Source organism: Microchirus variegatus (genome assembly GCF_963457635.1).
Source record: "Microchirus variegatus genome assembly, chromosome: 5".
Lineage (NCBI taxonomy): Eukaryota > Metazoa > Chordata > Actinopteri > Pleuronectiformes > Soleidae > Microchirus > Microchirus variegatus.
In genome coordinates this window covers 34,562,578-34,693,698 of record NC_139806.1, presented here as the reverse complement: position 1 = coordinate 34,693,698, position 131,121 = coordinate 34,562,578, and the positions used below count along the sequence as shown (strand labels likewise).

The 131,121-nt window shown below is 40.3% G+C and overlaps 4 protein-coding genes across 5 annotated transcripts; 2 read left to right on the top strand and 2 right to left on the bottom strand.

Moving 5' to 3' along the window:
* Nucleotides 1-41,930: 41,930 nt before the first annotated feature.
* On the top strand, nucleotides 41,931-66,785 carry dcbld2 (discoidin, CUB and LCCL domain containing 2; the record flags this gene model as incomplete). Of its 2 annotated transcripts, XM_083890507.1 has the most annotated exons (15): nucleotides 41,931-42,039; nucleotides 46,581-46,805; nucleotides 48,817-48,948; nucleotides 51,828-51,879; nucleotides 51,980-52,052; nucleotides 57,724-57,857; nucleotides 58,920-58,960; nucleotides 59,119-59,328; nucleotides 59,892-60,016; nucleotides 60,446-60,593; nucleotides 60,684-60,839; nucleotides 62,168-62,261; nucleotides 62,350-62,399; nucleotides 62,499-62,633; nucleotides 64,346-66,785. In XM_083890507.1, the coding sequence occupies 15 exons, from the start codon at nucleotides 41,931-41,933 to the stop codon at nucleotides 64,762-64,764; spliced, it is 2,103 nt and encodes a 700-aa protein (XP_083746633.1). In that variant the 3' UTR covers nucleotides 64,765-66,785. The 2 variants fall into 2 exon arrangements, with proteins under 2 accessions (XP_083746633.1, XP_083746632.1); XM_083890506.1 differs by having other exon boundaries at nucleotides 62,350-62,633.
* A 4,016-nt stretch (nucleotides 66,786-70,801) lies between these two features.
* On the bottom strand, nucleotides 70,802-75,373 carry tmem30c (transmembrane protein 30C; the record flags this gene model as incomplete). The annotated part of the gene is made up of 7 exons (XM_083890477.1): nucleotides 70,802-70,989; nucleotides 71,660-71,872; nucleotides 71,958-72,107; nucleotides 72,198-72,288; nucleotides 74,159-74,266; nucleotides 74,813-74,926; nucleotides 75,173-75,373. 7 exons carry the CDS (start codon nucleotides 75,371-75,373, stop codon nucleotides 70,802-70,804), a joined length of 1,065 nt encoding a protein of 354 aa, XP_083746603.1.
* A 414-nt stretch (nucleotides 75,374-75,787) lies between these two features.
* Nucleotides 75,788-103,422, bottom strand: cmss1 (cms1 ribosomal small subunit homolog). Its single transcript, XM_083890217.1, has 11 exons — nucleotides 103,381-103,422; nucleotides 103,062-103,275; nucleotides 81,411-81,544; nucleotides 80,844-80,915; nucleotides 79,697-79,835; nucleotides 79,537-79,596; nucleotides 79,344-79,446; nucleotides 78,716-78,776; nucleotides 78,520-78,607; nucleotides 77,451-77,539; nucleotides 75,788-76,052 (listed from the first exon to the last, which is right to left on the bottom strand). Exons 2-11 carry the CDS (start codon nucleotides 103,099-103,101, stop codon nucleotides 75,969-75,971), a joined length of 870 nt encoding a protein of 289 aa, XP_083746343.1. The 5' UTR covers nucleotides 103,102-103,275; nucleotides 103,381-103,422; the 3' UTR covers nucleotides 75,788-75,968.
* On the top strand, nucleotides 98,928-101,180 carry LOC310927813 (filamin A-interacting protein 1-like; the record flags this gene model as incomplete). The annotated part of the gene is made up of 1 exon (XM_083890215.1): nucleotides 98,928-101,180. One exon carries the CDS (start codon nucleotides 98,928-98,930, stop codon nucleotides 101,178-101,180), a length of 2,253 nt encoding a protein of 750 aa, XP_083746341.1.
* Nucleotides 103,423-131,121: the final 27,699 nt, after the last annotated feature.

The following is a 131,121-nucleotide window of genomic DNA, read 5'->3' as shown; positions in this document are numbered from 1 at the left end:
AAGACTTTTTATTGTTTATTTTTTGTAATTGTGTATTGTATGTATTGGGTAACATCTACTGCACGTCTGTCCGTCCAGGCAGTGGCTCCCTCACCTTTGGTTCTCCCTAAGGTTTCGACCTTTTTCCCTGTTATAAGGTTTTTTTTTTCCCTGGTCGAAGGTCTAAGGACAGAGGATGTTACCGACCCTGTGAAGTCCCGTGAGACAAACTGTGTTTTGTAAACTGTGGGCTGTACAAGTAACATTTGATTGACTGATTGATTGATTGTCTTCACACATGTAGTGAAAGCATGTAGGGTTATTTTCACCTGTATTTTGTCATTTTATAATTATTCTTCGCGATCCAATGAAGAGCTTGGTGAATCTTCAACATCAGAATTGGATTGTGTGTAATTATCTCTTTTCAAAAATGTATTAGTTATAAAACTAAACATTAGCTTCACCTTTAAAATGCGTATCTTTTCACGATCTGATACGTGATATGATAAAAGATGATGGAAAGTATATTTACAAGACAATGTCCCCATTACCCACCATAAATCATTCATTAAAAAAGGCTGCTGTTAATGTTATAAAGTCCAACTTCATTGATACTTAAATCCTGCTCTGACTTCAGATGAGATTATATTCCTCAGACTGATAATACACCACCAAGAGAATCAGATTTTGAAAAAGGGTTTCTGCTTGGGGAAAACCTTTGAGATATGTTTCAAATAGCCCTTGGTGTAAACCTCATACCAATCAAATTAAGGATGAATTCATCAAAAATCTTAAATTAAATTACATATAAATAACACAAATTGGTGTAATTTTTTTTTTTTTTTTTTGCGAAACCTCTTGTTTCATGTACATTGACATTCTATTTTACCATATTACCATTTTCAACCTTGGCTGAGTCTCACATCTGAGTCCAGATGTGCATGACAAGTTATGGTATCATTTAATTTACTCTGGTAGACAGGCACTAAATCAGCCACACTGCACTCAATTCACATACTACAGTTGTCCACAAGAGGGCAGCATAGGGACCGTTACACAGATTCTTTCCACTTTTGACTCTCAGTTCATAATAGTAATAATAAGAATAATACATTTTATTTATGTATGCACCACTTCCATTAGTATTAAGTACATTCTTGACATTGCTAAATGAATGTCTGCTGAGGTCATCCTGGAAGTAAGAATATATTGAAGACCCACCTCTTGCAAACAGAACATCACTTTGAATGGGAACTTACTTGATCGCTTGATTTATAAAGTCAGGAGCTAATGGTCTCAATTACTAGTTTCTGGCCGAATATGTCACAGATGCTCAGGAATAATGTTCATAAAACATACTGAGCTCATCAACAACAACAGTACAGCCAAAATATTTGGATTAAAATTATATTTTGCGGACCGAAAAGTTATGTTTATGTTTTGAAATTAAATGTTTTGGCATGAGGCGCCGCCTACCGCCGTCTAGCAATCATTGCAGTCTCAGCTGCTGAGCAACCACGGGTTGCCAGGTACGTCAGAACTACAATGGACGAGAAAAATGAAACCCAAAAGACCTCGGTATGAATGTCAAAAATGCCACGATAAAGTTTGGATGCAGAACTGGCTAGTCCTCTCCTAGACGCGTAAGTTCAGCTTGGCTAACTAAGTTAGCATCATAGCTCGACGGGGATGGACATTTCTTATATTTTGAACTGTCCAGTTCTGTTTTGAACTGTTCCCTCGGTTTTGGAGGTCCGTGCTCTTGGATTTGGGACTGTTTGGCTGGCAGGGACCACCACCACCTCAGCAGCAGCGACCCCGTGGCGGTTGTACGGGACGCCGCTACGCCACTCGGGGCAGCTTGGCGGCGGTTCAGATGACACAGACTGGCGAGTGGTTTGTGTTGGTCGAGCAGTTCGCAAACCCGAGAGCACGGATGCGGCAGTGGGGTGTAGTGAATGTAGCGTGATCAGACGGCTGGGAACTGAGGGAGACTTAGCCAAATTTGAGTCCTCTTTAGGTCTTTGCATGTATATCGCCATAAACTATGGACGGTACCATAAATTGTAATACATCTCGATCTTTACTGAGAGAACAGTGCGTGTCTTAGAGCCACTCACTTTACGATAAAACGCTCGTCCTAGTCGCTCCTCGCATCGTTGCCGACGTAGGACACGCCAACGCTCTGGCAACCTCGAGTCTGGAGGGGGCGGCGGATAAGACTCGCAGCAGTAGTATTTTGAATTTGAACGTCATAACCGTTTTTTTGGCAAAATTGTTACAGATGGCGCCTTTAGTGTTGCGATGACTACATGGAAAGGTTTCAAAAGGTTATTTGAGTTGACAGCAGTGGAATTATTATTATCAACCAGTAGGTGCCAGGTCGCAGGTGACATCTGTGAAACTCAACATTGGGCTGGCCATATCCCAATTCTCAAAGTGCCAGAAAAGGAGTTTGGATTCTTTTGGGCGATGCCACTTGGGGCAAAACTATTTCTAATTGGCTCTACAGCTGTATTAGTAAGAGCATTGGTTCTCAAAGTGCGGCCCGGGGGCCAATGGCGGCCCGCAGAAACATTTCTGGCGGCCCCGCAGTGAATTACAGTTGATAGTTTTAATCCAGGAGCTACTAAGCTTGTTAAATGTTTATTGGACATTACTGGATACAGACCAATAAGTGTAAACAAAAATACTGGGTATTTACCTGGTTTCTATATGGTGAATTTTAGTGTATTATTGGGTTATAAGCTGGTAATAAGCAGGTAGCTACAGCCCTCAATTACTAGCTATTTACCCAGTAAATATATGGTAACAGAAATGTGTTACTTGGTATTAACCTGTAATTAGAAGGTAAGAACAATGGCCAAAATACTGGGTAATTACCCAGTAAATTATAAAGCGTTATTATATTAATGCTTAAATTACATTATATTAACGCTTATATTACTTAACGCTAAACTGTAGAACTGCAATCTGGTCATTAAAATTATTACAAATGGGATTTATTTCTGGTTTTTTTTCCTTTTTTTTTCCTTTGGCGGCCCTCAGTCCAATGTTGGGTTCCTAAATTGGCCCTCAGGTATCAACACTTTGAGAACCCCTGAGTAAGAGTGTCAGCTACTCTTCTCAGTATGTGCTTTTTTTTTTATTCTGTGATGTTTTATCATTACCATCTTAGTCTTTATCAACACACCTGATTTCTCAGGTTGAATTGTGATCCCAGACTCAGTTTTTCTGTGGCTTCTCTAATTCACATCCTCGTCCACATCCTCACCGTCTTCTCCATCATTTGCTCTTTGGATCTTTTTCTGCCCTTTCACCTTTTCTCAGTCGACTGACGATTTCGACACGGCTGTGCCACAGTCTCCGCCATGAGAGCTAGTCTTTGAAGGAAGCTCGCCTAGTTTCCACGGCGACAGAGGCCAGACATGCCGAAGAATCCAGAGGAATGCCGCTGATTTTTCCCCAACAAGAAGTGGAGCCTATAGTTTTTGACCACTTGGCAAAAGTTGTAGTCTTTATCCCAGTGTCTTAATCAGTTCTATGAATCTACTGTAGAGGGTTTTGCAGACAGCAGTCAATGAAGTTGATCTTTGAGTGTGACAGGATACAATTACCATGGTCTGTACACATGGATATTTGAGGACAAAGTCTGATAATATTACCCATTCGTACAGCAGTTCCTTTGAAAACTGTTGATAGTTCTACACCAGGGGTTCTCAAAGTTCTGATACCTGAGGGCCAATTTAGGAACCCAACATTGGACTGAGGGCCGCCAAAGAAAAAAAACTGAAAAAAACAGAAGTAAATCCCATTTGTAATCATTTTAATGACCAGATTTCAGTTCTACAGTTTAGCGTTAAGTAATATTAGCGTTAATATAATGTAATTTAAGCATTAATATAATAACGCTTTATAATTTACCGTGTAATTACCCAGTATTTTGGCCATTGTTCTTACCTTCTAATTACAGGTTAATACCAAGTAACACATTTCTGTTACCATATATTTACTGGGTAAATAGCTAGTAATTGGGGGCTGTAGCTACCTGCTTATTACCAGCTTATAACACAATAATACACTAAAATTCACCATATAGAAACCAGGTAAATACCCAGTATTTTTGTTTACACTTATTGGTCTGTATCCAGTAATGTCCAATAAACATTTAACAAGCTTAGTAGCTCCTGGATTAAAACTATCAACTGTAATTCACTGCGGGGCCGCCAGAAATGTTTCTGCGGGCCGCCATTGGCCCCCGGGCCGCACTTTGAGAACCAATGGTTTAGTTCATATATAGTTTATGAATGTTTGTTTTGAATAGTTTGTGCACACAATCATTTTGAACAGTTCAGGTGTTTTTTAAAGCCACGGAAAACTAACAAAACGGGGCAACTACAGATCAGAGTGGACCTTACAACGAGGGTCTGTTCAGTGTCACTTAGCAACGCCATAACATTGTCATGGCAACTGCGTGGTCGATGGAAATAGCTTCTGTTTTTACCTTGGTGCTCATTTCTCCAATACATTATTCACCATAGGTGTCGCCTCCCGAGTTGAGTTGTTCATACAGTGGAGCCGCACTCTCTCAGACATCAACATAAACCAGCAATTTCCACGTTTTTAACATGTTATTGCGGAAAACAGAGCGAGAGGGAGGCGCAGCTATGACAAAGCGACTATACAGAAGTCTGTTACTGCCATTAAATCTACTTTTAAACGTCGGTGTCATCCCTCCATCTATATTCATGCCCATTGCAGACATGAAGTCACGTATAAATGCGTGACAGCGGTGAGATTTTTTCGTGACGGCGTGTGTAACGTGACGGCAGCAGTCTTAATTTTTCACACGCTGGCGTCAAAACAATTTGGCCTCCTCGGCGATGACTCCCCTGACAAGCGGCCATTCGTAACTAACTGGGGCTAAACAGGAACAGCAACCATGTTCTACATTTTCACCAGCGTGTTATTCACCTCACGCCCTTTCCATACAGACTTATTTACGAGTCAGGAAGAGACTCACACGTGCACATGTTGCGCACACAAGGAGAGAACTGTAGACATTATGCGGACACACATGGGTTGTGTGTGCGTTGTAAAACCAAAGTTGAGGAAGTTTCCGAGGAGTAATGTGTTTGTATTTTCTGCTAAAACACCTCTCTATCATTGTATGTTACATGCTAAGATTCAGCCGCCCGAGGGCCCAATGGCGGCCCGCAGAAACATTTCTGGTGGCCACGCAATGAATTACAGTTGATAGTTTTAATCCAGGAGCTACTAAGCTTGTTAAATGTTTATTGGACATTACTGGATACAGACCAATAAGTGTAAACTGTACAACTGTATTTACTGTCATCAAATTTTGGATGACATAGTGACACAGTATGACGTTTATGTCAAATTTTGGCATTTACATTTTTTCCCAAAAAATTGTCACATTTTGGACGACATAGTATAGTATGACGTTTTTGTAAAATTTTGGACCAACATTTTTTTTGAAAAAAATGTTCAAATTTGGAACGGCATATGTCAGTTTTGTCAAAATTTGGATCAAATTTTTTTTGAAAAAAACTGTCAAATTTGGGACCAACTTTTTTTTTCCCCAAAAATTGTCACATTTTGGACGACATAGTATAGTATGACGTTTTTGTAAAATTTTGGACCAACATTTTTTTTGAAAAAAATGTTCAAATTTGGAACGGCATATGTCATTTTTGTCAAAATTTGGACCAAATTTTTTTTGAAAAAAACTGTCAAATTTGGGACCAACTTTTTTTTTCCCCAAAAATTGTACAATTTTGAACAACATAGTATAGTATGACGTTTTTGTCAAATTTTGGACCAAAACTTTTTTTGAAAAAAATTGTCAAATTTGGAACGGCAAATGTCATTTTTGTCAAAATTTGGACCAAATTTTTTTGGGGAAAAATTGTCAAATTTGGGACCAACATTTTTTGTCCCCAAAAATTGTACAATTTTGAACAACATAGTATAGTATGACGTTTTTGTCAAATTTTGGACCAACATTTTTTTTTAAAAAAACTGTCAAATTTGGGACCAACATTTTTTTTCCCCAAAAATTGTACAATTTTGAACAACATAGTATAGTATGACGTTTTTGTAAAATTTTGGACCGAAATTTTTTTAGAAAAAAATTGTCAAATTTGGAACGGCATAAGTCATTTTTGTCAAAATGTGGACCAAATTTTTTTTGAAAAAAAATGTCAAATTTGGGACGCCATAGTATTGTACAACGTTTTTGTCAAATTTTGGACCAACATTTTTTTTCCCCCCAAAAATCACATTTTGGACAACGTAGTATAGTATGACGTTTTTGTCAAATTTTGGACCAAAAACTTTTTTCCCCAAATATTGTAAAATTTTGGAACAACATAGTATAGTATGTCGGTTTTGTCAAATTTTGGACACCATAGTTAAATGGGATTTTTTTCTGTTTTTTTTCCTTTGGCGGCCCTCAGTCCAATGTTGGGTTCCTAAATTGGCCCTCAGGTATCAAAACTTTGAGAACCCCTGGTGTATCATGTATATTTATTGTATGTTGACTAAAGTAAAGGTCCACAGCTAATACAAGTGACTTTGTGAGGTAGCAGGAAAGTATGTTTAACACCTCAACGTGTCAGCATGTTAATGTTTGCTTTAAGGAGCTCCGGTAGCTGATGTCACATAATTCCGTCATGCAGTATTTGGAAATTTGGCTGGAAAACTGAGCTGCATGCATCTATGGACGTACAGTGCCAGGCATTATGGCTGCGGTCTCATTTATTCAATGGCTGAATTAATGAAAAGTGGTGGATTGTTGTTGCGCCTAGGGCAGGGGTTCTCAAAGTGTTGATACCTGAGGGCCAATTTAGGAACCCAACATTGGACTGAGGGCCGCCAAAGAAAAAAAAACTGAAAAAAATCCCATTTGTAATCATTTTAATGACCAGATTGCAGTTCTACAGTTTAGCGTTAAGTAATATAAGCGTTAATATAATGTAATTTAAGCATTAATATAATAACGCTTTATAATTTACTGGGTAATTACCCAGTATTTTGGCCATTGTTCTTACCTTCTAATTACAGGTTAATACCAAGTAACACATTTCTGTTACCATATATTTACTGGGTAAATAGCTAGTAATTGGGGGCTGTAGCTACCTGCTTATTACCAGCTTATAACCCAATAATACACTAAAATTCACCATATAGAAACCAGGTAAATACCCAGTATTTTTGTTTACACTTATTGGTCTGTATCCAGTAATGTCCAATAAACATTTAACAAGCTTAGTCGCTCCTGGATTAAAACTATCAACTGTAATTCACTGCGGGGCCGCCAGAAATGTTTCTGCGGGCCGCCATTGGCCCCCGGGCCGCACTTTGAGAACCAATGATCTATAACATGAAAAAGACCAGGATTCATCCTTAGGACCTGATAACCCATTCTACTGACACGGCCAAAAAAAAAAAGGCCATATTATATTTGCTCAGGCATAACTCTATGTGCAGACTAATACAACAAATACAAACGTTGCATTTGTGTGCAACTATTGCAATGAAACCAGTTACATCCTATAATTCTCTTCATCCTGTCATTTTAATTAAGACATGAAGACAAAAGCCTGGAGGGACAAAAAAGGTTTGGACCCTAATTTCTCAACATCTGTTGCCAGAATCACACGTGTCTGGTCATACACCACTGATTTCGCACCATGTCTTGCGCTGGCCCAGACGGCCTGAAAAATAAGCAAAAACCTTGCTATTAGTCCACCTCAAACGTCCACATGCCCATGTGCGAACGAACATGTTTGTGTGTGTGCCCCTGCTTCCTCGACTGCTTCCAGATGTCCATCTTTTTGACATTTCACATCAATGAAACATAAAATATAAATATAATTTTCCATCATGTGTGCGACATGATGATGAATCATTTTATTTTATTTTTTGCAGAGTCAGCCTTTGACCAACAGAAGCTGAGGTGCGACAAACCCAGTGATCCAGATGGATCCTGGCATTTAAAGACTTTTTACTTCCTATTCTTTGTCATTGTGCATTGTATGTTTTTGGGTAACATCTACTGCACGTCCGTCCGTCCAGGGAGTGGATCCCTCACCTGTGGTTCTCCTTAAGGCAGGGATTCTCAAAGTTTTGATACCTGAGGGCCAATTTAGGAACCCAACATTGGACTGAGGGCCGCCAAAGGGAAAAAAAACTGAAAGAAATCCCATTTAACTATGGCGTCCAAAATTTGACAAAACCGACATACTATACTATGTTGTTCCAAAATTTTACAATATTTGGGGAAAAAAGTTTTTGGTCCGAAATTTGACAAAAACGTCATACTATACTATGTTGTCCAAAATGTGACAATTTTTTTTTTTTTTTTTGTTCCAAAATTTGACAAAAACGTCATACTATACTATGTTGTTCAAAATTTTAAATTTTTTTGGGAAAAAAAATGATGGTCCAAAATTTGACAAAAACGTTGTACAATACTATGGCGTCCCAAATTTGACAAATTTTTAATAAAAAAAATTTGGTCAAAATTTTGACAAAAATGACATATGCCGTTCCAAATTTGAATTTTTTTTTCAAAAAAGACTGTCGAAGAGCCTCTGCGTCGTCTCCGACTGCACAAAATATTTTTTAAGTGTCCGTCACTCCGTCAAGGGACAACGGAGACGGCAAGAGCTGCGATTGGTCCTCAGGACAGGCCGAGCTAAGCTGCTCTGTGCCGGCTCACAGTGAGCACCGAGCGTCCACAGAGGCGGAGCTGATCCCCGCCGATAACGCCGCTGCCAAACTATAAATACGTCATATCTTAACACACACAGCACATGTTTAGACTCTAAATGGCCGATTTCTCGCCTCAAATTATCTTAAAACTGCGTTCCGTCACACAGAAAAGTGAGAAACGGCAACTGTTTCAACAACAACAGTCTTTCTCTCTCTTTCTTTCTCGGACACCATGGCTCACTGTAGCCTGAAGCACAACAACCTTGCGCAGCGACCCCTACTGATCGGGCGGGAAATTGCAGCGCGTGTCCGTCACCATGACGCAGAAGTATAAAGGCTTGAGGCGTCTCCGTGGTGATGCAGACGGATAACGCATACGCAGTCGGAGAAGTATAATGTGGCCTTAACTGAACACTGCTGAGCTTATGGGACGGGACTGCAAATACACAAACACGCACCAGATTCCTTCTTAAAACCACTTCTTAATCTCTCCTCCTCACACTCGGGGGGAAATACGATTAAAAGTGTCTCCTAACCTTGTGTCTGCAGACACATCTGTCTCTTCTCCCTCCGCTGTCACATGCAGACAACTCTCTTCTCACTGTCTCTCTTTCTTCCTTGCGTCCCTGTGTGAACAGAGCTGTGTCTGTTCTTCACCGTCTTCACCCTCATCTCTCTCCTCTCTGTCTCCAGCCGTCTGCCTGGTAGGTAAAAGATCTACAGAAACGTCCAGCGGCGGAGAGGTCTGGGAATCGAACAATGGATCTGTTGGTGTTTAAAGGTCCCCTATAGTGCAAAATCAACTTTTTAATCTTTTAGTACTTATATTTGGGACTCAGTGGGCCATACCAGTCCCCAAAATGTGAAAAAACAAGACTCAGTCATGTTTTAGTGGTTCCACTTTGTGTAAGTATAGGCGATAAAACACGCAATGTTTACACCTCCCGACCAAATGACTACAGTGCGGACATTTCACCGTGAATGTTGGCACCCCGCCAGGCAGAGTACTTCACAGCTCCACCGTAGCTCCCCCTTTTCCCTGTGAAATACTAGAGTGCAGGCGAGGGAGGAAGAGTGGCTGCACAGCGGAGCACAGTGTTTTACACAAACTTCCAGCCTCAGAGGATGTTTGTGTCCAGTGGATATATTTTATTTATGAAAAAAATGTTCACAAGCTTCACAAGCCCTTTGTTGTTGATCGTATGTGTAAATTCCTATGCTGGAGGGACACCTTGAACGCACCAGTTACGTGCCTGCGGTTAGCGAGTGGCGTGTGTGGATCGGTGATATGAGGAGCACGCGTTTGAAAGCACTGCAGAAAGATGTAGATGTTGTCCTACATTTCTTCTCAACCAAAGGCTGCCTTTCTGTCATGTTTCCACGTTTCTCTCCTCGTGTTGTTGATCCACACACGTCACTTTCAGCCGATGTAACACTGGTGCGTTCAGGGTCTTTTTCTAGCATGGGCATTTACATACTCGCCGCGCGGCGCATTAATCGTTTTTTTTTTCCGATTTTAATGTTTTTATGATCGCGAGAAGCCAAAATCGTGGTCACTCTATGCATTACGGTGAAACTCAGTAACAACGGGTAAACGGACATTACTATGGGGTATATGGAGCGGGGGTTGTGACGACGGTGCATGACAATAGGTGATAAGTGGCGACAGTATGGCTGTGGATAGTAAGTTAGATGGACACTCCCCTGGAAGCAGTGGATGTGTGTTTACCTGGGTCTCATTCACATGTAAATGATCAGGCACAAAACCGAGCGTTTTGGCAGAGTTATTGAACTGCTATTGTGCTTCATCCTTATGATATTTTGACTAAAGCATGACACAGACATGTTCATTAGGGCACCAGGACCTAGTTTAACTTGGGTTAATAGGGTATAATATGGGACCTTTAAGTCTTCTTATGTGTGTGTGTGGACAATACAGCATCACACGAGCACATACAACCTAAAACAGTCACTTATACGACCACATTAGGTTCTACTTCAATTTTCCCCAGTGCAACAGGCAGCCTGTCCAAAACCTAGTGTTTAAATCCCACTGAACATGTTGGGTAAAACCACTCTGGCCTTCCTGCCTGCCACCGCAGACCATTTTTACAAATTTATACGTAAGCCAGCAGTTGCCCTTACACTCAGTCTTGGTAAGAGCCCCAACATTGTGGTTTCTCAGTGAAAAGGGGAAAACATTTGCAGCTCCTCGGGCTCCTTAAACGCAGCTTTTATCGCAAAGCACACCTCGTAAAATTAACACCTCTACAAGTCACGCTACAACCGTCCTCGTTCAAACAAACCTTGCACACACACACACACCCGCACCCACACACACACAGTGACACAGCTGTGCAGCTAAATGACCCAAAGTGTTTACCTCTCTCCCGGTCCTTTACCCCACCATCATTCTTGGTTTCCATTGGCTCCTTTTGTCCCTTTATCCCTCAAATTCCTTAAGTTTGCTGAATAATGTGTGCAGGGAGGCACGACACACATGCGTCCACATGCACACACCTGCACTCCTGCACTCTAAGAGTGCAGGATGCAGGACCCATGTGTTCATTTTATAGTTTAAGCCAGATAGAAAAGGGGGAGATAGGAAGGTGCAGAACACCCAAACCTTTTAATTAGCATGTTAGATTTTATTTTCACTTAAAACAGGGGTTCTCAAAGTTTTGATACCTGAGGGCCAATTTAGGAACCCAACATTGGACTGAGGGCCGCCAAAGGAAAAAAAAACAGAAATAAATCCCATTTGTAATAATTTTAATGACCAGATTGCAGTTCTACAGTTAGCGTTAAGTAATATAAGCGTTAATATAATGTAATTTAAGCATTAATATAATAACGCTTTATAATTTACTGGGTAATTACCCAGTATTTTGGCCATTGTTCTTACCTTCTAATTACAGGTTAATACCAAGTAACACATTTCTGTTACCATATATTTACTGGGTAAATAGCTAGTAATTGGGGGCTGTAGCTACCTGCTTATTACCAGCTTATTACCCAATAATACACTAAAATTCACCATATAGAAACCAGGTTAATACCCAGTATTTTTGTTTGTCAAAAAAAAATTTTGGTCCAAAATTTGACAAAAACGTACAATAATATGTTGTCCCAAATTTGACATTTTTTTTTCAAAAAAAAAAATTAGGTCCAAAATTTGACATAAATGACCGATGCCGTCCCAAATTTGACAATTTTTTTCCCAAAAAAATTTGGTCCAAAATTTGACAAAAATGTCATAATATACTATGTCGTTCAAAATTTTACAATTTTTGGGGAAAAAAGTTTTTGTGTCCAATAAACATTTAACAAGCTTAGTAGCTCCTGGATTAAAACTATCAACTGTAATTCATTGCGGGGCCGCCAGAAATGTTTCTGTGGGCCGCCATTGGCCCCCGGGCCGCACTTTGAGAACCAATGATGTAGAACTTAAAAAATGGGACAATTTTTTAAATTGTAAATGTAGGAAACTATATACGAAAAGTTGGCAGCAGTTCCGAAAGGTGTTGGAATTGCGTTTTACTCATCAGCGCAATGGTCAGATCGACATGAACGTGTAATAAGACGAATATCAAGTCACAGAGATTTTTTTTATCTTGTTGCATTTTGCGAATGATTTAAAAGTTGCTGCGACTGACTTGAGCAAATCGGTCCGGAGAGACTGAGCCGCTGCTGTGTTTGCTCTGCAGTCTCTTCTCACCAAACTGCTGCACTTGCCCCCATCACATGCATCTGACAATTTGGCCCGAGCGCTCAGTCTCTGCACGCACACTCACTTGTCCGCACAAAACATTAGAGTGTCGAGAACATTTTGCCTTTGCAGCTCTCTGAAGCCCTGGGACAAATCCGCCCTCGCTGCCGTACAGAGGCACGAAGCAAACCCTGTGCCTGTGAACATGTTTTCAGCAGGATGGAGGCGATTGTGCAGAAAATGTTAACTTCTGCTCAAGGCCAAATGTGTGAGGCTTAACACTTTCATTTTGTTTGTACAACAAATATAGATTTGGACAATGTGTTCAGAAATGAGGATCTTTTTTACATTTATACATATTATGTTGTCCTTATTGTTCACATTTGAATCAGCAATTCTGTTTAAATCATTAAAATCTTACCGTATATTTTAAATTGGTCAGGTTGTTTTGAAAGGGAATGGAATTTATTAGATCAATTTATTGATCGTCGGTCAAAACCCATTCACTCAGAATAAAAGCTTCATTACACCGAGAAACTGCACATATACGATTCACTAAAGAGGGAAAAAACAACTTTCACACAAATTTCATAAACTAAACACAAATTAACAACTAAAACTCAAAAGTCTTAAAATCTAAATAAAAGAATCTTAAAGACAGTAGGAAGAGTGCAGTGCTTACCTTTGCAAGTGGCCGTTTATAGGGAATTAATCACTGCCGCTACTCGCAGACAGAAAAAGCCGGCAGACTGACAATCGCACAGAGGGAACCCTGGGATATGTGCTCATAACAGAAGGCACAACCTATGGACACAGCTTATATCTGCTGGAGGGTGGAGCCACGTGGGTGAGAGAGAGAGAGAGAGAGAGAGAGAGAGAAGGGAGGGATGGATGGATGGAGGGAATTGGCAGGGAATAAATGTAGCCTACCCAAAAAAAAAAAAAAAATCATATGCCACAATTTATAGTGTCAAAACATGGTCACATCCATGTGCCGAATGAGCGCAGTTACTGACAACGATGAAGAGGAATGTCTGCCTCGTTTATTTTGTCACCCACTGGTCACTGAGTGCAAAAATAAAGTGAGATAAATCTTTATACATCTGTTTGAGCCAAACACAGTGGAGGTTCTGACCCACACCTGTGAAATACTGTGTAAAAATGTATTATATCAAATTCTATCTATCTATCTATCTATCTATCTATCTATCTATCTATCTATCTATCTATCTATCTATCTATCTATCTATCTATCTATCTATCTATCTATCTATCTATCTATCTATCTATCTATCTATCTATCTATCTATCTATCTATCTATCTATCTAGGCCAGGTGAACATGTAGACCAGGGGTTCTCAAAGTTTTGATACCTGAGGGCCAATTTAGGAACCCAACATTGGACTGAGGGCCGCCAAAGGAAAAAAAACTGAAAGAAATCCCATTTAACTATGGCGTCCAAAATTTTACAATATTTGGGGAAAAAAGTTTTTGGTCCAAAATTTGACAAAAACGTCATACTATACTACGTTGTCCAAGATGTGACAATTTTTTCTTTTTGTTTTTTAATTTTGTTCCAAAGTTTGACAAAAACGTCATACTATACTATGTCGTTCAAAATGTGACAATTTTTTGGGGAAAAAAATGTTGGTCCAAAATTTGACAAAAACGTTGTACAATACTATGGCGTCCCAAATTTGACAAATTTTTTCCAAAAAAAATTTGGTCCAAATTTTGACAAAAATGACATATGCCGTTCCAAATTTGACAATTTTTTCAAAAAAATTTTTTGGTCCAAAATTTTACAAAAACGTTGTACTAAACTAAAGCGTCCCAAATTTGACAAATTAAAAAAAAAAAATTTGGTCCAAATTTTGACAAAAATGACATATGCCGTTCCAAATTTGACAATTTTTTTCCAAAAAAAATTTCGGTCCAAAATTTTACAAAAACGTCATACTATATACTATACTGTGTCACTATGTCATCCAAAATTTGATGACATAGTAAATACAGTTACATTTAACAAGCTTAGTAGCTCCTGGATTAAAACTATCAACTGTAATTCATTGCGGGGCCGCCAGAAATGTTTCTGCGGGCCGCCATTATCCCTCGGGCTGCACTTTGAGAACCAATGATGTAGAAGGAGCATTCAGTCACAGCCACAGACTAAAAAACATTGCCTCTCTCAGAGGGTCCTTGTTGGCCTATGACGACAGTCTCTTTCCAGGGCCGTTTTTGACACCTGTGCACGACAACCTGGTAACTCTGACGTGTCCATGGCCACCTCACCTCACTATACACAGTGGGAAATGAATGGAGCTGCACCTCTGCAGTGGCTGCTCCTCTTCTCTTTTATTCCCCTTGGGTGAATCACTGCACTCTTTTGCTCGCGCCACAGAACAGAGGCCAGCAGTGTTTTTTCGCGGCTGAGAGGCCTGCTTCAGGGTTTGCCTTCACGTGTGTGACTATGTGGGGAAAAGTGCATGCACGCAGGTCCAAAGTGACATGGTGGCGTAAAAAAGGGTGGATGTCCTGCTGCATCTCCAACAGCCGGGTGTCACCTTAGTCTCAGCTGAGTCAGCTTTCTGGTCACTGGTGTGATTTAGGAACTGAGGACTATTGGCGTGTTTCCAGCAGCTCTACTCAGCTCACCTCAGCGCGGTTAAAGGGACACTGTGTAGTATTTATGGGTTTATATAACCCAAAATCCACTTTTTTATACATATTATGTGCTCCTGCATTGTCTAGTCGCTGTTTAATAGTTTTTGTTTCATTTTCGTAGTGTTTCAAAAAGTCATGTAAAATAACGTGGTCGCGGGCCGCGGTTGCATAGCCACTGTTAGCAGCGAGACGCCATGTTTCTACCGGAGCCTGTAAGGACAAACGCGAGAGAACAAATCAAGCGTCTCTTTACTTGTAGCAGGAAGTCCCGCCTCCACTCTCTCCGCTTCGTCTGCTACGGCCGCGGTAGCTCCGCCCTCTCCCTCGCCTCACGAACCTCATCTGCTGACACGGAGAAAGACGACGAGGACGACATTTGACCTGCTGAGGACACCGTAGCGCTCAGGGAAGGGAGGGGGTGAGCAGAGGAGCAGTTCTTTGTTGTAAATTTCAGCCTCTCCTCTAGATGGCACTATAAACTACTTACTTCACCTTTAAGTCATTATAAAGTCATTTATTAAGGCTGGCTTTACACGACAACGCTCCCGGGTGAAACCGACAAAATATTTTATCAGATGTGCCTTTCGTTTAGACGGCAAGGGCGTTTTTTTGGGGCTTAAAAACACCCTCCAGAGTGGAAAATCTTAAAAACGCTCCGATGTCGCGTTCCCGTCTAAAGGGTTGAAAACGCAAAAGTGTGCTCTGAGCTGCTCACGCCGGCTATCCTCCTGTATGACATTGCTTCACAGCGCCACCTAGCCACCTGGCATGCATACTACATCAAATTTCACACACTTTTGCATCACCGTGTGCATGCAGATTTCCACCCAAAGACGCTCGTCTAAACGCAAAAATAAAAAATGGGAACGCAACGACCACTTTTGCGGTTTGTGTTCAGATCGTTGTTGTGTAAAGCTAGCCTAAGTCATAATAAGTCATTTATTGTGAAATTTACTCTTACAAGTTGTGAAATCCAGACAAACAAAAATAGCTTGTAACTGTTCTCCACCCGCCCATTCAAACAACGAACTAAATGCAATAAATGCACCACACACGCACAGACACACACACACAAACACGTTGACCTAGCAGATAGGGGACTGTCATTCTTCAATCACAAACAGGGAACTTGGGTTTCTGGTCATTTTTAAATAAAAAATTTTAGAAATAAAATAGCAAAGTGGGGCCTAAGATCCTTGATCCGCGTCTACCCATCAAATAGGGGACCTCCCACTGTATACGTGAAAGTGTCGGCAGCCATTGTTTTACCTAATGAGTGTCTATTTACTGCCAAGTCTTTCTTTGAGTCTCCAAATAAATGATCATTTAAATTCAATGTTATCGACATTTAAACCGTTCTCTGTGATACAAATATTAAATAAACACACACCACACACACACACACACACACGCACAGAGGGACACACTTTGAGTTGTGGTGTGAAAGGTACACGATAGCCAAGGGGTAATGAGTTGTGTGTGTTTGCCCTTGTGCTTCAAATCTCTTCCTGCTCCATTAATGAAGCCTCAATGGGCCTCACAACTGCCTTTCACTATCCGGCCTGCACCTGTTGAAGCTACTGTACTGAATGTACACTGATGCTGCTGCTGCTGCTGCTGCTGCTGCTGCTGCTGCTGCTGCATGTGAAAGTACAGGCCCTGAACACTGACTCACTGCTGTTGTATCAACTCTTTAAACCAAGGGTTCTCAAAGTGTTGATACCTGAGGGCCAATTTAGGAACCCAACATTGGACTGAGGGCCGCCAAAGGAAAAAAAAGAAAGAAAAAAACCTGAAAGAAATCACATTTGTAATAACTATGGCGTCCAAAATTTGACAAAACCGACATACTGTACTACATCGTCCAAAATGTGAAAAAAAATTTGAAAAAAAGTTTTTGGTCCAAAATTTGACAAAAACGTTGTACAATACTATGTTGTCCCAAATTTGACATTTTTTTTCAAAAAAAAAATTTGGTCCAAAATTTGACATAAATGACATATGCTGTCCCAAATTTGACAATTTTTTTCAAAAAAAAAATTTGTCATACTATAACGTCATACTATACTATGTCGTTCAAAATTTTACAATTTTTGGGGAAAAAAGTTTTTTGTCCAAAATTTGACAAAAACGTTGTACAATACTATGTCGTCACAAATTTGACATTTAAAAAAAAAAAAAAATTGGGTCAAACATTTGACATAAATGACATATGCCGGCCCAAGTTTGACAATTTTTTTCAAAAAAAAAATTTGGTCCAAAATTTGACACAAACGTCATACTATACTATGTCTTTCAAAATGTTACAATTTCTGGGGAAAAAAATTTGGTCCAAAATTGGACAAAAATGACAATGCCGTCCCAAATTTATCATTTTTTTCAAAAGAAATTTAGGTCCAAAATTTGACAAAAACGTCATACTATACTATGTCATCCAAAATTTGATGACATAGTAAATACAGTTGTACAGTTTACACTTATTGGTCTGTATCCAGTAATGTCCAATAAACATTTAACAAGCTTAGTAGCTCCTGGATTAAAACTATCAACTGTAATTCATTGCGGGGCCGCCAGAAATGTTTCTGCGGGCCGCCATTGGCCCCCGGGCCGCACTTTGAGAACCAATGATTTAGGGGAAAGCTCTCGTCAGATTTACCTATTCAAAATAAACAAATAATAAATAGAATCTTGAAATTATTGTGTTTTTTTTTTTTAAATATATATTTTTACAATATGCACTACAATTTAATTATGTAAATACAATTATACAAACATCTATAAGATACAATGTCAATATAGAGTAGTATATTTTGCAGATAATACCATTTAAAACACAGGTTACTCTTAGTTTCTAACTGGGTTCTATTATAACCGTAAGCATAAATAATGCAGCATACGCACATACAGTATTTTCTGCACACGTAACCAAATAACAAATGGGATGCAGTATATGTGGATAGAGCGTCTTTGTGTTCCCAACAGCTGGCACAGCCTCCTCTGTGCCGTGACAACATTTATGACGCATATTATATACGTGACATTGTCCAGACTCACAGTAGGTATTTATGTTTTAGCCTGAATGTCCCTATGGAACGCCACTCAGAGCCTGAGCACAAACACTAGTTTTAAATGCTTGCACCATAAATTATTAGAACAAACAGGATGGCAGACAGAGTGGCGTACAGACAGAACATGTAATGTTTGTCACTGTGGGGAAAAAGTGTTCTTATTATAGTGACATAGAGTGGTCCTGTCGCACATAAATGTTAGTTATGGAGGTCTACTTACATATATTAACTTGTTTTTACGCTCAAAAACCTCCTAGTTGCTGTAAACGAGCCGATAGAAATCTGTCTTTTCTGACGCTGTTTTTCTGCTGCGAGATTTCAGAGTGAACTTTCACCCCCAGAAGACAGAGTCTTGTGATTGGCCAGTACTATCCAGCACATCCGTTCTAAGAAGCGCAGCGCCCCCCTCTGGAACGGTGGATGCACTGCTCCTCATTATCAAAACATTGTTTTAACAGTGTTTAAAAATAGCTTCGTCACGACTCCCCGCCGCAAGTCAGAAGACACTGTCGCTCTGACTCGGACGTTATTCTTCTTCTGCGGTTCAATGTACGCAACCGGATGTGCCCGGACTAGTGCCCGGAGCAGGACGATCGGTTGTTCAGGAGAACCGCTGCCTTACGTAACTATTACGGGATTTTCAGTGATCTCGTTGAGACCCGAGATTACAATAAAACACAACGTTCTCAACTGTTTGTTTCGAACCGTCAGGGCTTCTTAAACAAGGTAATGACGCAGATACACACTAAAAAAAAACAGCGTTAATAGGAACTTCCTGGTCTAGTTCCGCTTTAAAATGTACAAAGCAATCCGTGCCCCAGTCAGTAATTTATCACTGTCTAATGCTCATGGTCTACAACTTTCACAGATCCATTTTTCTACAACCTCCGCTCCTCAAACTGTACATGTTTGTGCTCTGTGAATGAATGCACATGTTCCCCGCAACATGATGTCCATGCTCCAGTGCAGCATGGCAGCTACAGATGCATTTATAAACATTAGCACTGCTCTCGAGTTTGCATTTTGCACTCATAAACGGAGACAATCAGGCCATATCGCCGCAGTAACTCCCTGGCGAGAATCTGTTTTCTAACAGTTTTAAGAGTTGCTGTCCCACAGTCCTGTCACATTTTCAGATGACTTTATGGCATCTGAGTTTGTAAGGTGTCCACATTCTTTTAACTCCCTTCCCTCTTCACCGTGAGGCAATCCTTGGAATGTGCAGCGCAAACACCAGACAGTGTCCATGTCACCTCACCCGTAGGGACATGGAGCTGTGGAATTTAGCTCCACTGAAAAGTACCAATGATCTATTGATCAGGTCAGCAGCATCCATGAGTATAGTAGTCTGTTTTTTAACTTACTGTATCTTATCAACGATGGAACTGCTGCTTTCTTTTTTAAATCAGAGCATTCCCAATCTGCACAAATCCCCCGAATTTAGTCCAAAAATATTTATGTCCTTCTTGCCAGGTTCTGATCTCACACTGAGTTAATATTTACCCCCATCGTGATGTCATGCTGGGGCGTCCAGCTGCTGGGGGGGGGGGGGGGGGGATTCTTACAGTCCATCGTGATTGCCCACAATGCTTTTCAACAACTGTTTAATCAGCCTCTTTCTTTTTAGACTTTTACTATTTTGAACTTTTGCCCCAGTGCCCAGAACAGTGAACCTTGACCTTCCATCTCTGACCCTTTTAGGTCACAACGAAACTGGCCCTAAACGTTAACAATGGCGACGGTAAACCAAGAAACTCCCGAGCTATGTCTGGAGCGGTCACGATATATGACACAAATCAAAGTGCAAACGCAGACACAAACAAAAGCTACTACTACTACAAATCTACTTCTTGTGAATTTTAGCTAAGATTGACATCTGTGAGTTGCCATAAAGTTTGGTTCAGACATTCGTGGTTTCTGTCACCAATGAATTTGATTTGTGATAAACGTTCATTCATTCATTTTTTTTTTTTCCTGTTTTATCCTCCACATGAGGGTCAAAGTGGAGCTGGAGCCAATCCCAAATGACATAGTGCGAAAGGCAGGGTAACACACAGACAAGCAACCATTGACTCTCACACTCACACTTAAAGGGACACTGTGTAGTATTTATGGGTTTATATAACCCAAAATCCACTTTTTTTATACATATTATGTGCTCCTGCATTGTCTAGTCGCTGTATAATAGTTTTTGTTTCATTTTCGTAGTGTTTCAAAAAGTCATGTAAAATAACATGGTCGCGGGCCGCGGTTGCATAGCCACTGTTAGCAGAGAGACGCCATGTTTCTACCGGAGCCTGTAAGGACAAACGCGAGAGAACAAATCAAGCGTCTCTTTACTTGTAGCAGGAAGTCCCGCCTCCACTCTCTCTCTCTTGTCTGCTACGGCCGCGGTAGCTCCGCCCTCTCCCTCGCCTCACGAACCTCATCTGCTGACACGGAGAAAGACGACTAGGACGACGTTTGACCGGCTGAGGACACCGTAGCGCTCAGGGAAGGGAGGGGGTGAGCAGAGGAGCAGTTCTTTGTTGTAAATTTCAGCCTCTCCTCTAGATGGCGTATAAACTACTTACTTCACCTTTAAAACATTTAAATGTCATAATTTTGCAGCTGACAAAGCAGTTGGTTCATTGTGGCACCGCTACTTTGCAAAATCTGGCTCCGAATGACATCACAAACGATGGCAGTAACTGTTATTCGGTATACATTGGGCTTCGTTTTTGAAGTCGGGACACGACGGTGAAGTGGGCAGCATTGTTGCCTCACAGCACGAGGGTCACCGGTTTAGAAACATGGCGTCTCTCTGCTAACAGTGGCTATGCAACCGCCGCCCGCGACCATGTTATTTTTACATGACTTTTTGAAACACTACGAAAATGAAACAAAAACTATTATACAGCGACTAGACAATGCAGGAGCACATAATATGTATAAAAAAAGTGGATTTTGGGTTATATAAACCCATAAATACTACACATTGTCCCTTTAAAAACATTTGTTATAATAATACTTGCGTGTTGTCGTCATGGTCTCTACATTCATGCTGTAGAATAATGTAAATACTCACACATTCCTGCTAAGCCTGGTAACAGATTTACTATGGGTTACATTTACCATGAGATTAGTTCAGTCCTGCCCTCAGTCTTCACCTCACACCTGCTCTATACTCAGGGTGTGTGCACCTTTTCGCTGCCCGACCCCTCCCTCAGGTCTACCCATAAATCATTGGCTTTAAAAGTCCCTTGTGTCACCACAGAAATGCCCCCCCCCCCCCCCCCCCCCCTCACAAGGCCAGAGGTTTGTTATTCAGTTTTTTTTTTTTTAAAGAAAAACAACCTTGTTGCTCACACAGTGGAGTTCCACGGGTTTGTACCACCTCCTCCCTCTTTCATGGACCTCCACCCCGTGGAAACAGATGCACACTGTGGGGGTTTAAAAAGTGAGGGGTTCCACCGAGGTCAAAATCGCTATAGCTGTCGTTAGTATTTAGATCATTGGTTCTCAAAGTGCGGCCCGGGGGCCAATGTCGGCCCGCAGAAACATTTCTGGCGGCCCCCGCAGTGAATTACAGTTGATAGTTTTAATCCAGGAGCTACTAAGCTTGTTAAATGTTTATTGGACATTACTGGATACAGACCAATAAGTGTAAACAAAAATACTGGGTATTTACCTGGTTTCTATATGGTGAATTTTAGTGTATTATTGGGTTATAAGCTGGTAATAAGCAGGTAGCTACAGCCCCCAATTACTAGCTATTTACCCAGTAAATATATGGTAACAGAAATGTGTTACTTGGTATTAACCTGTAATGAGAAGGTAAGAACAATGGCCAAAATACTGGGTAATTACACAGTAAATTATAAAGCGTTATTATATTAATGCTTAAATTACATTATATATATTAACGCTTATATTATTTAATGCTAAACTGTAGAACTGCAATCTGGTCATTAAAATTATTACAAATGGGATTTATTTCTGGGTTTTTTTCTGTTTTTTTTCCTTTGGCGGCCCTCAGTCCAATGTTGGGTTCCTAAATTGGCCCTCAGGTATCAACACTTTGAGAACCCCTGGTTTGAATGTAACAGACAAATACTTATATGTTATGTGCTACAAACAACACAGTCTCCACTCTGTCTGCCCATCAAAACCACGAACAAACCTTTTGGCCACAGTTGCTACTGTACATCCTGCTGTTCATATTGTTTATGCCTCTCAGTGAGTACTGGGCTTTTTTAAAGTTTTTTAAAGCTCTGCTGTAAATGTACAAGTGGACCCTCTCACTCCCCCGCTCAGAGCTGGGCTGTAACCTGATGAGTATTCACACAGCAGTGTTGCAGCAAAGCCCCACGCACATGCACATACTAAAGACGTACACATGTACAAACACATGCAGAGTACTATATGATGTACAAGGTATGAACATATCAAAATCCAATTCTGGAGCAAGAATAATATGACATTTTGTTCTATAAATTACGTGTAAAAAACAAGTCACTATATTCAAGAGTTAAAACTGAATATATGTATTAACAACAATACATTGTGTTTTTTTCCCATATAATGGAAGTTCCAATTAACACTGTTTTCTTGGTGTGTATCTGCGTCATTACCTCGTTTATGAAGCCCTGAAGGTTCGAAACAAACAGTTCAGCCACTGCTGAGAACACTGTGCACTCGGGCTCAGCGAGATCTCTGAAAAAACCTGTTCTGGTTACTTTTAAAGGTGCCATATGTAAGAATGTGGCCAAAAAAACGGTTACTACATTCAAATTCAAATATACGTCTTTGAGGTTTTCGTTTTCTGACGTAACTGGCAACCCGTGGTCGCGCGGCAGCTGACACTCTACTGAATGCAATGATTGGTAGACGGCGGTAGGTGGCGCCACCTGCCAAAACATGATTTCAAAACATAAACATGTCACGCACCAGTCAGGCAAATGTTACAATGTAGCAAACAGAAGTGGGTACGGTTTGCTTTCACATATGCATAGTTCTAAACCAGGGGTTCTCAAAGTGTTGATACCTGAGGGCCAATTTAGGAACCCAACATTGGACTGAGGGCCGCCAAAGGAAAAAAAAAACAGAAAAAAAACAGAAAGAAATCCCATTTGTTATCATTTTAATGACCAGATTGCAGTTCTACAGTTTAGCGTTAAGTAATATAAGCGTTAATATAATGTAATTTAAGCATTAATATAATAACGCTTTATAATTTACTGGGTAATTACCCAGTATTTTGGCCATTGTTCTTACCTTCTAATTACAGGTTAATACCAAGTAACACATTTCTGTTACCATATATTTACTGGGTAAATAGCTAGTAATTGGGGGCTGTAGCTACCTGCTTATTACCAGCTTATAACACAATAATACACTAAAATTCACCATATAGAAACCAGGTAAATACCCAGTATTTTTGTTTACACTTATTGGTCAGTATCCAGTAATGTCCAATAAACATTTAACAAGCTTAGTAGCTCTTTGGATTAAAACTATCAACTGTAATTCATTGCGGGGCCGCCAGAAATGTTTCTGCGGGCCGCCATTGGCCCCCGGGCCGCACTTTGAGAACCAATGATTTAAACAGTGATAGGCTTTCACGTGTTTTTGCTGTTGTGAGCCCTGGCCTTGTGTACGTTAGTGGGGGGGGGGAGTCAGTCGCATGTACCTGTTAATCCAAAACAGCCTTATACAGTCACACATATGTACAGAGCACCAACACACAACACACCCTCATCACACTACAGTACGACTGCCCTGTCTCTACACAACCACGACCACAGCTTGGCAAACAGACAGGATGATATGTTATAGATCGAGACATGACAGATGGAGACGGGCGGTCTGTGGGTTACCGATCGGACCGTAGGTGAGTGGGGAGAAACAGGTTAGTGACGAATAAACAGGTTAGTGACCGGCGCCTACTCGCTTTATACACAGCGAGTAGGCGCCGGTATTTGTTTGGATTTAGGCCTGATCTGTTTTCTTGTCTTCTCTCCTTCTGCCATGTGGTGTTTGTTTGGACTTAACCAGTTTGCAGCATTGTCTAACCAATTGTCCCATTTCTGAAGACCGGCAAACAACACATGGCAATAATGCCTGTGTGCAAATCACACGTGCTCTGCGTGCTATGGGATTAACAGATCCTTTCTAAACCCAACCGTGCTACTTCATTCAGTGGCCACCCTGCAAAATGGGACCAACACATGTATTAATCCATCTAAGCTACATAACCTTCACTACTGTGTTTTCAGTGTAAATGCATTGCTGAGGTGTTTTCTCCACGGGTTCTCCGGCTTCCTCCCACAGTCCAAAAACATGCAATATGGGGATTAGGTAAATTAGTCACTCTAAAATAAATCATTGGTTCTCAAAGTGCGGCCCGGGGGCCAATGGCGGCCCGCAGAAACATTTCTGGCGGCCCCGCAATGAATTACAGTTGATAGTTTTAAGCTTGTTAAATGTTTATTGGACATTACTGGATACAGACCAATAAGTGTAAACAAAAATACTGGGTATTTACCTGGTTTCTATATGGTGAATTTTAGTGTATTATTGTGTTATAAGCTGGTAATAAGCAGGTAGCTACAGCCCCCAATTACTAGCTATTTACCCAGTAAATATATGGTAACAGAAATGTGTTACTTGGTATTAACCTGTAATTAGAAGGTAAGAACAATGGCCAAAATACTGGGTAATTACCCAGTAAATTATAAAGCGTTATTATATTAATGCTTAAAGGGACACTGTGTAGTATTTATGGGTTTATATAACCCAAAATCCACTTTTTTATAGCATAGCCACTGTTAGCAGCGAGACGCCATGTTTCTACCGGAGCCTGTAAGGACAAACGCGAGAGAGAACAAATCAAGCGTCTCTTTACTTGTAGCAGGAAGTCCCGCCTCCACTCTCTCCGCTTCGTCTGCTACGGCCGCGGTAGCTCGCCTAATAATAAAACAAATATGTTCCTCACTAGGTAAAAGGGTATGGGGGTTAGCTCTGAACACAGGTGTTTGCTGAAAGGCATTGTGGGTAGAGTATTCTGCAGTGAGGTGTTAGTATGTGTGGAATGCTGATAGGACTCATTGTTGACCTGGGACAAACAGACGGCATGCTGGGATGCAGCATGTGTGGAAATGACAAGCTCTGGCCTCTGCAGTGTCAGGCTCTCATGGGTGGTGATCAATGGTAGAAAAAGCCAGAGAACACAGCAGTTGTTAGAGAATACAACACAGAATACACACTTCCTTTACGAGGCAACGTAAAATTAAATGAAATAATATCATAATATCACATCAGATCATTGTCATTGTGGTGGTTTGCTGTATGTACAATGGCCACATCCTGGGAATTTATAAAAAAAAAAGAAACTTGGCATAAACAGATTTTAATTAGGGTCAAATGTGTTGGTAATACAGTTTTATATTATTATATATTAGTTGTGTGTCACGGCTAGGCTACATTATCTAGCCTACTTGCGCACGTTATCAAGGTTGATATTTTCCATTATATAGCTAGGCTTTACTAACCACAATAACGAACTTAAGTTGCACATGATTTCCAATCGGGTTGGTTCGTTAAAAACATCTTACATAATGATTTCTACATGAAATTGCTGACTTTGACCAGGGAAGATGCCAGACTTTTGTGCAAGCTACGAGCTATATTTGAATTCAAAATGTATGTAAGAGGTGTGTTTTGTGTCTGTGCAAAGAAAAAGAGAATAATAGAGGTAAAAAAAAATTGTATGTGAGAGGTAAAAAAAAATGTATGTGAGACGTAAAATTGTGTATGTGAGAGTCAAAAATAGTGAATGTGAGAGGCAAAATTGTATGTGAGAGGTAAAAAAAAAAATGTATGTGAGACGTAAAATTGTGTATGTGAGAGTCAAAAATAGTGAATGTGAGAGTCAAAATTGTATATGTGAGAGGTAAAACTGTGTATGTGTGAGGTAAAAAAAAGGCCTACTTGGCCTACACGGCTCTCCATAATTTACTGTACAGTGCTGTGCAGAAAGTCTTAAGCCTCCATTAGATTTGTTATTTTAGCAATGCTATAACGACAATAGACAATAATTATTTCTATTTCACTTTACTGGAACACATCTAGAAAATACGCCAGGTTTATTCAAGACATGCTTGAGCATCACATGCACATGTTGCATGGGTTAAACTCATTGACAGCTCACTAATATATAAGACCAGCTTTAAGTTGCTTCACTTCATTCCAAATTCCAATGATCACAGAATTTGACAGACAGAAAAAACAACAAAGATGGTGGTGTCCTGAAACATATAAGTATATATATATATATATATATATGTATATGTATTGCAGCAAGAAGACCCGGGTTCAAGCCCCGGTTGGAAAAAGGGATGTTCTCCCCTTGGTTTTTCCAAGGGGTCACTGTTTTTTGTTCTTCCTATTTTCTTTAACCTTGTTCTTAAAACTATTGAGTTCCTGGTTTCCAGTTTTATTTTGTGCTTTGTTCAATGTGTGTACGTTGTACGTTTTACTTCCTGTCTTGTCATCCCTCCTAAATGTCTGCCCTGCCCTAATGTGATCCACATGTGTCTTATTAGCTTCAGTGTCTTATTAGACACTCGGGAGCAAAAAGACTAAATACACGATGGGAGAGGGGGATAATCAAACTCAGGAAACACTAATAATAAGACAGAGGTGAATGAGGGCAGGACAGACAATGGGGGGGGGACAGAACAGGAAGTAAAACTTAACAAGGTTACCCACACTAGGAAAAAGCACAAAATAAAACAGGAATCCAGAAAAGATCCTAAAACCTAAGGTTAACGAAACATCCAAACAAAGTCATTTCCAACAAAAGCACCTGGAGAAACCTAGCAGTCATTTGGACATGCCTAACCCAGGCATGTCCAAATTCCGGCCCGGGGGCCAATCACGGCCCTCGGTCAGATTTTGTACGGCCCGCAGCTTTAGTTCTATGCTGTATTATTCATGACCCTGGGAGGGACTGGGGCAGAAAATCGGGCCTCAATCGCATGTTATCTTATGATGTTATTATGATGATATCTGACTCCAGATGTGAAAGAAATGCAGAATTGTTTCATTTGTTCACTCCTGCATGGCTTAGAATTGGTTACTTCTCCAAATCTAAGATGATAATTGGGGACCAAGGACAATAAAATGATTATAAAACAGTGCTTTTGTGTGTACATTTTACTGTTAAAAAAGTGTTAAAGGGACCATTGGCCCCCCAGGAAATCTTTACATTATCAAATTTGGCCCTCGTTAGAACACGTTTGGACACCCCTGCAGTAAGCAAAGTGGTATCCCTAATCTGAAGCATAACTACTTAATGCCTAACCCTAACTTTAACCTAGTCACAATTGAAAAACTTAACCAGTTCCTCAGAAATGCCTCATTAGGACCAGGTTTCAGTCAAACTATTGGTCCTGACAAGGTCAATGTAATGCCAGAAAATACACACAGACACACACGTGCACACACAAACACGCACACACACACACGCACGCACATACACGTTCCATATGTTGTTATGTTCCATATACTGTAGAGAAGTGTGGGCAGATGGACCTCCTACAAATGAACTTTGAGCATTACAGATACTGTGGTTTGTTTATTCTGTCATGGAAGATGAAACACCCATACATAACCTGTCTATTCCCCCCATTAAAACCTAATAATACTAAAAAAAAACTACTTCTCTTTTGACTAAAAAAAAATAAATAAATATGATTGGAGAAATTATTTTTCATTGGTCTGGCTACCAGTGAGATGATGTTTGAATAATAAATGAATTTGGCCTGGGAAAGCTTACGCTCGCGTAGAACGACAAAGAAAATACACGGCACCTGGACAAGGAATTTGACCAGAATGGATCTTTGTTGGTGCAGCTCAGGTGCAAATATATGATATATGTGGGGTTTAACCGAGACTTGTTATTGCTCATGAATCTTTGGGATAAAAAACATGAATAAACTCTCCTGGTTTTTAGAATCAATCAAACTGAAAATGTGTTGCAGATCCAAAACAGAATCACAGTTTTTAAACCTCTAATATGTAACTTCTGCAATGAAATATTATTATGACAACTGACAGACCATAATAACACACATTACAGTGCATACTGTAATATCATTATGTCATAACACCTATCAGAGCATGGCAGGTTTGCCCTTCACTGGAAATAAGGCCTGAAAAACCACTTAAATTCAATTATGATAATTAATAGGTTTGGCCAAATACTTATGTCCATATAGTGTAAAAAACAGAAATAAATCCCATTTGTAATCATTTTAATGACCAGATTGCAGTTCTACAGTTTAGCGTTAATAATATAAGCGTTAATATAAAGTAATATAAGCATTAATATAATAACACTTTATAATTTACTGGGTAATTACCCAGTATTTTGGCCATTGTTCTTACCTTCTAATTACAGGTTAATACCAAGTAACACATTTCTGTTACCATATATTTACTGGGTAAATAGCTAGTAATTGGGGGCTGTAGCTACCTGCTTATTACCAGCTTATAACCCAATAATACACTAAAATTCACCATATAGAAACCAGGAAGAGTCCCACTGGTGGGGCCAAGCACACTGGGGCCACAACCATCACCTGCAGCAGGTCAACACAAACACACAGTTTCAGCAAAAAAAAAGAAGGGGATTTAACAAGATAATCTATATTTGAGCTGTTTTTAGACATTAAGTAATACAAATATGTTTAAAGAGTAGCACCACAACAAGAATGTCCTGCTATTATAAGAAATTAGTTTGTGACCCGTTGTTAATAAAAAGTATACAGTGAAAAAGAATGATTATACATTTAATTTGTTAGCATTAAAACGAGGGGATGCCAGTTCTGTTTTGACGCCTGCTGACCACAAGATTAGTCAATGTCATTGATGATATTGATTGACTCATTGATTCGTGTTGAAGCAATATTTTTTTAGTCGTCTTACTATATTTATCTTTTGTATAGAGCAGGGGTTCTCAAAGTTTTGATACCTGAGGGCCAATTGAGGAACCCAACATTGGACTGAGGGCCGTCAAAGGGAAAAAAACTGAAATTAATCCCATTTAACTATGGCGTCCAAAATTTGAAAAAACCGACATACTATACTATGTTGTTCCAAAATTTTACAATATTTGGGGAAAAAAGTTTTTGGTCCAAAATTTGACAAAAACGTCATACTATACTGCGTTGTTCAAAATTGTACAATTTTTGTGGCAAAAAAATGTTGGTCCAAAATTTGACAAAAACGTTGTACAATACTATGGCGTACAAAATTTTACAATTTAAGAAAAAAAAAAAAAATTGGTCAAAATTTTGACAAAAATGACATATGCCGTTCCAAATTTGTCAATTTTTTTCCAAAAAATATTCGGTACAAAATTTTACAAAAACGTCATACTATACTATGTCGTCCAAAATGTGACAATTTTTGAGGAAAAAATGTAAATGCCAAAATTTGACAAAAACGTCATACTGTGTCACTATGTCATCCAAAATTTGATGACATAGTAAATACAGTTGTACAGTTTACACTTATTGGTCTGTATCCAGTAATGTCCAATAAACATTTAACAAGCTTAGTAGCTCCTGGATTAAAACTATCAACTGTAATTCACTGCGGGGCCGCCAGAAATGTTTCTGCGGGCCGCCATTGGACCCCGGGCCGCACTTTGAGAACCAATGATATAGTGTATTTGAAAAAAAAACAAAAAAAAACCATTCATTTATTTTATGTAAAGGGTGGTTCTACTTTCCTTTACGCTCAGTTAAAAACAGCCTGCTTGTTCACACACACACACACACACACACACACACACACACACACACACACACACACACACACACACACACACACACACACACACACACACACACACACACACACACACACACACACACACGCACACGCACACTGTGTCAAAATAAAGTTTGTCTTACATAATAGCACACAAATATCTCATAAATGGATACAGTAAGCATTTGTAGTTTGTCTAATAAAAGACTCAGCAAAGGAACTGAAGCTTAAAGTCTTCCAGAATGTAAACATCCAGTATATGACCTAATAACCAACCTGTCATGCTTAGATAATTCAAGACTTTCACATCAAATCTGATTTATGTGCAAATTACATTTAAAAAAGAAAAAAAAAACAGCTTTGCTTGATAGAAATTCATTTGTTTTGGCATAGGTTTTGCAGGATAAATCACTGGTTCTGGATTTGTTCCAATGGCGAAGTGTTTTTTTACTTGAACGAAGCAGTTTATATTTTTTTTGTACCTGCATGTTGGTCTGGAAAGACAGTGACATCACGGAGATGGGGATAATTTAACGCACTACAATAATGTGTTTCATACATCTGCAGGATAGGTCTTTTTACTGTTTTGTGCATGTATTTATGTATGTGCACAAAGTGTTGTGTGTTTCCCAGTGAGGATGGGAATCCTTGTTGAGGCAAAAAAAAAAGGACACCCATCATTTACTTTCAGCCCCGGTTTGGATTGAACTGTGGTTTTTCGGATTATTTAGAAACCTACAGCAAAAGGTGCAAGTGAGACTGATCATCGTGGAGGTCTGTACTGTGAGTGTGTGAATGAATGTGTGTCTTCCATACACTGTTTTGTGTATTTGTGTGAGGAGGAAGAGGGTAAAGGCTGCATGTGTGATGTACGTCCATATTGCGTGTCAACAGTCCCACTGAAGTGTGCTCCAGCGTGAACTCTCTCTCTCCCGTTAATGGTTATACAGACGTGGACCACCGGCCGTGGTCTCCCATACGTCCACTGGGAGGAGACACTGAAACTGACTTATCAAGTCACAGGTGTTTATTTGATGGAACGAAAATACACGAAACAAACCGGCAGCTGGAAAAACCACATTTCCTTCCACGTTAGGAAAAAACCACAGACCCTTAGACAAGAGTTAGCTCTGCAAAAACATTCATGGTGATGGATGGAGGACGACACATTAGTCACACGTACACACTCGGACACGTACACACAAACAAAAGGGTGTGCGTGCATGAAAAAAACGAAACTGCTGACTGAAAGACACTGAGCTCCTGTTGTCTGAGAAATGAAAACTAACCTTTGGATCTCATTATATTAGTGCAAAATGATGGTCAGTACACACACACACACACACACACACACACACACACACTCACACACACACACACACACACACACACACACACACACACACACACACACACACACACACACACACACACACACACACACACACACACACACACACACACACACACACACACACACACACACACACACACACAGCTATCCTTTCAAACTCTGCATTGATTTCCATTCATTTGAACAACCTAACCAAACCTTAACTTAAAGGGACACTGTGTAGTATTTATGGGTTTATATGACTCAAAATCCACTTTTTTTATACATATTATGTGCTCCTGCATTGTCTAGTCGCTGTATAATAGTTTTTGTTTCATTTTCGTAGTAAAAATACTGGGTATTTACCTGGTTTCTATATGGTGAATTTTAGTGTATTATTGTGTTATAAGCTGGTAATAAGCAGGTAGCTACAGCCCCCAATTACTAGCTATTTACCCAGTAAATATATGGTAACAGAAATGTGTTACTTGGTATTAACCTGTAATTAGAAGGTAAGAACAATGGACAAAATACTGGGTAATTACCCAGTAAATTATAAAGTGTTATTATATTAATGCTTAAATTACATTATATTAACGCTTATATTACTTAACGCTTAACTGTAGAACTGCAATCTGGTCATTAAAATGATAACAAATGGGATTTATTTCAGTTTTTTTTCCTTTGGCGGCCCTCAGTCCAATGTTGGGTTCCTAAATTGGCCCTCAGGTATCAAAACTTTGAGAACCCCTGTGTTAATCCCTCACGCTACAGTATAATTTGGCCAGATAATCTGTTCAAATCAGCCTAAAATCGTAAAAAGGGACCCATGAGTGAAGGAAGGGCCAGAAATGAAATCTGAAATCTTGTGCACTTGGTCAAAGCGAGGTCGCTTCAGTCATGTGAACTTATGAAGAGGTGAAAATACTTGATACTGTAAAAAGATTAACCAGTTGCTTTTAATAAGATCAGTGAAAAAGCCTGGGTGACTGACTGAATGTAAATAAATGCTTAGAGCTTATTTGGGAAAAAAAATAAAAAAATAAAAAAATATACTGTTCTATACTGTAAACTGAGGTTGGTGCCTTTGACTTTCTTAAAAAAAAAGAAAAAAAAAGAGGTATCCTAAACCTTAAACTTAAAAAAAAGTATATATTTTTTTAGTTATTGGTTTTTATCTCAGATTGATTAAAACTCTGCAACAGAAAATCTACTTCATGTTTCCTGTGTTCAGTCCAGTGACCAATCACAGGAGAGAAAAACTGGGACCGTTTTCCTACTGCGACCCTATAGTGACACCTGGTGGAGACAGTGGTGGTAGTGTGCAGGTTTTACTCCTTCAGAGCACAACTATTTGTAACATTTAATTGTTTTGTTTTTACAATATCTGTTTGTTCCTTTTTTCAGAAACGGGTCACACATTCAGACAAAGTTATCAAAATAAGTGAATTAAATAGTAAAAATAGTAAAACCAAACAGACGACAATAATCCAGGACAAACTAAAACAAAGTGTGTGTTCCTGTAAGGTAAATAAAGATAAAATGTTTGACATCAAATTAATGCTAATTGACAAATATAGTATAACAATAATAATAGTAGTAGTAGTAATAATGACAATAATAAATCCGTCCAAACAGCTCTTGGAACATGTAAAACAGGGGTTCTCAAAGTTTTGATACCTGAGGGTCAATTTAGGAACCCAACATTGGACTGAGGGCCGCCAAAGGAAAAAAAAAACAGAAATAAATCCCATTTGTAATCATTTTAATGACCAGATTGCAGTTCTACAGTTTGGCGTTAACTAATAAAAGCGTTAAAATAATGTAATGTAAAGGTGCCATATGTAAGAATGTGGCCAAAAACAGTTACTACATTCAAATTCAAAATACAGAGGTCTTTAAGGTTTAGTTTTCTGACGTAACTGGCAACCCGTGGTTGCTCGGCAGCTGAGACTCTACTGACTGTAATGATTGGTAGACGGCGGTAGGTGGCGCCACATGACGCCAAAACATGATTTCAAAACATAAACATGATTTGCAGTCTGCAAAATATATATTTTTAATGCAAATATTTTGGTTGTACTGTTGTTGTTGGTGAATTCAGTTTGTTAAATGAACATTATTCCTGAGTCTCTGTGACATATTAGGAGGATTTTATGGCCAGTTGCTTTAGATTTATTACATAATGCACCTTTAAGTAATTTAAGCGTTAATACAATAACGCTTTATAATTTACTGGGTTATTCCCCAGTATTTTGGCCATTGTTCTTACCTTCTAATTACAGGTTAATACCAAGTAACACATTTCTGTTACCATATATTTACTGGGTAAATAGCTAGTAATTGGGGGCTGTAGCTACCTGCTTATTACCAGCTTATAACACAATAATACACTAAAATTCACCATATAGAAACCAGGTAAATACCCAGTATTTTGCGGTGAATTACAGTTGATAGTTTTAATCCAGGAGCTACTAAGCTTGTTAAATGTTTATTGGACATTACTGGATACAGACCAATAAGTGTAAACAAAAATACTGGGTATTTACCTGGTTTCTATATGGTGAATTTTAGTGTATTATTGGGTTATAAGCTGGTAATAAGCAGGTAGCTACAGCCCCCAATTACTAGCTATTTACCCAGTAAATATATGGTAACAGAAATGTGTTACTTGGTATTAACCTGTAATTAGAAGGTAAGAACAATGGCCAAAATACTGGGTAATTACCCAGTAAATTATAAAGCGTTATTATATTAATGCTTAAATTACATTATATTAACGCTTATATTACTTAACGCTAAACTGTAGAACTGCAATCTGGTCATTAAAATTATTACTGTTTTTTTTCCTTTGGCGGCCCTCAGTCCAATGTCCGGTTCCTAAATTGGCCCTCAGGTATCAAAACTTTGAGAACCCCTGCTTTAAAAGGTCTGATCCCTTTGTTGGAAACCATGAGTTAAAATGTGAGAACTGCACATAAAAGATTAAACCATAGCTCCACCTCAGCAACAACAGTAGCGACTGCTTCATCAACTGCAAAAAATATGTTTGACTCACTCGCGGGAGCCATTTTACTGCAGAACACGTACTATTATTACTATTCACTGTGCTTAGCTGATAAGAATCATGTTCTCAAGGTGAGTGTCGGAGGGTAAGTGTTGTTGAAACTCTGGTCGTGGTGCAGGTTTGGGTTGTCTTTACTTATTTAATGAGTTCGTTCCTGAGCTGATCTCTGTCCACACCTGGAGCTGCAGGTACAGACACGACTTGATGACTCATCATCTCTCACTAACTGTCGGGGTAATAATCTGACACTGGGAGAGAAAGGAAAGTTCCACTGCTCAGCAAACAGTCATTATCAAAACCACACACACACACACACACACACACACGTGTATATATTTATATTTATATATGTATATATATATATATATATATATACACACACATATATTCTTTGGTTTGCATTAAAACAAACTGATAAGAACTGAGTTGTACTCAGATACACACTGTGTGTACTGCTGTAATCCTGGTCAGTCTGTGTCATATCATGATGATGCACTATGATCTGTCCAGCAGGGGTCCTCGCTGTAATAGTTTGCCTTTTCTGTCTTCGATAATAAAACATGGTCGAAAAAAAAAAAATACAAAAAAGAAGGACGACATTTGACCAGCTGAGGATACCGTAGTGCTCAGGGAAGGGAGGGGGTGAGCAGAGGAGCAGTTCTTTGTTGTAAATTTCAGCCTCTCCTCTAGATGGCACTATAAACTACTTACTTCACCTTTAAGTGTCAAGTATTTAGTGTGACCTCAATCTAACACTTGAACAATACCACGACCCTGGCTCTTTTAATCTAAATGGAGTGGAACCCCAATCGTAAACATCTGTGTTTGTCCCAGCATTTCATGTTGAAAATGGCTGCAGTAAAATTCCAGGCTTCACCATCACATACACACGGTGTATGAGGTTGGACGCTTGTTTAGATATAAGACCAACTTTCAATTGCGTCATTCCAATCTGAAATGAATACAGAATATTTGCAGTAAGTAGTTTATAGTGCCATCTAGAGGAGAGGCTGAAATTTACAACAAAGAACTGCTCCTCTGCTCACCCCCTCCCTTCCCTGAGCGCTACGGTGTCCTCAGCCGATCAAATGTCGTCCTCGTCGTCTTTCTCCGTGTCAGCAGATGAGGTTCGTGAGGCGAGGGAGAGGGCGGAGCTACCGCGGCCGTAGCAGACGAAGCGGAGAGAGTGGAGGCGGGACTTCCTGCTACAAGTAAAGAGACGCTTGATTTGTTCTCTCGCGTTTGTCCTTACAGGCTCCGGTAGAAACATGGCGTCTCGCTGCTAACAGTGGCTATGCAACCGCGGCCCGCGACCATGTTATTTTACATGACTTTTTGAAACGCTACGAAAATGAAACAAAAACTATTATACAGCGAATAGACCAGGGGTTCTCAAAGTTTTGATACCTGAGGGCCAATTAAGGAACCCAACATTGGACAGAATTTGTAATAATTTAGATTGTATAAATTAGATTATTAGACTAGATTGCAGTTCTACAGTTTAGCGTTAAGTAATATAAGCGTTAATATAATGTAATAACGCTTTATAATTTACTGGGTAATTACCCAGTATTTTGGCCATTGTTCTTACCTTCTAATTACAGGTTAATACCAAGTAACACATTTCTGTTACCATATATTTACTGGGTAAATAGCTAGTAATTGGGGGCTGTAGCTACCTGCTTATTACCAGCTTATAACACAATAATACACTAAAATTCACCATATAGAAACCAGGTAAATACCCAGTATTTTTGTTAACACTTATTGGTCTGTATCCAGTAATGTCCAATAAACATTTAACAAGCTTAGTAGCTCCTGGATTAAAACTATCAACTGTAATTCATTGCGGGGCCGCCAGAAATGTTTCAGCGGGCCGTCATTGGCCCCCGGGCCGCACTTTGAGAACCAATGGACTAGCCAATGCAGGAGCACATAATATGTATAAAAAAGTGGATTTTGGGTTATATAAACCCATAAATACTACACATTGTCCCTTTAAGTCTTTTACATAGAGAGACACATATCTATAATTCCCCTCGTGCAAAAAACGTGTCATAGAAACACAGTTAGAAAACATAGAGAACAACACACAGAAAAACAATGGGTGTGTATGGGAGAGAACGTCGAAGTGGACACTTTCAGCATGAGCGACTCTCTGGCTGCTTCTCTAAACATTACACCGTCTTACACCCTCGCGGACGTCTGCACACAGATATGCAGAAACACAGTCTCAGAACTCTGAATCACTGGACACATTACTCACAGGCTACAGGCTAAAAAAATCTGTGTTTGTTGCCGCGCGTTGCTATTGGTTACTCTTGGCAGATGCATTACATATCAACTCTCACTGCCAAGCGAGGGTGTATCATTGCAGAACAATAACGAGCGGATATTTCTTTAAGTCTCCTCACATTGCTCGGCTGCTCTGTAACATTAGCCTGGACTGTGTGATGCGAGCCACCAAAAAGCTTTTTTATATCAGCCAGGAGCAATTTATGTCTGTACAGCTTCACCTAAATAGCTATGCAAGATATTTTATAGTCTCTTGTGCCAGGTTTGATTGCAAAGACAGACAGAGGCTTGTAACTGGGAGGACAAAACATTGATGGACTAATAAAAACAGGGCGATTCATTGGCTCACTCCCATTAAGTGACCAGCTACACAGTCGGCTGTATTTTTTTATACCTTTACTCATCTACATTATATTATATGGGGGAAAAAAATACTTCTTTCAATTATGTTTTACAACTTGAATTTCCTTACATTTATCTAACAGCTTTTTGATGGATTTACTCTGATGACTTGCTCCTTTCACAGGGACAGGGATTTTTTTAAGCGTGCTTAAAAGTAATTTGACCTTGAAGTAAATGTTAAAGGTGACATAGAGTGGTCCTGTTGCACATAAATGTTAGCTATGGAGGTCTACTTACATATATTAACTTGTTTTTTATGGTCAAAAACCTCCTAGTTGCTGTAAACGAGCCGATAGAAATCCTCTTTTCTGACGCTGTTTTTCTGCTGCAAGATTTCAGAGTGAACTTTCACCCCTAGAAGACTTGTAAGAGTCTTGTGATTGGCCAGTACTATCCAGCACATCCTTTCTCAGAAGCGCAGCGCCCCCCTCTGGCACGGTGGATGCACTGCTCCTCATTATCAAAACATTGTTTTAACAGTGTTTAAAAATAGCTTCTTCACGACTCCCCGCCGCAGTCCCTTTTATGACTTTAAACCGGAGTCAGACCCAGAGTCAGAAGACACTGTTGCTCGTGAAACACCTCCACAACGGACGTTATTCTTCTTCTGCGGTTCAATGTACGCAACTGGATGTGCCCGGACTAGTGCCCGGAGCAGGACGATCGGTTGTTCAGGAGAACCGCTGTTTACGTAACTATTACGGGATTTTCAGTGATCTCGTTGAGCCCCGAGATTACAATAAAACACAACGTTCTCAGCAGTGGCTGAACTGTTTGTTTCGAACCGTCAGGGCTTCATAAACAAGGTAATGACGCAGATACACACCAAAAAAACAGCGTTAATAGGAACTTCCGGTCTAGTTCCGCTTTAATTAAACATATCCCCACTGCTGAAAAACTTGTTTAAACACAGTATTAAACAGGTTTTCGGGGCCAGAGAGAACGTGTGGTCATGAAACACACAGATTTCCTCAGTGGACTTTGGTTTCCAGTCATAAAAAGCTGACTCACAGTAACATAAAGCGGCACATATATCGTTATATTTAAGTTATTATAGACCCATGACCCATCAGTGAGGGCAAGTGTTCTGGGTTGGTTCGTGGAAAATGGGGTGGTAATGTGCCATTACAAGAAGTTTCCCTTTAAAACTCGAAGGAAATAACATGAAAGCATATTTATTTAAGCATTTTTTTCTCCCCTTATCATGAAATCACTGGTACAATTATCTTTTTGTGGAGCAGGATGGTTTTCCCCTTATCTTTTGCAAATATAAATATAGTAAAACTGTAAAAATGTGTGTTATGTAAGTGTTTTATTACAAGTTTATAAGCTATATATTTGGCTATATTTGATTTTACTGTGTAATGTTTGGACTATTTCTAATAATATTTATAATGTTTTATTCTTTCCCTTGGAATAATGAGTATGTACTTGAGGACAATTACTACGATTGTGGAATTCTATTATATGAACAAATAAATAACTGAATATGAAATACTATTAATCTTGTTTTTTATCTCAATAACAGTAACTCCTGAGTGATTTCAGCAGTTCTTATTTTAAAATGTTCTTTTTTTTTTACAAAGTCTCTTTCATTGTCACTGCATTATTTGCCCTTGTTTATTTCCTCTCAACACTAGCGTGAGAGGCAGAGTTTGTCATGTGAGAGACATGTCGGGACAAAGCTCGACAAATGTCACCGAGAAGCAGGAACAGGAGCATTCTTTCATAATTAACGTTGAGGGATTTGTCTCATACATGGATATGAGAATAATAATAATAATAATATTATATATATAATGTAGACCTGTGGAGTATTCCTATTATTGTGACATTATGCCATTATGTCTTAATCCATTGGTTCTCAAAGTGCGGCCCGAGGGCCAATGGCGGCCCGCAGAAACATTTTTGGTGGCCCCGCAATGAATTACAGTTGATAGTTTTAATCCAGGCGCTACTAAGCTTGTTAAATGTTTATTGGACATTACTGGATACAGACCAATAAGTGGAAACTGTACAACTGTATTTACTATGTCATCAAATTTTGGATGACATAGTGACACAGTATAGACGTTTTTGTCCAATTTTGGCATTTACATTTTTTCCCCAAAAATTGTCACATTTTGGACAACATATTATAGTATGACGTTTTTGTCAAGTTTTGGACCAAATTTTTTTTTGATAAAAATTGTCAAATTTGGGACGCCATAGTATTGTACAACGTTTTTGTCAAATTTTGGACCAACATTTTTTTTCCCCAAAAATTGTACAATTTTGAACAACATAGTATAGTATGTCATTTTTGTCAAAATTTGGACCAAATTTTTATTGGAAAAAATTTGTCAAATTTGGGACGCCATAGTATTGTACAACGTTTTTGTCAAATTTTGGACCAACATTTTTTTTCCTCAAAAATTTTACAATTTTGGACGACATAGTATAGTATGACGTTTTTGTAAAATTTTGGACAGACATTTTTTTTGAAACAAATTGTCAAATTTGGAACGGCATATGTCATTTTTGTCAAAATATGGACCAAATTTTTTTTTTGAAAACATTTGTCAAATTTGGGACGCCATAGTATTGTACAACGTTTTTGTCAAATTTTGGACCAACATTTTTTTTCCCCAAAAATTTCACAATTTTGAACAACATAGTATAGTATGACGTTTTTGTCAAATTTTGGAACAAAATTAAAAAAAAAAAAAAATTGTCACATTTTGGACGACATAGTATAGTATGACGTTTTTTGTAAAATTTTGGACAGACATTTTTTTTTGAAAAAAATTGTGAAATTTGGAACGGCATATGTCATTTTGGAACGGCATACAGCATATGTGGGATTTGGGACGCCATAGTATTGTACACCGTTTTTGTCAAATTTTGGACCAACATTTTTTTTCCCCAAAAATTTCACAATTTTGAACGACATAGTATAGTATGACGTTTTTGTCAAATTTTGGAACAAAATTAAAAAAAAAAAAAAATTGTCACATTTTGGACGACATAGTATAGTATGACGTTTTTTGTAAAATTTTGGACAGACATTTTTTTTTGAAAAAAATTGTCAAATTTGGAACGGCATATGTCATTTTGGAACGGCATACAGCATATGTGGGATTTGGGACGCCATAGTATTGTACAACGTTTTTGTCAAATTTTGGACCAACATTTTTTTTCCCCAAAAATTTCACAATTTTGAACAACATAGTATAGTATGACGTTTTTGTCAAATTTTGGAACAAAATTAAAAAAAAAAAAAAATTGTCACATTTTGGACGACATAGTATAGTATGACGTTTTTTGTAAAATTTTGGACAGACATTTTTTTTTGAAAAAAATTGTGAAATTTGGAACGGCATATGTCATTTTGGAACGGCATACGGCATATGTGGGATTTGGGACGCCATAGTATTATACACCGTTTTTGTCAAATTTTGGACCAACATTTTTTTTCCCCAAAAATTTCACAATTTTGAACGACATAGTATAGTATGACGTTTTTGTCAAATTTTGGAACAAAATTAAAAAAAAAAAAAATTGTCACATTTTGGACGACATAGTATAGTATGACGTTTTTTGTAAAATTTTGGACAGACATTTTTTTTTGAAAAAAATTGTCAAATTTGGAACGGCATATGTCATTTTGGAACGGCATACAGCATATGTGGGATTTGGGACGCCATAGTATTGTACAACGTTTTTGTCAAATTTTGGACCAACATTTTTTTCCCCAAAAATTTCACAATTTTGAACAACATAGTATAGTATGACGTTTTTGTCAAATTTTGGAACAAAATTAAAAAAAAAAAAAATTGTCACATTTTGGACGACATAGTATAGTATGACGTTTTTTGTAAAATTTTGGACAGACATTTTTTTTTGAAAAAAATTGTCAAATTTGGAACGGCATATGTCATTTTGGAACGACATACGGCATATGACACATTTTTTTTTTGAAAAAATGTGTCAAATTTGGGACGCCATAGTATTGTACAACGTTTTTGTCAAATTTTGGACCAACATTTTTTTTTTTCAATACTACACAGTGTCCCTTTAACATGTGGCTAATTTTTATGCACTCGACCCAGATATAACCAGATACCAGACAGCAATACTACAAATTTGACCAGATCAAGACAATAGTTTGAATAATCCATTAAAACAGATCACTTATCTGCATAATAATAATAACAATAATATAATAATAATAATAATAATAATAATAAATAAGTAATAACCCGATTTGAATTATTCAGATGCAAATGTATTCCAATGTGTGTCATGGATTGTTCAGATTATGATATTTTACAAGAGTTGCCTAAAAGTAATCAAGTTAAATTGCTGTTTAATAATGTCATAGATTTCTTGTGTGTTTATCTGAGTCTTTAGTTATTGGGGTTCATGAGGGTAAATGTAGTGTCAGACCACTTGGTGGAGGACTCGGGTCTACTACCCAGGATCCAGATGGGGAGGAGGAGGAGGAGGAGGAGCCTGAGTGGAGGAAGTAGCTCCACACAGATTGGATGTGTGTGTGTGTGTGTGTGTTTAAGTGTGTGTAATGTGTATGTTTGTGTGGAGTAGAAGTAGGTGCCTCCATAGAGAGAGAGTGTGTGTGTGTGTGTGTGTGTGTCGCTAACCACTGGACTGTAAAACAAGGGACTTTAAAGGACATTATCCTGAAGAGGAACTCTCTCTTTTCCCTCTCGTCGTTTTCGGGAAGATAGGTGGATTTTTTTTTTTTTGGGTCCGCTGTTATTTTTTTCCACGGTACAGGTTGAAGCCCGGGGTTGGGGTTGGGGGGCGGGGGGGGGGTCCAGAAGCGAGCAGTATGCATTCAGACTGCAGGCTGCTATGGGCAGAGCGGTAATGGTGGACAGGGGACCGACAGGGGCCGAGGTTCTGGTTCTCGTCCTGTCGATTCTCGCCATTCTCACCGCGGAAAACTGTCGAGCGCAGAAAGGTTGGTTTCCCCCCGCACGGTGGGAGTCGGGCACAATCACGGGGACACACACACACACACACACACAGACACACACATGCGCGGCCATGCTGCTTTAGTTAAAGCGTGAAACAACACGGACGGTGTTTAGGTGGAGGTCGGAGACAAAAGTTCACGGTGTGATGTTATCGTCTTGTTGCCAAACCCTAACCCTTAAAAAAAAACCCGTGCCTTTACGCGGCCGCGTGTGTGTATACGTGGAGTTCCGCTTGGGTTTTTTTTTTGCATGGCTCGTCGCCGCCGCCCGTCACGGTGCTTCTTTGTGGGTAAACCAGGCGAACCGGTTCCCCCGAAAGAAAGAAAGATATGTGATTGTGAAGGTTCAGCTGCTGCTCATGTGTGTGTGGATCAGTTGCTTACATGAGGCCTTTAAGTGACGTGATAAAACATATTGTATTCAAATTATGTTTCTTATTTGATTTTTTTAATATATATATATAAGGAAGTTACTGTTAAAGGTGAAGTAAGTAGCTTATAGTGCCATCTAGAGGGGAGGCTGAAATTTACAACAAAGAACTGCTCCTCTGCTCACCCCCTCCCCTTCCCTGAGCGCTACTACGGTGTCCTCAGCCGGTCAAATGTCGTCCTCGTCGTCTTTCTCCGTGTCAGCAGATGAGGTTCGTGAGGCGAGGGAGAGGGCGGAGCTACCGCGGCCGTAGCAGATGAAGCGGAGAGAGTGGAGGCGGGACTTCCTGCTACAAGTAAAGGCCACACTATACTTCTCCGACTGCGTAATGCGTTTTCCGACTGCGTCACCACGGAGACGCCTCAAGTCTTTATACTTCTGCGTCGTGGTGACGGACACGCACTGCAAGTTCCCGCCCGATCAGTAGGGGTCGCTGCGCAAGGTTGTTGTGCTTCTGGCTACAGTGAGCAATGGTGTCGAGAGAGAAAGACTGTTGTTGTTGAAACAGTGGCCGTTTCTCACTTTTCTGTGTGACGGAACGCAGTTTTAAGATAATTTGAGGCGAGAAATCGGCCATTTAGAGTCTAAACATGTGCTGTGTGTGTTAAGATATGACGTATTTATAGTTTGGCAGCGGCGTTATCGGCGGGGATCAGCTCCGGCTCTGTGGACGCTCGGTGCTCACTGTGAGCCGGCACAGAGCAGCTTAGCTCAGCCTGTCCTGAGGACCAATCACAGCTCTTGCCGTCTCCGTTGTCCCTTGACGGAGTGACGGACACTTAAAAAATATTTTGTGCAGAGTCTCTGCGTAACGTACACAGAGAACTTTACACAGAAGTATAAATTGAGCTTAAAGCGACGCTTGATTTGTTCTCTCGCGTTTGTCCTTACAGGCTCCGGTAGAAACATGGCGTCTCTCTGCTAACAGTGGCTATGCAACCGCGGCGCGCGACCATGTTATTTTACATGACTTTTTGAAACACTACAAAAATGAAACAAAAACTATTATACAGCGACTAGACAATGCAGGAGCACATAATATGTATAAAAAAGTGGATTTTGGGGTAATATAAACCCATAAATACTACACAGTGTCCCTTTAAATTGCTAGATTTGTCAATGGAGTCCGAAGAAAGTGCGAGACAACAGCACAATTTAGGAGCTTGTGGCCTTGTTGTCCTTCCAGGTATCTCACTTTTGTGGTGTACGGTGAATCCAATGATACATAACTGACAGACTTACGTATTTTTTGATGAACTTTCACGATATTAGACTGCTAAAATTAACACTTATATGTTTTTAAAGGAGCGACAGGCAGCCCCAGGTGGTGAGGGGTTTGGGGTAGAGCATTGGTTCGGCCCGGGGGCCAATGGCGGCCCGCAGAAACATTTCTGGCGGCCCCGCAGTGAATTACAGTTGATAGTTTGAATCCAGGAGCTACTAAGCTTGTTAAATGTTTATTGGACATCACTGGATACAGACCAATAAGTGTAAACAAAAATACTGGGTATTTACCTGGTTTCTATATGGTGAATTTTAGTGTATTATTGGGTTATAAGCTGGTAATAAGCAGGTAGCTACAGCCCCCAATTACTAGCTATTTACCCAGTAAATATATGGTAACAGAAATGTGTTACTTGGTATTAACCTGTAATTAGAAGGTAAGAACAATGGCCAAAATACTGGGTAATTACCCAGTAAGTTATAAAGCGTTAAAATTAAATTACATTATATTAACGCTTATATTACTTAACGCTAAACTGTAGAACTGTAGCTGGGTTCCTAAATTGGCCCTCAGGTATCAAAACTTTGAGAACCCCTGGGGTAGAGGGACGCAGTCAGTGGGGGTTTGACTGTAAACGCGTCATAAATTAAAATTTCTCCAACAGCTGCTGTTTCCTCACGTGATAGATGTGAGTTTCTCCTTTAAACTGAGTCAGTGCAGGAACTTCAGCTGAACACCCTGCAGTTGTTCAGGAACATAAAGTGAGTCAGAGTGAGGGAGGCACTTTTGTTTTTGTCCTGTTCATCTGGATAGTGTCCACTGAGGGGCTCTTACATAACTGCAGGCCAACAGAACATCCACTTATCACCATGAAGCATGACTGTTGAGTGTTATCTCAGGGTATCTCAACTCAGCTCAGACAGCAGGACACTAGAAATTAAACTTCTTTAATTGTAAAAAAGGTGTATTTAACAGCAAGTTGACTTAACATTTGAACTGGAGAAAACACTCCGAGAGCGCAAACCTCTGCCAAAACCACTCGCTTTTTATTCTCAGTACTTCCTCATCATATCTTGCGATGTTAATAATTTATATGAAATGCATAAATTAAAACAATCTGGATATTTGTCCATCTAACTATCAAAATATAACCAAAATACCCAGAAAATGTCATCAAAAATCTATAAAAAGCACATTGGCAGAGGTGATTGTTTTGTTTTAAGCTGCTGCAAACAAGTACAATCAAAAAGCTGCTTTAATTTTATGATTTGTACACGATAAGTCAATGATTCTGTGCAGAACAGCCAAAGCAAACCCAACGATGAACCTGATTATCACTGTAGATTGAATGTATGCATATTATATAGCATTCACATCAACATTGGCCTATGGATACCAATAACCCCACTATTGACCTTATTCTGATTAAGATGTTCCATGTGTGACATTTACAAATTGGTAAAATAATATCCCAGTTGTATTCCTGTTTACATGCTACATAGTCTGATTATGACCATATATATACACATGCCTAGACAACGCGACTCGGATTGGAAAACTCCACATTGTGTCTATTCTGACAACGACCTTATTCGGTTTGTCGACTCGTAAGCGTGATACACATGGCAGTGTCTTTTTCAGAATAAAGTCTTAATCAGGTTAGTTTTGAAACATTGCTGCCCACATGTAAGTGAGTCTGTGTCTTGCTCAAGGACACCTCAGCGCGTAGACAGGATTTCGACCCCACGATTCAAGCTACAGCTACGTCACGTATCTCTGACACGCTACACTTCAAAGCCTATTCCGCAGTTGTTCCACGTGATGTTTTAACATTTTAACCTAAGCAATTCATCTTTTCTCTCTTTGTCTATATCAGGGGTTCTCAAAGTTTTGATACCTGAGGGCCAATTTAGGAACCCAGCATTGGACTTAGGGCCGCCAAAGGAAAAAAAACAGAAATAAATCACATTTGTAATCATTTAAATGACCAGATTGCAGTTCTACAGTTTAGAGTTCAGTAATATAAGTGTTAATATAATGTAATTTAAGCATTAATATAATAACGCTTTATAATTTATGGGTAATTACCCAGTATTTTGGCCATTGTTCTTACCTTCTAATTACAGGTTAATACCAAGTAACACATTTCTGTTACCATATATTTACTGGGTAAATAGCTAGTAATTGATGGCTGTAGCTACCTGCTTATTACCAGCTTATAACACAATAATACACTAAAATTCACCATATAGAAACCAGGTAAATACCCAGTATTTTTGTTTACACTTATTGGTCTGTATCCAGTAATGTCCAATAAACATTTAACAAGCTTAGTAGCTCCTGGATTAAAACTATCAACTGTAATTCATTGCGGGGCCGCCAGAAATGTTTCTGCGGGCCGCCATTGGCCCCCGGGCCGCACTTTGAGAACCAATGCTTTATATAAAATCATTTAACAAGTAATGTTGAACCTAAATTTCCCAGTCCCAGTTGATGTCAGCAGGTATCTGGGTTTATCTGAGCAACAATTCAAAACACAGAGATATTCTCTATACAAAAGATAAATATAGTAAGACGACTAAAAAAATATTGCTTCAACATGAATCAATGAGTCAATCAATATCATCGATGACATTGACTAATCTTGTGTTCAGTAGGCGTCAAAACAGAACTGGCATCCCCTCGTTTTAATGCTAACAAATTTAAATGTATACCTTTTATTAACGGGTCACAAACTAATTTCTTATAATAGCAGGACATTCTTGTTGTGGTGCTGCTCTTTATACATATATGTATTATTTAATGTCTAAAAACGGCTCAAATATAGTTTATCTTTTTTCGCTAAAACTGTGTGATTGTGTTGTCCTGCAGGTGATGGTTGTGGCCCCAGTGTGCTCGGCCCCACCAGTGGGACTCTGTCCTCTCTGGGTTACCCGAGGACGTACCCCAACAACACGGTGTGCGAGTGGGAGATCAGCGTGCCGCGCGGCAACAGGATCCACTTTCGCTTCGCGGAGCTGGACATAGAGAACGGGGACTGCCAGGTCAACTACCTCAGCCTCTTCAACGGTATCGGACCCGAGAGGAGAGAGATTGGTGAGACACTGTACTGTGGATTTGAACTGGTCTTTTATTGTCTTTATTAGCTTTCACCAGAACTTCTGTGCCTGTACCTCTGCTGCAATAACTTGGTTAAAGAGTCCAGTAAAAGGTTGAACTGTAACTGCGTTGTCACTTTGAGAAGATGTTGGAATTTCCACATTTAAGTGAGCGTTAAACGATTGCATGAACACTGTATTTACTATGTCATCAAATTTTGGATGACATAGTGACACAGTATGACATTTTTGTCAAATTTTGGCATTTACATTTTTTCCCCAAAAATTTCACAATTTTGAACAACATAGTATAGTATGACGTTTTTGTAAAATTTTGGACCTAATTTTTTTTTGAAAAAAATGGCAAATTTGGAACAGCATATGTCATTTTTGTCAAAATTTTGACCAATTATTTTTTTGGAAAAATTTGTCAAATTTGGGACGCCATAGTATTGTACAACGTTTTTGTCAAATTTTGGACCAACATTTTTTTTCCCCAAAAATTTCACAATTTTGAACAACATAGTATAGTATGACGTTTTTGTCAAATTTTGGACCGAATTTTTTTTTGAAAAAATTGTCAAATTTGGAACGGCATGTCATTTTTGTCAAAATTTGGACCAATTTTTTTTGGGAAATTTTTTTTCAAATTTGGGACGCCATAGTATTGTACAACGTTTTTGTCAAATTTTGGACCAACATTTTTTTTCCCCAAAAATTTCACAATTTTGAACAACATAGTATAGTATGACGTTTTTGTAAAATTTTTGACCGAATTTTTTTTTGAAAAAAATTGTCAAATTTGGAACGGCATATGTAATTTTTGTCAAAATTTGGACCAATTTTTTTTTTTGAAAAAATTTGTCAAATTTGGGACGCCATAGTATTGTACAACGTTTTTGTCAAATTTTGGACCAACATTTTTTTCCCCAAAATTTTTTACAATTTTGAACAACATAGTATAGTATGAGGTTTTTGTCAAATTTTGGAACAAAATAAAAAAAAAAAAAAAATTGTCACATTTTGAGAATATGTAGGGATTTCCACATTTAAGTGAGCTTTAAAAGATTGCATGAAATTGGACTTTAAACCAAACTCGTTAGCTTTCTGGAGAAACACCTTAAAACGCACCCAGTTTATTTTCCCAGAGGAACTGTTAAATTAAACTTTAGAAAAGAAGGTGATCAATATTTATTTTACCTCCCGTAGACAGTGCTGTTGTATGTATATTTGTGGCATTTCAATCAACAATATTAGACCTATATCAAACACTGATCATGGTCATGAACTCACGACATTGTAACCTTTAGTCAATTTAAAATATTCATAAAAATGCATTTTTTTAATGCATAATTACTAGGGATGCACCGATTGCCATTTTTGGGGCCGATTCCGATTTTTCAAGAAGTGTGACCTGCCGATACCGATTTTAGCTGATTCCGATTTCAATTTTTTTAAACCACTTTTCAGCATACTGAAAGATATATATTTTTGCATCTTTTCTCTTTAATAGAACATTTTAACATAGAAATACAATCAGTTCACATCCAATATCCAACTAAAAATACAAAAACGAATCACTACCTGTATGTGTAGTTTATTTAAGCTTAAACATATTTCACAACATACAACAAGTTAATGTGATGTGATGTGATCATTAATAATCCCATAATCTTCCACTGTGTTTTTTTTAAAAATGTGGAAATGGGTGTTAAATTACATTCTATGTGAGTGTGGAACTGAAGTTAAAAGTTTAACTTTGTCCAAATTGACGCCTTGAATCATTTATCAGCTGTGTTGTTATTCTATGAGAGACACTGTTTTTGGCTCTCGTGATGCACAACCCACTTAATTACACCAACCACTACACAAGGATTATTTCTGTATTTGTATCCTCTGCTAAATGCTTTGCTGTATGGTATATTTGTACTAAGTTGTAACTGTAACACATGTTAAATAGACTTATGTAACTTAACAAGAGCCTCCATCTCCTTTGCTGTTTTTACCAGTGAAATACTGCGGTTTGGGTCTGAAGGTTGAAGAACTGTCCACTGGTAATCAGGTCACTGTCCGGTTCATGAGTGGGACCCATCACACTGGACATGGCTTCTACCTGTCCTACGCCACCACTGAACACACAGGTAACAAACTCCCTAGTCACTCACTTGTGCGTCTGTCAACTGTCATTCAGCTATTGATCACGGCCCGTAAGAACCCACAGTGATGTTCTGTCATCTCAGAAACTACCGTAATGTTATAAAAAAGATTTTTTATATCAAATTTGTACATATACAAATGTTGGGACATTTCAAGCACGTCGTGTTTGTTTCTTTTCAAATCCATTGTAGTGGTGTATGGAGCCAAAAAGAAGAGAATTGTGGCGATGTTTTTGGATCTGACTGTATATGTTGCACTTGTGCATAAGCCACAGGTTGTAACATGAGATATTTACACAGAAATATTTTTTGAAATTTCTCCTCTTCATTCTCTGTGTTCGCCCAGTCTTAAAGGGACAATGTGTAGTATTTATGGGTTTATATAACCCAAAATCCACTATTTTATACATATTATGTGCTCCTGCATTGTCTAGTCGCTGTATAATAGTTTTTGTTTCATTTTCGTAGTGTTTCAAAAAGTCATGTAAAATAACATGGTCGCGGGCCGCGGTTGCATAGCCACTGTTAGCAGCGAGACGCCGTGTTTCTACCGGAGCCTGTAAAGGCCACATTATACTTCTCCGACTGCGTATGCGTTATCCTTCTGCGTCACCACTGAGACGCCTCGAGCCTTTATACTTCTGCGTCGTGGTGACGGACACGCACTGCAATTTCCCGCCCAATCAGTAGGGGTCGCTGCGCAAGGTTGTTGTGCTTCAGGCTACAGTGAGCAATGACGTCCGAGAAAGAAAGAGAGAGAAAGACTGTTGTTGTTAAAACAGTGGCCGTTTCTCACTTTTCTGTGTGACGGAACGCAGTTTTAAGATCATTTGAGGCGAGAAATTGGCCATTTAGAGTCTAAACATGTGCTGTGTGTGTTAAGATATGACGTATTTATAGTTTGGCAGCGGCGTTATCGGTGGGGATCAGCTCCGCATCTGTGGACGCTCGGTGCTCACTGTGAGCCGGCACAGAGCAGCTTAGCTCGGCCTGTCCTGAGGACCAATCGCAGCTCTTGCCGTCTCCGTTGTCCCTTGACGGACTGACGGACACTTAAAAAATATTTTGTGCAGTCGGAGACTCTTCGACAGGCTCTGTGTCGACGCAGAGCACTTTACGCAGAAGTATGAATTGGGCTTCAGGACAAATGCGAGAGCGTCTCTTTACTTGTAGCAGGAAGTCCCGCCTCTTCTCTCTCTGCTTCGTCTGCTACGGCCGCGGTAGCTCCGCCCTCTCCCTCGCCTCACGAACCTCATCTGCTGACACGGAGAAAGACGACTAGGACAACATTTGACCGGCTGAGGATACCGTAGCGCTCAGGGAAGGGAGGGGGTGAGCAGAGGAGCAAGTTCTTTGTTGTAAATTTCAGCCTCTCCTCTACACATCATTTTAAACTACTTACTTCACCTTTAAAGGATGTTTTCAAGTTTGAGCCATCTGCTTTTATTACATCTGAAAGCTTTGGTCGCCTATTTGCATCGTCTATTTGCCCGTCTCCAACGTCTCACCATCGATTCATCGATGCCAAGTTAACGCGCAGCAGCTCTATTTCCTTCGTTGATAGTCAGATCGATTGCCCTTTAGCTTTAAAGCTGCATCATAGGCATTTCTTTGTGTGTTTTCCATGACGAGGGTGTGTGCGTGAAGTTAAATAGGTTCATGGTGCTGGCGTCATGTCGTCTCAGAAGTGACTACTGTGTCTGTTCCTCAAGGTGCCCAGTTATTCTGGTTATTATACAGTGGTATATGCAAAAGTTTGGGCACCCCTGTAGATGTTCAGGATTTTCCTTTATAAATCATCGGTCGTTTAGATAAGACATTTTAGTTTTGGAGTAAAAACACAGTGACATTTGAGAAGTGAAATAAAGTTTATATGATTTACAGAAAGTCTGCGATAATTATTTAAACAAAATTACAAGTTACGGCACCGCAAAAGAAAAATTTTGTGCATCCTCCTTTTGCAGAAATAACAGCCTCTAAACACTTCCTATAGAGTCTGGATTCTGGCAGAAGGTATTTTGGACCATTCTTCTTTACAAAACATCTCCAGTTCAGTCAGGTTTGATGGACATTGTTCTCTAGAACCTGCTGATATTGAGTGGAATCCATGCGACCCCAACTTTAAAGCTCACATAGAGTGGTCCTGTTGCACGTATATGTTAGTTTCTGAGGTCTACTTACATACATTAACTTGTTTTTATGGTCCAAAACCCGCTATTTTCTGCAAACGAGCCGATAGAAATCTCCCCTCACTGATGCTGTTTACGTAACCGGAAGATAGATCTCGCTGAGCCCGAGATTGCAATAAAACACAGCGTTCTCAGCAGTGGCTGAACTGTTTGTTTAGAACCGTCAGGGCTTCATAAACAAGGTAATGACGCAGATATACACTAAAAAAAACAGCGTTAATAGGAACTTCCGGTCTAGTTCCGCTTAAAAAGCTTTTCCTCTCAGGTGAAAAAGGTGCAGTGTTGCTTACATTGACAGTGTTGATATTCATTTTACATCCGCACCGTCTCTAGTAAACGGTTCAAGCTGAACTCTTTTTCCTGTTTAGTCAATAAGAGGATTTTTATTATTAGTGAATTATTTCCCAAACAAAACCCAACCCAGTTTCTAGCCTCTCAGATCGAGGTTTCAATATCAACTCTTTCCTTTATTTGGATTTTTTTCGTAATGTTGTGAATATTTTTGAAGACCAGCACTGTGCAGTTTTCCACTGTTTTTTCACAAGTTATAATCAGAACCAAGAGAGGGAAACGGGGAAAAAAGAAAGCACGAGTGACGCGTGATGACGGGTTAAACCATGTTCTGACAGGTTGACCTGTCGAGGTCTGACCTTGTTGTTTGTTTGCCTTTTTCAGATCTAATCACCTGTCTGGACAAAGGAACTGATTTCCCACAGCCAGAGTTCAGGTAAAGGGCGTTAGTTAGTGTGGCTATTTGTGCAGCGCTCATGTTGTCAGATACTCATTGTGTGTGTGTGTGTGTGTGTGTGTGTGATCTGTCTTCATAGTAAATACTGCCCAGCAGGCTGCCTGACATCCACTGAGGAGATTTCTGGGACTATACCAAATGGATACAGAGAGGTGAGTACAGATATACTGTATGAGCACTGCAGGTGTTCTCTCTTTTGTGCGGGTTCTCCCCCGTCTTCTGCATCACATTTCCTGTGGTGGTGCAACTGATTTCTGGGTGAATGGTTTTGAGTTGGTAGCATATTAGCGAATCAAAAAAGGTATATCAGATATAAATCATAATATATATGTATATATATATATATATATATATACAAACAAAGTACTTGAGTGCATCTGGAATTCAAAATTATTCACAACTGCACTATAAACTCAGTCGTAGTAAACTTGTCGTCGATTTACTTGCATGTTTACTTAAACCTTCCAGACATAAACTTTGGTCAATGTTGGGAGGCAAGGACGTTTGTCAACAGTTGCATCTGCTGCAGTGCCACAAACCGAGCAGGAAAACAAAGAGCTGCTGGGTGTCCTCCGTTGTGTGGTTCTCTGCTATGCCATCATGCTTGATGTGGTTGTTTGTTTATCGTCGCACCGGTATGACGTCACGCTATGTATCTCGCTGGCACGGCCATCAAACACGGCCCACACCAAGTTAAAGATCACACAGAGTGGTCCTGTTGCACATAAATGTTAGTTATAGAGGTCTACTTACATATATTAACTTGTTTTTATGGTCAAAAACCGCCTAGTTGCTGTAAACGAGCCGATAGAAATCCTCTTTTCTGACGCTGTGCCCCAGCCGCGATATTTCAGACTCAACTCTCACACCCAGAAGACCGACTGTCTTGTGACAGAAGCGCAGCGCCCCCCTCTGGAACGGTGGATGCACTGCTCCTCATTATCAAAACATTCTTTTAACAGTGTTTAAAAATAGCTTCTTCACGACTCCCCGCCGCAGTCCCTTTGATGACTTTAAACCGGAGTCAGACCCAGAGTCAGAAGACACTGTCGCTCGTGAAACACCTCCACAACGGACGTTATTCTTCTTCTGCGGTTCAATGTACGCAACCGGATGTGCCCGGACTAGTGCCCGGAGCAGGACGATCTGCTGTTCAGGAGAACCACTGTTTACGTAACTATTACGGGTTTTTTCAGAGATCTCGTTGAGCCCCGAGATTACAATAAAACACAACGTTCTCAGCAGTGGCTGAACTGTTTGTTTAGAACCGTCAGGGCTTCATAAACAAGGTAATGACGCAGATACACACCAAAAAACAGCGTTATTAGGAACTTCCGGTCTAGGTCCGGTTTAAAGGAACTGTTCTCAGTTGAAATGCAAGCCTGACTTTTCTGTTCCAATCCATACTATACCGTACCAAACCAGACTGTACCATAATGGAAACACAGCATTGTTCCCTGCTGCGTGGTCACCCCCACCCCCTCCACACACAGAAAACTCATGTCCACTGATTGTTTACCCATTACTCAGCTTCATTATTTGGGCCTTTTGTGTCTAAACATTTTTTCAGTTTGATTCAATTAGGCCTCCTTTCATTCCTTGTGTAAACGGGCCGCCCCCCCACCCCCCCCACCCCCCGCTCTGTGGAATGCGAGTCCTGAGCTGATGACCTCACAGCACCCTCGCTGCGCGTGAGGTCATGGGTGCAGAGTCTCTGGCTGATGACCTCATGTTCGGAGCTTGAGGTTTTTTTTTTTCTTTGTCGGAGGGAGGGAGGGGGGGAGGGAGGGAGGGAGGGAGGGAGGATCGTTGCTGGCTGATGGGAGGACAGTGAGGAGTGTCGGGGGGGGGGGGGGGTGTGCTTCAGGGAGCGAGGCGCCCCCACAGGAACAGAGGAGGGGCAGGGTCAGCGGGTGAAAGGGAGGTGAGATAATAGTTTGGATGAAAATAATAAACCCTCTAATTCAGCACAGCTGTAAGAGGGTGCAGAGCAGTGTGTGTTTGTGTGTGCGAGGGAGTGAGAGGGATCGAGAAGTTAAGACAAAACCTTTGTGAGCGCACGCCTGATTATTTTCTCCATGTTTGCATTCACACTTGTGTGTGTGTGTGACAGTATAGGCTGCGATTTAACTGCTTCTGCGAAAGCATTGCAGAGCATATTTATACTTGCGTAACTTTAAAAGACAATCGAACATCTGTTACGTTCGAACCGCTGTCAAACGAGTTCGCACAGTGTTGATCGGCTTCACGTGATTCTCTCTCTCTCTCTCAGTAAAGCAGTGTTTGGATCTCATGTTGCTCTGCCACATTCCCACGCCGCACACGGGAAAGGGATAAAAGACAAACGGAGGCGATGGCAACATTGCGCTAGTAAAAGGAGACGACTACAAACGGGAGTATGACTGAAAACAAAAATAATTGCAAAATCCTACTGCTTAAAACAACCTGTGTTGGTGTATACACACAAACGCTCCCTCAGTCAGGTCAGACAGAGCTTGTTTTTAGATCAAAGCTCACATAGAGTGGTCCTGTTGCACATAAATGTTAGTTATGGAGGTCTACTTACATATATTAACTTGTTTTATGGTCAAAAACCTCCTAGTTGCTGTAAACGAGCCGATAGAAATCCTCTTTTCTGACGCTGTTTTTCTGCTGCGAGATTTCAGAGTGAACTTTCACCCCCAGAAGACAGAGTCTTGTGATTGGCCAGTACTATCCAGCACATCCGTTCTCAGAAGCGCAGCGCCCCCTTCTGGAACGGTGGATGCACTGCTCCTCATTATCAAAACATTGTTTTAACAGTGTTTAAAAATAGCTTCTTCACGACTCCCCGCCGCAGTCCCTTTGATGACTTTAAACCGGAGTCAGACCCAGAGTCAGAAGACACTGTCGCTCGTGAAACACCTCCACAACGGACGTTATTCTTCTTCTGCGGTTCAATGTACGCAACCGGATGTGCTCGGACTAGTGCCCGGAGCAGGACGATCGGTTGTTCAGGAGAAACGCTGCTTACGTAACTATTACGGGATTTTCAGTGATCTCGTTGAGCCCCGAGATTACAATAAAACACAACGTTCTCAGCAGTGGCTGAACTGTTTGTTTAGAACCGTCAGGGCTTCATAAACAAGGTAATGACGCAGATACACACCAAAAAAACAGCGTTAATAGGAACTTCCGGTCTAGTTCCACTTTAAGGACGCAGAATATATATAGTGTTGCATCATTTCTGTTCACGAAAAACAAACAGGCAGAATAATAAAATAAAAGGTTATGCACTGCAGCTTTAAGTTGAGTGTGTATCAAACAGGGACCAGACTGTGCCACTTACTTCCTCTTTCTTAATTCTCCCTCAGTATCTTTTACAGTGATCCATATGCTGACCCCCCCCCCCCCCACACACACACACTTATCATCTGTAGGAATAGAAAAGTGTGTGTTAGTGTGTGTTTCCTCAGTGAGGGGCAGGGTGCGGTGGTTTTCGGAGCAGGGCTCTGACTTTGTGTTAGTGGTTTTTGTATGACTAGCTTTAGGATGTGGTGTGTGTTTTTGGGGGAAGTTTAGGAGTCACACAGCAAGTGTTGATTGCTTGTGGCAGCTTTCTGACTGCTGTGCACGTGTGTGTGTGTGTGTGTGTGCGTGCACTGTATGTGTACATGTGCACGTCAGTCTCTGGGTCACTGGAGTTTTCCCACAATCTCTCTGGATTCCAGTGTGGGCCTTTTCCAGTAATAAAATTCCACCTCGCTGCTGCAGCAGCAGCTGTTCGTGGGAAGGAGCTCGTGGCCAGAGAGGACTCAGGTTTTGTCCTCTTCGCAAGTGATGTGGCAGCGGGTTTGGACAGGAATGCAGCAGCGGTGAATCATTACCGATGCCACTCGAGTGATCTCGCTACAGAGAAGTGACTTCATGCTGACTCATCTGCATTTATCTTTCCCTCTGTCTGAAGGTTAAGAGCTGACTGTGTTATCTGTTCCCACTCATTTACTTAAAGGTCCCATATTATACCCTATTATTAACCCAAGTTAAACTAGGTCCTGGTGCCCTAATGAACATGTCTGTGTCATGCTTTAGTCAAAATATCATAAGGATGAAGCACAATAGCAGTTCAATAACTCTGCCAAAACAGCCTTTTTCAGAACGCTCGGTTTTGTGCCTGATCATTTACATGTGAATGAGACCCAGGTAAACACACATCCACTGCTTCCAGGGGAGTGTCGCCACTTATCACCTATTGTCATATTATTATAATATTATCATACATATATATTGGCACCGTCGTCCCAACACCCGCTCCATATACCCCATAGTAATGTCAGTTTACCCGTTGTTACTGAGTTTCACCGTAATGCATAGAGTGACCACGATTTTGGCTTCTCGCGATCATAAAAACATTAAAATCGAAAAAAAAAAAACGATTAATGCGCCGCGCGGCGTGTATGTAAATTCCCATGCTAGAAAAAGACCCTGAACGCACCAGCGTTAATGCGGCTGCAAGTGACGTGTGTGGATCAACAACAACGAGGAGAGAACGTGGAAACACGACAGAGAGGCAGCCTTTGGTTGAGAAGAAATGTAGGACAACATCTACGTCTTTCTGCAGTGCTTTCAAACGCGTGCTCCTCATATCACCGATCCACACACGCCACTCGCTAACCGCAGGCACATAACTGGTGCGTTCAAGGTGTCCCTCCAGCATAGGAATTTACACACACGATCAACAACAAAGGGCTCGATGTACGTACACGAGGCCTACGCAGAACAAACGTCCATTCCAACAATGATGCATATTCCAAGAAATTGACCAAGAATGGCTTGCCCAAGATCCCAAGGGATTGCAGATGCAGATCCAGATGCAAAGCATGGTGCAAATCAATACCTGTGGCAGAGCTGAAACAATTAATAGTAGTTTTGATAATCACTTTGAAGCTTTTTTTCATTATTAAAACAACATTTCTTGTTGTTTTAGCTTCTTAAATGTGAGTGTTTTCTTCGTTTCTTTGCTCCGCATAAACACATAAATCATTAAAACTGAATCATTTTGGTTTGTGGACAAAACAAGACGTTCGAGAACGTCGTCATTTCCAGGTTTGACAAACACCGATCAACGTTTTCTGACATTTCATGGACCAAATGATTACTCGAGAGGGATCGACAGATTCATCGTTTACAAAAATAATAATCGTTAGTTGCGGCTCTGACCTGTGGACGCCTTGATCCTTGGATTTGAGGGAATTGGTCCAAGGTGTCAACCAAGATGTGGGAACCCTGGTTAGAGCAACAAAAACAAACATGCAACACTTTTGTTATTGCTCCCATTTCCCCGTTATTTGATGTAAAGATATACATTTCTTATATGTAAGCAAACGGCGTAAGTAAACAGGACTCGTCGCGATAAAATCCTTTTGTTTGCATCAAGGAAATCTTACATCCGTTACTTCAATTCATGGAAAATGGGAGCAAAAACGTGGTGTTTATATTAGTGTTAGCTGGAAATCCCTCAGACTTTCTATCATTCTGTGATACATTCCACAATCACACGAAGACGATGGCAATGAGCAACACCGTGATTGTGACAAAGCCTTGCTGATATAATCTGGCCTCATCTTCACACATTTCCACCATGTGCAGCAGATGATAAAAAGTTAATCCGGGACTGCAGATGTAAATTAGCCTAAGGCTAACTCTGGTGCAATGCATCAAATGGCGACATTTATGTTTTTAATTGCACATGGTCCCTTTCGAATAAAGTTCAATCAATCAATCAATCAATCAATCCGAAATGTCTGTGATATTTCTCTGCCTTTGTGTGTTTTTGTTCCGCAGTCCTCTCCACTGTGTGTGGCGGCCATTCATGCAGGTGTGGTGTCCAACGCTGTGGGAGGGAGGATCAGCGTGGTCAGCAGCAAAGGCATCCCTCGATATGACCGCACACTGGCAAACAATGTCACTTCCACTGAGTAAGAACCTCCCACAACCTGCCGCTCTCTGCTCTTCATTTACTCATGGTTTACTCATCATACAGAGTATATAGAGTGCATGTGTATACATATAATGCATTGGTTCTCAAAGTGCGGCCCGAGGGCCAATGGCGGCCCGCAGAAACATTTCTGGCGGCCCCGCAATGAATTACAGTTGATAGTTTTAATCCAGGAGCTACTAAGCTTGTTAAATGTTTATTGGACATTACTGGATACAGACCAATAAGTGTAAACTGTACAACTGTATTTACTATGTCATCAAATTTTGGATGACATAGTGACAAAGTATAGTATGACGTTTTTGTCAAATTTTGGCATTTACATTTTTTCCCCAAATAATTGTCACATTTTGGACGACATAGTATAGTATGACGTTTTTGTCAAATTTTGGACCGAAATTTCTTTTGAAAAAAATTGTCAAATTTGGAACGGCATATGTAATTTTTGTCAAAATTTTGACGAAATTATTTTTTTTTAAAAATTTTGACGAAATTATTTTTTTTAAAAAATTTTGACCAAATTATTTTTTCGAAAAAATTTTGACCAAATTATTTTTTTGAAAAAATTTTGACCAAATTATTTTTTTGAAAAAAATTGTCAAATTTGGGACGCCATAGAATAGTAAAAAAATTGTCAAATTTTGGACCAACATTTTTTTTCCCCAAAAATTGTACAATTTTGAACAACATAGTATAGTATGACGTTTTTGTCAATTTTTGGTACAAAATAAAAAAAATAAAAAATAAAATCACATTTTGGACAACGTAGTATAGTATGACGTTTTTGTCAAATTTTGGACCGAAATTTTTTTGGAAAAAAATTGTCAAATTTGGAACGGCATATGTCATTTTTGTCAAAATTTGGACCAAATTTTTTTTTTGAAAAAATGTGTCAAATTTGGGACCAACATTTTTTTTCCCAAAAAATTGTAACATTTTGAACAACGTAGTATAGTATGACGTTTTTGTCAAATTTTGGACCAAAATAAAAAAAAAAAAGAAAAATGTCACATTGCCTATAATTCTACTCTTCTTTCCTCAGAGGAACTTTGTCAAACAGCCTCTTCACCTTCAGGACCAATGGTGAGTTTTTTTCTGTAAAGCATCATTATTAGGTTAATCGCTTTATATCTGGGCCATGAGAAGGAATCTCAATGTTTCCCAAACATTTTACATTATTAATAACACAGTTTTTTTTTTTTTTGTCTCTCTTTGTTTCTTGTTTCTGTTTGTGTTCACAGGCTGCTATGGGACACTGGGATTAGAGTCTGGTAGCGTTGCAGACATTCAACTCTCCGCTTCATCCGTGTGGGAGTGGGACTTTGGTCAGCAGCGCGAGTGGCTGCCGTCGGGGGCACGCCTAAAAAAGGCGGGGCTTCCGTGGGCGCCTTCTCAGAGCGACCAGCAGCAGTGGTTGCAGGTCGATCTCAAGAGGGAGAAGAGGATCACAGGTAGACGAATGGATGCATTCAATCAGATATATATAACAGCACATTAAAGGGGAGCTGGAGAGTCGAGTTAGTAGAGCAGGCACCTGTACGGGGGCAGCTTTCTACAGCAAATGGGGTTAAAATGCCTCAAAAAACGCCAACTTTTCGGTTCAATTCATCAGTAAGTCAAGAATAATGCTTTCAATTACGTGTCATCGAGAAGTTGAATGAGCAGGTTTTGTAGATTTTGGTCCAGACCTGTAAAATCTATGGATTAGGGCTGCAACAACGAATCGATAAAATCGATAAAAATCGATTACTAAAAGCATTTTTTTCTGGGGAAAAAAAAATAAATGTACTCGTGGCACTGAAATGCTTGAGTGCTTTTACTTAGAAATGGATACAGGATTTTGTTTTTTTGCGACAGATGCTACTGATATCAAACAAATATGACATGCGTGCCCTCAGTTAATCAGTTAACGTGTGCGTCAAAATGAAAAGCGAGACACTGCACGTGCATCTTAATGTGAACCTGACCTGTTGTTAGGGTACATCATGTCTTTGTCTCTGCTCTGTCCAACCAGGCATCACCACCACAGGCTCCACCCTGAGAGAGTACCAGTACTTTGTGTCAGCATACCGGGTCCTGTACAGCGACGATGCCCAGCAGTGGTTTATCTACAGGGAAGCAAATTCTACTCAAGACAAGGTAACTCAATCAGAAGATCAATAAACCATGCTCGCTCAACAATAACGTAATTGCTTTCATGCTCCCCCTCCCCCTTCTTTTAAATTAGCACAAATGGACGAAAATGTCACTTTAGACGGCAGCAGCAGACACTTTCTTGGACCGTTTCCGTAGCGACTGGTATTGACTGAGACATGTTTGTGGCAGGAAATGAGAACAGTCAGTGGTTTGAGTTAAGTGCCGTTGTAGACAAGTCAAGGCACTTGGGCATTAATAATGAATGGATATGGATTTAGTGGCCGTGGTTGTTAGAGTGGAACTGCTGTCGACAAGCTGCAGTTTTCACAGGCAGCAAAGTAGGTGAACAATAATCAGCTTAGGGCTTAAATTGCGTTTCAAAGTCTGAAACGATAGCTGCTTCAATTCAAGTTTGGTCTCATTTCATGGCAGATTTTCCAAGGCAACGTCAACTACCTGGACGAAGTGAGGAATAACTTCATTCCTCCCGTCGAGGCTCGGTTTGTGAGGATAAATCCCGCCTCGTGGCACCAGAGGATCGCGCTGAAGGTGGAGCTGCTCGGCTGCCAAATCCCTGCAGGTAAACGACGCGGATAAACAAAAACAATAACACGACCGCCGTCTTCCAAAGATGCTGAGACGTCGTTCCTTTTTCTCGTCTTTTGCGCAGTGAGGCGAACGACCGGGCCGAGGCAGGGACCGAGGATGTTCCCCCCGTCCCGTCACACTCCGCCTCCTGCTGGTACAAAGCGTCCACCGAACCACGGCCAAACCACGCACACCCCAGACATAAGGAACACCACGATGCCCCCCCACACCAGCAAAGGTGCGTCACACAGGCAGTTAAAGCAGAACTAGACCGGAAGTTCCTATTAACGCTGTTTTTTTTTGGTGTGTATCTGCGTCATTACCTTGTTTATGAAGCCCTGACGGTTCTAAACAAACAGTTCAGCCACTGCTGAGAACGTTGTGTTTTATTGTAATCTCGGGGCTCAACGAGATCACTGAAAATCCGGTAATAGTTACGTAAGCAGCGGTTCTCCTGAACAACCGATCGTCCTGCTCCGGGCACTAGTCCGGGCACATCCGGTTGCGTACATTGAACCGCAGAAGAAGAATAATGTCCGTTGTGGAGGTGTTTCACGAGCAACAGTGTCTTCTGACTCTGGGTCTGACTCCGGGTCAAAGGTCGTCAAAGGGTTTTAAAGTCATAAAGGGACTGCGGCGGGGAGTCGTGAAGAAGCTATTTTTAAACACTGTTAAAACAATGTTTTGATAATGAGGAGCAGTGCATCCACCGTTCCAGAGGGGGGCGCTGCGCTTCTGAGAACGGATGTGCTGGATAGTACTGGCCAATCACAAGACTCTGTCTTCTGGGGGTGAAAGTTCACTCTGAAATCTCGCAGCAGAAAAACACCGTCAGAAAAGAGGATTTCTATCGGCTCGTTTACAGCAACTAGGAGGTTTTTGACCATAAAAACAAGTTAAAGCTCACATAGAGTGGTCCTGTTGCACATAAATGTTAGTTATGGAGGTCTACTTACATATATTAACTTGTTTTTAAGGTCAAAAACCTCCTAGTTGCTGTAAACGAGCCTCATTATCAAAACATTGTCTTAACAGTGTTTAAAAATAGCTTCTTCACGACTCCCCGCCTCAGTCCCTTTTATGACTTTAAACCGGAGTCAGACCCAGAGTCAGAAGACACTGTTGCTCGTGAAACACCTCCACAACGGACGTTATTCTTCTTCTGCGGTTCAATGTACGCAACCGGATGTGCCCGGACTAGTGCCCGGAGCAGGACGATCGGTTGTTCAGGAGAACCGCTGCTTACGTAACTATTACGGGATTTTCAGTGATCTCGTTGAGCCCCGAGATTACAATAAAACACAACGTTCTCAGCAGTGGCTGAACTGTTTGTTTAGAACCGTCAGGGCTTCATAAACAAGGTAATGACGCAGATACACACCAACAAAACGGCGTTAATAGGAACTTCCGGTCTAGTTCCGCTTTAATATATGTAAGTAGACCTCCATAACTAACATTTATGTGCAACAGGACCACTCTATGTCACCTTTAAAACACGCTCGTTTGATCCCCAGTGAAGAAAATAGTGTCACCTGTTGTGTTGATTTGTAATTTCTTCACTCTTAGACGTGGCTCTGGCAGCAGTTCTGGTTCCTGTGTTGGTCATGGCGCTCACGGCTCTCATCCTGACTGTGGTTTGTGCGTGGCACTGGAGAAACAGGTATTTATTATTATCAGGTTTGTTTTTTAGCCGCTTCTATAAACTTCAGATTTTGCCTCCCATTTTTTTTTTTTTCCTTGCTTTACAGGAAAAAGAGCTCAGAAGGAGCGTATGATCTTCCTCACTGGGATCGCACAGGTATGCAAACCTTTTACTGTGTGTCATCACCTAGAATTGTGGTTCTCTTTACTTCTGTGTGTTTCACGAGTGCAACACTGTGTGACACTGTGTCGCCAGACTGGTGGAAGAGCATGAAGCAGTTGCTGCCGTCCAAGATGGTGGAGACGGACGACTCGGTCCGGTACAGCAGCAGCGACGTGGGCCGGCTCTCGGGGAGAGGGGCCGTACCAAGACTTCACGCTGAACCTGCAGGTAAACGCCACCGATGCATAATATGGTGTCATTTATACTGTACATTTTCTTCTGTACATTTCCTTCCATCCGTCCCAAACTTCATCTCTGTCACTACTATGCGTCGATATGGATGTTGCGTAATACTTCCTCTAGAGGGCGGTGCCAAGTTGCAAGGCATAAACAAACATGGCGACGATTGAAGAGGTTATTTTATTGTGGTTGATTTTCCTGGCTCTGGAATTTAAGACCACGGAATGTAAGTCGTCCCATCAATGTAGAATAAGATAAGATGGTCTTTTTAGTGCTGCAGTGGAGTATATTGGATAAATAGGATATTAAAAATATGACTTTAAAAAGTTGAAATAGAATATATTATTATTATTATACAGTTACCAGAATATATACAGTATAAACAGGGGTTGAACATGATATATTGTGTATGTTTATTGCACTTATGTAAAGTATATTACATTTATTGCATGTGGGATGAGGAACCTGTTACGTGGTCTTACTGAGAGCAGTACAATATTAAAGGTCCCATATTAAACCCTATTAACCCAAGTTAAACTAGGTCCTGGTGCCCTAATGAACATGTCTGTGTCATGCTTTAGTCAAAATATCATAAGGATGAAGCACAATAGCAGTTCAATAACTCTGCCAAAACAGCCTTTTTCAAAACGCTCGGTTTTGTGCCTGATCATTTACATGTGAAACACACATCCACTGCTTCCAGGGGAGTGTCTAACTTACTATCCACAGCCATACTGTCGCCACTTATCACCTATTGTCATGCACCGTCGTCACAACCCCTGCTCCATATACCCCATAGTAATGTCCGTTTACCAGTTGTTACCGAGTTTCACCGTAATGCATAGAGTGACCACGATTTTGGCTTCTCGCGATCATAAAAACATAAAAAAAAGAAGAAAAACGATTAATCTGCCGCGGCGTATATGTAAATTCCCATGCTAGAAAAAGACCCTGAGCGCACCAGTGTTACTGCGGCAGAAAGTGACGTGTGTGGATCAACAACACGAGGAGAGAACGTGGAAACACGACAGAAAGGCAGCCTTTGGTTGAGAAGAAATGTAGGACAACATCTACATCTTTCTGCAGTGCTTTCAAACGCGTGCTCCTCATATCACCGATCCACACACGCCACTCGCTAACCGCGGGCACGTAACTGGTGCGTTCAAGGTGTCCCTCCAGCATAGGAATTTACACACACGATCAACAACAATGGGCTTGTGAAGCTGCCTGGCGGGGTGCCAACATTCATGTCGTCATTGCGAGAGAGGTTAAAACATCGCGTTTTATCGCCTATACTTACACAAAGTGGAACCACTAAAACATGACTGAGTCTTGTTTTTTTCACATTTTGGGGACTGGTATGGCCCACTGAGTCCAAAATATCAGTACTAAATGATTAAAAAGTTGATTCTTTGCACAATAGGGGACCTTTAATGGTGCTGCTGATGAGGGAGATTAATGACGAGTGTCATTTTCAATACTTCCATTTGAAACATTCCGCCATTTTTAAATCCTCTTCATTGTTTTCCTGTCTGATTGACTCTATAATGAAAGGACGAAGGGCTCCGTCTGTTTCACAGAGCATAAATGGGCCTTAAAGCAACACTATGCAACTTGTTAACATGCTATTTCTTATTTGTATATTGTTGACGTGTGGTTGAGGAAACACATTAATCTAATACATCGTGCCGTCTTCTCAGAATACGCCCAACCGCTGGTGAGCGGCGTCGCAACATTGGGCGCTCGTTCAACGTTCAAACCGGACGAGGGTCCCGACCCTGGATACTCGGATCCGGATCTGTACGACGCCCCCATTTCACCGGACGTCTACCACGCGTACGCGGAGCCCCTGCCCGCCTCGGGATCGGAATACGCCACGCCCATCGTGGTCGACATGGGCTGTCATCCTTCGGGGGGCTCCACTCTGAGCCAGCCCTCGGCTGCGTGCGGTTTCATGGGCGCCGGGCCCGCCTCCCTGCTCGCACAGACGGACAGCGGCCAGTCGGGGAGGTCGGCGTACGACACGCCGAAGAACGCCGCCGGTCAGGCCACGCCCCCCGAGGATCTGACCTACCAGGTTCCTCAGAGTTGCACTCAGAAGCCATCAGGACAAGGCTGAAGAGCCCCGGGGGGGACACACATGGCTCTTGATCTGCCCTTCACTGCTCAACACAACCCTGAAGGACACAGGAGGAGGAGGAGGGTTGTTAAAGGGATGAGGAGGCGTGAACCTGTGGCTCGAGTCTTGAATGAACGCTACCTTACGTTTAGATTTCGTCTGGAGATGTCTGTATTTGCCCGTTGTCTCTGCATGGCCACGATCTCTGCTTGTGTAGTGCCATTACAGTCCTATCACTGAAACCTCAAAGATGAATGTGTTTTGTGCCCAGGCGCGTGAGTCGGGGAGGCGAAGAGGAGAAAGCTGACTACTGTTCGATTAAGACTCCGTCTCGTCCCTGTTCTGTGATTCTTAGTAGTTCTTTCTATGAAACTGTGATGTCCAAAATTCACTTTTTTTTTATTCTGTTACATAAAAAATCCAACGCTTTCGGATTAACTGCATGTTGCATTTGAGTAGCCCACGTTTAAAGTTTCATGGTACGTTTTTGTCTTAACTTTTGTTTAAAAGCACAACTTGAAATGATGTGTTACGTTAAATCCATTAATGCAAACCTGTTAAAACTCTAAAGTGATTTACTAATATTTATTTTTTTTTTACTTCACATCCTGCTGATGAGGAGAGCCTCTTATTAATTAAAACCCCACCGACTTCAAATTGAAACCTCACTGTCGGCTTCTTTGCAAACCTCGTCGATAACTTGCAGAGGCCGATTGGGAGAATTGATCAAAGCCCAATTTATACTTCTGCGTAAAGTGCTCTGCGTAGGTAACGCAGAGACTCTGCGTCGTCTCCGACGGCACGAAATATTTTTTAAGTGTCCGTCACTCCGTCAAGGGACAACGGAGACGGCAAGAGCTGCGATTGGTCCTCAGGACAGGCCGAGCGAAGCTGCTCTGTGCCGGCTCACAGTGAGCACCGAGCGTCCACAGAGGCGGAGCTGATCCCCGCCGATAACGTCGCTGCCAAACTATAAATACGTCATATCTTAACACACACAGCACATGTTTAGACTCTAAATGGCCAATTTCTCGCCTCAAATTATCTTAAAACTGCATTCGTGGACACAGAAAAGTGAGAAACGGCCACCGTCTTTCTCTCTCGGACGCTATTGCTCACTGTAGCCAGAAGCACAACAACCTTGCGCAGCGACCCCTACTGAGCGGGCGGGAAATTGCAGCGTGTGTCCGTCACCGCGACGCAGAAGTACAAAGGCTCGTGGCGTCTCCGTGGTGACGCAGTCGGATAACGCATTACGCAGTCGGAAAAGTATAATGTGGCTTTAAGTGAACGCCCCAAAGAGGAAATACTCAATGCGATATTGGAGACTAAATGTTGCCTTTTCTGCGTTTATGCAATATTGATTCACAATGCAAACCTGCCAAACATCACGTTTAGCCAAATAAAGCAGGTCTTAACAGGATTTTTTTTTTTTTTTTTTTTTTAAAGACCTATGTAGTGGACGTTGGAACAAAAACGGTACACAGAGAGAAGTCTAGTATTAGACCAGTGAATCCATTACAGCTGATAATTCATAGTTTCCTGTGTGTGTGTGCATCGTGGTGATCGTTTAATGTCGAAATTGGGTGTGACTTTGTTTTTTTCCTTCCTCGTAATTATGTGCATCGACGTCTGTGCGTGTGGTTTAGCTGTTGTTACATATTACAGCCCCGTGTGTTTTGGTATTACCGTCTGGTGTGATTGTTGTGATGATGATGATGATGATGATGATGATGATGATAATGGCTCGTAGTTGTAGCAGGATGTATTCAACTGTTGTCTATAGCGCCTCTCCTTGTCCACCTGTGGTACTGACCTGACCAAACACAACGTGGCATCGGGGCGTAGATTTAGAAAACGGAACAAAAAAAAAAAAAAGGAACAAGCTGCTTTTATAACTTTACTGAACGGCCAAAACTCTCCCACTGAGGGAAGAAGGCACCGTTCACACAGCTGTGACACCACCGGTCGATGCAGAGTTTTGGTGCTCCCTGGTGGTCACGGCGGGGTTGTGTTTGATGTGGCTCTCACTGATTGTATATAAATAAATAAAGAGTTATTAAGATAAACAGTTTTCATTTGTCGTCAACAAAACGGTAAGTAATACGCTTCACGTCTCTCTGTGTGTGTGTGTTGTCGTTACATGTTCACTTCAAGCTTTACAAATGTTTTTTACGACTCAAATTGCAATATAAATCATGTTCGTCTGCAACACCCGGGCCCGGTTTTTCAAAAGTAATCGACTCGGATTTCGGGGTAACGGGTTGGATCAAATCTAGAAAATGGGTTTTTTCAAAAGTAATCGGCTAAGATTTTGGGGTAACGGGTTGGATCAAATCTTGAAAAAGGGGTTTGTCAAAAGTAATCGGCTTGGATTATGGAGTAAAGGGTTGGATCAAATCTTGAAAAAGGGGTTTTTCAAAAGTAATCGGCTCGGATTTCTGGGTAACGGGTTGGATCAAATCTTGAAAATGGGTTTTTCAAAAGTAATCGGCTCGGATTTTGGGTCTAACGGGTTAGATCAAATCTTGAAAATGGGTTTTTCAAAAGTAATCGGCTCGGATTTTGGGGTAACGGGTTGGATCAAATCTTGAAAATGGGTTTTTCAAAAGTAATCGGCTAAGATTTTGGGGGAATGGGTTGGATCAAATCTTGAAAATGGGTTTTTCAAAAGTAATCGGCTAAGATTTTGGGGTAACGGGTTGGATCAAATCTTGAAAAAGGGGTTTTTCAAAAGTAATCGGCTAAGATTTTGGGGTAATGGGTTGGATCAAATCTTGAAAAAGGGGTTTTTCAAAAGTAATCGGCTCGGATTTTGGGTCTAACGGGTTAGATCAAATCTTGAAAATGGGTTTTTCAAAAGTAATCGGCTCGGATTTTGGGGTAACGGGTTGGATCAAATCTTGAAAATGGGTTTTTCAAAAGTAATCGGCTAAGATTTTGGGGTAATGGGTTGGATCAAATCTTGAAAAAGGGGTTTTTCAAAAGTAATCGGCTCGGATTTCTGGGTAACGGGTTGGATCAAATCTTGAAAATGGGTTTTTCAAAAGTAATCGGCTCGGATTTTGGGGTAACGGGTTGGATCAAATCTTGAAAAAGGGGTTTTTCAAAAGTAATCGGCTCGGATTTTGGGGTAACGGGTTAGATCAAATCTTGAAAATGGGTTTTTCAAAAGTAATCGGCTCAGATTTTGGGGTAACGGGTTGGATCAAATCTTGAAAATGGGTTTTTCAAAAGTAATCGGCTCGGATTTTGGGGTAACGGGTTGGATCAAATCTTGAAAAAGGTTTTTCAAAAGAAAAAACGGATTATGTAATCGGATTAGATCAGGTAATCCAATCTTGGTTTTGATCCGGATCAAACCCTTAGTTTGGGTTTTTCAGAACTTTGTAGTAGGATTGGGATCACTTTGATCCAAAAAATCTGGATTGAACTGATCCCATCAGAAGGGTGGATTGAGCGTGGATTTTAGGCCCAAAATGTAATGAAACTTTATATAAAAATTATATAAAACAATACAATATTTGGATCACGTAGTTACAGCCTACAAGATATCCTATTTATTCATAAGGGTTTAATTTGATTTGGTCATCCATCAGGCTACAGTGATTAGAGTTTGGCCTCATAAAATAATCCCCCAAACTGCTGTCAACATTGACCACAAATCTAATATTTAATTATGTCACTAATTAAAGTGTATTCAATATTTTTGTTTTTAGAATATTTTTTAGTGATGCATGCAATGATAAAACAGAATAACAAAGCAATGACATCACTGGTTTTTGAAATCCAAAACAAATCCAAATCAGAACTAGTGTCTAACTATTGCGTCCCTTGTTGCACATCCTGTTTGCACTTGGTAGCGATGTTGTGCAGAACAATACAGGGAAGGGTTATGTTTCATGCTTTCTGTGGTTCTGCTCTCAGGTAGCATGCAACTCCATTTAAACATTGCTAACATTGCATTGCTATTCTATATTCTACTTGTTGCTCTTTACATATCTATAGTCCTAAATTATTGATTTTCCTATCCTATTTGAGCTTATCCAGATTTGGTGATCCTGAAAAGTTTCTATCCGGATCAGATTGATCAGATCCGATGTTGCTTTGAAAAACCGGCTCAAAGGTTAGATGGATTACATGATCATGGATTGCAAAAAACCAAAACCGGATTACCAAATCCAGATCAATTTTATCCAGATTAAACCTTGAGATTAAACCCAGGAGATTTTAAGCACTTTTAAAAAAAATAAGTAAAAGGCAAGAAAAATACAGTCTTAAAAGATTTGTTGGCATCTACAGGTAAAGTTACATATCATTTGCAATCAAACATGGCAGACTTGGAAAACGGTATGACATAAGGGACTTATTCCAATTTAATTCTTAATTTTTAGGTGATTAAACAAATAAATATTGTATTCATTTCTATTGATAGACCTCCATTAGGTTCTATACACTAGCCCTTTCATAACATCGCTGAAAATACAATTACAGCATAAATGACCACATTTAAACCTTAACATTAAAACCGAAACATTTCATTTACATGATGTTATTAGGTCTGCAAATCAAAATATTTGACAATTACCAATTCCTTCAAGCTCCATTTGCTAATCGGGTAATAAGCAAATGCTAACATGCTAAGATTGTACATTAAGACTGCATTGGCCACATTTAGCTGAAAACCACTAATGTGTTTGCTAACATCGATGTGAGTGCTATAATGTAGCATCACAAGCACCTATAATCACACATAACATTTATTTAGAAACAACAGTCTGCATAAATTAACCTTAATGCTGCCAGTAGTATCTGCATCATTACCTCGTTTATGAAACCCTGAAGGTTCGAAACTGATGAGAACGCTGTGTTGTATTGTAATCTCGGGCTCAGCGAGATCTCTGAAAAAAACCTGTTCTGGTTACGTAAACAGCGGTTCTCCAACCGATCGTCCTGTTCCGGGCACTTGTCCGGACACATCCGGTTGCGTTCATTGAACCGCAGAAGAAGAATAACGTCCCTTGTGGAGGTGTTTCACGAGCAACAGTGTCTTCTGACTCTGGGTCTGACTCCGGGTCAAAGTCATAAAAAGGGACTGCGGCGGGGAGTCGTGAAGAAGCTATTTTTAAACATTGTTAAAGGTGACAGAGTGGTCCTGTTTCACATAAATGTTAGTTATGGAGGTCTACTTACATATATTAACTTGTTTTATGGCCAAAAACCTCCTAGTTTCTGTAAACGAGCCGATAGAAATCCTCTTTTCTGACGGTGTTTTTCTGCTGCGAGATTTCAGAGTGAACTTTCACCCCCAGAAGACAGAGTCTTGTGATTGGCCAGTACTATCCAGCACATCCGCTCTCAGAAGCGCAGCGCCCCCCTCTGGAACGGTGGATGCACTGCTCCTCATTATCAAAACATTGTTTTAACAGTGTTTAAAAAAAGCTTCGTCACGACTCCCCGCCGCAGTCCCTTTGACGACCTTTGACCCAGAGTCTAGCTCCGCTTTAAAACAATGTTTTGATAATGAGTAGCAGTTCATCCACCGTTCCAGCTGGTGTGCTAATTACGTCACTTCAGGGTATTGGCCAATCACAAGACAGTTGGGAAAGCTCTCGCTGGCTGGCCAATCACAACACAGTCTGTCTTCTGGGGATCAGATTTCAGTCCGAAACATCGCAACTGACGAGAGCTTCAGCGAGGAGAGATTTCTATCGGCTCGTTTACCGCAAACTCTGAGGTTTTTGACCATAAAAACAAGTTAATGTATGTAAGTAGACCTCCATAACTCACATATATGTGTGACAGGACCACTCTATGGGAGCTTTAAGAAATGCATTCACAAAATCAAAAAGTACGAAAAGCTTCAACACAATCGGTCAAATATGTGGATCATTAAGTTGAAAGGGAACAATGTCAAACATAACTCTTCATTGGTTTTTACTGCATATGCCGTCACGGTCGTTTGACCAACTTTTTTTTTTGTCGTATAAAGCAAGTTCTAAATCAGCTGCTACAACGTTTTTTTACTGTCCGGCGTTCATTCTTCCATGTTCTTCCCGTTCTTCCCAAACTTAAACCACACCACTGTGAGGGTGATCGCGATCAACAGGACGAGACCGCTGGTCACCAAGTAAGCGATGGGCAGGAAATGGTTCTGACCTCCAAACCAGGTCAGCGTGGTCAGCACTATTTCCTTCCTGCCTTGGAAAGGCTGCACGGGGAAGTCTGGAAAGAGGTTGAGGTCAAGGAAGGAAATAGGTGATTTGCAAAGAGAAGCTGTTTGGAATATATAGCTGGCTTGTAGCCACACAAATAGTCCCCAAGACAAAAGACACAAACAGGACACCTAATTTAAAGGTGAAGTAAGTAGTTTATAGTGCCATCTAGAGGAGAGGCTGAAATTTACAACAAAGAACTGCTCCTCTGCTCACCCCCTCCCTTCCCTGAGCGCTACGGTATTCTCAGCTGGTCAAATGTCGTCCTCGTCGTCTTTCTCCGTGTCAGCAGATGAGGTTCGTGAGGCGAGGGAGAGGGCGGAGCTACCGCGGCCGTAGCAGACGAAGCGGAGAGAGTGGAGGCGGGACTTCCTGCTACAAGTAAAGAGACGCTTGATTTGTTCTCTCGCGTTTGTCCTTACAGGCTCCGGTAGAAACATGGCGTCTCTCTGCTAACAGTGGCTATGCAACCGCGGCCCGCGACCATGTTATTTTACATGACTTTTGACTTTTTGAAACACTACGAAAATGAAACAAAAACTATTATACAGCGACTAGACAATGCAGGAGCACATAATATGTATACAAAAGTGGATTTTGGGTTATATAAACCCATAAATACTACACAGTGTCCCTTTAACCTCCGTAAAAGTTCCCTCATGACAGCAGTGGAAGGATACTGTAGGATATCTCGATGCTGTAATTCCCTGCTGGAAGCCCCGCAGTGAAGGGCTTGTTAGTGCGATGTAAAACCCCATAGAGCTTCTTGAAGTTGGGGAAGGCCGCCTCCCTCATCCACACGATTAGATCATCGTTTATGAAGCCGTTGTTGTTTTGGTCGAAGGAATCGAGCTCATACACCGACCTCTGCCAGTACAGTGGTTTTGCAGTGCCTGGGTAACGAAATGCAAAGAAATACTGATGAGAAACTACAACAACGTTCCCTCTGTTGAACTCGAAGATTAAAGACACGTTTACCTTCAAACACCTGAGCCAGATTCATTGAGCTGTTCATCTTGGGGTTGCGGAACTTGACATTTTTGTCCGTGTACCAGGTGATGCCTCTCCGCAACAGCGGAACCTTAAATGAAGTACTGTCGGATTTGTGATACGTCAGAGCGAAGGAGTCTGGGAGAACAGATGATGACAACGGTCCAGCGAGAGGAGGATGAGAGTTGTGACCACGGATGATGTGTTTAAGTAACAGAGCTTACGTACCATTGAAGATACTGTTGGCCACAGCACCACAGGGAGCAATGGGGAGTCCACTCTGGTCATGTACAAATGGCTTGCAGTATGAAGTGGGGTTCTAACAGAAAGTACCGAGGCAGATTAATTAACAGAGACAAATGAGCAACAAATCAGCAGGAAATATATTTAATTAGCAACTGTATATAACTGTGTAAGGCAGAATTCAATTCTTTCTATTCTGATGGTATGAATTTGGTATGGTTCAGGCGACGTTTCTGCCCCATGACCTCGGAAATTTCGACTTCCAACTACAAATGGAACACACCATATGGCCTGTTTTACATTGGATGAGTGTGCAGTGCATTATTAGGGCTGCACCAACACTCTTTTCATTAAGGCGCACCTATTAACCTATGAGACTGCAGGGTTTCCCCCAGAAAACCTGCTGAGCCCGGGGGTAGGTGGGCGGCCCACGGTGTTTTTGTAAAAAAAAAATTTAAAGTTCACAGGAAATGTTAAATTATGACTATTAAGTGTTATTGTAAGACATTTATTAATAATACTTAAACACCAACTATAGTCTTACAAAAAGATCTTAAAACAAGCCATGCAATGGTCACATTTAAAAGTAAATAATATCGCCGTTTGTCGCTTCTGCGTCTCCAAGCGGTCTCTTCTGAATCATTTCTCCACGTGTTTTATCCCCACATAAAAATAATGATCTTTACGACGAGGATGGAGTACTGTCGCGATGAAGTGCAGGTGATCCGAGTAGATCGGAGTAAAACGTGGTGACAGACTCTGAAGAGAGTCTTGCGCACTTTTCATCAGTTTTACTCCGTGGTCTCAGTATTTATGGAGAAGACGCTTTAGCGCTGTAATTAAGGGAATAACGGATGCATCAGATGAGCTGATCTCTTTAGTTAACTGCTCAAAAAGAGAGAATGTTCTCCAGTCCATAATCTGTGCCGCACGCAGTCAAGTTTCGCTTTTGCACAGAGACTTTCCAGCATTTAATAGTCGCTGTTCCACAGCGTTCTAGCTCTGTTTCGACCGCCGGATTATCGGTGCATCCCTAAATATAACATCTTTATTAACAAGAACAATGTAACCGTAATAATGACGCATTAGTTAGTGTGATTTGGGTTTCAATCGGCACCTGGACAAAGCGTGCGCTGAGCCGATTACATGGGTTTCCCCCGTATAGAAAAATGCGTGGCGGCCCGCCAGGCTTATAATACACTGGGGCAGGGGTCTGCAACCTGCGGCTCTAGAGCCTCATGTGGCTCTTTAGCCACTCTGCAGTGGCTCCTTGTAGCTTTGTAGAAAAGTTTTATATATAAAAGTGTTTTGATATTTTTTGTATGTCACATCCAATTGGAAAAACCTCCCCTGAAAGCCATTAAAGTAATGTGTACATGAAGAAGTTCTGTCCTATCTTTAGATCCACATACGCCAGGCAGGTTTTTCTCAGACATAAACTACACTAAATTGTTTTATTTCATGTAAGAGTCGTTTTTCTACTCTTTAGAGGTCGGGTATCAATTTTACATGTGATATTATCTTCATTTTAAGGAAATAATCGTCTTTTTTGCGGCACCAGATTCATTTCATTTGGGTGCAGAGGGGACAAAAATGCCTCTTTTCATTCTAAAGGTTGCAGACCCCTGCACTGGGGGAAACCCTGGACTGTTCAGACTGCCTGCGTGAGACACGCAGCTCTTTTTTGAATAAACCTCTGCCCTAGTTTTCATGCCGGCCGCATGTGTCACAGCAAAAATACACAGTGAAAATGTTGTTCCGGCACAGCGTCAGCGTCTGTTACATATGTCACAAACACAACACGTCCTGTTCCTGTTTCAAAGAAAAAAACACTCGCAGCGTTCCAGTTCAGTGAATCACCTTTTTGCTGCAGTAACTCGACACGAAGTGCTGGTAACAATGGCAGTCTGAAGTGATGAAGTAATGCACAATAACGGAGGAGTTACCTTTAAGTTGGTCTTCCAGCCGACCATCTGCTTATCATCCCTGGAGTCCATGTATCTGCGAAGGTTCTGATGAAAGTTTTTGAGGCCGTAATAAAAAAAGACGTCTCCCTGAAAACAGCAGAGGGTCAAAGACCGTCAGCACAGATAGTCAAGAAAGACTGGATGGTGAAATATACACTACACAACCTACAACGAAGGATTAATTAAAGGTCCATTTAAAAGCTGTTTCAGAACATTCAACCAAACTTAAGTAAGATTATTATGAAAGAGGGGGGACTTTTAAATATAAACAGTTCCTGCGCTGCACACAGGAAGTGATTGTTTTAAATCAAGACCGATGGAGGAAACAGTATCATTGCTCTAGAAAAGCAAAGACAGCTGCAAACAGGTGGTGGAGTGTGTCCACAGAAAGTTTCAGACGTGAATTTGTCTGCTTAAAAACCTGGATAAACACCTATGTTGTTGTTGCCCGCCCCTTTGCTGCAGCTGTATACACACACACGCTCCCTCAGTCAGGCTTGATACTATTGCTTAACAGAGTCCGTTTTCAGACGAACGATGTGGCATTCAAACATTATGTCGTTTCTGTTCACGAAGGCCAAGCAAAATCAGCAAAAGTTACTTCCACACTACAGCTTTAAACAAATTATTTACCTTGAACCGTTTCTCAATGGAAAACTCCACCGTGCATTTGCAGTCCTCTGCTGCTCTGGAGACATTTTTGCGCGTTTCATAACACTTTTCACACGTCCCAACAGTGTAGTCCAGCTGCAAAAAACAAGAGAGCGTTCATTGTACATTGTGGGCAAAGTGTTCCTCTTTATCTAAAGCAAACCCAAACCAAAGACCTTTCATCTTTGTCACTTTTTTATTACTGTGCGCGCAACCAAGTCTCTTCCGTCTTCCTGCTTCTCTTACACATTCAGTACAAACCGTGGCGATTTTATTACAGTATTTTTCACCCTGAAAAAAAAAAGAACTACTAAAATATTAAGTGCAATATTCTCCACTCACCTTTTTCTCCTGTGTGCTCTGAACTGTGAGCAGCAGCCACACTCCCAGCAGCAAACATATCAAAGCCATAATGTAGAAGAAAGGCAACACGGTGTTGGCGGTCAACATGGGAGACCAGGCCGGTAGCCTCTGCTGTTTGAAGGCAGAATTGTCCGGCCTCCGAGCCAAGGGCCCGAGTTTGCCCTTCACCACTTTACCCATGAGAGGGATGTTCAAGCGGGGAGAAACGAGAGGAACTTGCTACACAGCGACAGCAAGGCACCACTATCTCCTCTTCCTGTTCTTTATTTCAGCAATATCTCCCTGCACACGCACACTACTACTGCCAAGAGATTTTCCCAGCAGGCCTTGCAGGGCGGGGAGATTGCTGTGGTCTGTTACTTATTAACCGCAATCCTTTACCAACTGCCCCTTTCTTTTTCGGGACATCCATATTTTTTTAGCGACTCCTCCTTTCTACAAGGCAACACGCAGGTTTGTATTTTATATCGGATGTTGTGATAAAAGAGACTTTCTAGTGGGCAAGTATATGACCTCAGACATCGGTAGGAGGGACTTCACCCAGGTCAGAGTAAACAAACAGAAGGATGTCGCCTTCATTCTCAATCTGTTTATTCAATCCGTCACACTTTTGCATTGTGTCATGCGACAAGAAAGAGAACAGCGCCAACACGTTTGACTCAGTCTCTGAAAACAGTAAAAGGTAAAAGCAGTTTCACAGGCACACAAACAGGATGAGGCCCCTCGTCATGTTGAGACATCGGTGCTTCAAACACCTACAAACTTTATCAACAAGTTAAAAAAGTCCAATTTTGATTTTGCCTTCTCTGCATCCTTTGAGGACACCACCCTCCAGCATCTTCATGACGTCAAGTTTGACCTGGAAAAGACACAGAAACGGGAGAAACGAACCCTAAATGTAACGCTTTCACAACAATCTCAGACACTAAAGATAAAAAAAGGTGCGTCTAAGTGTCTAATTAGACTTCTTGCTCAGGTAAATTAAAAGAACCTTTTAATTACAAATGTCTTCTCAATCTTTGAAACATTAAGAAATTAGAATTTTACATTATTTTATATAAAAAAAAAGCTCAACTGTTAGATATGTGGTCTCTCCTTTACTGTAGTGGTCGTAGTAGTAGTAGTAGTAATAATACGAATGTCAGTGAGAGTTACTCACACAAAGTAACTGGTCACAATGTCACTAATCCTCTGTGTCAGGGGTTCTCAAAGTTTTGATACCTTAGGGCCAATTTAGGGACCCAACATTGGACTGAGGGCCGCCAAAGGAAGAAAAACGGAAAAAAAACAGAAATAAATCCCATTTGTAATAATTTTAATGACCAAATTGCAGTTCTACAGTTTAGCGTTAAGTAATATAAGCGTTAATATAATGTAATTTAAGCATTAATATAATAACGCTTTATAATTTTCTGGGTAATTACCCAGTATTTTGGCCATTGTTCTTACCTTCTAATTACAGGTTAATACCAAGTAACACATTTCTGTTACCATATATTTACTGGGTAAATAGCTAGTAATTGGGGGCTGTAGCTACCTGCTTATTACCAGCTTATAACCCAATAATACACTAAAATTCACCATATAGAAACCAGGTAAATACCCAGTATTTTTGTTTACACTTATTGGTCTGTATCCAGTAATGTCCAATAAACATTTAACAAGCTTAGTAGCTCCTGGATTAAAACTATCAACTGTAATTCATTGCGGGGCCGCCAGAAATGTTTCTGCGGGCCGCCATTGGCCCCCGGGCCGCACTTTGAGAACCAATGCTCTATGTCAATCGGTGGGCTATTTCTACAATTGATTGATTATTTCACCATCAACAAACTTTTGATTTTTTGTTTTGTGTAACCTGCAATTCACAACACACATATCTATCTATCATTTTATTATTATATAAATAAGTCCCTGGGATTAGGAAAGGTTTGGCTTGAAAAAAGGCCACAAATTACCCGGTTTTATTGCTGCTTAGTTTTCTATAATAATTTAACAGTCCAGCTCAGATTTAAAGTGAGCAGAATGAAATAGTCGTCTTCAGCAGGTGATGTAAAAAAAAAAAAGCGTCTCACATCTTTTGCTTAGTAAAGGACAAGAAGAAACCAAGACCCACAACATCATTAAAAGCATGTGTGTGTGTGTGCAGGAGGACTACTTTAACTGTCTTCAGACAACCATCTAATAATCAACTCAACATGTTACGTTTGGTCAAAACAAGCCAATGATCTATTCAGTCCAGCAGGGGGCAGTATGTCACCTCAGGAATGTCCACCATCCTCCTCAGCTTCTGGTCCCTCCAGTTCCAGTCCAGGACCATGTATTTCAGTGACTGCAAATTCACACCCTCTGTAATAATAACCAGAGTTTACACACACACACACACACACACACATTAGGAGGACTTTTAAGATATTGATATTGAGATATATTTTATTGTATTTATTTTATTGTAAAATACTTTTTTTCCTCTATGAAAAGGTGCTACATAAATACTTACTTACTCACTTGCCTCTAGTGGTGGACCGACTAATGGGTGTTAGGCTAATTGACTGGACAGATTTTTGAAGATTTTTCTTAAAAATCAGCATCAACTTATTATCATTTAAAAATCAAAGTACTGATAATTACTTATTGCTGTGAGTTTATGTGTGTGTGTGTGTACATTTGTGCTCATGTTTATATAACCTGACAGAACTTGTGATTTCTTGGCCATTTGTCAGAGAATTTGAATGAAAACAACAACTTATCTTTCACTCATGGTTTACTCTTATCGTTTACTCTTTTTTAAAGTCATAATGACAACACAACTACAACAAAAGACTACAAGCCGTCATTGATGTTAAAGGGGGAAATACATGCTATTAAGAACTGGGGTATGTAAACCTGTGATCAGGGTCATTTGGATAGTTTGTGTTGCAATTGTGATTTAAAAAGAGTAAACACAATAAATGGCTTCAGCCAACCACTACCCATGAGTGAAAGAAAAGTTTTTGTGTCATCATTCATATTCTCTGAAAAAATGGTTAAGAAATCCTCAATTCTGCAAGGGTATGTAAACTTATAAGCACAGCTGTATATACGGTCATATGTATGTATATAAAATGGCACTGTAGTGCACAACATGCAGATCATGAGTGTAATTCAATAAATGTTTATTTAATTTAAGCGATTAGATGTTTAATCTATTATTTAACCGTTATAGTTCATCAGATGGAGGGGGAAAAGGACACTCGGACAAATGAGATTAAACAAACATGTCATGTTATTTGATCTATAAAGATTTGCATAGACCATAGGAAGAAGCAGATTGGTTGACCTCTACCTACCGTTCTCAATTAGAGCACTGATTCTGCCGGGAGTCCCCACTCCAATGTGAGTGACGTTGTTTTGTAAAAGCTTGACCTGCTCATCAATCTAAACAAATCAAAACACACACACACACACAGAGACAGACAAAGAAAATCTGTTTGTCCCTGCACACGACCCACATGCTTCATGACTGCTTGACGCCATCTTTTGTACCTTGATGTGTTTTGCAAAGAGCTTCAATGCTTTGGCTTCCCCTTTGAACGTCGTCAGCTGTCTGTGAATGACAATGACGAAATATTTTTTAAGTGTCCGTCACTCCGTCAAGGGACAACGGAGACGGCAAGAGCTGCGATTGGTCCTCAGGACAGGCCGAGCGAAGCTGCTCTGTGCCGGCTCACAGTGAGCACCGAGCGTCCACAGAGGCGGAGCTGATCCCCGTCGATAACGCCGCTGCCAAACTATAAATACGTCATATCTTAACACACACGGCACATGTTTAGACTCTAAATGGCCAATTTCTCGCCTCAAATTATCTTAAAACTGCGTTCCGTCACACAGAAAAGTGAGAAACGGCCACTGTTTCAACAACAACAGTCTTTCTCTCTCTTTCTCTCTCGGACGCCATTGCTCACTGTAGCCAGAAGCACAACAACCTTGCGCAGCGACCCCTACTGATCGGGCGGGAAATTGCAGCGTGTGTCTGTCAGTAAGTATAAAGGCTCGAGGCGTCTCCGTGGTGACGCAGACGGATAACGCATTACGCAGTCGGAGAAGTATAATGTGGCCTTAAGAGTCTATATGCGACGCTGTGGTATGGGAAATGTAGTGGTGCGCTACTTACTTGATGAGCTCAATGGTTCGGAGAGCAGAGCTGCAGACGATGAGCAGAATCACAGAGCTCTTTTCCGCATGCTGCTTTTGAATCTTTGCCCACTTAGGACAAACTAAATGGTGAAAATGGGAAATGGTCAATGTGTGTTTTGAAGAAACAATCAAAAGGACTTCTCTGAAATAAGGTTAAAATTATTACTCACTCTGTTTCAGATAAGAGGAGAGACTGTGAGTCAAGTCGTTGCACGACACGAAACAGGAATCTGGAGGATAGAGGTGGACAGATGTCAACCTCGGTGAATCAGCGCATTAGCAGATATTGACTTCACTCCTAAGTTGAGGGGAGACTTGCCCCCGACTCACCCTCCATTTTGAGCTCCTCCTGCTCAATCACAGAGCGCTTGTCTGAGAAGTACTGTGTGACCAGGTTCTGCAGATCAGCTGCACAGCCTGGTTTTGGCTCAGAGGTGGCCAAGACATCAGTAATCGTCTTCTTCTTCTTCTATAAAACAAAATATAACTTCAGCACCTTTTCACACTAAAATAAGTGGATATACCTAGGATTTTTGGGACCCAGGTAAATCCACCGAAAAAAAAAAAGAGTACCGGTAACGGACAATCCAAAACAAGGCCATTTTGGCAGGAAGATGAGTTTTGTTTAGGGTAATAAAATATAATATTATGTAATAATTCTTAGCCTTTTCAATTTTTTTTTGTCCTTCATTTAGGGAATTATGGGTAATTAGCCACTGTTATGTTCACAGTTGAGTCTGTTTAGCCATTTAAACTTGTTAATAAATAAATTAAAAAAACTGTAAAACTAAGTACACACCATTACCATTAGTTAAGCATGAATAAATATTGAATTCATCACTTAATAACACATAAAATACTCATTAGTATAATATATTTATACTAACACAGTTATAAATGTTTTACTAATGTGCTGAAGTGAAGTAAAACATTTATAACTGTGTTTATAAACTACATACTAGTGAGTATTCATGCGTTATAAATGAATTAAATAGTTATTAATGTTTAACCTAATGCTAAATAGTGTGTATTTATTATAAAGTGTTACCAAAAAACAATTTCATGTTTTTCCCAAAAAAATTTCTGTACCTAAAACGTATGTAACAATGATGTCAAAACAGAGGCACGTACAGAACCGTGACCTTTTGTGTACCGTTACACCCCAAAGTACATATATATGTTCAATAATCTGAGACAACATGTCAGAAGATTTGTGTTTTTGCCGAATGTATTCATAGAAAAGTGAAGATGGTGGATAACTGCTGTGCCAATACCAAAACAATTGCATATAGTAGAACATTTTAGTGGATCACTGAAGACAGAGCACTTAGAAACCACAGGCGACAGATTCCACTTGATTTGTGATACCTCTTCATACCAGGTACAGAATCAGAATCAAAATTTCATTGATTTTATGTTCAAGTCAGATGCGACTATGTTTGCCTCACTTGTGAACAGCAGATGTCGCCACACTCACCTTCCGCTTTCTTTTGGGTTTAGATGACTTTTCATCCTCCGTCTCTTTCTTTTGAGGGATCGTACTCTCGGACTGTGAAAAGAATACACACACACACACACACAGCACACAGCACACAGTTCAGGCAAAGTACGTATGTATTATACAAACGTGTGTTAAACAAGATTCATTTTTTATTTCATTCTACCATATTTAACAATACATAACATACATAGTCCATCAAGATGCCACAACACATGGGTCTAATTCATAGAATTGGTTGATTCAACACAGGTTGAAGGTGGGATACTGAATGCTAGGTAAGGGCCATTGATACTGAAAACAAAAAGCACCCCTCACTTCAGAAGCTTCTCCCTCATTGTTCTTCTTTTTCAGATTGCCTTCATTCATGGATAGTAGAAAGCTATTGAACATTTGAAAAGTTATCTATTATAAAATGTAGCAGGTAATGTGCCAACGGTTTTATTGATATAGCACTCCAAGAAAGAGGATCTAAACTACTACTGCCAGGTCCTTCAATGATGTGTGGTTGTTTGAGTTGACTGAGTTGAATGAAAAAACTAATACCTGTCCACTCTTCTTCTTCTTGGCTCCATCTGTTTTCTCTACTATCTTTTTCCGTTTTTCTGGTTTTGTCTTTGTGTTCGATTTTTCTGCGCTCGATTTTTCCGTTGGATTTTTTTCCTCTGCATCAGATGCATCTGGAAAAAAAAAGAAGAGAAATGCGGATTTATTAAAGTAACACACAACTGGTAAGTGAGGAGATTTGATGCTGAAAATCTTTGCTTTAACAGAAATGTCAAATCGTTTTGTCTTCTGGGAAACAAACAAATAAGCTTTCAGAGACTAAAACCAAGTCAAGGCAATGTTTAGGGTGAATATGCACTAAAAAAACAACAAAAAAAACAAACACAAAAAGATACTCAGTCAACTTTATTTATAGAGCGCTTTAAGCAACCATCGCTGAGACAAAGTGCTGAACATGGCTATAAATAAAACATGGCACATAAAAACATACGAGACAAAATAAAAACAATAAGACAAAAAAAACAATACTATAAAACAATAAAAATGTTTCAACAATAAAAATGCCGGCCCCGGTCCCTTGCACCTGCCCAACCCCTGCGGTCCCACCAGTGAGCCTCCAGGCCCTGGGCGGACCCCTGCGGCAATAGGAAAAGGTTTCCACGGTTGGTGTAGTGGTTAGCGCTCTTGCCTTTGCAGCAAGAAGACCTGGGTTCCCCGTTTGGAACAACTTCGGAACAAGAGCCTTTCTGCAAGGAGTTTGCATGTTCTCCCCGTGTGTGTGTGTGGGTTTTCTCCGGGTTCTCTGGCTTCCTCCCACAGTCCAAAATCATGCTGATTGATTCTAATCGTCACTCTAAATTGACCGTAGGTGTGAAGTTCCAAAGTTTGGGAACCGGCAATGGAGGAGGCTCTATCCTCTCTGAGGAGGTCTCAGCGGAGCAGCTGGTCAGCTGACCTGAGGCACCGAGCAGGAGCGTAGGGATGGAAAAGCTCATAGAGGTAACGCGGGGGGCGAGACCATTTAAAGATTTAAAAAACGGCCAGGGAGGCCAGAATGGGAGTAATGTGCTCCCTCTTACGTGCTCCAGTTAAGAAGCGAGCAGCAGCGTTCTGGAACAACTGGAGATGATGGAGAGGGAGGACTGGCTGAATCCAAGATAAAGTGCATTACAGTAATCCAGCCGAGATGTAATGAAGCAATGGATTACTGTTTCAAAGTGTTTTTGTGAGAGAAAGGGCCTCACCTTTGCCAGCTACCTGAGACTTATACATATATATATATATATGTATATATATATATGTATATATGTATATATATATATGTATATATGTATATATGTATATATATATATGTATATATATGTATATATATATATATATATATATATATATATATATATATATATATATATATATATATATATATATATATATATATGTATATATATATATATATATATATGTATATATATATATATATATATATATATATATATGTATATATATATATATATATATGTATATATATATATATATATATATATATGTATAAGTCTCAGGTAGCTGGCAAAGGTGAGGCCCTTTCTCTCACAAAAACACTGTGACATATATATATATATATATACATATATATACATATATATATATGTATATATATATATATGTATATATATATATATATATATATGTATATATATATATATGTATATATATATATATATATATATGTATATATATATATATATATATATATATATGTATATATATATATATATATGTATATATATATATATATATATATATATATATATATATATATATATATATATATATATATATATATATATATATATATATATATATATATATATGTATATATATATAAAACCAGGGAGCAGTCCAACTATTCTGCATCAGGTCAGTGTTTTCTACCTGCTGGTATTGCTCTTCATGTGAGTGTCACTGTGGTTTAGCTGTGTCTAATGTTTTAATTGTGATTTTGATTCTAATTGTATTTATTCAAACCTGTTTTAATAACTTTTAATTGCTTTTGCGTTCCTTTTCTCATCCCGAAGTACAAGAGGGATTTTTACAGTAAGTGCCTTATAGTTTCATAAAGTATTATAGCTCAACAATTATTTTCTTATTAGGTGGTTAAAAATTTAATGGGTTTTTCCCCAAATCCCAAAGTGATGACGCCCAATGAGACATTTAAATGTGTGTTACGACGAGCAAACCAGACCCCAAAAAAATGAAGCTGAACTCAGAGAAATTACTCCATCTTACTCACAAAAAAATTATTAATTGACTGTGAACATAGCTGCTGAATTATTAAATAGCTGATAAATCCATTAATTGTTGGAGCCCTAATGGCTTTTGAAACATTGATCAGGAAGGAGAAATGTGAGTAAAAAAAAAAAGAATGAATTCACCTTTCTAAAGGGACTGGCATCATCTACATGCACAATTTGTGTGCTTGCACTGACAATACATAATACAATCATCCGCTACTGCTGCTGTTTGTTAAATGAACTATGAAATGCACAGAAATTAAGCAAACTCTCAGAATACTTTGGCTTTTATGTGGGGAATGAATGGGACTGTCTGTATCATTTGTCAACACTGGGGCTAAACCATTTGGGTAAAATATCCGATAGCCATTTTGCTGACATATATTGCAACTGCAACTTGATTTGCGATACAGATTTTTTAAAAGTCAAACTTATTTAAAGGTGAAGTAAGTAGTTTATAGTGCCATCTAGAGGAGAGGCTGAAATTTACAGCAAAGAACTGCTCCTCTGCTCACCCCCTCCCTTCCCTGAGCGATACGGTGTCCGCAGCCGGTCAAATGTCTTCCGCTACAAGTAAAGAGACGCTTGATTTGTTCTCTCGCGTTTGTCCTTACAGGCTCCGGTAGAAACATGGCGTCTCGCTGCTAACAGTGGCTATGCAACCGCGGCCCGCGACCATGTTATTTTACATGACTTTTTGAAACGCTACGAAAATGAAACAAAAACTATTATACAGCGACTAGACAATGCAGGAGCACATAATATGTATAAAAAAGTGGATTTTGGGTTATATAAACCCATAAATACTACACAGTGTCCCTTTAAGAAGTTAAAGATTTAAAAAAAGATGGAATATTACCACATGACACCGTCCAATATTAACTAATATTTTACCCTACTCCAATATGAGGATTTATCTGAACTAGGGCCACATTTATCGATTGTTTTCATCATATCATCATCTCATCGTTAACCTAAGAGAAAGTCAATATCTTCAGTGTCCCCAAACCCTTATTCCCAATATCCACCATAGCCAAAGCTGATCCTGATGCTGCAGGCTGAAGGAAGAAAAAAAGCGCATATTTATAGCTCGGATAAACAGAGATCAATGAATGTCAAAGGGTGTTGTGAGAAATCACAGGCGGGAAAATGGAGCAACCAGGTCATCTTTAATGGGGGATCAATAGAGGTGACTGCTTTTAATGGACGATCAATGGCAGTGAAAGGATATAATGAGGATCTATTGAATGGAGCTAAGAAATGGTTCATTGTTTCAGTTCTTGGTTTACAGTGATGATGATGAACTAAATCACGTAAACCGATATCTTGACCACGCCAACTCTTAAAAAAACCATTGTCCTTGACCTCAGCTATTCCTCACTACTGTAAACTATACATTTGACATCACTTTGTCCAGGCATCAGACACACACACACACACACACACACACACACACACACACACACATACACTGATTTGTATGTGGCTTAGTATCGCTAGAATATCAGTATTATTATTATTTTTTGTTTTTTAATTGTGCTTGATTGCGGAAAAAATTTTTTTCTGAATTCTCAGCAAAGAAGGCACTTTCTTCAAATATTATTTCACATTTATACTACACAGATGACCTAGTTTTAATAGACATAGTCATCTTTTAAACTGTGAAATATCCCTTTAATTATCCTAATAATCCTGCTTAGACTTAGACTTATTTGACAAGCAGGAACGGTGTATTGCCAGTAGGTGGAGTACTGGATGCACAGTAAGGCACCAGAGGACATGCTGTAACAGCCTTCCGCTCTCTCTCTCAAACACATATTGAATCTGTATTTACTGCTCTAAAGGTGGAGGTCAAGGGTCACCGAGGTTACCAAACCAATTTTGAGTTCCAATAATTAGTGCTAAAGGTATTGAAATCAATAAAATGACAGGGGTGGCTAAATGTATGCATGTCTAATTGTGTTTAATTAATTCTTGCACACTTTCTGTTAATCATATAAACTTTCTTTCACTTCTCAACTGTCACTGTGTTTATCTACTATATGATATATTTAACTGAAATTTCTTATCCAAACAACCAATTATTTATAAAGGAAAATCATGAAAATTTACAGGGGTGCCCAAAGGTTTGCATACCACTGTATATACATATATTATTATACTATAATAATGTCCAACTTGGGCTGGAGGAAATCTTCTACCCTTGATCTACATCATCAAGAAAATTACGTAATTGTACGAATTGTTGTCTCGCGGAGCTTCACTTGGTCCCTAAAAACGCGATTGCGGGCAAGGTCAATAGTATCCAGAGGAGCGTAAGTCTGCAAGTGTTCTGTTCTTGGCTGCATAGTGCAGCACAGAGTTCTACACAAACTACCAGCCTCAGAGGATGTACATGTCCAGTGTGGATACATTTTATATATGACGGCAATTTGCTGGCTAGAGTTGGCAAATTATGGCTTTTCCAAATACTAACTGCTGTTAGCTGTTAGCCGTTCTGAACAGGGCTGTTTTGGCAGGGTGATTGAACTGCTATGGTGCTTCATCCTCAAGGTATTTTATTATTATTATTATAGATCTTGACCAAAGCATGCCTCAGACATGTTCATTAGGACACCAGGGAACTAGGTTAACTTGTAGAAATAGGGTATAATATGTCTCCTTTAAAAACAACCACTGGATGTCAACAAAATCAACTAATTGCATTTTAGACTTCCACAAAGCAGGAAATAACAAGGGCCTTTGGTTACTTTTCTGAGGAAACGTGACCAAAAATAGGTAATGAGAGGCGTTGCTGGCTTCTGTGAGAGCTTGGATCAGAGAGGCTGAGCTGAAGAACAGAGAGATGACATCATCTTTTACTAATATGAACCTGTTGGCTTTCTGGTTCTAAAGCCGTGTTGCAGGCATTAAGTTAGAGAAAGCTGGCAAACAAACACATTTAAGCTGATGTGAACTGCCTTTGCAGCACACACACACACATAAATGCACATGCCGGCAACATATTTGAGCCTTATGTATGTGGTCGGTAATCAACATCCGACTTTTTGGCATGCATTAGCCCTTTTGTCTGTCGAGCAGACAGTGATTGCTGTATCTGTGCCAAGACTATGATGTGACATAAGCCTCGCACAAAGTAATGCCAGACCCACACTTATCTGTTTTAGTAACACCAAGTGCTATGCCAATAGGCCTTCTGACATTGGATTGGCCCAGAAAGATTTATATAATCTGCATCAGAAGGGTTATTATTAAATCCACACAACAACCACTTCTACTGTAAAGAGACAACACGTGATCTTGTTTCAAGCATTTCTCAATTTCCTATTGCTTTTAGGTGGACTATTAGAAGGGTTAGACATTGGCACTGTGATTGTAACGACAGCCACCATCGTATATTTAAGGTTAAGTAACTGCTGTATTTGTTACGCTAGGCCAGAGATGAAGTAATCACTGTGCTGAAATCGGAGACAACAGATCCGGCTCTACTGGAGGTCCCCACTACGGTTTCAGTGGACCGGAGAAGGTGCTCCGTGCCCTGCAGAGAGACTCCCTCTGGGCCCAGCAGGACCAGCTGTACGATGTGTATGAAAAACCAATTGCTAAAAGGTACCACCAGCCAACATTGAGAAACCAGACACCATATGGAGCACATAATCAACTTTAATGAGATGAATGCATTACCGTCTGACAAAAGAGCATCCATTACGCCTGCATCATTGCACAAATTTGCCATTTTGCACTACAGGTGTTACATGTGCTGAATCTGTTCTTCGCCAGTGATGATACGTCTGTCGAGTGTGGCACTGTTTTGTACTAATATACATCTGACCTCACGGTCACATATTTTGTAATGAATATTTCTTCAGAATAAACGTATTCCAGTGATGTGATTTCCCTTGGTAACCACGAACGCGTTTCAATAAAATTCTCAAAAGCTTGTGCGAAAACTAAACCAACTAAGAGACTGTTGATGTTTAAATTACTAATTTGGCCAATAGAAAATACTGATACAGATGTTCTGCTCATTGGTTTAGTTTTTGTTGTTCTTTTGTGAGAGGGAGACCCTCACATCGGACATCCTCACTGGTCTGTTTCTCTCACCCTCTCGCAACCAGCTTGATCACCTGTTGGCGGCCCAGAAGCGTTCATTTAAACGGATGCTGGAACAGCTTACTGAGGTGTTCCACTCTCACAGTGCATCCCAACAAAAGCTGGAGGAGCATCAGAGAAGCCACAGGGATTTTGTCCACAAGAGCAACTTCCTCACCACTCTACTTGAGAAGGACAGGGAAAGGTTGGTGCACCAAACCCAATAGGCTCCAATGAACATCTTTGGTACCGATCAGACCTATTAACACCCATCCTGAGACATTTGATCACATGTGGATTTGTTCATTGTGTAATGTAGTGTTTTGTGTGTGCATCAGTGTATGTCTGTGAGTCTACATGAGTGACACAGAGAGAGAGAAAAAAATCAGGAGCAGCAGAGTGAATCAAAGCACTGCTGGCATGAAACTGCAGCACGTCAGAGGGCGTCAGCTGTCTCTAATCCCCTTTGAGGGCAGATTGCATGCATCCATGCTCAGGAATGCTGCCATGTGTCCTCAAACCACCTCCAAATGTGGTTTTTAGTGATCGGATCGGAGGACGCATTCAGAACCGATTTTGGGAGCTTTAATACATGTGATCTGCAAATGTTAATACCAGGTCTGAACATGGTCTATGAAAAAATAACACTGACATTGTATAGTTGTTTCACTGAAAGTAGACTTGTTGAAAGAGTACAGGATTTACAGGTAGCATAGAGGAGGCTAAGGTATTCAAGTATTTCAGCTCAGGAACAAACCAGAGCTGAGTGCTGTGATGTTCACTTGTGGAGGCTTAGATTCTAGTCTATGTTGGTATGTAATGCTCTTAATGGCTGAGTGATGGAGCAAAGGAACTTCTGGCTGCTGCATTTATACCTGACAGTCAATGTGACCTCAAGACTCATACTTAAAACTTATTCCACTCAGACACAGTCAATTACATCCTGGACCTGGACAGACCTTGCGGCCAAGCCCGGCTCTGTTCACTTGCCCTTGTAAACACATAAACATGCACTCGCATGCAATTTCATGTATAGTTTAAATTGGCACCCTTCTGCCAAATCCAACAATACCACAGAGGCGATGATAAAGCCTTCTTCTACACCAAGTACATCAGCTGAGGGTTCGCTGGTGGTTTTCCAAATAGGGTACACATTTAGATGTGGAAGAGTGAGGTCTAAAAATCAAGGCGGCCAAGAGTTCTCGTACGCAATTTGAGGCCTACAACGGGGTTGTTGTGTTGAAGTCCCTGGTTGTCTCGCCTCATGCATCACCAGAGTCCACTCTGTAATCGAGCCTGTATTGAGACTGGATCTACTCTGGGCTTGCAGCCTTGGGAGGAGACTAGTTGTCTGCATCTGTGTGCCAAAGTGAAAATGCTTTACTGGTCCACCACAGGCACACACACAATTAAAAAGGCCAAAATAGTCATGCCAGTAAAGTGATTAACTTTACTAGGATTCTGTCTATTCAAATACAATGTGGAAAGCCTAAACACGTACACATAAAGGCTTTGTGGTATATCTCGGCTTAATGATGATTAATACATAAGTAGGAAGGATTTCTGTGGTGTGGTGTGAACCCTGTGTGGCTCAAACATTCCTGACTCCTCCAACACACGGTCACAGGCCGTCAATAAGCAACAGGATCATCTAGCCAAATGCAGTGATTTATTTTGTGTGAGACTGAGTAAAAGAAACGTTTACACCGCTCTGACTCACGGCCTGAGCCCTTGATCAAGCATTTGTGTTTTTTCTCCAATGTCGTGTTCACGTGGTATGTTATAGCACGTTGTATTGTGTGAAGGAGTAAAAATCTGCGGCCGTGAACGTATCATTTAAAAACCAGGAAGCGTATCGTCACTAGCAACATGTGCGGATCTCAGCGGCTCTGTTATTGTTGTAAATTAGACTGTGGCAGCAGGTACAACAAGCTCCTGCTGTGGGGTGGAGGTACCTGTATTTGATGCTCGCGTATTAAAAAATTGTCGGGTTTAAATAGGGCTCGGGCAGCACCCGCTGCTTGTTGAGAGGGATACGTGCTTTCGCGTGAGAGTTTCCAAACACCACAAAAGTCGGGAGATTTGTCAAAAAAGTCGCTAGGAGGAGTCAGAAAGTCACCAGATTTAGTGACAAAGTCGGCAAGTTGGCAAAACTGCTACCGCACCCGCCGCGGTTGCCGCTACGTCTTTCCTCACCGCCTCTTTCGCTTGTTACAGAGGGCTGGGAGTCACGCGACTACACACGCTGTACACAGCCGAGTGTCTTAAAGGGACATGAACATGCCGGTAGCCTGCCTACATAAACTCACAGCCAATAACGACTTTTATTTTTTTTTAATTATCGAATATATCGACATGGACAAAATGACGTCGATCATCGTCGTAAATTTCGATAACGATACATTTTCGACATATCGCTCCCCGCCCAAAATGAAGTCATCAGCTACATGCATAATTTCTTCAGCAACTTTGGAGTTGGAGAAACAGAAGTGGATCTTCATTGTGACAACCGCAGTGGGCAAAACAAAAACAACTTCATGCTCTGGTACGGTGCCTGGCGGGTTGGACACAGGCTTCACTCCATGCTGTGCATCCACTTCGTGATTGTTGGCCACACCAAATTTGCCCCCGACTGTTGCTTTGGACTAATCAAGCAAGCATTCATGAGGACCAGAGTCAATACTTTGGCAGACATCGCACAGGTTATTTCATTTTATTAGACTGCAATATGCAATGTGTAAAATGTGATTTTTTGGTAAAGTAAAGAAGTAGCCCCTTTTTTAGTTGCTTGTTACTTATACAAAGACAGTGCCGCTTCAAACTTCCTTTTTTCACAGGCTCGTTCACTCACGCCGATTGACGCTAAAGGCGGCATGAGCAAAGCAGTGCTGCGCTCATGTCTCTGCTCCTGAGTGGATCTAATCACGCAGTATTGTGTATTTTAATACATTTTGACAGACTGAAACGTACCGAAATACCGTTGTTGAAGCGAACAGGGTGCACCGAACGGTTTGGTGAAATACCGAATACCGTTGCATCCCTAATACCTGTATACCCATAGTCTTGAAACAGACATAGACGGCCTGAGACGAGCACTACGGCGGTACTGCCGAGCCCAATGCTCCCGCCACTTGATGCACAAAAATAACAAACGGTTACAAAATAAAAAACCAATACAGCCACCTTATGTAGCAGTACTACAGTAATTCATGAGACACAAACCTGTGTGTGAAAGTGTGGTAGATTCATACCTCATATCCATTGATTGACAGGACAGAATCATGAATGAATAAGACGTAGTAGTGGTCTGCGCGTTAGGGGCGCTCCGCTCACTCTACTTTCTTAATGAAACGCTTCCTAACAATTCACGCTTCAAATAAAACTTTTGTTGACTAGTATAGCGACTAATCGTCATTAGATTACTTCAATGACGGGCCGCTGTAAGCGGTAAGGTTCTCATTGAACTCGTGCCAAAAACCAAAAAATAATAATAAGAAGAAATAGAAATAATACACAGAACACTGAAATAAGCATTGATGCGTTCAACAAAAGATTTTCGCTCCACCGTGCTCACCCTATGTCATGACTGACAACCAGCAACCAGTGAACTGGGGACAGCAATCCTTTATCGCCACATACTCCCGGTAGTGACACAGCATCACTCAACACAGAATGAATATACAAAACTTACATGTATGGCTCCTACACGAAGGGTACCAACAATTTTGTCCACGTGTGCATCAGATGTCACCGACCGCTAGACTGGGTGGGGGTTGCGACTATGTAAATGTCATGCAAATGAGCAACTATTGGCTTGGCTCCTCGAGTAGGTCAAAAACTTTCAGACTGAATTTCTCCCTAAAGCAGTTTGTGACCGGTTTTGCCATGGCTGGCCACATATTTTATTATTTTGGGTAATTCCAAACAGGAGGGGGATTCTGAGACCAAACAAGTCCAAGACAAAAACAAGCAACTAAAAAAGGGGCTACTTCTGTCACATGACAAGCCTGACAGGGACCAGAAAGCCATACTTGGGTTCCACAACAGACTCAAACTCCACTAGCATCTTTTGAAAACCTACAAAATAATCATGTCAAACAGTATAAATGGAGATTTACCAAAATACAGTGGAGTGTTCAAACCCCAGACTCAAATACTACATGTGGCTTTTGGCTACACGACACCATATGGCAGAAGAATCACAAAAATAAAAGGAAGTAGCTGTTTCTGTTGCAGCTATAATAATATTAATAATAATAATAATCTATAAAGACACTACACGATGCAAAGGAAGCAAAGGAACAAGAGGTGAGTAAATGTATGAATCGTTATCTGAAAATAAATGGCATTACCAGAATAAGGGGATTTGTTCCGAGTGTAATACAAATTACTTTTTTATTTCCCTTAAACATAACTGCCACAAGGCGCCATGTGCCTAGCAGATGACCTGTTTTAACTGTGAATAATAAAGTTAATTCCAGTCACAGCATATAATCACTTTATGTCATACAATGATCCCTGTTGCGTGTCAGAGGATGATTACATCTGCACATCACTATGCAGCAATTTGGTTGTTCCAACCTCAGCTATCTGAACATGCTCTATGCCTGCATGTGTTTCCTGTGGTGTGTCAATGAGCTGACAGCATCGAAGCATTAACTGCACACACATGTTCAACACACAGAGGACATCCATTCTCTCATCTGTCTCCCCGAGCTCTGACTGACAAACACAGCAAACTCCCCACAGAACAACTTTTCCAACAAGTCCATTACACTTTCACTCCCCAACTAATATAACCGTCACTATTGAGTTTAGCGGAAAATATCAGTTTAATTTCATGTTTGTATTTCAGTGTTTATACTGTCATGTTTATATATAGTTGTAAATGTGTATTCTACTTTGTCTACCTTTTAATGCACAGTGCATCCTTAAGTTCTACGCCCGATGTCTAATGCTGCTGTAACAAATATAATTTCCCAGTCTGTTATTGGAACTGTACATCTATCTATCTATCTATCTATCTATCTATCTATCTATCTATCTATCTATCTATCTATCTATCTATCTATCTATCTATCTAATATGATCTTTTCATCAATTCAATACAGAATATAATCAATAACAATAGCCCATCGCATCCACAGCCAAGGCTGTGATTATAGATGCTTGTCAGCACACAAAGATGCAGAAAGTAACAATGTACGTACAAATGTGTTTAGTAAACTCACATCCTAGTTAGCTGCAATAATACTGCAGCAGTACTAGGGGCAGTGACGTGCGGTGAGCTCTAGGGTAGGGTAGGCAGGCAGTCACAGACCCAAGACATACACACACTAAATTAGTATTTCATACGTTGCTGCTGACGGTGCACCATGCAATCTAAGAATAGAAAGATTGTAGTATTGTACTATAACAGTGTGTTGACAATTCACGAAAGCAATGTGAACGTAAACGCAGCACAAACATAGCAGAGTTACGTCAATAGGCAGCGTAGCATTGTGCTTTTTGACTTACATTTTAACTATACGGGAAACTGACTGTGCATGCGCACACAGTCCCATTCATGACGATGAGACAGAAAGTTGCTCTGCAATAGAACGCTATGGCGAACGGCTTGTGCAGCCACTGCGTGTCCAGAAAACAGTGCTGTTGAGTCTCTTTTATTAGACTATGAAAATCACCAAATGGGGACACATTCAAAGTTATGAGATTAAAAAATACAAAGTTTAAAAAAATAATCAAACCTTACATGAACTCAACCTTGTATTTTGTAAAATTGTATATACACATATGTAGATATACAGATATAGAGCTGCAAATAACGATTATTTTGTAATCTTTAGTTGCCCTCCAGTAAACTGTGACCCTCTCATGGAGGATAAAGTAGTAAATAAATCAATGAATGAATGAATGAATGAATGAATTAATTACTTATGAAAAACGTTTCAGGAGCAGCAGCTCAAGGGAAGTGGGTGTGATGCAGAAGACGTGGCTGCTCCGGGTCAGGTCAAACCGACCAATAGAAACTCTTCTCCCGTCCACCAGCGTAGGCCCCCCCCCATTAAGTGCTGTTGAATTCGCAACCAAAACTTTTGAAGCTGCAAACAAAGAGGACTGATTTGCAAACAGAACTTTGTAACTCGCAAGCAAAGAGGACTGATTGAGAAGCAAAATGGCTGTATGTATTTACTTACAAACATTAGTTTTGATTGAATTTGAAGAAATATCCATCCATTATCTACTGATATTCTCTCATATTTTTTTTTTTTCAATTGCAACCTGTTCTGTTTCGATCTAAAATAAAAACAATTTTGATTGCAACTTACTGTTTTTTGCTCTCAAATCTCTTTTTTGGTTTCAAAATCTCTTTTTTGGTTTCCAATCTATTCCATTTGATTGAATAATAAAAGGAACACAATTATCTCCACACTAGCATGGGAAACAAGCAGTCAATTTAAAAACAACACCTTTGTAGCGGATGCAGCTCTGTCCATCCATCGCTTTCAAACATTTCTGCCATTTGCTTGCTCAGCCAATAATATGTTAAGAGGAAGATCTCAGTAATCTACGAAAAGAGTCTGGCCATACATCACATCTGGGCAGAACTGTTGTGCTGATTACAAGATGCTGGGCCCATTTATTAGCCAGCCTGAGCACATGAGGTCAGTTTAGTAATTTCTTCACTTTTATTAAACACACTGAAATGATAAACGAAGGGAAGAAAACTAGCAGACTGCAGGAGGTTGTGCGTTTTCTTTTGCACCTTCTATGACCCTATAAGGCAACTAGAAGATTTGTCAAAGGCAGAAGCTAAAAAAAAAACCTCAATATCTTTAAATTATACCCCTGGTTGAAAAATAGAAGCTATGACAACAGAAGAGAGATTGCTCCACTCATGGAGGAATACTGCATATTGGCAATGTCCAACGGTTTTCTTGGAAATGCCTTTGAGGGATTGGATCATGCTTGTAACTGAGGACAAGTGGAGCAAATGCCAGCCCCTCCCTCTAAGGGACCTCGTGAATTCTGGCTTGGGAATTGGTCTGTGGATAGAAACTGCGAGGAATGAGGAGGATTTTTCTCTCACATTCCAACACCAAGAGACACTTATCCTTACTAAAGAGTCTTCAGGGTCTGGGCAGAATAATTGAGCAGGTTTTCCCTTGTGCTGTAAAACCATCAAATGCTGTAACTACCAGAGCATGGTAAAAGAAACACAAAACTGAGTGGCCGTCATTCATTTCAATGTTTTTTTCATTTTATCATATTTCTGCACACTGGTTGTAAACTATCAGGGAATGCAACATGTGAGAAACATATGGCCAGATGCCTAAGATGGTCGTTTCATGTAAGGCTTTAATTATTGTTTATTTTATGTACCCTTAAAGACTACCAAGTTACTTGATGAATTTCAACATCCATATTTAGAGGCACAGTTCTGGTTTCAAAGCTCTGGTATAGTAGTAAACTGAATAAATAGCTTAAGAGTTTTAGTTTATGACATTTATGACAACTGAAAGAAATCCCATTTAACTATGGCGTCCAAAATTTGACAAAACCGACATACTATACTATGTTGTTCCAAAATTTTACAATATTTGGGGAAAAAAGTTTTTGGTCCAAAATTTGACAAAAACGTCATACTATACTATGTTGTCCAAAATGTGACAATTTTTTTTTTTTAATTTTGTTCCAAAATTTGACAAAAACGTCATACTATATTATGTTGTTCAAAACTGTACAATTTTTTGGGGAAAAAAATGTTGGTCCAAAATTTGACAAAAACGTTGTACAATACTATGGCGTCCCAAATTTGACAATTTAAAAAAAAAAAAGAAATTGGTCCAAATTTTGACAAAAATGACATATGCCGTTCCAAATTTGACAATTTTTTTCAAAAAAAAATGTTGGTCCAAAATTTTACAAAAACGTCATACTATACTATGTCGTCCAAAAAGTGACAATTTTTTTGGAAAAAATGTAAATGCCAAAATTTGACAAAAACGTCATACTATACTGTGTCACTATGTCATCCCAAAATTTGATGACATAGTAAATACAGCTGTACAGTTTACACTTATTGGTCTGTATCCAGTAATGTCCAATAAACATTTAACAAGCTTAGTAGCTCCTGGATTAAAACTATCAACTGTAATTCATTGCGGGGCCGCCAGGAATGTTTCTGCGGGCCGCCATTGGCCCTCGGGCCGCACTTCGAGAACCAATGGTATAAATCCTTCAGTAGAAAAAGTATAATGCAAACGTTTGTGTAAAAAGCAATAAAATTCTACACCAAAAAATGACAACCTGTAAAAGTTCACTATACAACAGTTTCCACAAAACATTGATTCGCCTAGCAACTACCTTGCCATAGCTAATATTTAAAATCTTTTAACAGTGACTACTGTCACTAACCAAAAAGAAAGTAGTTACTAAATGTTATTACAGTGATCTCTGACTTGAATCAAGTAGCCAATTCTGTGAATAGATTAATGGATTAAAAACGACGCAGACTTGCATCATTAACTTGTGTGACTAAAATAGACCGTTTGAATATTGAGGCCTGGGAACATTAAAGTCTAAAAAGTTAAGTTTTAGTGTCTCTTTCAGGCTGCTTAGCAAATTCTTCTCTGATGACAACATGACACGGGGGGAATAGTTCTCCTTTAATTGGGGACTGGATGGTTTTGCGTGACAGAAAGAAATACCACCAGCGGTACATTTAGCAGTGGAAGCTGCAACTAGGAAACATAAGGCTAGTTAAACACTTACAGAGGAAAAACATGCTTCTCACAGAGATCTGCAAGTCTGTGATGTCCTGCAAAAATAGCCAAGATCTAATTTGTCTAACTTTCGTAATGCCACAAAAAGGAAACAACTTGTAACAAAGGTAACAAGGCAAAGCAATTAAAACATACCTTAAATCTAAAGGGCACAATGAGGAACTAAATGACTGAAAGAGAAGGAGGGAGGGAGGGAGGTTTGAGAGCGAGAGAGAACATATGGATGTAATTGAGGGTCGATGAACTCATGAAGTCATCTCCCAGTCAGGTTATCAGGCCCCAGGCAGAGCAGTTACAAAACATAAAACATGTCTTTTCTTAAAACTGGGAACATCTCTCTCTCTAATCACTTTCACTACTTCTCTCTTTCACACACACACACACACACGGTTTGTATGCTTTTAGACAAACTAAATTAAGGTTTGGTGCTTATTTAGCACGGTTATTAACATGTTCGCTCAGGCTAAAACAGGGCTCTGGAATCTGGAATTGTGATTGAAGTTTAAGCGACACACACGCACAAGCGTGCGCACGTGCACTGTCCTTCCCATCAGTCTCTTTGGCACGACTACACAATGACCTCATCTGGAATGGGCTGAACTCCAGTACAAACACACACACATGCGCATGCACATTCACGTGTACGCACGCACACACACACACACAAGGAGCACTAGAGCCTCAGACACTGTACAGTCCCATATAAGGTCTTGCTGATGATGTAATGGGCGCCACTGGCTGTGAGTGAGACTCTGTGTGCAAAGAGCACTTCTCATAATGTTTGGTTTTCTGGATGGAATGTCCACATCATTGGGATCTCCGGGAGAGGGAGAAGGGAAAGACTAGAGTCACATTATTCTCTGAGGATTTTTAAAGGACAGGAGGCCAACGACACAGCACAGGTAGGAACAAGAGATTGTAAAATATGAATTTAGAAACTAAACAACTTCATTTGTAAGTGCAAGAAGAGTAAGTAAGTAACCACTGGGTAATTGTGCGGAGATTAGATGTAGCCTAACTGCTGTAAGATACCCAAAGAACACATTCATTTAATTATTTGCAAATCTTGCAAGACTTGTCATCTGTACCATTTAAAAAAATCATACCCTTCCTCATTAAACAACCAATACAGATGCATTTCAGTTAAAGGCAATATGTATAAAAATGGGAAGTACACATTCTAAAGGTTACATTTAAGACTCCTATGCTTTATTAAATATGTAAGTTCATAACTTCAACGTAACATTGTCCTTCCCCCAAATCAAGAGCAACTCTTGACGTGACTTTAAACATATGGGTTAACGCAAATAGACTCGAGTCAAATCCAGTAACGCAACACCAGGGAGAGCGTTTCTAAATGGTAAAAAAAAAAAAATGCACTCGTGAGAATTCACTTTCAAGTTTCAGTTTCTTACAATAACACATCACACAACTGTGTGTGTGTATTTAACACATTCGTAGATTGCCGGCCTGTAAATCTGCAAGAATGTAAGGAGTGACAGCACTTGGTAAATGCAGCTACTATGTAATTACTAATGGAACGGGGGGGGAATTCCTGCCTCACTTAGCTAGAAATGGGGTAACATTGGAGTTGCACAGAGGGAGGGTGATGGGTTGCAGTGACAAGAGTACTCAAGAGTGGAGCAACTTTTTAATTAACAAACACACTCTGCCAAGGGACCATCTGCCATCCTAGTCAACACATCATACAGGGTGCCGTATGGAGGGAAATGCAGAAAAACAAGAAATAAACAAGGACATTTACATGCACATGTTTGAGGGTTTACAAATAAGCAAGGACACAAATATGGCATGTAGACACACAGACGTGTGTGTACGTAACTGTTTTGAAGTATTCCTAGCTTTCCTGGAAGTTCCAAGTAGGGGATCTTGTGCAATTTCTTTTCTTTTCTGAACTGAAAATAAATGTTTATGCTGAAAATACACAAGTTGGGAAATTGTGTGTGTTTAATTGTGTCCAAAATGTTATGCATAAACACTACAGAGGCTCTCTAGACACTGAAAAGTGCATTTCACAACGCAAGAAGGCCTCGGCATTCTGTTTGACTTTTATCATTTGATTTTCTCCACAGACGTAAGCTCCTGGATGTAAAAGAAAAGAAATATCATGAAATAAAGGAGGAGAAAAATGAAAGAGAAGTATCAGCTCTCAAAGAGGAGCTGAACAAGCTGAAGCTCTGCTGGTTGTAAAGGAGCAACAGCGTCTAGGTGATCTGCTGGAGGAGCAGAGGCATTGCGTCAAAGAACTGACAACTACCACAGACTGCATCAAGCATAACGTCAGTTCTGCTTACTCTAGTGCAAACAAGCAGCAGCTCACTTCCCTGCAAAAAAACTTTTCCAGCTTCACACAAAGCCAGAACACCATGACAGCCCAAAGTGTGCTGTCAGAGGTGGAGGTACTGAGGAGAAGAGTGGTGGAAATGGAGGGGAAGGACGAGGAACTGATGCGGATGGGGGACCAGTGTCGAGACCTGGACCGCAGGCTAGCGAGGGAGATCAGCCATGGCCGTATCCTGAGGGTTGAGGTGGATAAACTCAACGGAAGAATCAGTGAATTGGACAGGCTAGAGGAGGCTTTAGTTAAGAGCAAACAGGATTGTAGTGTTCTGAAGGGGAGCTTGGACAGAGAGAGAGAGGTTAGCAAGATGTTGTCAGGTGAGCTTGACACTTTGAGAGTCAAGGTGAGAGACCTAGACGCTGCCGAGAGCCAAATGGAAAAAAATGAAACGACGATTAGACAGGACCTGACAAAGCTGAGGTCACTGACTGTGGCTCTGGTGGAGGACAGAAAGAACATGGCTGAGAGGCTGCAGCAGGCCGAGGCAAAACTAAACCGGAAGGAGGGCAGGCACAATGAGCAAAGCAATTTGACAACAATGACAGAAAGACTAAATGAAGAGAGGCAGCAGACGTTCAAGTCTCAAGCAGATTTAGAGGAAAAGCTTAAGGGTATAGCAAAGGAAAAAGAAGAGCTCCAAGACGGACTAAAAATGGAAGAGGGGAGGAACATTGAGCTACAGAATAAAGTAATCATAATGAGAAAAAGATTACAGGTCTTGGAAAATAGGAAAGAGAAAGAGGAAAAGTACACACATGGCTCTATTCCAAACAATGCCAGCTATCATTGCCAAACAGAGGACAACAAAGTCAAAGAACTGACTGAGGAGCTGGACCGGCTGCGGAAGAGACTCCGGGACAAGGAAGTGTTGGAGGGAGAGCTGTTGAACATGGTCGAGAACTTTGAGTCCCTGGAGAAGAGGTTCAAGGATGAACAGAGGCGATCCAAGGATCTAACAGAAGAACTTGAGGTGGCAAAGAGGGAGCTTTCCAGGTATGAGCAAGCGGAGAAGCAAGACGTCAACCAGGAGCACCTCCTCCTCTGTCGTCTTCAGAAGGAGCAGGTTAAGTCCAGACTTTTAACCAGAGAAGTAGATACCCTGAAGGAGAAACTGCAGCAGCTGATGGGGACTGAGGAGTCCATTTGCAAAGTGCAGACAGAACACTCCTCACTGCAAGGGAAAGTGATCCAGCAAGAAGCCAGGAACAGAGAGCTGGCCAGAGAGATGAAAGAACTGACCAGTGAGCTAGACAGATATAGACAAGTCAAGAATCGGACACCTGGCGCTGACAGAAAAGACTTTTCAGATTTCCATCAGACCACCAAAGGGGTACAAACGGAGCAGGTGGACAGTCTGCCTCCTGACTACATCAAGCACAGTGAGAAACAAGATGAAGAAAATGACAACAAGGACCCAAATTACAATGCAAAACTCATAAACCGAAGACCCTCTCTTCTTCTCAATAATCTCAACAGCTTGAACAGTGCAAATAACAACACGATCCAATACGGCAACCACTCGGGTAACGGCATAGATATGCAACAAACGGTTAACGGGGAGGTTATGATGTTAACACACACACGAGGACAGCCCTTGCACATCAAGGTAACGCCACATCATATACTTAACACGGCAACACTGGAGATTAGCAGCCCCACTGGAGACACAGCCCCATCCTACACCAGCACGGCCGTCATCCCAACAAGCGGAGCCTCACCCAAGCAGAGGATTACCATCATCCAAAACACAAGTCTGCCTGCAGCCAGTATTAAAACCCCCCCATCGAGCCCTGACCGCACCATCTCCCCGCTTCATGGCGCGACCATAACTCGGGTGTTGAGTCCAAATTCGTCACGCTCTGCGACACCCGACCTCAACGGCTCCCCCATTCAGATCGTAACCGTCAGCACCTGCTCGCCAGAGCCAATCGAAGCTGCAAATCAGGCCGTTTTTTGTAAAACCGTGGCGTGGCAGAACAGCTGGCAACATCAGAGGTCCGACAGTACAGACACAAGTCCCAGTATTATCACCACAGAAGACAACAAGATCCATATCCACCTGGGGAGCCCTTATATGCAGTCTGCCAATGGTATGACCCACAGTCATTCACAACCTGATGGACAATACTATCTTCGACATGAGCAAAGGACTCAAGTACTCACCAGTGGCTGCCATGTCAAAGGTGCTGGCAAGATTACAAGTAGCATCACTATATCCCCTGCTACCTCTCCAGGCTCACACCCCTCAAATATTACAGTAAGCGGCCTTTGTGATTAGGTGTAAAAGCAATTATATATATATATATATATATATATATATATATATATACTAAACATTTAGTATCATGTTTTCCTTGCATAACATTGCAACCAAAAGCATGATGTACATTTCATAATTTTGTATTTCATTGATGTTTTTTTTTCTTCTGTTAATTAAAAGATTTTGTATTGTTTTTAATGTTTTACTTGTTCACCTTGAAAACCACTGAGAGGAGCTTGGCAACAACAGAGCAACAGGTTTCCATGCAAATAAAACCAGTAGCAATAATTGTTCATTAATGGGACAACTCTCAAGTGTCTGCTTCACATTTACTGTAAAAAATAACAAAAAAAGAAGGGATGGGAATCTTTGGGTGGCTCATGATTCGATTCGATTCCGATTCGATTCAAACTTGATACAATGCATAGGATTGAATTAATTTGGCATTCAATTAATAATCCATTGTCAGATGAATCATTGCAGCTCTACCTAAAAGCAACTATACAAAATGTATTTTGGACAGTGGGGGAAAACAAAGGAGATAATAATGGACACATATTCAGTGGTGATTACCTTCTGCCATTGTTATTGTTTTAAAGCAGGGGTCTCATAACTGGCGGCCCCTCACTTAATATCATGTTATAATGAAAACATGGCCCACGACCTCACCGTTTCAGAGTGTGTAACTGAGGCACAGCTGCCAGTGAGATGATAGAATATAATATATGTTTGCTAGCAATGTTTTTAATAACAGTAATAATAAGACATTTTGTCATAATTATCCCATTATTAAATGTATCATATACAACATTCAATTACATATATAAATACACTTGTTAGGGCTTAAGCCACGAATGGCAGTGGCCGAAACGGCTCCTGGTACAAATTTTAATTACGGTTATCCACACTATTATTTATGTCATTTAAAATAGCCGTCTGTTTTTTTATATTAATAATGTTGCATCATCATGCAACATTGAGAACAGTTGTTTTTTTCCCAACTGTGTTCTCTAGGGCTGGCCCCCTCTTGACCACAATAGATGTCATTCGAGTTTGAGACCCCTGTCTTTAAGTTCAGTCTTAAGAGATTCACTTTTTTTGTAAACATTTTGTTACATTTACATGATGTATATTTGTTCATCCATCTTGTTTTAGTGGCTGGTGCCAGAACTGTTTGTCATTAGTTAGACGATTGCTCTGCATATCATGCAACCCTTACGTGTGATAATGCTGCATGTCTGATAATATGTCTACAAAAACAACAGGTCTGCGTATTTTCATGAAAAGTGTATTTTTTTTCTACATCCAGAAAACATACTTTGTGGTCAATAATCCTTGAAGCACACGAGTGCCCTCTATTGGTATGCAGAGTGTATGATAATGCAAGGGCAGCCACAACAACTTTCCTCTAGTAACAGATAACACGTGCAGATAATGAAGGTGGGTATGATAGAATATTAATGTATGAAATATATCTAATTCATTGCGACTTCCGGTGACTTCCATGTGAAGGAGAAACAACGTTAGACAGAGGCTAACTAGTTTCCCTTTCCACACGTGAACACACACACAAGCACGTGTTGTCATAACAACCTGTGCTACAAACGCCAACTCAACAAGTTTTTAAAAAATTGAAGTGAATGGAATAAAACACCCACTTCTGCGTTGTGGTTTTCACTCAGACTGGAAACTTAAGTGAGAAACTCCCCTAGCCACAGCTGGCTAGTGTACGTTAGCATACAGTTAGCTTAGACCCATACTCCCTCGCGATATCTTGGAAGCTAATGTGAAGAAGCAGCAGCGTGTCACACTACTACAGCTAAACAAGATCCGGTTTCAGAAACACCGCACATTTGTCTTTAACACAATGAGTATAATAATAAGTAAATGAATTATTACCATCGTGTTGCCACCACTCGTCACCCAGGTCGTCTCCCATGTTCCTCTCCCAGCTGTGTCCGTCGCGTGCACGGTGCGGTGGGGGTGTGTTCACAAGCAGCACGTTGAAGACGTTTCAAACATCAGCAGTGTAACTCCCCCCAGGCACGACGAAACACAAGTAGCTTTCTTGAACTGGTTTAATGAAGTTCCTTCCTCATCAATACCGTGAAAACTGTACAGAACAATATAATCAATAAAGTTAGGTACATTAACACATCATAGAATGTAGCTTAGCCTACAACATAACATAACTATATACATACAAACAATAAAATACCTCGTTGGCTGCATGCCACAATGAGGGAATTGTCCGTGAACGATTGTCCTTGATCCTTTTCTTGACGAACGTGACTTATAAAATGAAACGAAGCGATTGCGGGGCTATATGACCATCCATCCTTGTCAATAAGCCGGCGGACGAGCGCAACCGGAAATAGGGTAATCACAGTTCCGGTTTGATCCTTCAAAATAAGTGTCACTCGATAAAACAATATAAAATACAATCTTGTCTCAAACAATTACATGAAATGAAAATAACCACATATATATATATTAACAGTATATCAATTAAATAGCAATGAATGCAACCTTATATATACATTTACAAGCAGCTTCACCGTGGTCCAAACCACTGCTACCCTAACCCGCTCTTAAGAATGAACTTTCCATGTTACAAAAAACTCTGAAACTAATAAATAGTCCCCAGGCAATTAAACTTTATAAATTTTTAGTCCGAATTGAACCTTTCATAAACCCCTTGTATGTAATTGTTGTTGTATTTACTGGTCTTTTTACTTTTATGTTATTTATTTACTTATTTATTTTCTATTCTGTTTGTTTGTTTTTTTTATTTTATTTTTTTATATCTCTCTATTTGCCCTTATTTCTTTCCTTATTCTTGAATATGTTGTATGTCTGATTTAGACTTGAGATGGTCAGTCAGAATTCCTCTTATTGGTTCCTCATAGGAGGTGTGATGTACTGTGGAGATATGTAGAATGTCGTTTTTTAGGAAAGTTTGTCATCATACTTGTTTTGTTAATAAAGCTTTAAAAAAACAACAACAAAAAAAAAAAACACTGCTACCCTAACTTCTTATATGGGGACCAGAAAAGGTGAAGTAAGTAGTTTATAGTGCCATCTAGAGGAGAGGCTGACATTTACAAAACCTGCTCCCCCCCTCCCTTCCCTGAGCGCTACGGTGTCCGCAGCTGGTCAAATGTCGTCCTCGTCGTCTTTCAGATGAAGTGGAGAGAGTGGAGGCGGGACTTCCTGCTACAAGTAAAGAGACGCTTGATTTGTTCTCTCGCGTTTGTCCTTACAGGCTCCGGTAGAAACATGGCGTCTCTCTGCTAACAGTGGCTATGCAACCGCGGCCCGCGACCATGTTATTTTACATGACTTTTTGAAACACTACGAAAATGAAACAAAAACTATTATACAGCGACTAGACAATGCAGGAGCACATAATATGTATAAAAAAGTGGATTTTGGGTTATATAAACCCATAAATACTACACAGTGTCCCTTAAAGTAGTTTTAATTTCTTGCCTTTATTGTTGCCACAGCCTTCATCGCTTCATAGTTTTGACTTCTCCTCAGCTTCATCCATTATTAATATTTATATATGTAATATATTTAATATTGAAGATATGTGTTATTAATGTGTTGTTATGTAATTGTTCTCTATTTACAGTTGGGTTATTCATTTAGCAGTGTTGTAATGAAACAAAGTACAAATACTTTGTTACTGTAACTGTCGTTAAGTACACATTTCACGTATCTGTGATTTGACTTTTTATGTTATTTATATTTCTTGCAAACTTTTACTTTTACTCAACTACATTTCCTCTACAATTACAGTTTACAGCTAAACTATCTTTGTTACTCATTAGTACCAAATAAAATCAGAAGAAGCAGACTTGATAATGGTCTGTATTATAGATAGAGCTGCAACTAACGATTATTTTCGTAATCGATTAATCTGTCGATTATTTTCTCGATTAATCGATGAATCGTGTGGTCCATAAAATGTCAGAAAATGTTAAAAAAATGTTGATAAGTGTTTGTCAAAGCTGTCAAATTATGATGTTCTCAAATGTCTTATTTTGTTCACAAACCAAAATAATTCCGTTTTAATGATTTCTTTGTTTATGTGGAGCAAAGAAACCAAGAAAATATTCACATTTAAGAAGCTACAACAATCAGAAATCTTGTTTTAATAATGAAAAAAGCTTGAAACCGATTATCGATTATCAAAATAGTTGGCGATTAATTTAGTAATCGATTAATAATCGATTCATCGATTAATCGTTTCAGCTCTTATTATAGAGCTTTTCTAGTCTCTCACCCTATCTACCGTGGCTCAATCTTAACTCCTCACTTTTTATTTCTTTCACTTCTCACACTTAAAGGTGCATTATGTAATAAATCTAAAGCAACTGGCCGTTAAAATCCTCCAAATGTCACAGACTCAGGAATAATGTTCATATAACATACTTAACTCACCAACAACAACAACAGCAGCACGCCCAATTATTCACATTAAAAAGAAACTTTTGCTGACCGCAAATCAAAGTTTACGTTTTGAAATCACGCATTGGCATGTGGCGCCACCTACAGCCGTCTAGCAATCATTTCAGTCAGTAGAGTCTCAGCTGACGAGGAACTACGGGTTGCCAGTTACGTCTGCGCTATCATGGAAATGAAACAAAACGAAAACCCAAAAGACATTGGTATGAATGTCAAAAATTTCAAAATGTCCAAATGTATCTTTATATTCAACACAGGTAGTCGATCATAAATCACTCGATTTGTCCATTTTGTCATTCAAAACGTGTTGGTTCTCAACTCCAAAGCCAGCCATGCATAAATCAATAAAGAATTTTTAAATTACACTAAAACATTTTTTTTTTTTGTCAACAAACTACTGTAGCATGACCAGTTCCATGACACAACAGTGCAGAGGTGAGGTAATCTTCCACCGCTTTATAGTCCACATGAGGGTTGCAGGGGAGGAGCTGACATAAGACAAAAGGCAGCGTATCTACCAAAAATGTACATTTATTTAAATTAAGTTAAATGAATGTTCTTCTTTTCCTTCAGGATGCTTGGTATAACCCACTCGCCGTGATAAATGTTGCTGTCGTTAATAAGGCACTGCACGGCTACGAAGCTATTGCATAATTGTACGACTTTGACTTATACTGTACATATACGATGCTAATGATGGCGCAAGTGTGTTTTTTGTCTTCATCGTGCAACAAGCAAGCGAAATACCTCCTAATTGGACTTTTAGTGTCAAAGCTGCTACATGGTTGCTTGGGGAAAAATCTAAATCCTCTCTAATTATTAATAGCAAAAAAAAGTGGTTTTCCCAGGGTTCCTAAACATCTACATTCTGCTCAAAGAGAACCCCATTAATACTGATAATCTGTTTAAGACCAGCGACAAATAGTCTGCCTACCTCCATAAACATTTGTCTTTGGCTGTATGAGTGCACCAAAGACACCAAAGTTTAAATTTTACACTTTTTGCCAGGTGGTTTGTTTCCATCTGCCCGGTCCGGTTTAAAGAATTGTTTAAATTTCTACTATTGGGACAACAGAGATATAAACATGAAAACAGACATATCACTTTGCTTAAAGGTGAAGTAAGTAGTTTATAGTGCCATCTAGAGGAGAGGCTGACATTTACAACAAAGAACTGCTCCTCTGCTCACCCCCCTCCCTTCCCTGAGCGCTACGGTGTCCTCAGCTGGTCAAATGTCGTCCTCGTCGTCTTTCTCCGTGTCAGCAGATGAGGTTCGTGAGGCGAGGGAGAGGGCGGAGCTACCGCGGCCATAGTAGACGAAGCGGAGAGAGTGGAGGCGGGACTTCCTGCTACAAGTAAAGAGACGCTTGTTTTGACCTCTCGCGTTTGTCCTTACAGGCTCCGGTAGAAACATGGCGTCTCTCTGCTAACAGTGGCTATGCAACCGCGGCCCGCGACCATGTTATTTTACATGACTTTTTGAAACACTACGAAAATGTAACAAAAACTATTATACAGCGACTAGACAATGCAGGAGCACATAATATGTATAAAAAAGTGGATTTTGGGTTATATAAACCCATAAATACTACACAGTGTCCCTTTAAATTACCGTTGTTGACATATACATACATACATACCCCCCACCCCACAAATGGCATATTTCAACATGAGCTGGTGTTTCCATATAGAAAAGAGCAGTAACCTGAGGGATTCTACATTGTGTTTGTAAATTGCAAAACATCTCAACGTCCTCTCTCATTATGGTCTGGGCTGACTGGTTGATCTTATTTTCCAGCACACAGTAGAAAGGAAAGAGAAGAGAAAGGAGGATGATGTTGTTGTTGGTTGGTTTGGAATAGCACCCTGTTTTTCTGCAGCTGCAGCGAAGAGGAGGGACAGATCCTCCGGGAGTAATTGCATGCTTTTTTGTGTGCGTTTCAGTCAGAATAACACATTTACGGCTGGTAGAGGCGACGAGATGAGTTTGATTAAAGCTCTGCCACCAAAAAAAAACGAGAACAGACCGATTACTGTGGAAATTATAACGCGCGCATCAGAACGGTTATGCCTGCGTAACCCCGAAATGGGCAAAGAAAAACAAATCAAGACAGAAAAAGGGAAGGATGCAGTCGACACATTGCGCTGAGGTCTGCCAACATTCAGGCAGGACAATGGACGATAAATGGCAGCTTTGAATGCAATTAAGCATCGTTGCTTTAAAAACACAGGCCATTTCCTCCAGAGACAAGATGCTGTACAAAAGCACAATTCTATATTAGATTATATGTATAGATTATTATGTATACATTATTAAACTTTTCTCTCTGGGGGCGATTCTGGGTGTTTATAGTCATACTACAAGCACAATGTTACCGTTGCCTCCATCTGTCTCGGTATAAAATAAATCACAGCAGCGCAGGACTGTCACTGGGTGACATGAGATATAAAACACCACTATGACTGAGAGACACACTAATTAACTAATTTGACATCGGTCTGAATATGACAGACAAGTTACCTAGTGCTGTTTCAAAGGCAGCTCACAGTGTGAAAACATTTTTAAAAATATGTTTTGTCCTTTAAAGGGACACTGTATTATTTATGGGTTTATATAACCCAAAATCCACTTTTTTATACATATTATGTGCTCCTGCATTGTCTAGTCGCTGTATAATAGTTTTTGTTTCATTTTCGTAGTGTTTCAAAAAGTCATGTAAAATAACATGGTCGCGGGCCGCGGTTGCATAGCCACTGTTAGCAGAGAGACGCCATGTTTTCTACCGGAGCCTGTAAGGACAAACGCGAGAGAACAAATCAAGCGTCTCTTTATTTGTAGCAGGAAGTCCCGCCTCCACTCTCTCCGCTTCGTCTGCTACGGCCGCGGTAGCTCCGCCCTCTCCCTCGCCTCACGAACCTCATCTGCTGACACGGAGAAAGACGACGAGGACGACATTTGACCGGCTGAGGATACCGTAGCGCTCGGGGAAGGGAGGGGGTGAGCAGAGGAGCAGTTCTTTGTTGTAAATTTCAGCCTCTCCTCTAGATGGCACTATAAACTACTTACTTCACCCTTAAATGTTTTTGGGTGCAAAGGAGAAATCAAAGCAATCAGCCTTTTTCAAAATGTGTCATATATGTATATATATATATATATATATATATGTATATACATATATATATATACATATATATATATATGTCATAATAAAGTGAATCTGCTTCCTGCTTTTGGATCTGTGTAGAAGCAATGTTCAGGTTGACAAACTTCATCCATGCCCTTCATTGCTGCTGCATCATCAATACAAATGGCCACACATTTTCCCAGCTTAAGCCCAATTTATACTCCTGCGTAAAGTGCTCTGCGTAGGTTACGCAGAGTCCTCTGCGTCGACGCAGAACCTGTCTAAGAGCCTCTGCGTCGTCTCCGACTGCACAGAATATTTTTTAAGTGTCCGTCACTCCGTCAAGGGACAACGGAGACGGCAAGAGCTGCGATTGGTCCTCAGGACAGGCCGAGCTAAGCTGCTCTGTGCCGGCTCACAGTGAGCACCGAGCGTCCATAGACGCAGAGCTGATCCCCGCCGATAACGCCGCTGCCAAACTATAAATACGTCATATCTTAACACACACAGCACATGTTTAGACTCTAAATGGCCAATTTCTCGCCTCAAATTATCTTAAAACTGCGTTCCGTCACACAGAAAAGTGAGAAACGGCCACTGTTTCAACAACAACAGTCTTTCTCTCTCTTTTTTTCTCGGACGCCATTGCTCACTGTAGCCTGAAGCACAACAACCTTGCGCAGCGACCCCTACTGATCGGGCGGGAAATTGCAGCGCGTGTCCGTCACCACGACAGAGAAGTATGAAGGCTCGAGGCGTCTCCGTGGTGACGCAGACGGATAACGCATTACGCAGTCGGAGAAGTATAATGTGGCCTTTAGTCTCACCTGTAATTAAAACATTCCATTCCAATTGCCCAATAATCCAAAAAAAATTTAACTGCGGACCTCCAAGGTCAAGTAAGTAGCTGTTAAATTAGTTATTTGCCTAAACTCACAGTGCAGTATATGAAAATTCCTCTTCGATCAATAAAAGTGGTTGTCAAGAACAGCTGTTCTTCCAGTCATTTAAAGTATTTGTGTTTTTTTTTCTTGAGTGAGACAGAGAGAAAGAACTGGACATGAACTAATCAGGGCTTTGAAAGAGTTCAGACCTAATCACAGTACTACACATCTACCATATCTCATGCTTTGCATTTCCACTGTGATAAAAGACAATTGTCTGAACCGGCTGAAATAAAACACAATTGAGTATGTGATGTGAAATATATAAATATACAAATATATATATATATATACATAATTGATGCCATAAATTTAATCTTTTTTGTTGATTAAGGATATTATTTCAACATTAAACTTTCCTTTTCACAGTAACCTTGCCTAATCATGTCGACAACAGTCCAAGGAGAGCTGCATATTCATTTAAGCACAACAGCTCCGAGGGGCTGAAGAAACAAAATGATGATTCAAACGAATACAAAATGAAAAACAGTAACTGTCATCTTGGTAAGCCGGCCAGAACAGGGGGGGTCAGCGAGGTATAGCAAACGGTTTTGACAGCCAGTATGTGACCAAACACAAATAAACAGGAAGTGACCTTGAGCTTTTCTAAATACTTCACCACACATAACTTCACTTGCTGAAAGTGTATAAGTTACAACTGTATTCATGAGCATCTGGCTGAGTCTGACCTGCATGGAGAGTCACTGTATTATATAAACACTTGGCAAATATTAATTTGTTGCTGTTGCTTTGTGTCATGTTTTTCTTTTTTTTTCTGTTTTCAAGTTTTTTTGTGAGCGTCCTGATTGATATGATACGTAAAAGAACAAAAACACTTAAAAACACACTTGTTTTTTTTATTTAAACATGCTAAAACACACGTTATATGTTATTTATATTGTTATGTAAAAATGTTGCAATCATGACAGAAAATTTGTGAAAGTAAAAGAACAAAAACACTTAAAAACACACTTGATTTTTTTATTTAAACATGCTAAAACACACATTATATGTTATTTTTATTGTTATGTAAAAATGTTGCAATCGTGACAGAAAATTTGTGAAAATAAAAGAACAAAAACACTTAAAAACACACTTGTTTTTTTATTTAAACATGCTAAAACACACGTTATATGTTATTTATACTGTTATGTAAAAATGTTGCAATCATGACAGAAAATTTGTGAAAGTAAAAGAACAAAAACACTTAAAAACACACTTGTTTTTTTTATTTAAACATGCTAAAACACACGTTATATGTTATTTATACTGTTATGTAAAAATGTTGCAATCGTGACAGAAAAATTGTGAAAGTTAAAGAACAAAAACACTTAAAAACACACTTATTTTTTTATTTAAACATGCTAAAACACACGTTATATGTTATTTATATAGTTATGTAAAAATGTTGCAATCGTGACAGAAAATTTGTGAAAGTAAAAGAACAAAAACACTTAAAAACACACTTATTTTTTTTATTTAAACATGCTAAAACACACGTTATATGTTATTTATATTATTATGTGAAAATGTTGCAATCATGACAGAAAATTTGTGAAAGTAAAAGAACAAAACACTTAAAAACACACTTTTTTTTTTATTTAAACATGCTAAAACACACGTTATATGTTATTTATATTATTATGTGAAAATGTTGCAATCATGACAGAAAATTTGTGAAAGTAAAAGAACAAAACACTTAAAAACACACTTTTTTTTTTATTTAAACATGCTAAAACACACGTTATATGTTATTTATATAGTTATGTAAAAATGTTGCAATCATGACAGAAAATTTGTGAAAGTAAAAGAACAAAAACACTTAAAAACACACTTGTTTTTTTATTTAAAAATGCTAAAACACACGTTATATGCTATTTATATTGTTATGTAAAAATGTTGCAATCATGACAGAAAATTTGTGAAAGTAAAAGAACAAAAACACATAAACAACATATAACGTGTGTTTTAGCATGTTTAAATAAAAAAACAAGTGTGTTTTTAAGTTGTTATGTGAAAAATGTTGCAATCATGACAGAAAATTTGTGGAAGTAAAAGAACAAAAACACCTAAAAACACACTTTTTTTTAATTTAAACATGCTAAAACACACGTTATATGTTATTTATATTGTTATGTAAAAATGTTGCAATCACGACAGAAAATTTGTGAAAGTGTTTGATCATATGAACACGTGTCTGTGGCCACAGATGCGATAAACAAGTGAACGCCCTCCTGTTGACGTGTCAGGGGGGTTTAGGGGTAAGACTAGAGCAGGGATTATCGTTGCACAGGTCTCAGATACTGTCAGCCTCACCAACTGTCCGACCACATAGGTCAGGCCACACACTGTAGAGGGCGCCGGAGAGGAGACGACAGAGGTTTACACCGTGACATGTTGCACAGATGAACCTTCAACTCAAAGGGCTGGCATTTTGAAAAACACCATCAGGTTAGTGCAGTTTCCTTAGACAAGCACGGTCAGTGTTTCAAACCCTGTGACGTCCAATTCGCACAGGCACGGACGGTGGAGGCGTCAGCAGAAATATTTCTCCTTCACTTCACTCGCCCTGTGGGTCTCTTTGCCTGCAGCAGAAGTTGAGAAATGTTCAACTTTCCAAGTTTTCTTCTTTCAGCTTTTTCCTTTTAAGGGGTTGCCACAGTGGATCGTCGTCCTCCATCGTGCCCTCTCTCCCTTGTGTCCTCTTCTTTTACACCAACTTTTGCCATGTCCTCCTTCATAACACCCATGAACCTTCTCTGTGGTTCTTCCTCTTTTCCTCCTGCCCGGCAACTCCATCTTCAACGTCCTTTGTTGAATATAATCACCGTGCCTCCTCTGCACATGACCAAACCGTCTCAACCTTGAGACTCTCTTACTTTATTTATTTCCAAACCATTCAACCTGAGCTGTCCCTCAAACGTGCTCGTTTCTATTCCTGACCTTATGACCACCCTAATGTGAAACTCAGATTAGGTGGTCATAAGGTCATGTCATCTAACCCTGTGACTTCATACTCTAAGAAGCAAAAACATTTTTTCTTTATTCTTCTTAAAGCTGCAGCATGTAACACGAAGGAGGATTTATTTGCAGGAATTTGATAAAATCGAAATTGTCTGTGGGTTTTCTCTGGGTTCTCCGGTTTCCTGCCGCAGTCCAAAAACATGCATATTTTGGGAATTTTGCAAATTGGACACTCTAAATCATAGGTTCTCAAAGTGCGGCCCGGGGGCCAATGGCGGCCCGCAGAAACATTTCTGGCGGCCCCGCAATGAATTACAGTTGATAGTTTTAATCCAGGAGCTACTAAGCTTGTTAAATGTTTATTGGACATTACTGGATACAGACCTGTTACTCATTATCAACATCAACATTTACTGCTCACGTATTAAAAAATTGTGGGGTTTAAATCGGGCTCGGGCAGCACCCGCTGCTTGTTGAGAGGGAATACGTGTTTTTCACGTGAGAGTTTCCAAACCCCACAAAAGTCTCCAATAACACCAAAAGTCGGGAGATTTTTTCACAAGTCGCTTTTGACAAAAAAAAAGGAGTCGGAAAGTCACCAGAGTTAGCGACAAAGTCGGCAAGTTGGCAAAACTGGTACCGCACCCACCGCGGTCTTTCCTCGCCGTCTCTTTCGCTTGTTACAGAGGGCGTGGAGTCACGTGACTACACGCGCTGTACACAGCCGAGTGTCTTAAAGGTGACACAGAGTGGTCCTGTTGCACATAAATGTTAGTTATGGAGGTCTACTTACATATATTAACTTGTTTTTATGGTCAAAAACCTCCGAGTTGCTGTAAACGAGCTGATAGAAATCCTCTTTTCTGACGGTGTTTTTCTGCTGCGAGATTTCAGAGTGAACTTTCACCCCCAGAAGACAGAGTCTTGTGATTGGCCAGTACTATCCAGCACATCCGTTCTCAGAAGCGCAGCGCCCCCCTCTGGAACGGTGGATGCACTGCTCCTCATTATCAAAACATTGTTTTAACAGTGTTTAAAAATAGCTTCTTCACGACTCCCCGCCGCAGTCCCTTTGATGACTTTAAACCGGAGTCAGACCCAGAGTCAGAAGACACTGTTGCTCGTGAAACACCTCCACAACGGACGTTATTCTTCTTCTGTGGTTCAATGTACGCAACCGGATGTGCCCGGACTAGTGCCCGGAGCAGGACGATCGGTTGTTAAGGAGAACCGGTGTTTACGTAACCGGACCAGGTTTTTTCAGAGATCTCGTTGAACCCGAGATTACAATAAAACACAACGTTCTCAGCAGTGGCTGAACTGTTTGTTCCTATACTTCAGGGCTTCATAAACAAGGTAATGACGCAGATACACACTAGAAAAACGGTGTTAATTGGAACTTCCGGTCTAGTTCCGCTTTAATCATCTCTTGCCTTGTAGCGTGGGGCTACATTATCTGCTACAGCATCTCAGATGCGTCATGTGAGTTGATAAGAGTGATTTCAGAGCTGAATACACTGCAGCGTAGTTGAATTGAAAAGTTTGAGGTGCCGCATCAAACAGCTTTTTTTTGACAATGAATATATTAAAATGGACCCTTGTACTTTGGAATGTATACATTTTAATGCCTAATATGGCATCTTCCTATTCATGCCGCTTGTTTCAAACAGATGGAACGTCATCCTCCTGAATGTGAGATCTTACAGTGTGCGGTCACTGCACTGTTGAGGCTGTAGACAGCAGCAGAGACAGTAGTGTGGGCAGAGTGACACGACAACCCCCTCTAATTATGGTATATGTGAAGAGTCACACTGCTAAAGGGCTGAGGTCCATCCTTGCAGCTGGGAGTTTAATGACACGTGCATATTTTTGCTTCAACGCGTTCGTCACAGAGGGCAAACAGAGGCACAAAACAAGGTGAGGCGGGACTTCTGGGTAATGCATCTGTTATTGCCGCCTGTGTGATGTTACGTGACCCTGCAGAGGAAAGCTAGGACAGTTGGAAAATGAACAAACAACTTGTTGACTTAATCAGGTGGAGCTTTGGGGAAATGTTTCTGTAACGGCAGGAACAGGTTGATGCGGTTTCATCTGGACGTTATTTTTGAACACATGCTCTCATCTTCAAATGCCATCTTTCCAATGACATTTAAAGGGACACTGTGTAGTATTTATGGGTTTATATAACCCAAACCCACTTTTTTATACATATTATGTGCTCCTGCATTGTCTAGTCGCTGTATAATAGTCTTTGCTTCATTTTCGTAGTGTTTCAAAAAGTCATGTAAAATAACATGGTCGCGGGCCGCGGTTGCATAGCCACTGTTAGCAGAGAGACGCCATGTTTCTACCGGAGCCTGTAAGGACAAACGCGAGAGAACAAATCAAGCGTCTCTTTACTTGTAGCAGGACGTCCCGCCTCCTCTCTCTCCGCTTCGTCTGCTACGGCCGCGGTAGCTCCGCCCTCTCCCTCGCCTCACGAACCTCATCTGCTGACACGGAGAAAGACGACGAGGACGACATTTGACCGACTGAGGACACCGTAGCGCTCAGGGAAGGGAGGGGGTGAGCAGAGGAGCAGTTCTTTGTTGTAAACTTCAGCCTCTCCTCTAGATGGCACTATACACTACTTACTTCACCTTTAAGATCAATACATGAAATAACAACAAGTACGCTAACCAGCCTCCCGCGCAATAGCTAAAAAGTTGTAATCTTTGTTATAATCACCTTTCAAAATTCATCAAATATCACTGTGTAAAACATGCTGAGACATTTAATCAGCCTCGCAGTTATTAGAAATATGTGAGTGTTTTTCCCAATAAAAACCTTTATGAAGGTTCAGTATTTCTAATCAAAATGTTGCACCACTCTGAAATTAAGAGGTTTTTGTGCTTCTTTCCCACCGTGACCCTTGTGGAGACTTGGCCAAAAGTATAAGGCAACCTGATTTACAAAGCAAAAAATCCATTCTTCTTCACGTTCAACATTCAGAAAAAAAACACAACCTTACATAACTGAACCAACAGTGTTATTTGATGCACTCCTATAGCAACAAATCAACAGGAGGAGTGTGTGCAGGCTCAGGCGCTTAGTAGCTATCAATAGCAATTGCTCAGGAACTCAGTGTGAATTTTATTGAATTTAACCGAGGCCTTGAAAAGACCAAATGCCTCAAACGCCTCAAACGCCTGCCTCTATTGATCCCAGTCAACAACAGAGTTGACATTTACACAAGTTTCACTTGGTTGTTGCAAACAAATGAATTCATGCTCTCTGTTGGGAAGCTATTCAGCCACAATGTGTTGATTTTTAATCATAATTGCAATGGTGAATATGAATTCAACATTCATTTCCCAATGAAATAATGCTCTTAGTGACGTCATCTTGAGGCTACTATACTGTCCATTGCTGTCGTTAGCTTTCTTCCTCTTCCTACTTTATAAATGGGTTTGGTTTAAGGCAGGAATTATCCAAGATAAATGGCCTAGCATCTCAAGCAGAATGTTAAAATGTTATGTCTAGATAGGGTGAAATCAATCTATCTAGACCAGGGGTTCTCAAAGTTTTGATACCTGAGGGCCAATTTAGGAACCCAACATTGGACTGAGGGCCGCCAAAGGGAAAAAAACTGAAAGAAATCCCATTTAACTATGGCGTCCAAAATTTGACAAAACCGACATACTATACTATGTTGTTCCAAAATTTTACAATATTTTGGGGAAAAAGTTTTTGGTCCAAAATTTGACAAAAACTTCATACAAAATTGTACGTTGTCCAAAATGTGACAATTTTTTTTTTTTTTTTAAATTTTGTTCCAAAATTTGACAAAAACGCCATACTATACTATGTTGTTCAAAATTGTACAATTTTTTTGGGGAAAAAAATGTTGGTCCAAAATTTGACAATTTTTTTTATTATACTATGGCGTCCCAAATTTGACAATTTTTTTCAAAAAAAAATGTGTTCCAAATTTTGACAAACATTACATATGCCGTTCCAAATTTGACAATTTTTTTCAAAAAAAATTTAGGTCCAAAATTTTACAAAAACGTCATACAATACTACGTTGTCCAAAATGTGACAATTTTTTATTATTTTTTTTAATTTCGGTCCAAAATTTGACAAAAACGTCATACTATACTACGTTGTCCAAAATGTGACAATTTTTTTTTTTTTTTTAATTTTGTTCCAAAATTTGACAAAAACGTCATACTATACTATGTTGTTCAAAATTGTACAATTTTTGGGGAAAAAAAACGTTAGTCCAAAATTTGACAAAAATGTTGTACAATACTATGGCGTCCCAAATTTGACAATTAAAAAAAAAAAAATTTGGTCCAAATTTTGACAAAAATGACATATGCCGTTTCAAATTTGAGAATTTTTTTCAAAAAAAATTTCGGTCCAAAATGTTTACAAAAACGTCATACTATACTATGTCGTCCAAAATGTGACAATTTCTTGGGAAAAAATGTAAATGCCAAAATTTGACAAAAACGTCATACTGTGTCACTATGTCATCCAAAATTTGATGACATAGTAAATACAGTTGTACAGTTTACACTTATTGGTTAACAAGCTTAGTAGCTCCTGGATTAAAACTATCAACTGTAATTCATTGCGGGGCCGCCAGAAATGTTTCTGCGGGCCGCCATTGGCCCTCGGGCCGCACTTTGAAAACCGATGATTTAGTAGATAGTCATTATAATAAGCAATCACTCACAAATGCATATGCTTAATGAGTTATCACACATGGCAACGATGATATAAAAAAATGAAAGAATGAAGAGATGAGGAGCAGAGAGAGAGAGAGAGAGAGAGAGAGATCGAGTTTGACTAGGAAGTGGTGAGAGGGTGAGAAGTTAGCATGTATGTCCCTCAGGTCATGAATTAAAAACGAACAAGAATAAATTGGGCATTTCACAGTAAGTCACAGTGGTTGATATCAAAGACATTAGTAGTACTGAAATGCATCTTCTCCCCTCTTTGATTCTCTCTCTCTCTCTCTACTATTTCTACATAACAGAATACTTTAATGTCTCTATTCCCACAGAGCAACAAACACTGCACCTTTTTCCACAAGTACACAGATGCACACTTTATATTAACAGTGTCCTCTTGTAAGTATACCACCACGGGGGATAAGCACGATGCAAATTAGGCTGGACCACATCTTTAGAGAAGTTATTAGCTTCTCGCTACCACCTTCAGTGAAGGGTGTGTTTGTGCGCGTGCATGTGTGGGTGTGAGTGTGACATCATGTTCTCTTTATCAGAAATTTAAGGAAGGCTGACTCTGATATGCACACACATTAACCGACTTCCTTGGCACGAACATTATTATTATTAGATGCTGTTGCGTTGTTGCCCTGACGTCGGGAAGAATAAAGAAAAGCGTGCGTGTTGCCGCGGGCTACGCTTTGTTCAACAATGCAAGTGTGAAGGAGTATACTGGTGAAAGGGGACTCCTTTATATGTAGAGCAGCTATTCATGTTCTGATGTAGGTAAAGATAGTGACTGTGAGAGACCTGGTCGCGCTTTGGTAGACGAGGAGGATTTGTCTTGTCGCCGTTTTTCTTCAGATCCTCGTAGCTTATTACCATTTTTACAAGCAGCTATTGAACAGCTGTTTCCACAGATAACAAATTGATGTATTTGTCTGTAATTTAAAGGGACACTGTGTAGTATTTATGGGTTTATATAACCCAAAATCCACTTTTTTATACATATTATGTGCTCCTGCATTGTCTAGTCGCTGTATAATAGTTTTTGTTTCATTTTCGTAGTGTTTCAAAAAGTCATGTAAAATAACATGGTCGCGGGCCGCGGTTGCATAGCCACTGTTAGCAGAGAGACGCCATGTTTCTACCGGAGCCTGTAAGGACAAACGCGAGAGAACAAATCAAGCGTCTCTTTACTTGGAGCGGAAGTCCCGCCTCCAATCTCGCCGCGGTAGCTCCGCCCTCTCCCTCGCCTCACGAACCTCATCTGCTGACACGGAGAAAGACGACGAGGACGACATTTGACCGGCTGAGGACACCGTATCGCTCAGGGAAGGGAGGGGGTGAGCAGAGGAGCAGTTCTTTGTTGTACATTTCAGCCTCTCCTCTAGATGGCACTATAAACTGCACCTTTAAATAATGATTTTAATAATATCTCACTGTGCTAACTGTGATCAATCACCTCACCCATGGACAGTCCTCTGTTGATCATGTTGATTTTTTTATTTATGGCTTTTACAAATTTCAGTGGGATTTTTGCTGTTTTGTTGTTTGTCCCACTCTGCTGCTCCCGTTTCACTCTGTATAGGGAGGATAATGGAAGTTTTCACCGAGTACACATGATGCAAGTGCACATGTGTTTTTAGCTTCAGTTTTCCACCAAAACTATGTATGTATACACTAATGCCCCAAAAGAACAAAGTCTAATTGAACTTCCAAAATACTGAAATTGCAGTACACTAATATAAACCTTGTGTCAGGCATGACCAAGTTTCTTGCACACATTTCTTACTTCATTTTGTTGTTTTCTAAACAGACGTCACCAAGTGTAATGCCTGATATCAAGTTCTGGATCAAATGTAATTTGGAATCGAACCATTTTTCTCCTTTGATATGACAGAAGGTCTTTGTGGACGATAGAAGATACCACTTGCAAACTGCGGCTAATCATGTGAGATTAGTTTCTTGGCTTGAAGAAGATATAAATGGAGAGAGGGAGGCTTGGCAGAGACTGTGGAGAAAATGATTTTAGGGAACTCAGTCGGTGTTTATTTTCCCCTCAGCCACATGCAGTGCAGCAGCATTGTTCACAATGTCACCAGTAGATGGAGCTAAGATCCTCCCAGTGCTTCAGGGGCACAAGGGCTCTGCAGAATGTGTACATTTGTACAATTGTGTGTGTGTGTGCGATCATAAGCCTTGGTGTTTTTTTTTCTAAAAGGGGATATGGACATTTATCTATGGCATTGGTTCTCAAAGTGCGGCCCGGGGGCCAATGGCGGCCCGCAGAAACATTTCTGGCGGCCCCACAATGAATTACAGTTGATAGTTTTAATCCAGGAGCTACTAAACTTGTTAAATGTTTATTGGACATTACTGGATACAGACCAATAAGTGTAAACTGTACAACTGTATTTACTATGTCATCAAATTTTGGATGACATAGTGACAAAGTATAGTATGACGTTTTTGTCCAATTTTGGTGTTGAAATTTTTTCCCAAAAAATGTTCACATTTTGGACGACATAGTATAGTTTTTGGGACCAAGCTTTTTTTTTTGAAAAAAATTAGTCAAATTTGGGACCAAAAACTTTTTTCCTCAAAAATTGTCAAATTAGGGATGACATAGTATTGTATGATGTTTTTGTCAAATTTTGGTGTTGAAATTTTTTCCCAAAAAATTGTCACATTTTGGACGACATAGTATAGTATGACGTTTTTGGCAAATTTTGGACCAAATTATTATTATTTTTTTTAAATTGTCACATTTTGGACGACATAGTATGTGATTTTTGTCAAATTTTGGACCAAGCTTTTTTTTTTTTTTTTAAAATTAGTCAAATTTGGGACCAAAAACTTTTTTCCCAAAAAATTGTCAAATTAGGGACGACATAGTATAGTATGACGTTTTTGTCAAATTTTGGACCAAAAACTTTTTCCCCAAAAATGTTAACATTTTGAACGACAGTATAGTATGACGTTTTTTGCAAATTTTGGACCAAATAAATGTTTTTTTTTTAATTGTCAAATTTTGTAAACATAGTTATTACGTTTTTTTTTCCTTTGGCGGCCCTCAGTCCAATGTTGGGTTCCTAAATTGGCCCTCAGGTATCAAAACTTTGAGAACCCCTGATGTATGGGGTCCACTCCCATCAGGTCTGTCTTGTCCGTTGCATTTGCTGCTGGAGTTTTCCCTCTTTAAGCTGTTTACTTTGTTGGAGGTCGCAGTAGGACATGGACCTAATGCTCAGAGGCAAACTTCTTAAAGCAGCAATCTTTTCGAACCCCCTACAGTGAACTGGCACTTCAGACACTTCAGAGTTTGGGGGCTGATAAATGGGGTTAGTTCTGCACAGTGGGACCAGAGTTTGCATTTGAGGCAGGGTAAGCGTAAGCTTTCTTTTCTCTTCCTACATTTTATCTCCATCTTAATGTCTCTCTTGCCTCTTGCTCTTTTTTCCCCTCTAAAGTTTGCCTGTCAGCCCTCTGGCCTTGAGGAGCATCTGTGGCCCTTCACTCCCCATATGCCCCCGTGCCTTTAAGCCTGGGCCCCCAATACGATCCAATCACTTATTCATCATCAGCGACATGAATTAAAAATTGTCTTTTTTTTTCCATCACACCAACACACAACGATGGTTGTTTTTTCACTCCTGACCTGCTTCTCGTCCTTTTGTGCAAACACAGACGACTGCACATGGGAATGTCAATATACAGACAGAACACAATAACCTGAGAAACCTATAACCTGGAGCAAATACACATACATTCTTAATACTGTTGTGGTACTACTTTGTTTTTCGGAGATCGATTAAAGCTGGATCCCTGTTGCCACTAAGGTCACAGGTATAGCCTTCCTGGGGTCCACACACACATCAAAACATAGATGTAGAATAAAATAACACAAACAAAGCATAAATATATATATATCTATACCTAACCAACTGGAGAGTAAAATATTTTCCAGTAAAAACGCCATTTTCCAACGCACTGACTCAGACATTACAGTAGCTGAAGGGTGGTGCAGTTGATGTGATGAGTGCGGAATTGAATATATATATATATATGTGTGTATATATATACATATATACATATATTAAAAGGTAGGGTTAGATTTAGTCAAGGTCGGTTGTTGTGTCCTGCACATTGCTAATGTGGTTGACAGCGTAGGTTAGCCTTTAAATTCAGAACCACTGCTCAAAAGTTTTAGTGAGTGTATTGCTAATACAGCTTCCTGTTACATTCATCGCAATCCGCAAACACTTTTCACTCTTTAAGAAAAAAAACAAAAAAAAACTTAAAAAAAACAAAAAAAACTTAAATAAATAAAATAAAAAAAACATAACAATAACAATAAAAATGTATTACCTCCAAAAACTGGTGGTTTCTAATCACTAGAGCAGGGGTCTGCAACCTGCGGGGTCTAGAGCCACATGTGGCTCTTCGGCCACTCTGCAGTGGCTCATTGTAGCTTTAGAGATCGAGGCGACAAATAAAAGTGTTTTAATACCATTTTCTTGAGCATGAACAACGTACAAATCCAAATATTTGCTTCATTTATTTCAAAGTGGGCTCATTTTAATTTTATTTAATTTGCCACAAACAATGAAACAATGGAAGAACCAGGTCTACGGGGTCTAGAGGTTGGGTATAAAGTGAACATGTTGTAGTTCTTAAATGTCATAAATGAAAGAGACTATTTACTATTGCATATAGTTTGTCTGTATAAAAACCTTTAGACATGTTATTATCTTCATCTTGTGTGTGTTTTTTTGCGGCTCCAAATGACTTTTATTTTGGCGGAGAGACGACAAAAATGGCTCTTTTCATCCTAAAGGTTGCAGACCCCTGCACTAGAGGGTAATCACATATTTTCCCTGTTCTGTAAACTTCTATATATATAAATTTATTTACACATAATTAATTAATTGGTAAAATGTTTTGGGTATAACAATAAATAAGAATTGTATAAGTACTGCTGCTGCTGGAGGTGCTGATTTTGAGTTACTGAATCCGCTGATTGTTTACTTTTCCATCCCTGAGTGAGTTTTCACAAATAGGTTAAGGTTAAAAAAAACAATTCAACATTTTGTGAGACACCTCTACATCTCATTGCTTAACAAGTATGGTATTTTTTTTTTTTTTTTTTTATATGATCCATTGAAAAATGGACGTGTTAAAAACAACATTTCGCTCCGTGGTGGATTTGTGCCAGATTATTTCTTGGCCCATGGCCACGATAACATTTCTATGCCTGGCCAAGAAATAGTTTGACCTATAACCTTCAATTTAATAAAACAAAAAGAGTATTGTTTGCAGAAAACAAGAGGGACGTCTAACTTGTTCAAAGAAACATCAAAGATGAGGCAAACAGCAGGAATTCATTTAATGCATCTCGCGTGTGTTTGGGAGTAAACAGAAGCCTGGAATCTGTTAAACTCTGGTAATGGGAATTCGATCTGAGTGCACGTTTTGATACGAGATGTTTGTAATTGGGGGAATTAAGGGGAGAGTCTTTCTTTCTATCTGTATGACAGTTCAAGGACATAGTTCAAAGCAGAAGCAGGTGTCAGTGAAGCTCTTTGAAGCCTCTTCTCTCACCTCTCTCAAAGGGTGGATGGTGGATGGGGGGGAAGGGGCAAAGCTCGAGAGGTTTCACATTTCATCACGGATGGCACCGTCTTTATCTAAAGCCTGGATCATATACTGCCCATGTGTGTCCACAGAGGTCTGCTATCATCTGCCTCATGTATGCAACGCTATGTGTGGACCTTATGTGGATGTATGAGATTCAAGATTCAAAGTGTTTATTGTCATATGCACAGTAAAGAAACACGTTTCCCCTGTACAATGAAATTCTTACTTTGCTGTCCACTCAAAAATACCAGCATGAAGTAGAAAGAAATGCTTTAAAAGTATAATATACATAAGAAAAAAAATTTTTTTTTTGAAAACAAATATTCAAAATATTTGTTTTATATCTTTAATTTCTTAAAAGAATGAATTAAACTTAAAAAGGAAACAGACAAAATTGTTGATTGAGATACTACGGTGGCCCTGAGGTGCAAAACACAAATGCAAATCAAAAAACACAAACGCAAATCAAAAGCACAAACGCAAATCAAAAACACAAACGCAAATCAAGAAACAAAATGCAAATCAAAAAACACAAACGCAAATCAAAAGCACAAACGCAAATCAAAAAAAAAAAATGCAAATCAAAAACACAAACGCAAATCAAAAAACAAAATGCAAATCAAAATACACAAACGCAAATCAAAAACACAAACGCAAATCAAAAAACAAATGCAAATCAAAATACACAAACGCAAATCAAAAACACAAACGCAAATCAAAAACACAAACGCAAATCAAAAACACAAACGCAAATCAAAAAACAAAATGCAAATCAAAATACACAAACGCAAATCAAAAGCACAAACGCAAATCACAAACGCAAATCACAAAAACATTAACTCATAACAGAAACGCAAATCACACAACGCAAACACACAAGCAGAAAACGTAAAAACATTAATTCAAAACGGAAACGCAAATTACAAAACGCAAATGCAAATCACAAAACGCAAAAACATTAACTCAAAACGGAAACACAAATCACACAACGCAAACAACAGCAAACCTCTGCATACAAATCTTTATTGCAATTGTTTTACAGCAGAATTCACACGCCATACAAACGCACACATACCTAATAACATAATAAATGTTATTTAATGTTTTTTGTTTTTTCTGCTTTTGTGTTTGCGTTGTGTGATTTGCATTTGTGTTTTTTGATTTGCGTTTGTGTTTTTGATTTGCGTTTGTGTTTTTGATTCGCATTTGTGTTTTTTGATTTGCGTTTGTGTTTTTGATTTGCGTTTGTGTTTTTGATTCGCATTTGTGTTTTTTGATTTGTGTTTGTGTTTTGTGATTTGCATTTGTGTTTTTTGATTTGCGTTTGTGTTTTGTGATTTAACCTGGGAACTATCCGCATCCTCCGCCATTCTCCATACATTCCCTCTCCCACACCTCACAAACCCCTGCAGTGTGCACAATTTAACCTCTCCTAACAACAAACAGTCCTCTTCAGCGCTCGCAAAAAACACTACACACGCCCTCATCAGAGTATTTTAAGGGCAGTTTAGCGGCGCCTAGAGCCACATTAGCATGGCAAACTCAGCGTGACAGCAGTTTTGCTACAGAGCTGTTATGATGGAATGAATATGCTGCTCACAGTTTGGGCGGCTCTGGGGGGAAAGCAGTTCCCTCCAAGTGTGTTATCGTGTCGCCCCGAGTGGAGCTGGGAGGGTTGGAGGCAGGGGGTGTAAGATTGGGAGGAGAGTGGGACTGCGGGGTACATGACTGGAGGATGCGAATGTGGCAGAATGCGAGCTGAAAGTGAGCTGGGTATAGGAAGCTGCGATGTGTAGACGCAGCACGGGGAGTTTTGGTGGACGTGGAACGAGGCTCGGCGGGTTTGACACGTGAGTTTGAGCGAAAGAGGAGGGCGACAGTACCAGGCTTATCGCAAAAGACAGGGAGAACACTGCGATCGGCTCTTCGCCTCCTGCGAGAATGGGGTGTGCAAAATCACGTGAAATAAACGGAGAGCACACGGAGCATTGTGTGTGCAGCACATGCCGACCTGTGTTAGATGCATAATGCCAATTAAAAGTTCAGTTAAATCATTACTTATCTGCCTTAAAACACATACTTTTAATCAAGAAGCAGCCAAAGATATAGGAGGGGGGAACACAAAATGGACAGATGAAACCTGATCATCAAATGATTTATTTTATGTATACTTCACATACTACTCTATAACCTCTGTGATTATGAATAACTTTCTTCCCTTCTAGCCAAAGATATGGGGGGATAACAAATTATGGCAGACAGGTAAACAGTCTGAAATAATGTGTTCCCCCTCCCAAATTAATTTTGACAGCCCAACTCTGAATATTTTCTGGAGATGTTTGTTCACAAATCACAAAGGAAGTGGGACATTGTTTGGATCAGATGCTTCACATGGGCTCAGTGTAACGAAGGGAACTCCATTACTGGTGATTTTGCACTATTTGGGTTTTGGTTTATTGGATTTTGAACATTTTGTTAAACACTAAACATAAAGAACGGCAATAGACACTTAAAGGGACACTGTGTAGTATTTATGGGTTTATATAACCCAAAATCCACTTTTTTATACATATTATGTGCTCCTGCATTGTCTAGTCGCTGTATAATAGTTTTTGTTTCATTTTCGTAGTGTTTCAAAAAGTCATGTAAAATAACATGGTCGCGGGCCGCGGTTGCATAGCCACTGTTAGCAGAGAGACGCCATGTTTTCTACCGGAGCCTGTAAGGACAAACGCGAGAGAACAAATCAAGCGTCTCTTTACTTGTAGCAGGAAGTCCCGCCTCCACTCTCTCCGCTTCGTCTGCTACGGCCGCGGTAGCTCCGCCCTCTCCCTCGCCTCACGAACCTCATCTGCTGACACGGAGAAAGACGACGAGGACGACATTTGACCGGCTGAGGACACCGTAGCGCTCAGGAAAGGGAGGGGGTGAGCAGAGGAGCAGTTCTTTTTTTGTAAGTTTCAGCCTCTCCTCTAGATGGCACTATAAACTACTTACTTCACCTTTAAATATTGATTGTTGCATGTTGTATATTTCCATATCTTCTCTAAACAATTTTAATAATTGGTATTTATTGAATGTTTGAATTTTTTGTTGGTGGCTGATAAAAAGGAACCAGGAAGTTAATGCAGTGTATCTGTGTCATAGTGTTTTTTTATTTTTATTTTTTTTAAAGATCTCCATTATTGCCTATTCAGACCAAAGTGCTGCCCTGGACATTTAACTGATTGTGGTGCAGATTTTATGCATTTTTATATAGAGTAATAGCCTATATGATATTTCTGGAAATCTGACTTAAATTCTGACAGGAAATGTTACAGAAAATGTCCAAAGCAACAATTTCAGGCAAATATTGTGATACTGACACATATGTGGTACACTCCTGAAATGATGACATTCTATCCACCAGTGTACTAATAGCATCAATTTAGTTTGTTGATACCTTTTATTGATGAAGTTGAAAAGACCAAGGTACAGAGACACATCCGATAACATGTCTAATCAATCAGGTGTGCTCTGTCGAATCATTTATTTTTATTTATTTTTTCAAATCTGCTGGCTAAATACGAAGCTGCAGTCTTGTTTTTCCTCTCTTGATTATCAAGCCAACAGTCAGGTGTTCATTGTTGGCAGAGAACAAGTAAGTCTTTGCAGCGAAGCAGATTAGAACAATACGAGCGGCTCCACTTGACTTCGTCGTTAAAAACAGGTAGCTGCAACCTTTATCTAACATTGAACGAGCTACTCAGCTTTATCTTCAGATTATATATTCAGTCCTGGTGGTTTAATCGTTGGCTTCACAGATTTGGAGTAAAAAGGATCGCACAAGGTTTTTGAATGTAGCAGATAAACGCAGTCAGACAGGTTAGTTAGTGGCTGTGAGGCAGAAGATAGTTTATCTAGCAATTGGCATTTATCCCATTCGCTTCATTTAAAACAGCGAGGGTGCATCACCCCCACTGAGTGATATGAAGCCTGCTTGTTTCCATGGCAGCGCAAAATTAACTTCCTGTAGTTCGTGAAATGTTTTATTTATACTAAAGTAATTCACGTTTCAAAAACTCTGCTTTCAAGAAAACGTAGTTTACTCCAGATCCCACAAATTGTACACTACACTGATGTTTTTCCACACAATCCAAGTTATATGTTCTGTGCGGAAGTCACCAACTATCTAGCTGATGACATCAAAGTCATAAACTCATTACATAATGGGTTAAGTTTTACTGCAGAACTGTGCACTACTCTAAATTAACAGCTGTGATGGTTAAATGGCTTGTTGTGGGGGCTGTCTCCACTCCCCCCTACTGTGTTTATGAAAAAACAGCTGACCCGGGTTTCCTCAAAATCAAGAAGTCTCCAGAAGTCTTGGGTTTTACAAGAAAACATGTATTGCTTCATGCCTCTACACATACACACACACACCCTAGCCAGGTACCAGCTGTAAGATCATGGTAGGCCATTCCATGTCCCCATGGCTAGGGTTGTTGTCCCGCGATTGGGCCGGCAGGGGGCCCCCGCCCGCGACCGCCACCAAAATCACATCGCACCGACCCCTTATGGCCCTTCATAGGTCGCGGGCCCACTTGAAGGGGCGCCCTCGTTGCTCTTTCGGGCTGAGCCCGGCTGGGTCCCGCGAGCAAAGTACCCGGCCACCAGGCGCTCGCCTGCGAGCCCCACTCCCGGGCCTGGCTCCAGGGTGGGGCCCCAGTAACGCCAATCCGGGCGATGTACACGTCTTCATAGTATTACTTCTCATGAGGGGTAAGTGAACTGCTCTTAGTCTGATCCGTCACCTAGGACCTGTTTGCCATGGGAGACCCTACCAGGGCCATTAAGCCCCGGACAACATAGCTCCTAGGATCATACGGATACTCAAACCCCTCCACCACGATAAGGTGGCAGTTCAAGGAGGAGCTCAGCCGCCATGTGTTGGAGTTCTCTCCGCAGAACGAAAGGGTCGCGTCTCTCTGCCTTCGGGTCAGAGGTAGGTCTCTCATTGTTGTTTCGGCCTATGGGCCGAACGGCAGTGCAGAGTACCCGGCCTTTTTGGAGTTCCTGGAAGGAGTACTGGAAAGTGCTCCAACCGGGGACTCCATAGTTCTGTTGGGAGACTTCAACGCCCACGTGGGAAATGACAGTGTGACCTGGAGGAGCAATGAACAATGCGGTTTTCTTCCTGGCCGTGGAACACTGGACCAGCTCTATACCCTTCGCAGGGTGCTCGAGGGTTCATGGGAGTTGGCTCAACAAGTCCACGTGTTTTGTGGACTTGGAGAAGGCTTTCGACCGTGTCGATCGTTGCCATTCTATGGGGGTTGCTCTGGGAGTATGCCCTGCGGTCCCTGTACAACCGGCGCAGGAGCTTGGTTCGCATTGCCGGCAGTAAGTCAGACTTGTTCCCAGTGCATGTTGGACTCCGGCAGGGCTGCCCTTTGTCACCGGTTCTGTTCATTATGGGCCGGATGATGTGGTCTTGATGGCTCCTACGAACCAGGAACTCCAGAATGCGCTAGGGCGGTTTGCAGCCGAGTGCGAAGCAGCTGGGATGAGAATCAGCACCTCTAAGTTCGAAGCCATGGTTCTCGACCGGAAAAAGGTGGCTTGCCCCCTCTGGGTCAGTGGAGAGATCCTGTCTTGGGTGGAGGAGTTTAAGTATCTTGGGGTCTTGTTCACGAGTGAGGGAAGGATGGAGCGTGAGATTGACAGGCGGATCGGTGCAGTAATGCGGTCGTTGTATCGGTCTGTTGTGGTGAAGAAGGAGCTGAGCCGAAAGGCAAAGCTCTCTCGATTTACCGGTCAATCTACGTTCCTACCCTCACCTATGGTCATGAACTTTGGGTTATGACCGAAAGAACAAGATCCCAGATACAAGCGGCTGAAATTAGTTTTCTCAGCATTGTGGTGGAGCGCTCCCTTAGAGAGGCTGAGTAGGTGATATAGCTCAGATATTATATAATTTTTCAGGTTTTATATCATATTGTACTGCATAATTAAGGGTTTTGTTTGGACTGAATTGCACAGAATAGCTCTTCAATCACCTTTGTCTGGATTTCTGTTTTGAGACATTTTGGGACATTGATGACACTTCGTTTCCACGATTCTTGTGGAACACAAACTCACTCTTGATTTGTTTTACAGTGAAGTGGCCCTTAGGGGAGATGTCACATCATCGGTCCTTTAAAAATATCTTGTTTGTTTACCACACCCATTAATAAAACAAAATAAAATAATCTCATAAAACTACAGACAGATGGAAAGAGAAATATAAAGTTTGGATATATAGGCTCAAATTTGGGACTTCAAAGACCGTTTTTTTCCTCCAGTCAGCTGGTTTAATGAAGTCTACTCTAAAGGGAGTAGGCAGGGAGACTTTCTTTATTAAAGCTCAGCCACTAAGGGCCCCCTATGGACCCACATAACAAAGTGTGTCATTAAAAATTTACTTTTGGTGGAAGAGACACAGAGGGAAAAAGGGAGCACAAGCCAAGATCAGCCAGGCCTGCAGTTGTGAGGCCTGGGAAGTGACCACAGTGTGACTTAGAACGATTGGGCAGGGAATGCTGCAAAATTTCACATGTTCATTTGTTTGGTTCACTTTCACCGCCTGGACAATGCCACACAGCTGACAACTAACCTGGAAGGAAACAAGCATGAGGAAGAAAAAAAACATAGCTTCATTGAAAACGGAAAATCCATCCCCTTCAGTCTCCAGTGTCCGCCGTATGACCAATGTCAGATAGGATTGGTTCCAGCTCCCTGCGCTACACTCGTGTGGATTATAAAGTGGTAGAAAATGAATAGATGACCTGATTGTATGAGTTTTTGATTTTCAATACCCTTTTGCATTCATATCCGGAGTCATCTCTATGGAGGCCGCCATTAAGGACCGACTTTACAACTATACATCTTTTGAGTTTTGAAGTTAAGTTAAGGCTACATAGTTATCCATGACACATTCTGGTCTGCTAACCTCCAGCCACCAAGCATCAGACCCGCTATGTAGTGGGTGAAGTAAGTAGTTTATAGTGCCATCTAGAGGAGAGGCTGAAATTTACAACAAAGAACTGCTCCTCTGCTCACCCCCCTCCCTTCCCTGAGCGCTACGGTGTCCTCAGCTGGTCAAATGTCGTCCTCGTCGTCTTTCTCCGTGTCCGTGCGAGGGAGAGGGCGGAGCTACCGCAGCCGTAGCAGACGAAGCGGAGAGAGTGGAGGCGGGACTTCCTGCTACAAGTAAAGAGACGCTTGATTTGTTCTCTCGCGTTTGTCCTTACAGGCTCCCGTAGAAACATGGCGTCGTGGCCATGCAGTAGCGGCCCGCGACCGTGTTCTTTTACGAAAACGAAACAAAGAATATTATACAGCGACTAGACAATGCAGGAGCACATAATATGTATAAAAAAGTGGATTTTGGGTTATATAAACCCATAAATACTACACAGTGTCCCTTTAAATCTGTATAGCACTATTGATAACAGTGCTATATAAATGCAGTCAAGGCCAATTTGGCAGCCGAGATCATCTGTTGGTTCTGATTCTATTTTTTTCTTCTCAGCACTGAGTAAATGTGAAATCCATGTCAATGAGCAGGTTATTCATTTTTTACAATGAATAATCCCATTCATTGATTCACATAGGCTCCATCTCGGAGTGCAAGAGCATGAATGCGTCCACGCACATGGTACATACAGTATGAGCGACTGAAAGTGATGTTATCGGCCCTTGTGATTACCCTCTCTGCCCTAATGAGTGTCAACCTGTGCCTCATTACTCCCATCACTTGTGTATACTCATTTATTCCCTGTGCTTCCCCTCACTGGTTATCAATTTGTCTCTCCAGTTTCTCCGTGTTTCCTCGCTCCAGTGTTTTGACTTTTGCGTAACCTACGCAGAGCACTTTACGCAGAAGTATAAATTAATCCCTGTGTCGGCCGCGTGAGGGAAAGTTACTGCATGCACACAAAGAATGAGGCTCAGTGGTAAATCAGAGCAGACAGAGTATTTCATTTCCTAAATATGTAAGGGGCGGGTACTTCCCATGACTGATTACATACATATTTATTGAGTTTGATATTGGTTTTTCCTTTTAATTTTCTCT

Coding starts and splice junctions, on each gene's coding strand:
- cmss1 (XM_083890217.1), bottom strand. CDS start 103,101: ATGGGAGACGACCTGGGTGACGAGTGGTGGCAACACGATG. Junction 81,545..103,061: donor CGAGTGGTGGCAACACGATG/GTAATAATTCAT, acceptor TTTTTTTTCCAG/ATGCATCTGATGCAGAGGAA. Junction 76,053..77,450: donor GGATGGTGGACATTCCTGAG/GTGACATACTGC, acceptor TGTCTTTTCCAG/GTCAAACTTGACGTCATGAA.